The following is a 121,869-nucleotide window of genomic DNA, read 5'->3' as shown; positions in this document are numbered from 1 at the left end:
TTGCTTGATGGTACGGTTGATGACCCATTCCATCACATTACTGATGATCGAGAGCGCACTGATGAAGCATTATTTGGTCAGGTTGGATTTGTCCTGCTTTTTTGTGTACAGGGCATACCTGAGCAATTTTCGACATAGCCTGGTAGATGCCGGTGTTGTAGCTGTACCAGAACAGCTTGGCCAAGGGCGCAGCAAGTTCTGGAGCACAAGGCTTCAGTACACTAAGTAATGAACAAGGCTAATGGAATGCTATCTTTCACTAGAAGAGGAATTGAACATAAAAATAAGGATGTTATGCTTCAGTTATACAGGGCATTGGTGAGACCACATCTCTAATACTGTGTGCAGTTTTGGTCTCCTTATTTAAGGAAGAATGTAAATGCGTTGGGGTGGTTCAGAGGTTTATTAGATTGATATTTGGAATGAGCAGGTTGTCTTATGAGGAAACGTTGAACAGATTGGGCTTGTTGCCACTGGAGTTTAGAAGAGCGAGGGGTAACTTGATTGAAGTATATAAGATCCTGGACGTGGAAAAGATGTTTCCTCTTGTGGATGAATCTAGAACTAGGGGGACACTGTTTTAAAAGTAGGGGTTACTCTTGTAGGACAGAGATGAGGAGAATTTTTTTCTCTCAGTACAACTTTGGAATTCCCTGCCTCAGGTGGTGGAGGCGAGGTCATTGAAAATTTTTAAGATGGAGGTAGATAGATTTGTGTTAGGCAAGGGAATCAAAGGTTATTGGGGATAGATGGCACTGTGGAATTCGAAACAGATCAGCCATGATCTTATTGAATGGCGGAGCAGGCTTGAGGGACCAAATGGCTTACTTCTGTTCCTATTTTACATGTATGTTCGTATGTACCCCAGGCATTCCATTGCACTGGGGCCTCCAAAAGCACCAGGGTCACCCCCACCCTCCCATCTCAGACCTTGTTACTCCAAGATCTCAATAACTCTGACATCCTCCAATGTCTGCCCTATCCCCATTAATACAGACAGGTGCCACATACCAATCATCTCCATTTTATCCCCTTTGCCCCCATGTCCCATTAATACTGAGTGTTTCTGCCCTATTCCCATCCAACATCACGACTGTCCATTCCTGACACAGAGGATGTAAAATTAACCGTTGGCGGGGGCACAAAACAGTCGCTATCACATTGGTTGCCTCATATTCAGTCTTATTAAATTCAGTGGAGCTGAATATTGAACAGGTGTATAACAGGCAACTGATGTGATCTCGGTTTTGCGCCTCGCTGATGTCCAATTTTACCCCTGCAATCGTTGCCATTTTATCTCTATGGTCTGTCTTGTGCTAATGTAGCAGTGGGCACCCATAAACGTTACTAAAAAGACAACACAGTCACTGATTTATTAGACAGAACTGACTTTTAATACTTGACTGAGCAGAGGTTATGTGGAACGTGCAAATGTTACTGTATACAACACTTCATTTCAATTTACAAAGATACATCACTTTTGTTCACAACCTTAAGGTAATCTTACAATCTGAAATGGCCATTGAACCATTAAGTTTTTAAAAGCATGGTGAAGGCAGCTATTGATAAAGATAAAATAAAGCAGCTACCACAGATATACTGGCCTTTGTTACACAGTGACACAGGAGAGTGGAATTGATAAGGGCTGGAGAAGATGAATGAAGCTAACAGTTTGCAACTTCTTGGCCGAGAAGCAAAAGCATGTCAGATATGAAGAAAAAAAAATGCTGTGACTTGCAAGCTGACCTGTGTGAGCTTTTCAGACTGAATATCAGTTTTGTCATATTTACATTAAACTCTATCTCTATTGTGGATGTAAAATAGTGTTCAATAATGTTTCAATTAAAGGCATTCAATTAAAGGAGAGAAAAAAAATTGGAATTCCTTAGCCTGCCAGTAAAAAAAAATAAAAATGCCACTAATCTCAAGCACAGTGTGGGTGGATTCAGCAGCCTGCAGCCTCTCAGTCCAACCCACATTCAGTCTGGTTCATTTCACAGAGGGTCTGTGGGTCGGTTAGGAGATGTAATGAGCTCAGCTCTAACAAAAATATATACTTCTTTTAGAATAAAGTACCCTCTGGAGAGAGGTCAGGGTATAATATATCCCCATAAAAAATACTACAGAATAATAATAGGATGAGAAATTGACTGACACACTGTTTCTACAGACAGGCATGGACCTGACAAAGCAGTTGTATACAGCTTTTATATTTAATCAAATTAGGAAGAAAACCACTACACAGGCAGTGCAACACATATATATATACAGATTAGCATGCTGCTAATTATAAGGTCACTATTAAATATAAAAGGTGGTGTTCTTTCACAGCAGCATTTGTGCTCGAAAGTCACCAGCTAACATCTGATATCGAAAGGATTATCATCGTTGTTGAGAGTAAGGATTTCACAAAGTTCTGTGTTTTACACTCAGGGTACTCCTGCAACATAGGGCCTCTTTTCTATTATTGTGAGAAAAGAATTTCCTTTTACAGACATAGAAGGTGTCAGAAAACAGAACAGAGCCACATACAATGGTCTACCTAAATCTCAAGCTCCAATTTCTGAACAACCCTACAATCAGTGGCTACTTAGTGAAAGTGACCGAATATCAGTGGTTATCTCATCCATGGAGTTTAATTAACCAGTTATTGTATTTACTGTACTGATTATGCTATGCACTTTGTAATATACACATTATACATATACACGATACAAAAAATAAATTATGGTGCTGCAGCTAGGTAATCAAGTGGAAACTTCGGTCCACTAGTTCATTCACTGGTATCTATTCATTTCTAATCCTTAGCACCAATACCCTCTGCCCTTAAAAAGAAAGTAGCAGCCCACCATAATGATAAATATGAACCTTCTAGAGATTTAAAGATTCAACAATGACGCATACTTTAAAGAGAAACATTGACTAAATACAAAGAGCAATAAAGCTAACTTAGCTTTGCGAGATTTTTATGTAATGCATCAAGATCCATTACAGACAAGCAGCATTCTTACTCAATCCTGCAAAATACTGTGCACCAGTAATTCTTCCTGAGGAATTAGCAATCACCTTGCTACTAATCAAGATGCTGCTAGGTTCTGGTTCGGCATCAGTTGAATGTGAATTTAATTTCTATAATTATTATTTCCCCCATTAGGTCTTCAACTCCTGCTTCCCGCTGTCACGAGAAATGAGATCTGCCAACACATTTCTGTGTGCGCCGATTCACTGGATGGCAGGAGGTGCACTTCTAAAAGGCAGAGCTGGTTCTGGCAATTTCACCACCTTCTCCCTCCCAGTGCCACAGGGAACAGTTCTAGAAGTCTGCCGACATCAACCGGCTGAAGAACAATGAAGCTTGAGCATCAGTTGACAGTGGGAGTCAATTTCTGGTCCTCTGGCTGGGAGTCTTAAACTCAAGCAGGCAAGCACAATCAGGTTGACTTGATGTAGAACAGCATTATGCACCAATGGAAAGTTGAGCTGCAGGGTCATGAGAAGAGAACCTCCCTTTCAAAATGATTCAGTCATCACCTTTAACTTGCGACTGCCCTAATCTACACATGATAAGAGGACTTCACTTCCACTTCAGTATCCTTTCTGGGGTTTTCATGATTCTACTGGAGTCTGCTGCTGGAGCAGGCTTCTTTTCTGAAGATTTTACCAAAGTGCTGTTTCCTGTGCAAGTGAATTGTGTTTTACAAGTTGGTGTTTTACTTGTCTCTTGAGGCTTACTCAAGGGTTTTTGGCTGCTTGCCCTTTTCACGTTAGTGGTTTCACTGCTCTTTGTGTGACTTGTCCCAGTGCACTTTGCCGAAGTTTGCTTTTGTGAAGAAGCTCTGGTAAGCTTTGTTGGCTTGGACGTTTGTTGGGGCTTATCTGGGGTCCGTTTGGAGTCTGCCCTCTGGCGTCGAGAGGAAGACGCCACAGTATTTCTGGCAAAGCTAGGAGTTGGATTTGGCATGGCTATGCCATTTCTTCCCATGGGTTCTGTTGCGCTGCCAGCGTCTGTTCTAGACTTAGGGAAACCATTTGTAGCTGAGCGACAGATTTTAGTGCTTTCTTCAGGTTTTGGCCTGGAGATATTTTGGACTGGTTTAGCACTAGGTTTTCTAAAGGAATCTTTACGTTTTGGCAGACTGTTTGATGAGCTACCCAAAGCAGTGGACCCTTTTGTTGGCTTTTGATCTGCAACTGGATAGCTTGACCTACGGGGAGTCTTTGAGCAGCTGTCCCATCTATTTGACCCTGAGGCCTTTTGAGACTGTTTTAGTTCATCACTGCTTAATATTTTTGTTTCTGATCTTTTAATACTATTTGATCTTCTAGTTGACTTTGATATCGGCATAATCCTTTTTATTTCCTCATTATTAGATGAGTTTGCTGCTCTTGGAGATTTGGGATGGATTGCACTACCGAAACAATGCACTGTTGTTTTTGTACTGGCCTTGCCTTTCTCTCTAACAGTACAAGGCTGCTTTAAATTGGAAACCTGCTTTCTTTCCTTTGGTAAATCCAATTTCAGAGAGACTGCCTCAAGAGCTGAAATGTTTTGTATCGTTATTTCTTTAGTGACAGGAATGGAAAGATGGTCATACGTCATATGCTCCAAATCTTTGGATGCTACTGTCTGATCTCTGATATTATCATCTTGGTTTTCACACGCTTGACATGATTCTTCTTTGATTTCCTGGTACAGAGCTTTTATTTCACATTTCTCAGAGAATCCAGAACAATCCGCATCATCTTTATATCCGAGCACAAAAAACATTGTTCCACACTCCTTATTTGAAACAAGGCTAGCTGGTGATTTTATGGCATCTGAGCTCAGTTCGGACATTTCAGCCCTATCTTTAATTTTTTCCTTTTGTGGTGATGAGTGAGAACTTGAAACACAGTGAGACTCACAGTTAGAGCAACTAAGTCTTTTCCAGTCCAGACTGGAAGGCAGTATGCTTGAGTCATAGACAGTAGAAGTCTGAAAATTCACATCTGCATCAGGAGTCTGCAAGCTCACATCTGTATCTGGAGTTTGCAAACTCACATCTGTATTAAGGGTCTGCAAGCTCACATCTGTATCTGGAGTTTGCAAGCTCACATCTGTATTAAGGGTCTGCAAGCTCACATCTGTATCAGGAGTCTGCAAGCTCACATCTATATTAGGAGTTTGCAAACTCAAGTCTTCGACGTACTCTAGGTCTGTTAATGTAACTTCATCACAGGTTGTCATTTGGCTAGAGTCAGTTACTTTTGAATTGGAATAACTAAAAATTTGTAAACCCTCAAGATGCTCAAGTTGTTCTTTGGCTGCAGTCATCTGGTTTAAATTTGCAGTCTCTGTGTTCTTTCTGTGATTCCTATTCTGTTTTATATTTTCATTGTTATTGTAGGTGTCATGTCCACTCTGACCCATTCCATTGTTAATCTTTGTGTTACTGAAGCTTGTTGTATAAATAGTCTCGGTGTTCCCAGTAATGTAAGGCACATCCGAAGCTCTGCGCTGAAGGCTGTCTTTTACAGGTGTGTCAGGAGAGCCCCGGTCTGAGTCAAAGTATGCATTATCTAAACTTCCTTCTCGAGTTTCTGACATCTCTTGCCAGGCTACCCTCTGTCTAGAGCAACGTGCAATTGATCGAGGGATACTGTTTGATTTTGCCTGTTCGTCTGTTCTAGCAGTCTGCAAAAAGGACAGCAAATGGCTGTCCATAACTGAGCCTCCGGATGAACGTACGCGTCTGCTTCTTCTTTTTACACCCCCTGGGCTTTGTGATCTCTGCTGTGTGAAGGCCAAAAGATCATGTAGTCCATCCTTAATGAGCAGTTCCACATCATTTTCACTGCTACTCCTTCCAAATACAGCTCGCTCACCAGCAGCCCACAAATGTCGTTTCTCTTCCAGTTCCTTTAACCTCTGCTGTTGACGGAGTTCCTGGATTTCTCTGTCTCTGTTCTCCTATGGGATACAGAGATAAACTTTTCAGCAGCCTAATATCTACCATTTTAGTTCAACGACAATTTCTCTTGTAAAGTTCAAAATAACTTAAAGAAGTCACAAAAATTATAATTAACATTGATGCTTATTGTACCATGTTTGCACTGATAGATAGAACAGAAACCCTGTCTGGTTTGATAAATATTTTGTAATAATGTTTTGAACAATCATATTTTACAGAAATATAATTTACAGGCTTAAGGTGAGAAAGACTTGCACCTTCTATTCTGTGAGAGAAAATTTGTTTGAAAACTACAAAATTCATGATGGGATCATTTTCTTCTTACACTAATTTGTTCAGTATAAATTCCTCTCCTCTTCTTGCAAAGATGTTGATTTTCCTGGGGTATCATTCTACAGATTGCAATAGCTCTTTGGTCATTGTCCAAAATAACCATTCAAGTGTGAGCGTTTAAAGACAGTTTAACCATAGGGGATTATGACTACTGAACCAAATTCTATCTTCTTCAGACATCCATACACAAAGATTCCAGTTGGGTCATTGGTTAGCAATCAGGACTGGGAACTTCAGTTAATTTCTCTCCTCCAGAGCTCAGGGCAATGAGGCCAATATGTGACCCCTACTGCTGCCCTGGCTGAGGAACAAACAACTCAACAGAGACTGATGACTAGATCTGAGGGTTTTCTCATTCCACATGATTCAGTACCACACTGACCAGTGCATTCATCCACTGAACTGTCATATTCAACTTCTATTTTGTAAAATTGGGCTGCTATCCTGATTGTCTGGTGCTATGCAAAGCTGCATTTACAATAACTTCAGCTGTCACCTTATTTCAAGACTTCCTTAAAATTTCAGCTTGAACAATTAGGAGAATTTATTTCAGTCATCCAGTAAACTTGATTATCGATGCTGAGCATCAACAGTGAGGCTATCAGAAATCCCCGGAATGGATTCACTTCACATATTGAGATTCACAAGGCAACTTCAGCTGTTTCAGATCACAGTAGGTTGTGAACTGGCTTACCTTGACGGCTTTTTTGAATCTGTCACAAAAATCTCGAAATATCTTAAAACATTCTTCTAATTTCATTGTTTCTTTGTCTTCGCAGAAGAAGTCGATGAGAGCGTTGACCTCCCTTTGCAATTCTGTTCGCTCTTTCTCTAATTTGTCCACTTCTCTTAAGGCTTGCTATAGTGAAACATATGCAGTACTTTAGCTAATAGCGGATGGAAGTCAGGCCTCCATTTTTCAAGAAAATCAACAGTCATTTACAACACCAACACCTGCAAGTTCCTCTCCAAAATACACCATCCTGACTTGGAAATATATCGCCGTTCCTTCACAGTCACTGGGTCAAAATCCTGGAACTCCTTTCCTAACAGCAGTGTGTGTGTGTACCTACACCACATGGACCTCAGCGGTTCAAGAAGGCAGCTCACCACCACCTTCTCAAGAGCAATTAGGGATAAGCAATAAATGCTAGCCTAGCCAGTGACGTTCACATCCTATGAAAGAATACAGAAACCCAATAAACAGGTCCTGAGATCTGATTTTCTGGGCTGCAACACCTTCTCAAAACATCTATAGAAACAAATCTTCTTCAAAAATATAGTAATTAATATTTAAAGAGCAGATGACACTAAAAGATATCCAATCCCTGGCATGCAGGATAATTAATAAGTTTAATCATAAGACTAAACATTGAACTCCATCTGTCAAAATTTCTTTCTGTTTGCTTTGGCGTGATAGAAAATGATGCAGTGTAATATGTAGTGTATTATACCTAGTGGGAACCGACTTGTTCCTTCATGTATATAAGTGTCTGGGAGTACCCAGTTTGTTTTGTAAATTGGCCATCCTTAGTATTCTCATATACAGAATATTTTAAAGTATAGAGACTAGCACTATTAGCTTATAACTCCTTAGCCGCTGCAATTCTATACCTTCCAAATTTCATTATTTTTGTGTTTCATAAGTGCTTTTTCCTTGGACATACATGCTGTAAATAAACATCTCCCTGCTGCTAGGGGGTTCAGAATTCAATCCTTTAAATGAGTTTAAATCTCAAAAATTATGTTTCCAACTTTAGGTCGCATGCTCAGAATTAATTTCTGTATTTGACAGGGATACTAGGTATTATTATTCCATCCTTACGCTCCTTGCAATAGAACTAGAATTTTAATCTCACTCTATTGTTAATTTAATAAAATATGTTTTTATGGTGTTGTTTCTAATTATTAATAAAGCCTTATTTTTAGAATGGCAACCAGATCGTTTGGGGCACAATAATAACAGATTGGATTAAACACTCTGCTCTTATAATAGTCCATTAAAATTGAGCACATCATTAAAAAAATTCAAAACAGATATTTAATACTATAATTATGGTGGAAACAGAATACTCTTTGTTTAAATATTGAATATGGATTTTTTTTATACACAAGGGAAGACTGCCACAAATCAGTAATGTACACAGCAATTGTATGTTAACTGATCGCCTGACTTGCGGGGTAAATTTTATATTCAACAACTAAACTTTAAGTTTCTCTATATATTCAAACAAAGCCCACAAGGAACTTTAGACATGTGAGATATGCACAATGTGCAGAGATTAAGATTAGCAATAGACCAACAGACAGAGCTATGCTCGCTAATCTTTCTGGCTCGGGCTATCTACTGCAACAGGTCAATGTTCCATGCTATTTCCAAATTGAATGTAGTCATCCGATATATTCCGCGCCTAATGTTAATATTTTAACCTTCTCTATTCTACAAAGCTGTCATGTGGACATGCAAGTATAGGGCCTTTTGACACTAACTCACCTGAGTGAAATCCTCCATTTGGTGCAGGAGTTCAGAGTCTTGCTTTAAGTTTCCTTGCAGCCATCTTGTTCTGCTGACAAGCGACTGTAGATCGCCATCAATGCTGTCTACCGACAACCTGAAAGGAAAATACCTATTAACAACATGTCAGAATTTCACATTAAAAAAAATAGACAGGCATGCTCTTTTGGCTAGTTTTGGGCGAACCCTCCTAAAGTAAAATTGCATCTGAAAAGACAACAAATAAATTATACATGGTGCAGTATTATAAAAAAGAAAGCAGGCTTGTTTGAGTAGCTATAGTATTATTTACCAGCGCTGTTAAGAAGCTAGTTATGAAAAAGAGCACTTATTCAAGTTAAATAAAAAATATACAAGTGATGGATATCTATAGTAGAAACACAGAATTCTAGAAATACACAGAGGGCAGGATCTTCTGGTCAGCGAGGGGGGCGGGGCCCGCTCGCCGACGCGTAAAATGACGCGAGAGGAACTGCCAATGTCACCCCTCGTCATTTCCATTTTCAAGTCGGCGCCGACCTGTCAATGGCCTATTGAGAACATTGAAAAACAAATTAAGGTAATTAATGAACCTGCCCATCCAACCTTAAGGTTGGCGAGCAGGCCGGGAGCCCTGGTGGGTTTCGGAAAAAGCATGAAACCCCATCCATGGGCAGGATGAGGTTTCATGAGGGTATTTAAATTTTTATCAAATCTTTCAATAAAAGTTATGGACATGTCCCAACCCAAGTGACAGTGTCACATGAGAGGACATGTCAGGCAAAATTTTTTATCATTTCTATTAAAAGTTTTAATTCCGAGCCGATCTCCCTGATGCAGCACTTAGCCTCAGGGAGATCTGTGCGCTCTTTCACGCGCATGCACATGCGCGAAAGAGCCCACTCCCAGCTGAGGGAATCCCCCCCGCCCGCACAGGGAGTGCATAGTGCTTCCTGGCGGACGTCACGCTGGGAAGGCCTTAATTGGCCCGCCCATGTAAAATGGTGGCGCGCCCCCAACTGGAGGCGCCGATCAGAGGTATGCCCGCTCGCACCCACACTCCCCCCCAACAGGGGGAAAATTTTTCCCAGAAAGTCAGTAACTGTAATGTGTGAAGATCGGTTATTGATTTTTCAGGGTAAAATTTCACCAAATGCTGATCGACCTGCTGAATATTTCAGATTTTTATTTCCATTTACCCAAATTACTTTTATTTTGCAAATTTCCATCTTTGCTTTTAGCTCCAAATATTTAATTCCTACATATTGAAAACAGGAACTTAAAAAATTATGGCACCAAATTTTTTTTTCTTGCCTCCCTTACTTTTGAACTTATTTTCCCCTGTCTCTTTCCTATCGGGAACAAAGGAGATCAATGGTGTCGGAAGCAATAGAGCTTTTGTTTTACAGTTTGATGCTGACATGCGTTGAAAATGTGCTAGAACCAGTGAAAAGGGAAGCTCTTTGGGGACTTCCCATGGATTTAGTGGTCACTCGAGCCGCTGGGTATCAGCAGGGAATTTGTCCTATCAATGGCGAGACTCATTTGAGTTTCAAAGGATAATGGAACAGTAGGGCAAGTAAAACGATTGTGGGGATCCTTGAAGCTATACAAGCTATGGGAAACTCAGGAAAGTTGAAAACGTTGGATATCCTACAACGTTATTGTATTTCCAGTGATCCTAGGTGTCTGCACCACGCTTCAAGACTGAACAGCAGTGTTGAAAACTGATTTCCCTTCCTTAGTGGAAGTGCCTTGACATATCCCTGTTCAGCCCCATCATACACCAAGGGCACACTGTGTGCAATTAAGGGTGAATATCAGTGCATCCTTCACTCTGATCAGTGCATGCACAGCCAGTCCCGCCTGTCCTACTAAGCTTACTGTTAGGAACATCAACACCTTTTTGCAATTCATCTAATTTTAATCCCCAATTATCCACTTGAAAGAAACAACATTGTGTGCAAAAATGTTATCACATGAAAATGTTCTATTTACTCCCTCCTTATTTGTCTGTACTCCACCTGTGAATATGATGATTCATTCTAAGGTAAGGTTCTACAACAGTGGAAAAACTCTAATCAAGATAAAGAGGGCAAAAATGGCAAATGCTGAAAACTTACAATAAAATTGGAAATTCTGGAAATACATAGCAACCCTGTCAGCATTTGAAAATAGAAATATCTGCCTAACCCGATTTGTTATTCTCTCTTGTTCTGAGATCAACTAACAATTCAGCAACTGTAGGTGAAAGTTATTTAATCCATGGCAATATGTCATTTAGTGCATTCACCCATTGTTCTTAAGAGGTTATCGTGTACCTAGACTGCTCAGACCCATAAGTGCAGTGTATTTTTCATAATCCAACACTGCACTGTCAGCTTTATCCAGCATGAAAATTCAGGTAATAACAAAGCTAAGCATTGCTAATGTTTGCATAGTAGACTACAGGTACGTGATGGAAACAAAAGGAATAATAACAAACACAACCGTTTCATTAATCCCAGCTGCGGATGGGCTTTGATTACAGAATATCTACAAAGTGTGCATGATCTAAAGATTTTTAGGTGTGGCTTCCCAAGTTTGTTTTTTAAATATTTATCGTGAATAATTTTTGGGATACATTTATAATTTGATAACTATGTGCTTCATTAGTATTGCCTTGACATTTGTTTTCCAACCTCTGATTTGTGTATGCTTGTGGCAGGGGAAGGAGTAGGGAGAGAAATAGGACTTAATTATGTTACCTGGCTGCCTCTTGGACATGCTTCAACTTTTCAGGAAAAGCCGAAAGAGTTGCATCCTTTTTTTGTGCTTCCTGGTTGACAAAAAGATCATTGTTACTGGCTTGTTCTCTTTTCTATGAAGAAGAATAAATGACAATTTAAATAACATTTCATCTTCCTTTACAGTAGTCAATGATCCAGGTTGTGCGTCAGAGCTTCATTCTGATGTGCCGAGTGAAAAGTGAATTAAGTTTTCTGGAGTTAATGGTGCATCTTATTAGAAGGTTAACCATTTTGTAGCCAAGAATTTTCAGTAATTCCCATAATTTATGATGGGAAGTTGCTGTCTGAACCGATTCCCAGGAAAATAGGAATCCAATGACCCAGCCATTAAAAGTGAACTACTTGATGATAGTTGCAAGCATTTATGACTATAAGTAATGTTCGAATACAAACCAGAACGACAAAGTGCAGCAAATTCATTCCTGGCTTGTTTGCCTTTGTATCCGCTAGCTTCAGCAATGAAGACAGTTTGAAACCCACAGCATTCCCTGCGTGACCTCCCTGAAGAGAAATGGGAAGAGGCCATCAATAGACAAGAATCATATGTAGAAGTTTTATGGTATTAAAAACAACAACAAAAAAAAGACCATTATAAATCACTTACAGCATTCATGATATTGCCGGCCTGTAGAACCAAATGCAGAATTGCATGAAGTTCCTCACAAGTCATCAATTCTGAAAAATGTTAATAAGTGTACAAAGTTCAGTTACACACCAAAAGGCACCATGAAATGTATTGTGAAACAGTCACCAGAACATTTAGAACTTTGTAAATGAAACATTTATTGTTTCTTATTCAACAGTTATAGGCAGATACCCACTCAGATAGGAATTCCAACTTTCAAACATTTTTATCCTCTAGTTTTCACCCTCCACTTCTGAAAACATTGCCAACTCTTTGGGGTTGGGTTCCTTGGGAAGTAGGTACTTCACCTCAGCCTACTTCATTCATGTGCGAGTCTAAACCAAGATTGTTGGCAGTACAAACAATGAATGTGATCATCACAGCTGAGCCCAACATGTCCTCACCAGATGTTCACACACACACAGTTCCAGCAGGGACTGATGGATCACAGTCAGAAGTGAGACCCACACCAGCACTGTTGTCCATGACCAGAAGACTTGATTGTGTTTGTGTGCCAAGTCTGGTTTTGGAGCCAGGTTTCTACCATGCATCAGAACAAATGTACTGTGTTACAGAACCTTAGAGTGGGACTTTAAAACATATACTAATTCTTCCCAAAAGAGTACCTCAGAGTTGTACTTTTGCAATTTATCAGTGTAATTACCTTTTGTAGCCATTCGTATTGCTCTCATTTCTTTGTACAGAGTAAAGCAGGCAGGAGAAAACTCTTCTTTAAGAACCATAGCTTCCATTCGCAGGACGTAGCTGCAAGGCAGCAAAATTATTATGTGATCTATCACACATTTTTATATTCAATTTATTAAATGGAGAACAGTGGGGGGCAGGGAGGTGGTGGGGATGGTGGTTGGCAGACTGCATAGCGAGCCACTTCTTGTACGGCCCATGTGGCATTCCTCATTGTTATCATTGAAGAACACTGCACAGGGCGTGTACAGAGCAACTTGCGGTGCTGCCTGCCCCAGAGCAGGCAAGTGCTATCTTACCTTGGCACTCGTAGCAGCAGGACCATGAATGAATCTGCAAGTGATAGCTTGTTTACATCATCTTTGAAGGCTTGTAACTTCCTTGCCTGTAAGATAGATAAATTATTCGATTAATACAACCTATTGTCACTTCTTGTTTTAAAAAATTACAATGGGTAAAAAAATTCTAATTGTTGTATGTGTTCCTCTGCCAATTATGGACCCATTTTAGGATATACCCTGTTTTGAGTGCCATACACAGTAAAGAGAGATACCACAGCAAGAGAATTACAAAATCGTAGAATTGCTACAGCACAGAAGGCCATCTGGCCCATCATGTCTGTGCCAGCTCTCTACAAGAGAAACTCATGTAGTCCCACTGCACATCCCTTTCCCTGTGTCCCTGCAAATTTCTTTCCTTCAGGTGTTTACATAATTCCATTTTGAAAGTGGTGATTGAAATTGCCTCCACCACATTCTCAGGCAGTGCATTCCAGATCCTAAACACTTGCTGTGTAAAAATATTTGTCCTCATGTTGCCATTGGTTCTTTTGCCATTCACCTTAAATCTGCATCTTCTTGTTCTTGACCCTTCCGCCAGTTTCCCCCTAACTATTCTGTCTAGACCCCCTCATGATTTTGATCATCCCTATCAAATCTCCTCTGAACCTTCTCTTCTTTAAGAAGGCCAACCCTAGCTTCTCCAGGCCATCCACATAACTGAAGTCCCTCATACCTAGAACCATTCTCGTAAATCTTTCCTGTATCCCCTCAAAAGCCTTCAGATCCTTTCTAAGGTGTAGTGCCCAGAACTGAACACAATACTCCAGTTGTGGCTGAACCAGTGTTTTATAAAGATTCATTATAACTTCCTTGATTTTGTATCATATGCCTCTATTTACAAAGCCCAGATTCCCATATGCTTTTTTAGCCACTTTCCCAACCTGCACCCGCCTTCAACGATTTGTGCACATATAGCCCTCGTCTATCTGTTTCTGAAACCCCTTTAGAATAGTAACCTTTACTTTATTAGTCGCTTGGTAGTACAAAACTTGAATATTGCTGATGATAGAGATATGCTGCTGAAGCATTTTGTCTTCCAGTCATCAGGACAAATGCAACAAAGCAAAATTTCAAACAATCATAACACTGTCTATTACAAACAGCCAGAAGAACATGTTGTTTGATTCAATCAGCCGATCATTAGGACATACAGCCTATGTACCTACACCACTATCTCAAAGTCCCTGGAATGACAAAGTATCTCAAAAATTTGAACAACAGGTTAAGCAAGTCATTTCACGCTGCTACTATGCAGTGGGGATGCAAGTGGTATTTCCACTAACAGAATGCTGCTGTCAGTCCAAAAAGATGTACTGCCTACCCCACAATTGCGCAATGTTGTGTATGAATTTCAGTGCTGGTATAATGCCAGGTAATTAGGCTGTATATCCCAACAATTGGCTGATTGAATCAAACAACAACCTCCGGTTGTTTGTCATAGGCAGAGCACAGAGTGTACTTAACCAGCTCGCTCTTGCAAAGCCCAGAACAAAACGTCTACTGTTAAGATGTGATTCTGCAATTGGGCAGCACTTGCTGAACAATCCTGAGTACATTAATAGCTACACTAACAACCAATGGAAGATAATCAGTCGAGCTTGTAACGTGGCTCATTTATGCTTGCTAGAAGCGACATACATTCATATGCAGGGACCCATTCTCTTCAAACAAAAATATGTTCAAGCCTTGCACTTTTTTTGAATTACCTGGAAGCAAGGGGAGCCTCTAGTTCCCCACTGCTTTCTCCATTGCAAAGTCTCAAGCACCCTTTTTCTCCTGTGGTATAAACTGTTGTGATCATTTGAAATTCGACACTCTTACACTTGTCCTAATGAGTGCAAGACAAAAAGCTTTGGCAACATGTCTCCTTATTTGATATCGCCTCTCTTTGTTCTTCCTACTTCGCTGCATTAAATTTCATCTGTTTAATGGCCACCCATTCCGCCAGGCTGTCTATGTCCTCTTGAAGTCTATCGCTATTACACAATACTTCTGAGTTTCGAATCATCTGCAAATTTTGAAATTGTGCTCCGTACACTCGAGACTAAATCATTAATATGGATCAAGAAAAGCAGCAGTCCTAGAACCAACTGGGGAAGCCACTGTATATCTTTCTCCAGTCCGAAGAACCACAGTTTATTGCTACTTTCTGGTTCCTGTCACTCATCACTTTCCCTTTTATTCCATAGGCTCCAACTTTGCTGCAAATCTGTTATGTGGATTTTATCAAATGCCTTTTGGACATCCATGTACACCACATCAACCACATGATCTTTATCAACCCCCTCTGTTACCTCATCAAAGTCTAAGCTCTATTACTTTGCATGTGCACAAGAGAGCAAAACACATAACAGTTTACAAACTGGGGGAATCCAGTTCGAACAGTACAATGGGATGAGCTAAGGGTTCAAATTTATAGTCATTTCTCAAACATGGGAAAGCACTGCTTATTGGTTTGCCCAGTTCCCTGCCAAAGGAAAGGTTCCATCTGACAGTGGCTGTTGTGTGGACATATTTGCCAACAATAAGCACATTGTGGTCAGTTGTTTTCTTTTCATGTTAGTGGATGAAATTGAAGAGATAGTTGCTCAGAAATGTCCTCCAAAATTCATTCCCTTGGCATTCCTGCGCTAAGTGATTATTGCTGTAGACAGAAGTTCTTGTGAGATGGTGAATTCCTATTCACTGTTCAGTGATGTCAGTCATTTACAGCAAGGCCAGGATTTTGTCGGGCTGATGGAGGGTCTTGCACACTGGTCGGAGAACCGGAAGGGAACCCCTGTCAGTTCAGTGGAGGAGGCCCAATGGAATGGGGGGAGGCGGTGGCGTAGTGGTATTGTCACTGGACTAGTAATCCAGAGAACCAGGGTAATGCTCTGGGGACCTGGGTTCGAATCCTGGCAGATGGTGAAATTTGAATTCAGTAATAAAACTGGAATGAAAAGTCTAATGATGACCATGAAACCACTGTCGATTGTTGTAAAAACCCATCTGGTTCACTGATGTCCTTTACCTGGTCTGGCCTACATGTGACTCCAGACCCACAGCAGTGAAGTTGACTCTCAATTGCCTTCTGAAATGGCCTAGCAAGCCACTCAGTTCTCTAGGTCAATGAGGGATGGGTAATAAATGCTGGCCTGGCCTAGCCTAGCCAGTGATGCCCCTATCCCCTGAACGAATAAAAAAAAGTGCCCTTCAAGCACTTAACTGGCTGCCGTCAGGCCTTCCCTGTGATTGTGCTCCCCAACAGTGGAAGTACCATCCACCAAGAACTGCTGGGTAATCATCAATGCTGCCAGCCCAGGATGGCAAAGAGACCCCAGGTCACACGTAAGTGAAGCCAGGATGGGAGTTGTGGAATGGGGGGAAGAGGCATTCAGCAGCCAACCCCTTGCCTGATTTCGGGTTCCTCAATTGGGCACTGAGTGCCTGACAGCAAAGGAATCATCCCATTGCCCCTCCCACCACACCCTACCCCTGAGGGGCCACTTGCAAACCTGACAGATTTTATTGGGCGGCATTTCGAGGCACAGGACACCCATACAGCCTCCATTTAATCCCTGAGCCACCACTAAATTGCTGTGAATAATGGGTGTCAGTTGGCTCATTAATAAGCCTAATTGACACCCTGCTTCCATTAGCAGAAATCCCACCATCAGTCCCTTCTATCCTTGGGGGAAGTTTTCCTATCGTCAAGAGACTGCCGTGGGGTCTCTCCCACAATTAAGTGGGCCTGGTATTGCAAAATCTAGGGCCCCCTGGCTATCCAGAAGCATACAAGGTAAGGTAAAGCAGAAAAAGAAAGCTCATGACAGTCACAAAAAACATAATACTGTAGAAAACCTAGAGGAGTAAAGAAAGTACAGGGGTGAAGTAAAAAAAGTAATTAGGAAAGCAAAGAGAGGATATGAAAAAATATTGGCAGGTAAAATCAAAGAAAACCCAAAGCTGTTTTACCTGTACATTAAGAGCAAGAGAATAACTAAGGAAAGGGTAGGGCCTATCAAAGATGTACATGATTACTTGTGCGCTAATGCTGAAGATGTGGGCAGGGTTCTCAATGAGTACTTTGTCTCTGTCTTCACTAAGGAGAAGATATTCTAGTTAAAGAGGAGGAGTGTGAAACAATAGATACAATAAGCATAATGAGAGAGGGTGTACTGGAGGGACTGACATTCAAAGTGGATAAATCACCAGGGCTGGATGGATCGTACCCCAGGCTGTTAAAGGAAGCCAGGGTGGAAATAATGGACGCTCTGAGGATCATTTTACAATCCTCATTAGATTTAGGCAAGGTCCCAAGGATTGGAGGTCTGCAAACGTTGTACCATTATTTAAAAAGGGTGCGAGGGATAGAAAATTATAGGCTGGTTAGTCTGACTTAGGTGGTGGGCAAATTATTAGAATTGATTCTGAGAGACAGGATAAGCTGTCAATTCGAAAGGAACAGATTAATCAGGGATAGTCAGTGAAGTTTTGTTAGGGGAAGGTCATGTCTTACTAATTTAATCAAGCTTTTTGAGGATGTAACAAGGAGGATTAATGAGAGTAGTGTAGTGGATGTGGTCTACATGGGTTTCAGTAAGGCATTTGACAAGGTCCCACATGGCAGACTGGTCAGAAAAGTAAAAGCCCATGGGACACGGGGGCATGTGGCGAGTTGGATCCAAAATTGGCTCAGAGACAGGAAACAAAGGGTAATAGTCAATGGATGTTTTGAGAATGGAAAACTGTTTCCAGTGGTGTTCCACAGGGCTCAGTGTTGGGTCCCTTGCTGTTTATTATATATTTTAATGATTTGGATTTAAATGTGGGTGGCATGATTGGGAAATTTGCAGATGACACAAAAATTGGCTATGTAGTTGCTAATGAAAAGGATAGCTGTCCACACCAGAATGATATCAATTGTTTGGTTGGGTAGGCAGAAAAGTGGCACATGGAATTCAATCCAGAGAAGAGTGAGGTAATGGGTTTGGGGAGGGCAAACAAAGTAAGGGAATACACAATAAATGGGAGAATATTGGGAGAGGTAGAGGAAGTGAGAGACTTTGGAGTGCATGTCCACAGATGGATAAGGTGGTAAAGAAAGCATATGGAATGCTTTCCTTTATTGGATGAGGTATACAATACAAAATGGGATGTAATGATGGAACTGTCTAAAACGCTGGTTGGACCACAGTTGAAATTTTGTGTACAGTCTGGTTGCCACATTACAGGAAGAACATAATTGCTCTGGAGAGAGTACAGAGGAGATTTACAAGAATGTTGGCAGGGCTTGAAAATTGCAGCTTTGAGAAAAGATTGGATAGGCTAGGGTTGTTTTCCTTGGAACTGAGGAGGCGGAGGGGGGGGGGGGGGAGGTGACCTGATTGAGGTGTACAAGATTATAAGGGGTCTGGATAGAGTACACAGGGATGCCCTGTTTCCCCTAGAAGACAGGCCAATTACCAGGGGGCATAGATTTAAAGTGACTGGTAGAGGAATTAAAGGGAACATGAGGAAAAACATCTTCACCAGAGGGTGGTGGGTGTTTGGAATTTGCTGCCTGGTTTGCTGGGGCAGGTAAAAACCCTCAACTCATTTAAAAGGTATCTGGATCTGCACCTAAAGTGCTGTGACCTGCAAGGCTATGGACCGGGTGCTGGAAGGTGGGATTAAAATGGGCAGCTACTTTTTTATTTTTTGGTTGGTGGAGACACGATGGGCTGAATGGCCTCTTTTTGTGCTGTAACTTTTCTATGGTTCTATGGTTCCCGCAGCAATAGGCTGCTTAAAATCCAGCCCCGAGAATACAAGGGGGAACTTGGGAGCAACACACTGTTTGGGGGTGGCATTGGGCAGGAGAGAGGAGATAAACGGGAAGAAGCACAATCGGGGAGATGCAGGACTGGATATTAGACCATAAGACATAGGAGCAGAAATTAGGCTATTCGGCCCATCGAGTCTGCTCTGCCATTCAATCATGGCAGCTGGTAGAAAGGCTTTGGGAGGAAATGAGGGGGCAAGCTAATTGTGCCCTGGGGTGGGAGAGGCCAAGGTAACCAAAGAAAGGCTTTTAGACTACAACCAAAGTAATACATTCAGTTCTGGGTATTTTACCTCAGGAAGGAAATGTTGGCCTCAGAGTGGGTGTGGCATAGATTCACCAGAATGATACTGGGGTTTAAAAAGTTAAGTCATGAGGACAGGTTGTAAAGACTAGACTTATAGTCCCTTGAGTATAGAAGATCAAGGAAGATCCAACTGAACTGTTTATGATGATTAAATGATTTTCTAGGGTAGGTAGCGAGAAACTTGTTCCTCTTGTAGGAGAATCCAGAACGGGGGAATAGCCTTAAAATTAGAGCTGGGTTGTTCCAGGGTGATGTCAGGAAACACTTCTTCACACAAAGGATAATAAAAATCTAGAACTTGTTCTCCCAAATATTTATTAAGGCTAAGTCAACTGAAAATTTCAAAACAGATTGCTAGATTCTTCTCAGGAATATCGGTGCCCCCGCTGGCAGGTTTGAAGGCAGGGGGGCTCATTAAATCCAGTGGGTACCCACCCGCCCTTGCCCCACCACAATTATACCAACAGCAGGGGTGGCGTTGGGCGGTATGCCTGCCAGTGGCTCAATTGAGGCCCTTAAGTGGGCAATTAATTCCCACTGAAGGGCCTTATCCTGCCACTAGGATTTAACTGGAGGTGGAAGAGGCCCACGCCAAGTGGCCAGCCCGACAGGTCTCCCTAATAATAAGACAAGTTTGTTTGAAAGTCTGGTTTTAGCTCACAATTTTGGGGCTAATTAATGATTACCATAATTTAAATGTGCCTGGAGGCACTAACACAAACATCTGCAGGTTTAGCAGTCAAACGCTGATGAGAAGCAATTTTCGTGGAGTTATATAGTTGTCTCCACACATCCAATTTCACTGAAAATGTGGAGTGTGCTGACTGACACACAGCAGAACATTCAAGGATAGCTCAAGGTCCAAAGGAGAAGATGCAATCCTAGAAGTCCTGTTGGAGAAGGCACAAAAGAGGGGAGGGAGGGAGGATGGACAAACAGGTAATGTGGTAGATGTGGAAGGAGAGGTTCCATGAGGTAACAGCCAGGAGTCTTGCCCCAGAATGTGGCTCCAATGCCGCAAGAAATTTAACAGCCTGACACAAGTGGTCAAGGCAAGATTTTATCTCACAAACACACCTCTCAATAACTGCACCACAGCCCAGCATCACAACCACAACACACTTCATCCATCTCTGCTGTATGCTGACATTCACACATAACACACTACCGCATTATTCACAGGCATGATTCACAAATCAGAAGCATTTCCCAGGTCTTCAACCATGTGAGGCTCACACACCTGCCAATAACACTCTTCACAATCACCATTCTTTCTGTCAGGACAAGATATGACATAATAAGCACTAGCAGGACCTGACCAGGGGAGGGAAGACATGACTGCATGAGCTCTCGTTGAGGAGGGGGTGATTGGGAGCTGAATGGCAAATTTTATAGCCATAGACAAAGCAGGGAGCTGATTGCCTAGGTGCATGTGGCCACTCCAGTTTTCTTAGCAGATCCACAACCATAATGTCCCAAACCAGCCATACCTCGTCACCTAGGTATGTTGCAATTCATAGGAAGACACAAGGTGGGATGGGGGTGTGGCACAGGGGGGTGGTTGGGGGAAGCAAAATCTTTATTCAAATATGCACATACAAATGAGAAAAGTTCCCAAACCTCTCCTCACTCACAAGCTCCATATAGTGTCATCACACACCTCCTAAAGTGGTAACACATGCTGCACCCTTAAACCTCCTGGCTTTAAACATGTAGGCTCTTAGGAGCAAGATCCACCTCACTATCCAGTGGAATTAGCAGAGGAGGAAGAACCTACACCCTACCCCACTTCTGGAGAAAGAGAGCAAGGAAGAAGGCACTGCATTAATCGCTACAAACGTCACAAGCACCAGCTCAGAGACTGGCACCATGCCCAACTTAGAGGGCACTGCAGAACACTGATGCTCACTAGCAATCAATCCAGGTGGCAGGGACACCTCAGGTTCCGGGGACCAGGTCACATATTAGTTATGTCATAGTGTGGTCAGATGCGGACCTTGCAGGGCCAAGCTTTAGAGGAAGGCTGATAGGGCTGACAAACCAAATGCTTGGTGTTCAGGACATGACGCAAAAAATTTAACAAATTGACACGAGTGGTCAAGTTAAGATTCTATCTCATAAGCACACCTCTCAATAACTGCACATCAACCCAGCATCACAACCACAACACACTTCATCCATCTCTGGCTGTACACTGACATTCATACAGTGCACACTACTGCATCATGTTCACCCTGCCTGAAAGCCTACAGATCATGACTATGGGGACTTGGCCTTGACTTGGCCCATGGCACACAGACTGGATCCCATTCTTACCAGTGTGGAGAGGCTGGCCAGTTCCATCCAACAAACAGTGAAGCCTGACATCATGCAGCACCTGATGACTGAGATCACATCTCCACTGCAGTCCCAGCATTTGCCATGGAATGACCACAATAGAAGTTCAGCCAGCTGTTATGGTGACTCTGGCCTCCTCTGTTGAAAGACACTTGCAGAGAGTCTCTGATGCCCAAATATCTGTCCTCCAGTTGATCAGTGTTAACTGTGTAAGGGTGGTGGGCATTAACTGGGGTTTTACTTGAGCAGGTATAAAGAAAGACATATTGAAACTGTTGTGTGGTTGAGTTAGGAGGTGTATGTTTGTATTGTTTCACTCTGTAACTAAATGCAAGACTGAGTAAAGATTGGCTCCAATACTATGCTTCTCCAACTGGCTTTCTTGAATATATTTAACTGGACTGGCTGAACAAATGTCCTGAGGAAGTGGCATTGGAATTATGAGCAGGAACCTACTGGCCTCTCTCTGGATGGCAGCATTCTTGTTCCCACCCCACTATTTCCCTTGTAGTTGCCTGTCAGCCGAACGCCCAGACTGCTAAAACCCCTGCTGAGATGATAAAGTCTGAGGTGGGGCCATCATGGCTCACAGCCTTTCAAGGGTGCCCCAGGAGGGCATCTGAACTGCCTTCTTCAGATTCTCAGCAACCATCCACCTCACATGCTGCTGCTACTCAGATTCTACTTCATAGAAGCACCAAAGTATGCAAGAACACTTACAGGATAGCCACTAAGGTTTAGCACCAGAGTGAATAGTTTAAGATTTGTAAATGTTGTTGATTATGCCATGTTTTCATTGTTTGTGCTTGCTCTCGATGAAGAGTGAATTTACTAATTATGTAGTCCTGCAATAGGTGGCATTTTTATTGTTCACGGGGAAGGAATTGAAAGGGTTGCATGCAAATGAATCCTCAGTTGTAGAAGGTAAGGCACGTGGAAACCATTCTCTGAAATGTGATGTCGGAGGACACCTCTCAAAAGTTGTCTTCAGCTAAATGGTAGCCAGTGTCCCTAGCAAGTGCGCATTGTCTACCTTGAACCCCTGATGCTCTCCCAGTCCCCTGCATCTTCCTCTTGTGACTCCTGAGCTTGACCTACTGATCACCAGATTGTGATGCATGCAACAACAAATCAACTCATATCTGGGGATTTTCTCAGCAGGGTATCCCTGACCAGTGAAGGTGCAGCTTGAGGACCTTAATGATATTCCTGGTGGCTGAGTGGCTCTCATTGTGTGAGCGCCCAGCTGGTGTCTGAGTCTTTCTCAGAGGAATCATGAGCCATGGCATCAGAAGATATCCCTTGTTACCTGGTAACCAGCCTTACACATTGCATTGTGTTTCAAAAGTCTGTGGAATAGATGACTGTCTTATTATAAACACATAATGGCAGCTCCCTAGATAGCAAGCATTCACTTGCATGATGCATTGCTAGTGTTTGCAGGCAAGCTGCACACAGACGGAATGGAATCCCTTCCTGCTCCTGAACACCTCCAAAGGGCTAACATGGCATTTATGTGTGTAATTAATGGCTCTGTGGACCATGGGGAATTCCTTAATCCTGTCAAAACTAGAGCTCTCTGCCTCTGGTCTTCTCTGGCAATAGGAAATTATATATAATTATTTCTCAAGAGCATATAGAGCTTCAACAACATCCATTAGGCAGAATTGCATAGAGGATTGTGATATCACTTGTGGGGGTCTGGAAGATTCCAGTAGCATAATCATTAAGTATTCATGTGACCTTGACTGCCATAGGCAAGGCAGTTCTGGCTATGATGCAACATCTTCCTCTTCCTTCTATGAGACCACAGATCTCTGTGAAGACTGACATTGTAAAGCACAGCCTCTTCCTGTGCTGCACTTGGGTCATGTCAATGGAGGAATAGTGCTCTCTGAAGACCTTGGGTTCATAGGACCTCCTGTTTACAGCTCTCCTGTCTCTCTCCCCTCCAGCAGCTGCTGCTGCTCTGCCTTGTCTCTTCTCCTCCCAATCCTCCTCCAGACCAAGGATGACCACAGAAAGGTGCCCATGATCAAGCATTCCACTTCTCCTAGAGGTTACTAATAAGATGCAGTAGCACAGCATCCACTCTCCTTAGGTGAGATCCTTAGAAAATTTCTGGGAAAAATGCTGAAAAAGTGTTGGTGACGTCTTCACAAAGTGTTCCAGAAAATCTCCTGATGTGTTCCAAAAGTCCTCTTCAAATGCAGTGCAGCCAGGCAATCTCCAGCAGCCAGTGAACAGTGAAAGTTGAGCATCGCTTTAAATAGCACGAGAAATCATCAGCAATGACTTCTTTACTCTGAGTCAGCTGGTTGGTAAGTGTTAAGTGAGGCTATTAACTGAAATAAAAACAAAAATAGCTGGGAAAACTCAGCAGGTCTGACAGCATCTGCGGAGAGGAACACAGTTAACGTTTCGAGTCCGTATGACTCTTCATCAGAATGTTAGGTATCAAAATGCCATGCAGCCTCTATAATAACTACAACAACAACAAATTAGTCGTTTGGTAGTACAGAACTTGAGTATTGCTGAAATAAGAGACATGTCTAAGCTTTTTGTCTTGCACTCATCAGGACACATGCAAAAATACCAGTATAAGAGGAAAACAACAATTTACACTATGTGAAGAGAGTGCTGATTGGTTGACAAGTGGCGTTGCCATGGAGAATGCACCACTGATGGTGACTGGCAGTTAACTGCCAAGAAATTTAAACCAGGCAGCTTGACCCTGATTTATCAAGGCATTGCCCTGAGGAATGAGTCAATAAATGGCTGTCACTTATTTAGTCCAGCTGAAAGGTGTGTACACGTTCTTTCTGTCTGCAAAGAACAGGACCCTGTATATTAATATATATAGTTTCCAGTACACGCAAATGTGCCACACTGCGAGCCCAACTAACAATCTTAAATTGGTTGTCAGCATGATTTTTCAGTACACTAAGGATTATTTAGCACATGTTGTCCAATCGTGAAATCACATCTAATGTTGGACACTGTGTTTTGAGTTCTGCAAGCAAGGGCTGGTTGGGTATGGTCTGTACCTTGCTCATTACAAACAACAGCTGGGACATGCTGTTTGATACGATCCGCCAGTCTTTGGGATGTATGGCCTACATACCTAGCATCACACTGGCACTGAAATTCATATACTCGTTTCATACTCATTTATGTGATAGGCAGAATGTCTTTCTGACTTGACGGCAGCATCCTGCTGGTGGCGAATACCACTCGTGTTGCTACTGTATAATAGCAGTGTGAAATAGCTAGCTTCACCTGTTGCTTAAATTTTTGAGACACCTTGCCCTTCCAGGGTAATCTGAGGTAGACTGGGTGTTTTCAGGGCTGAAAGTGATGGTTCTTTGCAGACAGGAAAAACATGTACTCACATTCTGCCTGTTTCAGCTAAACAAAATAAGTAACAGCCATTCGCTGACTCATTCCTCAGGGCAATGCCTTGATCAATCAGGGTCAAGCTGCCTGGTTTAAATTTCAAACAATGTTTAGAAGTTAACGGTCAGTCACCATCAGTGATGCATTCTCCATGACAATGCCACTTGCCAACCAACCAGCCCACTCTTCACACACAGTATAAATTGTTGTTTTCCCCTTATATTGGTTTTCTTGAGAGTGTCCTGATGAGTGCAAGATGAAATGCTTAAACATGTCTCCTATTTCAGCAACAACGAATTATATTAAACAGCACCTTTAACATATTAAAATGTTCCAAGGCTCCGCTGGAGCGTTATAAAACAAAGTATGACACCAAGCCACATAAGGAGATATTAGGTCAGATGACCAAAAGCTTTTTCAAAGAGGTTGGTTTTAAGAAGTGTCTTAAAGGAGGGAAGCAAGGTAAAGAGGCAGAGAGATGAAGGGAGGGGATTCCAGAGCTTGGTGGCTAGGCAACTGAAGCGATTAAAATCCAGGATGCACAAGGGTCAGAAATAGATGAATGCAGATATCTCGGAGGACTGTGGGGCTGGAGGAGAAAGAGAGATAGGATGGGGTGAGGCCCTGGAGGGTTCTGAAAACAGGATGAGAATTTTAAAATCAAGACACTGCTTGACTGTGTTGGGAAAAAGAGATAGTTTAAGTAACTTATATTTATATTTATAGGTGGTAGGAATGATTTTTAGCTTTAAAGTTTAAGTTTGATTTGTATTTCTGTATTTGTGGTCTGAATTTTGCCCCTGTCGGCGCCGACCGGGTGCGTGCCACCATTTTACGTGGTCGGGCCAATTAAGGTCCACCCAGCGTGATGCTTGCCCCGAAGTGCTGAGCGCTCACTGTGCGGGCGGGGAGGGGATTTCCCTGAGTCCGGGCCTATGCTCTTTCACGCATGCGCGCAAAAGACCACAGAAATCTCCCTGAGACACAGAGGTGCCTCAGGGAGATTTGTTTAAGGTTCAAACATTTAAATAAAGAATTGAAAATATTTTAAGACATGTCCCCTCATGTGACAGTGTCACATGAGCTGGGACATGTCAAGGAGCATTAATTAAAAAATTTATTTAATTTATAAACACTTCATGAATCCTCTTCCCGCCTGTGGATGAGGTTTCATGAAAAACGCGAAGGCCGCCTGGGCTCTTCGCCTGCCCGCCAACCTTAACATTGGACAGGCAGCTCATTTAATTCATTTAATTAGTTTTAAACAGGCCTTAATAGGTCTTTGACAGTGCGCGTCCGCTGAACTAAAAATCTAAATGGCGTGCGGTGACGTCGGGACGCCCGCCCGACGTCACCGTGCGTCATTTTACGCATTGGCGAGTGGGCCCTGACCCCGCTCGCCAACCGGAAAATTCTCCCATGTGTTAAGAAAGGTCAAATTGAGTTTTAGTTTCACTTTAAAAGGTGTTTGCATTTCTAATGAGAGTTTTACGACTCTAAGTTAAACAAACAAGAGTAGAGAAAAAACCTGGGCTGTTGCCTAGCATTAGGGGTCCAGAAAGGCAGGTTCCTCCCACAGACAAATGCAGAAGAAACTAGAAACAGCAGTGTGATTTGGAAGCTGTTTGAGTTCAGTTGGTTTTGAAAGTAGCTGCCAGGAGAATCTGGAGCAAAAGGGTCAGATGGCCAGTCCCAAGCTAAAGAAAAGACCCCAAAATCCAGAGGAGTGGAACAGGAGATAGTCCTAAGAAGACCTTCTAGTCAAAGGAAAGACAGGATCCTGGAAAAGGCCCTGTTAAGTGAAGTTAAGTATGAGAGGCAGAGAGAAAGGCTCCAAGCTTCAAAAGCTGCAGAAAGCAGATTTAAAGTGAGAGCAGCTTGCAAGAGGCAAGAAGATCCAAAGAGACAACTGAAGGTCTGTAACTCTTTGCTGTGGGCATGTGAAGCAGTGGTGTACTGTTGACAACTGAGTCAGCAGAAAGAGTGCGTGGAAGGCAGCTTGAATGCATGTGGTGACTCAGGGAATAGGAACATCAGAAGGAGAGTTCGAAACCCTGGAGGTGAACCCTTGCAGATGGCATCTGAGAGAAAGCGTCGGTTTGGGAGAAGATTCCAAAGTGAGTTCTTGGAGGGTGGAGTTTGGAAACCCTCGTGAGAAAGACAGTGTTCAGTGAGACTGGTTGTCTCATGGTGTGACAAGCGTCTGGAGGGAGTTGAGGAGAGATCCATAGCATCTGGTTGAAGTGGCATCTGTCACTTGGTTTCAGAGTATAAGATAGTTTTTGTAACTTGTGTTATCCTTACAAATCTGTATATATCTGTAAAGGCATAGCAGGTGAAAGAGTATTATAATATAGTTAATCTTTTCTTGTTGAAGAAATGTTTTATTCTTCTGTTAAAAGTTCATCAGCTGATTCCTGTGACTCTGTTCAGTAGCTACTCTCCACTTATCTAAACAAACAAATAAAAGTTAGGATCTATCAAGCTGAGTTCCATCCTGGGATCAGGCTTGCCCAGTGGTAACCTCAGCAGGGGATCATAACAACTGGGAGTGAATATATAACAGTGATCACAGGGTTATGAGCATTAGCAATTTAATTGTCACTCAGAGCCCTAACGACTCTTTGGGCGGCTGTTTCTACTCGGTCTTCAATTCCTTTAGCAAAATGGCAATGTGCACTAAGCATGAGCAGAACTGGTTATGAGGTCAAGGTTCTTGCTTGGCCACCTCTTTAGCACCTAAAACATCCAGGGAAAATTCCCACTCAGAGATTAACTTTTGAATCTACATGCTGCACCATGATGTATTTAATTAGTTGACATTTCCAAAATCGAAATCAGCAGTAGCACTTTTGAAGTTTTTTAAAAATTCATTCTTGGATGTGCATGACACTGGCATCTATTGCCCATCTTGAGTTGCCAGGCCACTTCAGAGGGAGGCTAAGAGTCAGCCACGTTGGAATGGCTCTGGAATCAGGTATACGACAGACTGGATAAGAACGGCAGGCTTGCTTCTATAAAGGACACTAGTGAAGCATTAATTTTTAAAATTTGTTCTTGGGGTGTGAGCATACCCAGCGTTTAGTGCCCATCCCTAATTTCCCTTGAGCAAGTGATGATAAGCTGCCTTCTTGAGCTGCTGCAGTCCGTGCGGCGTAAGTACGCCCACAGTGCTTTTAGGTGGGAGTTTCAGGATTTTGACTCAGCGATGATGAGGGAACTGCAATATAGTTCCAAGTCAGGATTGTGTATGACTTGGAAGGGAACTTACAGGTGGTGGTATTCTCAAGCATCTGCTGCTATTGTTCTTCTAGATAATAAGAGGTTGTGGGTTTGGATGGTGCTGGTGAAGGAGGCTTGACAAGTTACTGCAATGTATCTTGTATATGGCACACACTGCTGCCACTGTGTGCCAGTGATGGAGGCAGTGCATAATGTGATGGCTGGGGTGCCGATCAGGCGGGCTGCTTTGTCCTGGGCAGTATTGAGCTTCTTGAGTGGCTTTGGAGTTGCACTATCTAGGCAAGTGGAGAGTATTCCATCATGCTCCTTGTGGATGGTGGACAGGTTTTGGGGAGTCAGGAGATGAGTTACTCACCACCAGCCTCTAACCTGCTCTTGTAGCTACAATATTTTGGCTAATGCAGTTAAGTTTCTGGTCAATGGTACCCTCCAGCATGATGATGGTGGGGAATTCAGTGATGGTAATGCCCTTGAGTGTCAAGGTAAGATGGTTAGACTCTCTCTTGTAGGAGATGGTCATTGCCTGGCATTTGTGTGGTGCAAATGTGACTTGCCACTTATCAGCCCAAGCCTGAATGTTCAGGTCTTGCTGCATGTGGGCACAGACTGCTTCAGTGTCTGTGGAATTGCGAATGGTGCTGAACATTGTGCAATCATCAGCAAACAGCCCCACTTCTGACCTTACGATAGAGGGAAAGTCATTGATGAAGCAGCTGAAGATGGTTGGGCCTAGGGCACTACCCTGAGGAATTCTTGCAGCGATGTCCTAGGATTGAGATGATGGGCCTCCAACAACCACAACCATCTTCCTTTGTGTTAGATATGACTCCAACCACTGGAGAGCTTTCCCCCTAATTTCCATTGACTTCATTTTTGCAAAGGCTTATTGATGCCACACACAATCAAATAATGTCAAGGGTAGTCACTTTCACTTCACCTATGAAATTGAGCTCTTTTGTCCTTGATCTTTTAGATCAAGGCTGTAATGAGGTTTGGGCCTGAGTGGCCTTGGTGGAAGCATCAGTGAGCAATTTATTGCTGAGTAAATGCCGCTTGATGGCAATGACAACTTCCATCAACTTTGCTGATGACCGAGAGTAGACTGGTAGGACGGTAATTGGCTGGGTTGGATTTGTCCTGCTCTTTGTGGCCAGAACATACCTGGGGAATTGTCCACATTGCCGGGTAGATGCCAGTGTTGTACCTGTACTGGGACAGCTTGGCTAAGGGAGCGGCAAGTTCTGGAGCATAAGTCCTCAGCACGACAGCCAGAATGTGGCTAAGGTAGCCTTTGCAGTGCCTTCGGCCATTTCTTGATGTCATATGGTGTGAATCAAATTGTCTGAAGACTGGCATCTGTGATGGGATGGGTTTTTAATGCTAATCTGATCCCTTCGTGGTCACTTTTACCAATTCCAGTTTGCAGCACTGTATTTATATAAGAAATAAACACACCAATTTTCTGAACCTAGTCTCAACAAACTTGGTAAACAATAATTAGTGGGTAAATACAAGAAGGGGAAAATTAAAACATTTGTGAGTCAGAAATTATAGTGCTGGATCAGTATGCAAGTAGCTCAAACACACCAGAAGTCTTAAAAACTGGAATTAATAGGCGTCGAATTTGTTCTGATCCTGCTTTACCATTTTAAACATGTAGGCATTTCCCTACTAGTTGCATCCCTGGCCTTGTCCCATTCTCCAGGACTAGAATCAATTAAATTTTTAAAGCATTTCAGCTAAGAGGAAAAAACTCATTGTGGCACTTGCTGCAGGTTTTATGAGCCCACTGTCCCTTTTGAAGTGTCACATTTTTAAAATAAGTTAGACACTGCTCTGTAATCAATCACCTTTTGTATTTTAAGTCTTGAAAACCCTTTGCAATACTCAATGAAAGAGTTACAAAAAGTGTCCCTTTTGCCCAGCATTGCTGAGAAATGCGATGGGCCTGGATTTTGCAGTCAGTCGCTGACCTTGAAGAAAGCTGCCAACAGAAATCTAGTGATCCCTGTGGCATGGATTTCACCTTTCCTGATGTTAATTTGAATCTGGCACCAAGCCTCCAGGTGACCAGCAACAGTGATGACATCAAGCATAAAATTACAAAGAGATATTAATAGATAAAGTAAATGGGAAAACTGTGGCTAATGGATTTCAATTTAGAAGATAATACTTTCTAAATGGTCAAAGGTTAGAAACATTAAGAGATCCAGAGAGATTTGAGGGTTCGGGCACATAAATGCTTATAATGCACAGGTACGGAAATTGATCAAACACAATAATGGAATGCTGGCCTTCATATCTAGAGTATTAGAATACAAGGGATAGAAGTAATGCTGTACAAAACCCTGGTTAGATCACACCTGGAGTATTGTGAGCACTTCTGGGCACCACATCTTAGGAAAGATAAATTAGTCTTGGAGGGAATGCAGTGTAAATTTCCCAGAATGATAGCTGGATTCCAAGGGTTAAATTACAAGGCGAGATTAGACAAACTAAAGTTATATCCCCTGGAATTCAAAAAGGTTAAATTCAAAGTTTTTGAGATATTAAGGAAAATAGATAGGGTAGGTACACAAACTATTTCTGCTAGGACTAAGGGGCATAGTATAAAATTAGAGCCAGACTTTTTAGGAGTGAAATTAGGAAAAACACAAAGGGCTAAAAGTTTAGAACTCTCTTGTGCAAATGCGATTGATGCTAGGTCAATTGTTAATTTTGAACCTGAGATTGATAGATTTTTGTTATCCAAAAATATTAAGGGACATGGGGAAAAGGCGGGTATATGGAGTTAGGTCCCAGATCAGTCATGATCTAATTTTTTTTCACATTTTCCAGAGAGTAAAATAAAGATTCGGACATACGCGTTAGGAGCTGAAACATCTTAAACAAACGTTAAAACAAAATCTATTTTAAAAAACACAGGATTTTTATCATAATGGAAAAACTTGACATTACACATACATAAAATTAATTTTCCATGAGAAGTTGCTCAGTAATTGTAATATCGTAACGCACCATTAAAAACCCAGTTAAACTCATTAACAAGGTGTACCTTTTTCAGGGGTTATTAACAGTGACATTACAATGTAAAAGGAGAGTTCTTGTCAGTTCAGTAATTTCCAAAGATTGCCATCTGCAGGGACATTAACACTGCACCTTATGCAGCAGCAGGTGTTTAACTGCACATGTTCCGATGCCAGACGTTGCTGGCAGTTTCAAGGGCAATTATGGTGAACGCTGACAGTTCCACCATCAATCCAACTGCAAAAATCTGGGCCATTATTTTATCTCGAGTATTTTTCTCATTTATATGTTTCAAAATACAACAGCAGCTACTGGCTTGTCTTTATATAATGCTTTTAACATAGTAAAACAATCCAAGGTGCTTCACAATAGCATTATCAAACAAAATTTGATACCAAGCCACATAGAGAGATATTAGGTCAGGTGGCCAAAAGTTTGGTCAAAGAGATAGGTTTTAAGGAGGCAGAGAGGCAAAGAGGTGTAGACAGGGAATTTCAGAGATTGGGGCTTTGACAGCTGAAGGCACAGGTGCCAATGGTGGAGGGGTTAAAATCGGGGGTGCACAAGAGGTCAGAATTTGAGGGATGCAATATCTCAGAATTTGGGGGTTGGGGGGTAGGGGTGCAAGGCCATGGAGGGATTTGAAAACAAGTTTGAGAATTTTAACACTGAGGTGTTGCTTAACTGGGGGCCAGTGTAGGTCAACGAGCACAAGGGTGATGGTGAACATGGACAGGTGTATTATGTAGCTGTTCCCAAGTAGGATATAACCATTGGCCAGGATATTAATGAGAGCTCCCATGCTCTTCTTCACATTAGTGCCATGGAACTTTTTACATTCACCTGAGAGGGCACACGAGGTCTTGGTTTAACATCTCATTCAAAAGAAATTGCACTTCCGGTGGTGCAGCACTTTATTAGTACATCAGTGGGAGGAGTATCGAAGAACTTTGTACTCAAATGAGACTTAAACCCGCAGCATTCGGAGTCAGAGGCGAGGCTGCCACCACTGAACCATGCTACACCAGCAGACATGACAAGGGGTCATTAGTAGGGTATATGCATGATTTTGAGCTGTGGACAATAACTAAGCAGACTAAGTTTGCAGGAAACAAGAAATTGGGAGGGGGCTTTCAACCACTAAAGCAGAGGCGGACCAAATAAAAAATACTTCAGGACAAGTTGTACTGATTAGCAGGTAATGGTATTCAATGTAAACAAATGCAAAGCAATAAAACTAGAGAGCAGAAGTAACCAGCAGTACTGTTGACTAATGGTTCCATGCTCAGTCAACACATGACAGGAATATGAATTTTTGAATTGCTCACTGAAATGAATATTATAGCACATGGCAGCAGTAAAGAAACCCAACCAGATCCAAAGGGATATAGCACAAATCACTGGAGGTAATGAGTCTTTACAAGATGCGGCTACACCTAGTATACTGTATACCATTCCATTTGCCCTACTGCAAGGATATTCAAATTACAGGCAGTGCAGAAAGAAGATCAAATCTAATAAATAGCTTATGTTCCCTGAACTATAAAGCAGGACTCTGGGACTCTTTATAGGAAAGAGGACACAAGGAAACAATACTCGAGTGTTCAGGATTCTGAAGGGAAAAAATATTCAGAACTCTAATCATGCATTTTAGATCACCACAAATTTTAGCAGCAAGGAGTTTAAGCCTGCAAGAGGGATGATGCACAGTTTAACTTTTTACACAGAAGATGATGAACATGCAGAATGGATCGTCTGCTAAGGCAGATAGCATGCAAAAAGGAAGAATTGGTTAGATATTTGAAGGAGTGCGGGATTGAGGAACGGAGATGTCAGATGGTGACACTGAATAAATGGTCACTAATAATTAGTCTTTTCAGGTCCTGTACCTTCCCATGTTCTTAAACCTATTAATCATTCAGGCTCATTCTCATTATTGAGAAGCAAAAGAGTTACTGCTGACAAGTCTGACCTCTTCTGCCTCTGGTAATATTTTGAGAAGTTCACGCAGTTTTTCAGAGCCATAAGCCTCGCTCCTTCCTGACCGAATATCTTCAACGATGCATTGATTTGACCTTAAATTACAAGAAAATAACCATTAGTATTTTAATGATGTACAGTTAGTATAGAAGATTCAAAAGAATGACTTCATCCCAAGTTTCAAGTTATTGGTATCACGTAGCAATGGGAATGTGAAATTTACAAATCTCGTCTGCTTGAACTGTGGAAATCAGGCACCAGTACAATTATAGATTCTAAACTTGGGTTGTGAGATCATTCTGAGCTCTGTAACACTAGAGGGAAGTTCTGCAAGTTGTAGGCCTCTCATTGGCAGTGGTCCTGGTGGAAACAATTTGAGGTGATGAAGTGAGTCAGTACACAAGTTGTATATTGATTTTTCCCTGGAACATACTGCTACTAATGTACTAAATAAGCCTTGTGGCAACACAGCTGGCAGTGCTGTAAATTTAAGTTGCAATTCACATGTATCCTTATGACACCCGCAATTAGATGCTGTATGACTCATGATTACTGGATAAGGATAGGTGTCTTCTCCCGAATTTTTTGGCAGGAATTTTGTTAGTCCAAGTTCCAATTTTTCCAGTAATTCTTTCAATCTTTGCTGATAGTTGTACCTCTGATTTAAATAAGTAGATAATGCTTCTACAAAGGCAAGATATTTTTAATTATAGTATCTACTGCAGCAACACAAAAAAACACAATGAATGAAAAATTTATTTTAAGAAGCACATATTAAATAATTAAACATTCCACAAAGTATTTTATATGTAGGTCTGAAGGTACTTCAAATTATTCTTCATCAATGTGCTGATGAAAACAATAATTACATCAATAACAAGTCAAGGCAGGGATTTCAAATGAAGTTTTAAAATTGAAGTTGCAGATTGGGGTGGGGGAAGTGGGGGTGGGGTACAAAGAGATAACACTTTGAAGGATGTAGTGATGCTGGCGCCATCTGTTAGTCACAATGCCTGAAGTGAAAGGAAATTCATCTGAAGAAACATCTATCAGCTCAGTAAATTATTAGTGGCAGTGTCTGAAGGGTGCCCTCGTGTTCCAGTCCCCAATCAGCACACTTTTATTTAGAAAAGCATATGAAGAATGTATCTAACTTAAAATAAAAGACTAATTTTTCCAATTGCCCAATTCTCATATTTTATAAAGGAGTTTAGTAAAATCTGCACTTCTCCACCATCTGATCTCATTGCTGATAAGATATTTAAAAGGCAACAAGCCTGGAACTAGGGTTCATCTGTCCAACCACATTGCAACTTAACTTGTTATTCCCCCCCATCCCCCCAACATTCTCAGAGGAAGAGTAGTCTGTTCTCAGGGGACCCAGGAGTAGACCACCAACTATAATATTAATGCATGGTCTGAAAAAAGGATGGGGAAAAAGATAAATAAAAATAGGACTATATACCCTTACTCAAAAAAGCAACTTCTATTATTGGGTGGATGATATACGTTCATTGCTTTACTTCATTTTTCCAACCACTATACTACTGGCTGTTGCTGTGGCAACCTGACCAACAACAGCAGAAATTTACAACAGGGAATGACTGAGGCATTGAAACTCATTGCAATTAGTGAAGCTCTTCGACCTCACAGGCCTAATTCTAATGGTTGAAATTAATAGGCATGGACATTTAGAACTGGTGGGGCTAAGTTTACCAGTTTAGTAAATGCTATAAAATATCAACTTTAAAAGAAGGTTCAATAATAACCTTCCCAGAATGGAATTTTCTTCCCCATTACAAATGAAATTTACAGCATTGTGCATGGCCTCGAAAATATGCCTTTCTGACCTGAATTATCAATCTTATTGGTTCAATAAGGCCAGGAGTAACTAATAGACAGGCTTACAACATGTCAGAGGGTCCTAACACAGCCATTTTAGCCCATTAAATTTTCTTCAAGGGGGTATAAAACTCTCAGGATATTTGCGCCTATCATAAAAACACAACACTGGAGAAATTTCAATGTTTTATTTGCACTCAAGTGGGGAAAATCCAACTCGCAGAGAAATTTGAAAAAAATTATTTATCAGAATTAACCTTCAAAATTACATCTATGGTCTCTGAATGACACAAATGCATCAACTGTTCACATAAACACAAAATATCAAAAATGTCTAAAATGGTGGAATAGATATCCCACTAATTCACAAGAAAGTCTGCCTCACTTTTAACATTCTCATTGTAGAATTACTGTAATCCTATTCACTGAAATTTATCTTTTATTTATTCTTTCACGGGATGTGGGCATTGCTGGCTAGACCAGCATTTGTTGCCCATCCCTAATTGCCCTTGAGAAGGTGGTGGTGAACCACCTTCATGAACCGCTGCAGTCCACGTGGTGTAGGTACACACACAGTGCTATTAGGGAGTGAATTCCAGGATTTTGACCCTGCAACAGTGAAGGAATGGTGATACATTTCCAAGTCAAGATGGTAAGTGGCTTGAAGGAGATGTGGTGTTCCCATGCATCTGCTGCCCTTGCCCTTCTAGGTAGTAGAGGTCATGGGTTTGGAAGATGCTTTATGACCAATGATAAACCAAACACAGATTGCATGGGCTGTTTTTGGTATCCACCAAACACTCATGGGTTATTCTTTCTCTTTTTCTGCAGGTAGCTCCTGGGAGACTGTTACTGCAGTATACTCGAGTGAATTTTCACTTCCGCTCTCCAACTTCCTCTTTTTATCTCTCTCCTTAAGATCAAGGTACCATTCCATTGGTAATTGTTTGGTATTTTTAATGAGTGTCAGGTTAACTTATTTGCTCACAGTTTTGCCTTTGAATTAGAAGGTCACTAAAGCCTCACTTGAATATTCCTGTACACTATTTAAGCAGACAATTTAATGCAATATTGAGAGACTGCAGAATTATTGAAGGTGCTATCATTTCAATGAGGTGTTAAACCAAGATCTTGTCTGCCTGTTCCAGTTGCTCAGGTCGATGTTAAAAGATTCCACAGCACTACCTGAAGAAATAATTTGAGTTCCTGCGATGTCACAATTCTCAACCAACAGCACAAAAAAAGCCATTCATTTTGTTGTTTGTGGACTCTTGGCCTATACAAATTGGCTGCTGCATTTGCCCATATAACAGCGACAGCAGGTTGTAAGTAATTAACTGTCTATTAAATGCTTTGGGGTGTTCTGAGGATGTGATAACTTTTTTCTTAGCTTATGCAAATAATCCCATGATTATTTATTCATGGATATAGGTGCTGCAAGGCAAGCATTTATTGCCCATCCCTAATTACCCATGAATAGCTGATGGTGAGCTGCCATCTTGAACTGATGTGGTATTTATGGCGTACACCCACAGTGCTGACAGGGAGGGTGTTTTCGAAATGTGACCAAAAGTGATGATGTAGGAATGATGATACATTTCTAAGTCAGATGATGTGTGATTTGGAGGGCAACTTGTAGCTAGTGGTGTTCCCATGTGCTGTTGCCCTTGTCCTTCTAGGTGCTACAGGTTACAGGTTTGGAAGGTACTGTCAAAGAAGCCTTGATCAAATACTGCAGTGCATCTTGTGGGTAGTACACATTGCAGCCAAGGTGCACCAGTGGCGGAGGGAGTTAATGTTTAACTTGGGGGATGGACTCCCAATCAAGGAAGCTGCTTTGCACGAGATGTGTCAAACTTTTAATGTTGTTAGAGCTGCACTCATCCAGACAAGTGCAGAGTACTTCAGCCCACTCCTGACTTGTGCCTTGTAGATAGTGGACAGGTTTTGGGGAGCCAGGAGGTCAGTTACTTGTTGCAGAATACCTAGCCTTTGACCTCCTCTTGTATACACAGTATTTAAGTGGCTGGTCTAGTTAAATCTCTGGTTATTGGTAACCCCTGGGCTGTTGATGATGGGAGTTTCAGCAATGTTAGTGCCACTTATTGTCAGAGGGAGGTAGTTAGATTCTTGTTGGAGATTCATTGCCCATCCCTTGTGTCATGTAAATGTTATTTGCCAAGCTGGGATGTTGTCCAGGTCTTGCTGCATGCATGAGTAGCTTCATTATCTTATTTTCTTATTTACTTATGATAGAGAGTAGACTGCGAGAATGGTAATTGCCTGGATTGGATTTATCCTGCCTTTATGTGGTCTGGACATACCTCAGCAAATCCCCACATTACTGGTGTCAGGCTATACTGGAACAGCTTGGCTATCGGTGCAACTAGTTCTGGAATATGAGTCTTCAGCACCATAGCCAAACGTTGTCGGGGTCCATACCCTTTGCTGTGTCCAGTGCACTCAATCGTTTCTTGATATCATGTGGAGTGAATTGAAGTGACTGAAGGCTGGCATCTATGATGGTGAAGGTCTCAGGTAGAGGCCAAGATAAATCATCCTTTCAGCACTTCTGGCTGAAGATGGTTGTAAATGCCTCAACCTTGTCTTTTGCACTCACATGCTGGGCTCCACCATCATTGAAGGTGGGAATGTCATGGAGTCTCCTCCACCTGTTAATTGTTTAATTGTCCTCCACCCTCCACAACTGAATGGCACAGGACTGCTGAGCTTTGATCTCATCTGTCGGTTGTTGGATCACATAGCTCTGCCTATAGCATACTATTTCCATTGTTTAGTTTGTTTGTATCTTTGTGTTGTAGGTAGGTTGGTGTCTAGTTTTTATATATGTCTGGTGTGGCGCCCTGCATGCTCTTGTGCACTTCCCATTGAATAATTCTTTATGAATAAGCCTAGGCATTTAGGAGCAGTGGCTATTCAACTACAGTAAGTCCTCACTTTAAGTCACCCTGTTAAACGTTATTTATTCTTTAGCGACTGTTCTTCCGATTTGAGTCCCAATTTTCGCTTTTACATCATTTACATTCTGCCCACCCCCCACCTCATGCTGCACTCTGGGCCAGCTGCCACCATGTTCTGATGCCATAGCCACTGCTGCTGTCATCGGAGGCTGATGCTACAGGGACAGAGTGAGGCCCAAGACCCGGGAGCAGGAGCGCAGAGCAGGGAGCCTGACCCCAGAGGCTCAGTCGGGACAATCACCGCCACTCGGAGAGGTGCCATGGCGGCTCAGGATGGGAAGCTGCCAACCGGGTGGTGAAGTATGAATAACAGGCCCCCTGGTTCAATCCAAGGTTCCCCCAGAGTGGAAGAGAGAGAGAGAGAGAGAGAGTGGGAAAGGAAAGAGAGAGGGACGGAGTGGGAAAGGAAAGCAAACAAAAAATTGAGCTGAGTTTCAGGAGTGCTGTGGGGGAGACACAGAAGCTGTGCTACTCAGAGCTTGTTTGAGTTATTTAGTGTTATCTTAATTTGAATTTGTATATTATTTCAATTATATTCAGTGATTTATTTTATTTTGCAATTTATTCCAGCTAGGAATGCACAGTGCTGCACACATACAATACAGTCTTTCAACTTGGGCATTGGTCTTTCTGGGCGAGAAATGTCCAAAGGAATCTAACTCTGGACTTAACATTGATTCCTATGGGAAGCCATGAGCCACTTAAAGCTGCTTCACTGATAGCCATGATTTCAGGGTAAGTGAGGACTTACTGTACATTGGGTGTAACTGCTGAGTGTCATGTTGCTCACATTGGAATCAGCAAGTACCCTTTCCTATAGGGTCAATGGCTGAGATCATCTAACTCAACACAGGCCTGGAATCTAGCATAGCAGTATCTTAGTGTTATGCTGGACCAGACTTCCTAACTTTCTCGATTATTTGAGGACGAGCTGCATTTTTTTTTTTGCTTTCTGTTACAGGTTGCTTTAGTTTTCACTGGTATCCCTACCAAGAATCTCACTGGCCCCAAGACCACTGCTGGTGAAACTCTTCTCCATAGATAATTACGAATCTCAGCAAGAATGATCAGAGACTAACACTGAAAATATAACTCTACAATTTTAGCAGTATATCCCACCTACTACTAGCTGAAGGGGAAAAGATTAATTTGAAACAAGCATTCGGATAAGTAGATGATATGCTACTGGCCTGCAATCCATCACTTTGGGTGCTCATGATCATCTCTGAGTATAGCTGTCTCCAGTGTGTCAAATGTCACACTGTGCCTCTCTCCAGCCAATCAGTTGAAAATTAAGGCAGATACTAAAAAATAATTTTAAAAGATTTTCTGCTCAAGGAAAAATTTTCTTGTGGAGGCAGCAACATAACATTATCTGTCTAAGAAGTACTTCTAGATAATGTACCATAGTATCCCAGATCTAAGAGCTATTCTTTCCCCTTATGAATAATTATTAAAATTAATATGTTGAATTCTTAAGTTAAAATTCACAGAAATTAAGAAGTTTTTCAAGAGCATTAATATTATGATCACCCCGTAATATTTTCAGACCAGGGTTGGGCCCCACCCTTATCAATTATTGTTAACCAATCCTTCTCAAGTTCAGGTTTCTACCTTTATGCTGAGATGAGCAAATATGCTCAGTCAGCAAGCATGGGGGGGGCAGAAACTGCATGTTTTGCTCACGGTTTTGGATGTGAAATAAGTGCTGTAGGGTCGAATTTCATGCTGCGGTAGTTCATGCCTGATCCTCCCCAGAGGTTTGACAGTCACTATACTGGCGGTGCATTTTACACTTTTGGACAGGGTGGGAATCCGACGTGGTTCGCCAACTCCCACTCCCACCTTTTAAAGACAGACACAGTCTTGCTGCCAATTAGCAGGCTCCTGCCAGGAAGCTGGCCAACTAGGTAAGGGAAGGGTGGGCAGCCTGCCCAATCAGGACTACAGGGCAGGATAGAGAAGGGTCAGGCCATAAACTGGAAGTCGGTCATGGCCACCCATTTAAAGGCACCCCGGCATGGGTTGGCGGATGCTGCAGCAGAAGTATTCATTTGGAGGCAGAAGTTTTTACCAAGAAGACTATTAAATCCATTGAACTACTGGAGCAGCAGGCATCAGCTTGTTTTTACATTTTGATGGCTATTGTGCCAGCAGTGTTGCATTCAGGAACCTAGTCAGGGAGGAAAGAATATTGGAGCACACCCGTTCCATTCCCCTTCTGAATAACAAGCGTTTAGAAGAAGACTATAATTCTACCCTTTAACTCTGCCTGACTCTCCACAGAGGCTGTAAGGCCACCATTTGCCTGGAAGAATGAAGGAAGGAGCTGTGAAGGGGCCCAGTCCAAGGACAATGATTCCCCGCGAATCCTCCTCCAGGCTGCAAATGATTGGTGGCAGGTGGGCGGGCGGGGCAAAGAGACACTGGAGAAGTTGGTGGCGAAGTATCATCAATGGGTTTTGGCTTTCTAGACTTGCAGAGTTTGGGGATGATTAAGTGTCTCAATGTTAAAGGGGCTGGGGTTTAAACCATGGTTACCTTTTCCATAGGACGCAAGTGCAATTTTTTTAGAAGTGTGTGTGTGTGAAGTCATGCCAAATGGTGAAGGAGGCCTTCATACTCCTTATTTATTACCTATACAGGTGAAATGCTGGCAGCTGCACACACCATCCCAGATGGACTAATGTTAACATCTGAGGAGGAGGAAGAGGGAGCCTCAGAGGCTTCAGAGTAACAGCTTTGCTCTGCACCTAGCACTAGCGCAGATACACTCATCACGGTGGGAACGTGCGAGTTGGCTCAAAGGGCTTCACACATTGGTGCGAGCACATCACAGTCGCAAGACCAGCTGTCAGAGACCGAGACAGAGGAGGCCTCTGATACTCAGAAGAGTGTTGGAGGCGACCTAGATGCCAAGCCCCAGTCTCATGATGAACCTCTGGAGTCTTCCATCAGGAGGCAGATGCTAGACGTACAGCGCAAAGTACATGGAGATGTGGCAGCACTTCCAGAGGGATTGTGCACACTGGCACAGACTGTGGAGGAGTCCATCCCGGCCATGAGCGCTGTGATCGTCACAATATATGGCTTCTCCCATCGAGAGACTAGTGACTGTCATGGAGGGCCAAACCCAGCAGCTCACTGAAGAGATACTGGGTGTGTGTCCTGACCTGCATTCCATCACCTTGTACCTGAGCTCCAGTGCCCTCAGCCAAGGCGAGAAGTGAACAAGTGGAGTCGCAGCTAGGTCCTGGTTCCTCTTAGGAAAGCACAGAGGGCCAGGTGGGCCTCAGGGCGCTGGGTGAGCAGCCTGTGCTCATATGGGCCCCTTTCATCGGCCTCATTTAGTACCTCTACATTGGCACATGCACTGGCATGCCAGGTGCTGATGAATAGGAGATACCAAGAAAAGGTGAGAGTGGCCAAGATGGTTTCATAGATCAAATTACAGATTGATAGTTAAATCTTCACATTATTAGCAAATCTCACGTTTCTCTGATATCCAAAGTGCACCGGCTTGCGTAGTTGCCTGGTATGGCCCATCCTCCCCATCATCAGACTCATCCTCAGAGTCCTCATCAGAGGATGGGGCTTGCTCCATTCGACCCTCCGCTGCCGGGGCTTCCCCTCTCTGGAACGCCAGGTTGTGCAAGGCACAGCATACCATGACCATAAGTGAGACTCGAGCAGCAGACTATTGAAGAGGGCCACCTGACTGGTCCAAACATCAAAATCTCATTTTGAGCAGACCAATGCTGGCCCTAGTGGAAGTGTGGTACTCGTTGTGCCATTTGCCCTGCTCACTGTGCGGGTTCTGGACTTGAGTCATGAGCCATTTCTTAAGGAGGTAAGATTTATCAATCAGAAGCCAACCATCCAAAGGTTCTGGTGCACAGGAACATGCTCGGCATCTGGGAGTGTCTAAGTATGTACATATCATGACTGCTACTAAGATAGCATGCACATACCTGCATTATCCTTTGCCTATGGTCACATACAAGGTGCCCACTGATGGAATGGAAGCCTTTTCAGTTCACGAATGCCCCTGGCTGTCCCAATGGCACTTTAATTGCCACATGTGTGCAATTGATGACCCCTTACACTTCTGGGAATCCTGCAATATTAGCAAAACACTCTGGCTCTGTCTGCTTGCCTGGCATTATCAGTGCAAATGGAATGAACTTATGGGCATACCTGAATATTGCACCTGTGAAAACATTTATGCAATGATGGGCCACTGGTTGCAAAATCCAGCAAAGGTCTCCAGATGATGCCAGGAATGACCCTGAGGTGAAAAAATTTAAGGCCACTGTTTCCTTCAACACCACAGGGATAGTGGCCACCAGTTTGAGGCAATCTCTCCTGCCAACATGTCACACAAGGATGTGACTGTCTCCCTGAAGAGATGCAGGCCTGGATTTTCACCAAGTCGGGATGACTCAGGAGCCCTTTAAAAATCCCAATTCTGGGATTCCCAACCCCATTCCTGAGCTGTCTGATTGTCAGGAATGCATTTAAAGGATGGGGGCTAGTTCCGGTCAGAAGCTCACATCTGGCACTCCTGACCTGGCCGACTCCATTGTGGAGATAGGCATCTCCTACTCCTCCACAATTTTCATGGAATCAGGCCAGGTTTTTAAAGAATTGTGGTTCATGGCCCCTTAGAGGAGTTGTGTACCCTAGTCTGAATGAGGGAACATTTTGAAGCACCTCAGAGTGCAACATGGGGGAGAATTTTCTCCCCATCGATGGGGGGGCTGAGCGGGAGTGGGTGCGAGCCGATCCCCGCCCGTGATCGGCTGCAAGCCACCATTTTGCGTAGGCGGGTCAATTAAGGCCCGCCCAGCGTGACGCGCTCCCGGAAGCGCTGAGTGCTCCCTGTGCAGGCGGCGGGGGAGGAAGCTGAGTCAGGGCACAGAGCTCCCTCAGGGAGATTAGTTTGATTATGAAAAATTTAAATAAAGAAAAATAAAATTCTTCAGACATGTCCCCTCATGTGACAGTGTCACAGGAGCTGGGACATGTTAATGAATTTTAATAAAAATTTTTATTCAATTTATGAACACTTCATGAAACCTCATCCCGCCGGTGGATGAGGTTTCATGACAAATGCGAAGGCCGCCTGGGCTCCTTGCCTGCCCACTAACCTCAAACTCTTTCGAGTTATCAACAGTCACAGATTGCAACTCTTTCGAGTACAATCACAGTTCTTGGTTTCCAGGAGTGGGACATGAACCCACAACCCTCTGATTCAAAGGCGAGGGTGCTATGAACTGAGCCACAGCTGACACCTCAAATGACCTTATATTGAAGGCGCCCCTAGCAAGCAGTGATCATGATATGATTGAATTTCACATTCAGTTTCTGGGAGAGAATAGTGGATCTAACGCTAATGTTTTAAACTTAAATAAGGGCAATTATGAGGGCATGAAGCAGAGCTGGCTAAAGTGAACTTGAAAATTAGGTTAATGGATAGGTCAGTAGAAATGCAGTGGCAGATATTTAAGGTAATATTTCAGAATACACAGAAAATGTGCATTCCAGTAAGAAAGACTCTAAGGGAAGGACGCACCATCTGTGGCTAACTAAGGAAGTTAAAGATAGTATCAAATTGAAAGAAAAAGTATACAATTCCGCAAAGATGGCTGGCAGGTTAGAAGATTGAATGGGATGTAAAGAACATCAAAGAATGACTAAAAGGTGAAAAAGGAATGAGAAAATAGAGTACCATAGAAAGCTAGCTAGAAATATAAAAACAGATGGTAAGAGTTTCTACAGGTATTTAAAAAGAAAAAAAGTAAGTAAAGTGAGTCTGGTAATTAATAATGGAAAGTAAGGAAATAATGGATGAACTGAACAGAAATTACGGGGAGAATTTTTCCTATGGCGGGGTGGGCTGGGTGGGAGCAAGCAGGGGCAGGCGTGGAACCAATCGTCACTGGCGATTGGCTGCACACTGCCATTTTACGCGGGTGGGCCAATTAAGACCCGCCCAGCGTAACATGCGGCCGGTAGCGCTCAGCGCTACCTGTGTGGGCAGGGGGAGGAGGGAAAGAGCGCAGCAATCTCCCTGAGGCATGGAGCTGCCTCGGGGAGACTGAATAGATTATAAAACATTTAAATAAATTAAGTAAAAATTTCCTTAAACATGTCCCCTTATGTGAGCTGGGACATGTTTGTGAAGTTTGGAAATTTTATTTATTTATTTTATAAAAGCTTCAGGAAACCTCAACCCGCCCGTGGATGAGGTTTCTTGAAAAACGCAAAGGCCGCTTGGGCTCTTCGCCTGCCCATCAACCTTAAGGTTAGATGGACAGCGTTCTTAACTAGTTCAATTACTTCCTTAATGGCCTTAATAGGCTGTTGACATTTCGGCCGGCACACGCCCACCGAACGAGATATTGAGATGACGCACGATGATGTCGGGATGCACGCTGTCATCACGCATCATTTTACGCATTGGCGTGTCAGGCCCCGCCCCCTATGTCTGTCTTCACTGTAATAATATCCCTCAAATAATATCCCAGAAATAATTGTGAATCAGGTGGTGAAAGGGAGGGAGGAACTTAAAACAATTACAATCACCAGGGAAAGAATACTAAGAAAATTATTAGAACTAAAAGCTGACAAGTCCCCAACTTCTGATGGACTTCATCCTAAGGTCTTAAAAGAAGTTGCTGCTGAGATAGTAGATGCATTGGTTTTAATTTTCCAAAATTCACTGGATTCTGGAAAGATCCCATCAGATTGGAAAATAGCGAATGTGACTCCTCTATTCAAGAAAGGAGGAAGACAGAAAACAGGAAACTACAAGCTAGTTGGCTTAACATCTGTCATAGGGAAATTGCTGGAATCTATTATTAAGGAGGTTATAGCAAGAAATTTAGAAAATATCAATGCAATCAGGCAGAGTCAACATGGTTTTGTGAAAGGGAAATCATGTTTGACTAATTTATTGGAGTTCTTTGAGGAAGTAACAAATAACGTGGATAAAGGGGAACCTGTCGATGTGCTGTACTTAGATTTCCAGAAGGCAGTTGACAAGGTGCCACATCAAAGTTACTATGCAAAATAAGAGCTCATGCAATAGGCGGTAACCTATTAGCATAGATAGAGAATTGGTTAGCTAACAGGAAATAGTAGGCACGAATGAGTCATTTTCGGGTTGGCAAGATGTGATGAGTGGCATGCCACAGGGATCAGCGCTGGGGCCTCAACTATTTACAATTTGTATCAATGACTTGGATGAAGGGACCAAATGTACAGTAAATTTGTGAATGTTGAGGGGATTGGCAGGATTTTCCGTTTTTGAAACAAGTGCGGTGGTGGCGAGATCTGTGGCACGTTTCCTGCTGGTTGGAACGGCGGAAAATTGTGCCCGATTCAGCACTTAGAAGCTCATTAATTATGCACAGGTGAGTACCTCTCCAAGTCTCCTGGCGGGTTGGGAGCTAATTCGTACGCCCCACCGTTGCCTGATGGGGTTGAAGGTCTGGGCGCCATATTTAAATGCCACCCGAGCACACACAGCTCACTCTCTCCAGCCCAGCTGTCTCCAGGACATGCACAGAGATGCCTGGCGACCAGAGGAAGAAAGCTTCCAGCCACAAGAAGGACGCAACCTGCTTTTACCCCGACGCCCTCAAGGCCTTGATACGAGGAGTGCAGGAGCATAGGGACGTGACGTACCCGAAGGATTCAAGGAGCAAAAGAGTCTCAGCTGGGAGGCCATCGCAGAGGAGGTCAGTGCGGCTAGCCACCGCACCCGCAATGCGTCCAGTGCAGGAAGGAGGTGAATGATCGTATGTGCTCTGCCAGGATAAGTCAACTCCCTCCAATAACGAACTCTCATCATGGCATCATGTACTCAAAGCCTACTCTCTTCAGGGGTCTCACACAGCCATTAGTGGGGAGCACATAACCCCACTGATCGCCTCACGGAAACTTTCACATTGTCACCATCTCATCTACCATGCTGTTCACGCTCCATCTTCAGCCTCTTTTGGGGAGGGCTCAGCACACAGTGGGCATAATGCATGTCTTCCAACCTCAGCTCCATCTTTTCTCATCACATTCCTTCCTTTCATCTTCATCCAGGGCAAGCTGGCCCACAACAGACGGGAAAGATCCCAGATTGGGGGAGGGATGGCTGACATAGTTCCCCTCATTCAGTCCGAAGAGGATGCCGCTGAGCTGGCTGGGGAGGACTGGGAGCGCTCCTCTGGGGAAGGGGAGATCCGATTATCCCAGCAACCTAGTACGGATGACACGTCCATGAGGTCATCACATCTTAACATTCACAGTGAGTGACATACAATCTTGTACTCTGCTCGCTCATGAATCAAAAAACTCTGCTTTCTCTTATAGGCACTAGCAAATCTAGGCAGACAAGGATGACCAACGGCCCCGGCCTCCAAATCACGTTGGATGGGGAGCTGAGGAAGAACCATCACTGTGCTCACCAGTACCCTCCTCCAGCTCAGAGACACATGCCTCTGTGGGGCACAGCTCTTGATTAGGTTCGGGCTCACCTACTAGAGAACACTTCGCTGACACGTCCCTGCAGCTGTTGGAGGCAAGGACAGCCCAGGTCTCTGGCACTCGGAGGGCTGCTGGAGACCAGCCACCTGCTGAGTCCGGGTCAAATGATGACAGCGGCTGCCAGCACAATGCTGGAGGTGCAACAACAGGCGGCAGAACATCAGGCAGTGATGCGGCAGTCACTCAGCAGACTAGAGTGAAGGATAGAGCAGTCTGTCCACGTTCTGTCTGATGTTGTGTCCAGCAGGTTTTGCCAGATTTGCGTTCAGCCCTGGACTCCATGGCCACAGACGCTGGTGGACACCATTAATGTCTAGGCGAGAGGGGGATGAGGCACCTTGACCACCCTCCAGCTGCCCCTCCTCCTCAAGGAGTTAGGGAGGGGTCCTCAGGAACCCACAGGGAGGATCAACGTCAGCAGGACACCCAGGGGATCTCCACTAAGGACACTCCAAGTGTCCAGCCACTCCAAACCCCTCTGCTTGAGACCCCATCAACCACAGGTGGTCAGGCTGAGGAGGGCACACCTGCCCTGAGCAGGAGACTCTTACTAGGCCGGGGCCCTCTAGGCCTCGAGCTAGCAGCCAAGGTCATCCCAGACATCAGGACATAGCAGTCAGCAGGTTGCCTCCATCTCTGCTGCGGATGTTGGGGCTACATCCAGGCGTAATGGTAGGATTAGGAAAGTTATGAAATATTGAAATCACTTTTGCGTCTCGGGTCTGCAACCACTGTAAAAATATTGCACTTTTGATAATATATTTGATGTTTATGTGAACGGCTTGGTGATTATGTACATATGAATCCTCTTATTTCGAGGTTTAGCCATCCTCCCACTCAGTGGTAGTTTCTGCACCCTTGTACGATGTCAGGGAGATGTGTTAAAATCTTTATTGGAAGTGTGTGATTAATGCACTTGTAACCTTTTTCCTCACGACACACCATTGTGTGAGTGCAGCTCAGCAGCTTTGAGGGATTAGCAGCAGTTGTGTCTCCTCAGTGGTGTGCCAAAGGACAAGACCCGGACGAGTGGATGATATCCCCAACCACGTCCTCATCTCACTTACCGCTGTAGTTTCTCAATGTGGCAAGTTAAGTTGCCGCAGCGTTCTCGCTGTTGTGTCGACTCACTTCCCAGAGCGAGCACATACAGGGGGCATCACTGACCTTCTTAGAGATCATGGCCTGGTCAATCATGAGGCATGAAGGTGCAAGTCTGAATGCTGAACTTACTCTCAATGTGACTGGTTGGACATCCCTTTCAATGCATTGGAATGTCATTCAGGGCCAGGAAAAATGTGGCCATCTCCCCTCACCTTCACTTTACTCCTCCTGGAATCTGGTAGCAATTAAAGTGGCACGGACATGTCTTCCACATCTTGCTTCCTCAATGGCATAGTCCCACGGAAGCTCACCCTTTTCAGTTTCCTGGCCTTCCGCTCTTCATCCTCCAAGGAGCTCTCATCCTCCATTTCACCTTCTGCCAAGTGATTACCTCTTTGCAGCGCCAGGTTGTGAAGGGCACAACACACCACAATGATGCGGGATGCCCCATCTAGAGCGTACTACAAGCCCGACCCGTGTGGTCCGAACATTGGAAGTGCATCTTCAGAATGCCAGTGGTCTGCTCGATTAGGGACAGTGAGGAGCTTTGAGCTGCGCTGTACCTCTCCTCTGAAACACTCTGAGGCCAATGCATGGGTGTAATTAGTCATCGTTTCAGTGGGTACCCTTTATCCGCAACCAGCCATCCATGTAAATGCTCAGGCCCTTCGAATATGTGAGGCACCCGGGAGTGACTCAGGATGTATGAGTCATAGCAACTCCCAGGGTACCTGGCACAAACGTGCGTAATGTGCTTCTGATGATCGCAGGCCAGTTGAACATTGATGGAATGAAACCCTTTACAGTTGATAAACATTAGGGGCTGCTGCCATGGAGCCCTTAAAGCCATATGGGCACAGTGGATTGCACCCTGCACTCTTGGGAAGCCTGAGATAGCTGCAAAGCCATCGCATCTAGCACTCGCTATCTTCATCGAGTGTAAACCTCATGTAGTGATACGCTTTGCCGTAGAGGGCATCTGTGACCCTCTCTGATGCATCTGTGTATTGCAGAGTGTGAGATGCCGCACAGGATCCCTGGAACATCTGTGACCTCGCTGATGCATCTGTGTGTTGCAGGGTGTGAGATGCCGCACAGGATCCCTGGAACATCTGTGACCTCTCTGATGCATCTGTGTGTTGCAGGGTGTGAGATGCTGCACAGGATCCCTGGAACAACATGCAGGCAAAGAAATTGAGTGCGGGCAGTCACCTTCAAGGCCACTGGCAGGGGATAGCCTCCTTTAGTGGCAATGTCACTGGACTAGTAATCCAAGAGATCCAGGCTAATGCTCTGGGGACATAGGTTCATATCCCACAATGCAGCTGGTGGAATTTAAACTCAGGTAATAAATCTGGAATTAAAAGCTAGTCTTACTAACTGTGACCAAGAAACCATTATCAAATTGTCACAAAAACCTAGCTGGTTCGCTAATGTCCTTTAGGGAAGGAAATCTGCCATCTTTACCTGGTCTGGCCTACATATGACCACAATGTGGTGGACTCTTAACTGCCCTCTGAAATGGCCTAGCAAGTCAGTCAGCTGAAGGCCAATTAGGGAAGGGCAACAAATGCTGACCTTTCCAGCGATGTCAACATCACATGAAAGAATAAAGAAAAAATAACTCCACGGAGCATTAGTTCCTCATGAAGAATGTGGCAGATACAATCTACCAGAGCCTGGGGGAAGTGCAGAATTGCGTGGCGTTGTCTCTCACTCTTCTGTAAACAGGAGAGTGTTCTTCGGTAAATCCTAAATCACCTCCGTGCTCTGGGTCTATCCTCCTGATCCTCATGTTCTTGCTGTGGCTCCCTTACACCCTGGACCTCAGGTGGGGCCTCGTCCTGAAGCTGTGTTTGGCGTTGTCTGTACCTTCTTCTCCTCCTCCATTGTATTATCCTCAGAAAGACAGCATTTTTCCCTGGATCCATAATTGTTCTATCCTTCACTCTGAGAAGATAGATTGAACAGATTAATGAATTATGGGTGAATATAGTGAAGCTCACAATCTTGAAACAATAGCAAGTATGATGGTCCATAGTGGCTTCTGTCCTACTAACCCTGTCACTGATGCAGCCTTGTATCTACGGCGCTATCAGGCACATCAAGGTGACCAAGATGCCATCCCTGAGACTTAACATCTGCATTGCACAGTATTTGGGGAAGGTTTGAATGACGTGCACAACCTGATCTAGCTCAGTGCTCCAATCTCAGATCTGGCATACAAGTTTACAATAAGTTGCTCATGATTAATGACTGGATGCCCTATGGCCCATTATGAATGCCAATTCTGAAAAGCACATGACAGTCTTCCATTGATGGGACACCATATATGCAACACCTGTGCCTCCTTAATGGTTGCCTGCTTACCAAAATTTCACATTCCTATGTGTTAATGTTGAAATGAAGCCAGTTGATGTTAAGCCAGAGACTTCTATATTTCCCTGCTATAGCGCGGCAAAAGGCATCGGTTCCAATGGCTAGCTTCTCAAGGTCTTCCTCCTTTCTCGGAGCTGGCTCCACTTTAATCTTGTTGCACCAAGTTAGAGGGCACCCCCAGAAAGGGCCCCTTAGTCCAGCAGTGTGCTCCTCCCACACTGACTCAGACCCCTCCTGTTCAGATTCGCTTCTACTTTCAATTTATAACTATACCATTAGTTCAATAGTGCAACTTGGTGGTTCTGTGCTATTACTTTGAGACCAGCTTCGACACTCTCTCTCGCTGTCCACATCTCAGATGTTTAGCTGGAACCTCACGGTGTGCAGGTAGAGCTCTCTACTGTTATTTTCTTCAGCCTCCTCCAGTAATACTAGATCCCATAGTTGGTGTGGTTGACATTCCTACTTACTGAGCCCATCTCTGTTGACACGCTCATGCCCCATGTGGGCCTCTACCCTTCCCATCTAGAGGCTGTGTGCACGGTCACCTACAGAGAAGAACCCCCACCCCCAACCCCCACCCAGGAAAGCTTCACATACCCACCCCCCTTTATTATATTTTCCCCAAATACAGGCTACAGATGCTTCCTATAACCATTGCCATCCCATCTGCAGCCCAGTACAGAGACAGACAAGCCCATGGACATTGACTGTGAAAATGCCCTGCACACCAAGCTCTGCACTATCCCAGTTGAGCACGCAGCCCTTGCCCCTCTCTGGATGGAAGTACAACGTGCGGGCCATGCATGGCCCTGTAGCACCCCATGACTGTCTCTACTCTCTGACTCCTGACCGTGAGCCTGTGAGGCATGTCTCTTTCTAATTCTGACCTGCTAGCCCCAGACCAAGGACTTTGACTTTCAATGAGTTCCCCATTGCCCTCATGGCTGAACACTACATTGTTCCCCTTCCCAACCAATCCCCCACCTCCCTTGAGTCTCTGTGTGACCCATCCCTCATGTGCCACACTAACACACACACCCCCTTTCCTATTCCAGAGTCTGCATGCATCACCTCCCATCCATACACGTGGTACCCCATTCACTCCCTCGTTTGTCAGCATTTCAGTTTCCCTTGTTGGACTTCTGCTTCCCTCTGCCAGCCAACATTCCCCCTTCTCCTCCAACCCTTGCGAAGCCTTTCTGCCTCTCTGCCTTCCACTGTTCCCCCTCCCTCCCCAACCCCTTTTGCAATGCCTTCCTGCCTCTTTGCCCCCTGGGTGTCCCCATCCACCCTCCACCCCCCACCAAAACACCCCAGTCGAAATGCTGGTCTCTGTCTGAATATTCAGCCCTGTCTGAGTGCCGCTGCACTGTTGTGTCCTTCAGGACAACAGTAGCACCTACCCAGCAGTGTGGCATTCAACTAGCATCACAGTGAGACCAGCACAGAGGTGTGGCAGGTAGCTATGAATGTTGCACTCACCTCAAAGTCGCGAGCTAACTGAGGTCCAACCGCTGCACGTCACCATTTCTCAAACAAGATTCAGAGCAACGTGATTTCCCGCTGGCATGATGCAAGATTGGAAAGCTGCACGTGATCCCGGCACGCAACAGATTTAATGAGCATTCATGAGATGATAATGAATGCAAATGGCGTTCATGCCGCTAGTCAACAGGATACCCGACCTGACATTAACCCGCCATCAGGAGGATTGCAAACTGTTTTTATGCTGGTGGGTTCCGATTTTTTGGCTCCGGCTAGATTCTCCACTCCTCCCTGCTACGAAACCTGCCATGGGAATGATGGTAAAATTCCACCTGATGTTTCTCCTTGTGGGGCAGACTAGAACTAGGGAACACAGTTTAAAAATAAGGCATCCTCATTTGAGACAGTGATGAGAAATTCCTCCCCCCCCAACCTTTTTCAGGCAGAGGTAGGCAGATTCTTGACTAAGAAGAGAGTCAAAGGTTATCGGGGGTCAGCGGAACGTGGAGTTGAGGGCCACAATCAGTTCAGCCATGATCTTATTGAATGGTGGAGCAAACACGAGGGGCCAAATGGCCTACTCCTACCCCTACTCCTAATTCGCATGTTTGTATGACAGCATCACTGATTTCGCATTGGTTCTTACCAGTTACTGAATTTCCCAGCCACTGTTTGCTCTGCTAATGTAACATATTTAAACGCCACTGGTATTTTGCATAGTTCATCATTTTTAACCATCACAGATAAACACACAGACTCAGGAGTGTTGGGTGGAATGAAGTCAAAGGGATGCTGAAATGGAATCATTCCCCCAATGCAAGAATTAGGCAGCTGGTATAAATGTTTGACAACCAAGAAAAGTGCCAAAACAGATGCAGGCTAGTTTTAACCAGTGCAGGATGACTAAGTGATACACTTACAATATTGGCTCCCCACTGATGCGTTCAGCCCCAATCAACAGTAGTTAGCATTAGCTGGACATGGGAGCAGTGAACGAAGCAGGCAGCACAATGTTGACATGCTGCCTGCATTGCAAACAACGTGCACACGGGTTAATCCAATTTAGCACCCAATCTATTTCTAATAAACAGGATAAGATTTTGAAATGAGGCATTTTAATGTTATAACACTTTTGATGAAAAAAGTATCCATAGGTGACCCAGCATGTGGAGCATTTCCAATTCCATTTGCATACAATAGACATAATCCATTCACAACTTTTACATTGTCTGCTTTGTAATAACTTTATTATGATAAAACTTGTTGATCCAGGTCACCATGTACATATGATCAAGATAAAAATTGGTGTCCTTTTGTTTGAAAAAAAATGAAAGATTTGCATTTATTCAGCTTTTTAGAACCTCAGGATGTCCCAAAGTGCTTTTCAGCCAATGAAGTACTTTTGAAGTTAGTTACAGTTGGAATGTAGGAAACTGAACAGCACTGGGCAGGATTTTAAGGCCCCTCCCGCCCGGCGGGATATTACAGTTCCGCTGAACTGAATGGAGATTTAAATGGCCCGCCCCATCTGCCAGGGGGGGGGGGGAGGGGGGAGACACGCTGCGAGGTGGGGTGGGGGGGGCATAGAATCCTGGCCATTATCCTAAAGTGTATCCACAATAACTCAGGAGTGGCAAAAGCAGACAGGATCACCCAAACAAAAGTAAAACAGAATAAACACAAGCATTTCAGTAAGATGCAGGCTCATTACATGATGATGCACCAATCATTCAGAATTAATTTCCCGAGGGTGTTACAACACCAACTTGTGCTTCACAGGAACTGTTGTCAAATAAAATTTAGCACCAAATCATACGAAGAGCTATTAGGAAAGCTGACCAAGAGCTTGGTTGAAGAAGTATATTTTAATGAGTTTCTTAAAGGAGGAGGGAAAGGTAGAGAGGAGAAGAGGCAGGGAATGCCAGAGTTTATGGCCTAGGCAGCTAAAGGCTTAACCTTCAATGGTAGAGTGAAGAAAATGGAGGACGTCAAGTGTTCTCAAGCAATGTTCAGTAATAGTAGGTACCTGCAGCTTTGGAGGGCATGCAAGGCACTGTGCATATGTCCAGTAAGGAAGGTTCTATTTAGATAAACTTTGAATCAGCGTATTAAGTTTTAGCTGCTTTTCAGGGCACGTGCATTGAGGATGGCTGCATTAAATGTAATATGTGATTGCATCACCATGCAGCAGATAAAAATTCAGTAAGTTAACACAGTCTACAGCAATGACATTTCTGTAGTCCCATATACCCTATGGGGCATTTGCAGCTCCTCTTCAGCTCCACAGAGCTGCAACTCTTTGTGTCTCTAAATCTCCATTTATAACCCATCCAACATAGACTGTTGCCAGAACCAGTGTTCAGCATTGTTTCCCCTCACCTTTGTTATCCAGAGGCAGGAAACAAAGTGATAACAAAGGGAGCATAGGTATTCACTGAGTAGGTAAACGGTCTCTATTAAAAGTATTAGATTAACAATTTTAACTTAAGTGTCAGCTTTGTAAATTATATTATTCTTCTGTGACAAAATTCTAGTTATCACTTGGCAACAACCTAAGGCGACATTTCCAAATTGGGAGCTCTAATTGTAGACAAACTTGACACAGGTCATTAATTCACAAAACAATATTGTTATGATCTGGTTAGGGACAGGCAAAAGTTTTCTTTAAATAAATCAAAGTTTGAAATCCCAGTTATCCACTAGGAGAATAAAGCCAGAAAATTTCCATGGTTTTAAATAAACAAAATAAACTTTACTATACAAAGTCAGGAAAATCAAACAATTTACAATATCTATCTAATATGCTAACATTCAGAATTAACATAAGGTAAACATGAATTAATAGGCAAACTGTGGTCGAACACACCACACTGCACATTAAATGGCAGGCGCGACCAAGTCAGATCTCATGGATTTCTCACTGCAAGTCACAAAATCTCATTAAAACTCTGTCTCCCTCACAAGGGAGTTCCACTCTTCACTTTCAAAGATCTAGCCTCTGAATTCCCTCGAAAGCCACGGTGACTTGGACTGCCTCAATATCTGCTCACCTCCTGATAGTTGTCTCTTCTCCTGAGACTGCATTCCATGGGATTCACTGCTGCACTCCTGCCTCTAATTACCAGCACCCTGCCAACTCTTTCACAGACTGCCAGCATCACAAAGCTGACACTGCCACTGGGTTTCTCCGAAATTCCAGTCTCACAGCTGCACCAAGCTATAAATGGCTCCCAGTTCTTCTCTGAGCCCTAACTGCCTGGCACGGACTTTCCGCCACCTTCTCAACTCCCCAGGACTTCCAACCGCCTCCCTCTCCTGGCAAACACAAAGATAAGTTGAAACCAAAGAACCTTCTTAATCTCCACCCATTTCCATGATGATGTAGCCTTTCAGTGTTCACTGAATGGTTTTAAACTAATTTAGCTCTAACTCCCAAAACAAAACATCTCTTTGGACTGCACTTCTTTACAAGCAATGTAGACATCATGTCTCCAGCTCTGCAGCTAAGTAAGCTCAACTGCTGTTTTATGCTTCCATCTCTTCTATTCTGACTCCATTAAACAAACATGAGTAACCTGAACTGCCATTCTCTTTTAGGTGTTCTGACAATCTCTAAAGCCCAGCATTTTAGTTACCTTACCTTTACAACAACAATCTTCCCAAAACTAAACATTACCTCTAAGATATTGATATGAACCATGAACCAGATATTTGTCACAATATGTTCAGTCTTGGGAGTGGCAATTGCTAATGATTGTGGCCTCTGACCAAATATTAGCCAATAAGGCTGGCCTCAATAGATCAACACAGGGAATACCAGCAAATAGTGTATGTGAAGGCTAGAGGCAACAGCAGGTCTACTGTCACAGATCTGACCAACCTTCAGTATCACGGTGTAAAATGGCTGATCCTGTGGCAGGTCCAAAATGTGTCATAATGGCTACCAACCTTAATAAAACATTAAGAATGTCAACAGTCCAGCCATAAAGGTACATAAAAGGCCAGCATTTTTATTGCCCATCCCTAATTGCCCTTGAGAAGATGGTGGTGAGCCACCTTCTTGAACTGCTGCAGTCCATGTGGTGCAGGTGCACCTATAAAGCTGTTAGGAAAGGAGTTCCAGGATGATAACCCAGCGACAGTGAAGGAATGGCCATATAGTTCCAAGTCAGAATGGTGTGTGACCATCAGGAATGCAGAATTTTCAAGTGGCTCCACATGAGTCTATTATGTATAGTAGACAGTTGGTTTTACATTCCTTCTCTGTAATAGTCTGTATTCATAATTTAAGTTCTCTCATAAGTAGCTAGTAATGCTCAGTGGATTATTTGAATCAGATGAATTAACAAAGTGTTTACCAGCTTTAAAAAGGTCTCCAGGGTTGGCAATCTGCAAAAGTCTGATATGGAGCTCCAGGAAGTGGTTTCCCTTCAAGACGATACTTACCTGTATATTGTAATATTTATGGGACCCAATAGATCACTCCTCCAGAAGATGAGCGATATATTGAGGGTCTGTATTCTATCCCTCTCCTCTTTTTCTACACTGCAATTCCATGATGTCAGAGTTATTTCTTCAGGAGGCTGAAGCCTGATTCATATTCCTCCATTTGTGCAAGACTGTCTAAACAAGTGGATGAGCTTGCAAAAGGCTACGGAATTCAACATTTGAAAGGAAAATGGGACCATCTGCAGAAATAGGTTAGTAACACTGACATTCCAGTGTCAATCACTGATATGTCCCTAGAGCATGGAGCCAATATTAACCAACCTAAGGTAAACAACTGAGGAGACACACTTTTAGCTTCACAGTAGGTAGTTACAGGCCTCCACAATCTGACACAAGGACCATATTTTCACAGAGAAGGTGGAAATCGGGAGGCAGATTCTATTTCTGGGTCATGAAGAACTGAAAACTAATTAGCATATTCATCGAGGCAAAAACCTAATTGGAGAGGGGCCAGGAACGGCAGTGGCCGCGGGGAATGGAGGCGGGACTCCAGCGAAGCCAGTTCCTGACTCTGCAGCCACTGTGAATGGCTTTAGAAAAAGGAAAGAATCCACATCTTCAAATCGGCCAGGACAGATGGAAAGCTGGAAACCCCAGATAGGCAGGGAATTTTCAGTCTTCTTTCAAACTTCATTGCAGTGCAATAACTTTGTTAAAAGCTGTACTCTTTTAAAATCACAAAGTTATTTCAACATTACCAACCCCATACCCGATGGGCTAAAGATGAACTTCCCCCAATGCTCCCAATGGCCGTCCGCACCTTCAAAAATCTTCGGGCGTTAGAAGCCGAGCTCTTTAATTATATAAACACATCTAATTAACAATGCAGCTTCACTTTCCCGCACTCCCTCATGCCTTCCTGACAATCAGCATGGTCATGAATGGAGGCAACAGACAGGCATAGATGCCATTGGCATCACTGTTTTTGGTCACCTGCCTCCAAGCCGACATGATTCAGCCCAAGAAAATCCAGCCCCAGGTCATTTGCTATTTTTCATGAAGTGCGATATCTGCAAGTCAAAGTCCTTAATGATAATTGTTTAGTATGTGCACCAGAATATCTAGAAAGGAAGTATATTCTGGTTGGCGTTTCTATAAAAAAGGTAATGAGGAAATCATCTGGGCATTTCATACCAGATAAATTTATTATTGCACTCAAAATTAACGGGTAGTACCAGAATTTTAACATGATAGTTCATTATGAGAAGAAAAACTGGGCAACACAAGTACTCCACGTCTAATGTTCAAACAGTTGAGGGTGATGTTGAAACAAATCAACAGTGAGAGTGAGAATGAGGCTGCAGTTTGTGTTGCGCCCACGCCTGTTCAGATCAAGGCGGATAAGGCATAAAATTGGTCAACCCAACTCATCTGAATGATTTCTGCACAGGAATCTTTGCTTCCAGCACTGGTCTCAAATTTTCAGTACTGCCGGCATGAGTCTATAATGACAGATGGGGCACTCGAAGAATTAGTGATACAGGTTTGCGGGGTAGATGCCATGGTCCTATGGCATGTAGTGGGCAGGGGGGGGTGGAAGGGGGGTGCAAGAAGGTCCTGGAAGATCACACCTAACATCCAGAGACAGTAAAAGGTGGGTGTGAGACTGGAAGCATTGGCAGGTATGTTCGGTGAGGTGGAGTATCTGGATGTCAAGCATGTGTCCTGATTGTCAAGGAGTGCTGTTGGATGAGTGATGGGATAGAGTGCATGGTGCAATGAGAGAGGTGGTGATGTGGTAGGTCAATGATGTCATATGAAGATGGCTGACACTGACCACTCATGTGAGGTGTGGCACAGCTGCTAGGTCTTTGGGTCCACCCCCTTCTGATGGTGGCACAGCTGCTAGGTCTTTGGGCCCACCCCCTTCTGACGGTGGTCCGAGAATCTCTCCTCCTGCCCATGTAAACCACTAATGCCTCCAGCGCCACGTCCATCACTACGGATCCTCTATCTGTCCTAGTGTGTTTCCATTGCAGCAATTTTTTTTCCAACCTCTTGTTATTAAGCAGCCTGCCTTTAAGAAATAGCAGGCGGTCTGTAGCACATGGTCCACAACATTGCTGGGGCCTCTATCTAGAACTCACCAGCATTGTTATGGAGCACAAATCAGCGTTGGATGCGCACCAGCTGGCACCACAATCATTCAAATGAGGTGGGTACATGAATGTTGTGGGTTGACCAGCTCGATATGAATGGGCATTGGCAAATCATGAATCATGACTTCTGTACTCAAAAGTTGAGGCAGTTGAATTTCTAGCCCTCTATATTTTTTCTTGCTCTCAAAAGATGGGCAGCAAAATTGTAATGCATAATCTTTGGAAAAAACTGTTGTTGCTTCTTACCCCTTCATTAATTTGTTTTGTTTTGGAAAGATGTGGCAGTTTTCTACTGGGGAACATTAAAACAGTCAGTCTGGAATTAACTTACTCACTCAGGCAGAATTAATTCAAAAATGAATCAGCTAAACTCTCTGGTAGAGAATCTGTTTAACAGAGCTTTTACTTCAAATGCAGGTGGGAGTAGGTTGCTTTGGAATACCAGCTCCACCAGACACAAAGCACCCATCCCACAAATTATCACTGGAGTTTTAAACAAACGCTCGACTGAACTGCTACAAAGCTCCAAGCTATTGCTCAACCATTAAATTTAATGTGTCCTCATGGGGAAAGTAAAGATCTCAAGGTTTCAAAGTATAAATTGATCATTAGAAGTACAAACGTCAATGGTAACCGTAAAATTAATCATAACAAATCATTGCAAACTACACAAGCAGTGAATACAAACAATTTTTAGAACTTTAATCGTAGTTACTCTTTGATTCAGATTTAAAATTCATTACACACATAAGGAACAAATGTTTTGGTGCTAATGCCATGGAACCAATCTTTCAAAATCCAAAAATACACATCAAGTGAAATAAAGCAGCACAACTAAGTGAAGCAACATAATTAAGTGGTTTTTAGATCATGTGAGAGGCACAAAATGAGCAAAACTGCCAGTCCTGATGAGCTGGATTTTGAAGAATGTGCCAATAAAATTCTATATATGGTAGTCCGTGAGTCTCTCCTCCTGCCCATCTAAATTACTAATGCTTCCAGAGCCACATCCATCACTATGGATCCTCTATCTGCCCTGTATGTTCAGAGTCCATGAATTTCCATTGCAGCAATCTTTTTTTCCAATCTCTCTTTATGAGGCAGCCTGCCTTTAAGAAAGAACAAGCTATCTGTAGCATGTGGTCTACAACACTGCTGAAGCCTCCTCTGTCCAGAGCTCACCAGCACAGTTATGAAGCACAGGTCAGTGTTGGATGTGCACCAGCTAGCACCACAATCATTCAAATGAGGTGGGTACATGAATTTTGTGGGTTGATCACCTCTATATGAATAGGCTTCGGGTACGGCAATGAGTTAATTAGACCTGCACTGTCTTTAAAATAAGAAAGAGAAGATTATCATCCCAGTTTTTAAATGTTCCTCTTTAAGTCTTTTTATTAAGTAGATATATGTTTTGTCGTTTTGCAAATAGACACTGGGGCAAGTAGTTTTCACAAAAAGTACTTGAGCTAGACTTCCAACTCCCGTAAGAAATCGATATTACGAAATGTCCCCTATTCATGAAAAAAAATCTATTTCCTGCATCAAGCATCCTTAAAACTTTGGACTAAGCTTTCCAATTTGTATTAAGGATGAACAGTTCTTTATTCTGAACCAAGCACACTACCACTGTAGTAATTATGATGGTGATCTTTTCACTTCTACTGATCCACAAGAGAAGACTGGGTAACTGAAAATGATATTCTCTTCCAGTTGTGATGAAAAAACTGGCCTCTTCCAACTCCTTCCCCAATGCCCAAATGAGTTTGGGTACTCTGCATGGTCAATTGTAACTGCCAGCCTGTGTCTTACCATTTCAACCCAGTTCACCAATACATTCAACTAAAGGAATTGCCTTTTCTTTCCAAATTTCTCTCCTCTTCTCTCAAGGCCCTCACTACCATTTGATTCTACAGGAACTTTTTCCTTTGTTGCTCAAGCTGGCATTCTTTGAGGTGGAGGGGGGGGTGGATTTTGTCAACAGCGTGCCAATTCCAAAGCATAATTGGAAGTGTGCGCCATTTCCACACGCTCTCTTTTCATCTTTTCCCTCACAATTACAGTTAAAAGTTTAAGTGCCAGCAGCGTGCACGGAAAACACATGCGATTCAGCGGCTGGGGAAGCTTTTCAGTGGTGAAACCTACCATCAGCTGACAATACTGCAGCAACAGGTGGGCTATAAAAGAGCCTCCTGGTCAAACAGGGAGGCTCTTCATCGTAGCCAAAACTTTCCTGCCCAATTCCACTGCCATTAACTTAAGTTTTGAGAGCACAAAGGTGGCACGGGTGCTCTTTAAAATTAAGTTTCACGTGTAAATATTTCACATTACAGTGGTTTCACCTTATTCATATGTGCATCATCATTATTTTTTGAGACTAGCTTAATCAGAGAACTAAACGTACTGGCACAGCATATGGTTGGCACGCATTGGTGGTTACAGGGGAGTGAGGGACATTTAATTAATTGTGGAAGAAACATGCTGTGTCTTTTTTTGTTCACTTCTTATTGAATGTTCATGTTAGGGTCCAGTTTTGTACTTACTACTCTGTGCGACATGGCTGAACTTGGAGGCTCAGATGGCCCTCCCCTCCATGCATTGTAAAGGACATTGTCCGAGATCACTCTCAGCAGGGATAATTGAAATGTTGTAGGATAACATGTAGGGGGAGGCATAGTGGTATTGTCACTGGACTAATAATCCAGAGATCCAGGGTAATGCTCTGGGGACCCGGGTTCGGGCAGTTAGTGGAATTTGAATTCAAAAATATGGAATTAAAAAGGTCTAATGATGACCATGGAACCACTGTCCATTGTTGATCTGGTTCACTAATGTCCTTTAGGGAAGGAAATCTGTCGTCCTTACCTGGTCTGGCCTACATGTGATTCCAGACCCACAGCAATGTGGCTGACTCTTAAGTGCCCTCTGAAGTCACTCAGTCACAAAAAAGAAATGACCTAGGCACCGAAACGACACCAGCAAACTCAGCCCTGTCAATCCTGCAAAGCCCTCCTTACTAACGCCTGGGGGCTAGTGCCAAAATTGGGAGAGCTGTCTCACAGACTAGTTAAGCAACAGCTTGACATAGTCATCCTCACAGGATCATACCTTACAGATAAAGTCCCAGGCACAGCCAACCCATCGGCAGGACCAGCAGAGGTGGTGACACAGTGGTATACAGTTGGGAGGGAGTTGCCCTGGGAGTCGTCAACATTGACTCCGGACCCTATGAAGTCTCATGGCATCAGGTCAAACACGGGCATGGGGACCTCCTGCTGATTACCACGTACCGACCTCCCTCAGCTGATGAATCAGTGCTCCTCCATGTTGAACACCAATTGGAGGAAGCACTGAGGTGGCAAGGGCGCAGAACGTACTCTGGGTGGGGGACTTCAATGTCCACCACCAAGAGTGGCTCGGTAGCACAACTACTGAGCTGGCCGAGTCCTAAATGACATAGCTGCTAGACTGGGTCTGCAGCAGGTGGTGAGGGAACCAACAAGAGGGGAAAACATACTTGACCTCATCCTCACCAATCTACCTGCCGCAGATACATCTGTCCATGACAGTATCGGTAGGAGTGACCACCACACACAGTCGCTGTGGAAATGAAGTCCAGTCTTCACATTGAGGATACCCTCCATCTACCACCCATGTTAAAAGGGAAAGATTTAGAACAGATCTAGCAACTTAAGACTGGGCATCCACGAGGCGCTGTGGGGCATCAGCAGCAGCAGAATTGTACTCGAACACAATCCATAACTTCATGGCCTGGCAGATCCCTCACTCTACCATTACTATCAAACCAGGGGATCAACCCTGGTTCAATGAATAGTGCAGGAGGCCATGCTAGGAGCAGCACCAGGCATACCTAAAAATGAGGTTTCAACCTGGTGAAGCTATAACACAGAACAACTTGCGTGCCAAATTGTATAAGCAGCAAATGATAGACAGAGCTAAGCGATCCTACAACCAACAGATCAGATCTAAGCTCTATAGTCCTGTCACATCCAGTTGTGAATGGTGGTTGACAATTAAACAACTCACTGGAGGAGGCGGCTCCACAAATATCCCCATCCCCAATGATGGGGGAGCCCAGCACATCAGTGCAAAAGGTAGTCTTCAGCCAGAAGTGCCGAGTGGATGCTCCATCTCGGCCTCCTTCGGAGGTCCCCAGCATCACAGATGCCAGTCTTCAGCCAATTCGATTCATTCCACGCGATATCAAGAAATAGCTGAAGGCACCGGATACTGCAAAGGCTGTGGGCCCTGACAATATTCCAGCAATAGTACTGAAGACCTGTGCTCCAGAACTTGCTGCGCCCCTAGCCAAACTGTTCCAGTACAGCTACAACACTGGCAACTACCCGGCTATGTGGAAATTTGCCCAGGTGCATCCTGTACACAAAAAGCAGGACAAATCCAACCCGGCCAATTACCGCCACATCAGTCTACTCTTGATCATCAGTAAAGTCATGGAAGGGGTCATCAGCAGTGCTATCAAGTGGCACTTGCTTAGCAGTAACCTGTTCTTTGACACCCAGTTTGGGTTCCGCTAGGGCCTCTCAGCTCCTGACCTCATTACAGCCTTGGTTCAAACATGGACAAAAAAGAGTTGAACTCCTGAGGTAACTCCCAAGGATGACTGCCCTTGACATCAAGGCAGCATTAGGCAAGTGTGGCATCAAGGAGCCCTGGCAAAACTGGAGTCAATGGGAATCAGGGGGAAAACTCTCCACTGGTTGGAGTCATACCTAGCACAAAGGAAGATGGTTGTGGTTGTTGGAGGTCAGTCATCTCAGCTCCAGGACATCACTGCAGGAGTTCCTCAGGATAGTGTCCTTGGCCCAACCATCTTCAGCAGCTTCATCTATGACCATCGTAAGATCAGAAGTGGAAATGTGTGCTGTTGATTGCACAATTTTCAGCATCATTCACAACTCCTCAGATACTGAAGCAGTCCATGTCCAAATGCAGCAAGACCTGGACAACATCCATGCTTGGGCTGACAAGTGACAAGTAACATTCGTGCCACACAAGTGTCAGGCAATGACTGTCTCCAACAAGAAGGAATCCAACCATTGCCCCATGATGTTCAATGGCATTACCATCACTGAATCGCCCTCTATCCACATCCTTGTGGTTACCATTGACCAGAAACTGAACTGGACTAGCCGTATAAATACTATAGCTACAAGAGCAGGTCAGAGACTAGGAATCCTGCAGTGAGTAACTCACCTCCTACTCCCAAATGCCTGTCCATCATCTACAAGGCACAAGTCAGGAGTGTGATGGAATGCTCCCCACTTGCCTGGATGAGTGCAGCTCCCACAACACTCAAGAAGCTTGACACTCTCCAGGACAAAGCAGCCTGCTTGATTGGCACCACATCCACAAACATTCACTCCCTCCACCACTGACGCACGGTAGCAGTAGTGTGTACCATCTACAAGATGTACTGCAGGAACTCACCAAGGCTCCTTTGACAGTACCTTCCAAACCCACGACCAGTACCATCTAGAAGGAGAAGGGCAGCAGATAGATGGGAACACCGCCACCTGGAAGTTCCCCTCCAAGTCACTCACCATCCTGACTTGGAAATATGTCACTGTTCCTTCACTGTTGCTGGGTCAAAATCCTGAAATTCTCTTCCTAACAGCATTGTGGGCGTACCTACACCAATGGACTGCAGCGGTTCAAGAAGGCAGTTCACCACTCCTTCTCAAGAGCAACTAGGGATGGGCAATAAATGCTGGCCCAGCCAGCAAAGCCCACATCCTGTGAGTGAATGAAAAAAACACCCAATACTCTATAAGGGCTCTGTCAGTCAGCACCCCGAGATCGACCCGCATTTGGACAGTACTGACACTAACCTTTAGACCTTTCATACCTTGGCTGGATGCTCCCCCACAAAACCCAGGACACCAGGCCCTTCTCACTCCGCTACTCCATGTCCCCGACCTCATCCTCTATCCTCTCCTGGATCCCTCTTCCAGTCCTCCATGGCCCTGACCCCACTCCATACCCCACCCCCTCTCACTCCTGCTGGTCGCTGCAAGCTGCCATTTTCCTGCTCCTTTCCCTTGTGGCATAGAGTTAAACAAAGAAAACCGCTGACCTTATACACAACTGCACAAAGCCAACTGATGCACGCCATCTTTAAACAATGTGAACAGGGAGCCATGAGATTCTTGTGCACTGCTGACTTACCTTGGAAGTAGAAGATAATTTTTAAAAGTTTTATGCTAATGAGTATATTCATGAAATGCAAATATATTACAAATAGGAACTCGCTAAAGGCTGGTGGCTCGACATGACACAAACATACCGCTGACTTTATCTCTGCATCTCAACCTATCAGGAAATTTGAGATTTCGCATCCCACCTAATTAAGTCGCCCCGCGCTTGAGGGCTTTACTGGCCATTATCTACAGCCACATTTAACTCTGTTCCTACGTGACATCCAGTTCCATTGGAGAGAAATGGATCCCAATCATTCTCTAACACTTTGCCCTACTTTAGAGCCAACTTTAGTATCTCAAATGTGCCCAATTTGGAAACAACTAACATAGTTTTATGCATTGTTGTAAAGTTTATTTCATAATCTTTTGAAGGATACGCAGTAGGCGTGATTTGGGTGAAGCATACCAAGAGAAGGTGTCTAAGGAAAGGGTGCAATTCCATCTGATTAGCAAGCTCACAGTTGAGTAACCTACCAACACTTATTATCTTGGTTCACGGATGAAGGCTAGCCACTTATGCAAGGTATGGAAGGATGATCAGTGCCTATGGAACTATATCCTAGTATTGAGTTAAAGTGCTGAATTTTACATGGGAGGGCGTGGTTCCTGCCCCAGCATAAAAGGGGCAAGCCTGCCCTTGACCAGTTCACCTCACAGCCATTTAACGGTCATCAGGCCTTTAGTTAAATTGAGGCAAGCTGTGCTCCCATTGGAGATTTATACAGTGCCTTTCCATCCTCCGGACACCCCAAAGAGCTTCACAGCTATTAAATTACTCTTGACGTGTAGTCAATATTATGCAGGAAAACGTGATAACTAACTTGTGCACAGTAAAATCCCACAAACAGCAATCAGGTAACTTCCTAGTTAATTTTTGGTAATGTTGATTGATGGATACCGGCTATAACACTGCAAGAACTCTTCTGCTCTTCTTCAATATTGCCACAGGATCTTTTATATCCAACAGAAAGGGCTGACTGCACCTTGGTTTAATACCTCATCCGAAGGACAGCAACTCCAATAGGGCGGTAGTCCCTCAGGGTTGCACTGGAGTATCAGCTTAGATGCTGTGCTCAAGTTTATAGTGTGGAGTTTGAACCCACAACCTCCTGAATTAAAGGCAAGAATATACCACGGAAGCAGGATCAACAAGATCAGCAGCATAGGTGACCACAGCATTTTTGGTTGTCTTCAGGCCAGTCAGTGTAGAAAGGGCTTTTTTAGTTGACATTTAAACAAGATAGATGGGGAGACTAGAAGTTACCATGTGGTTAAGAGGCAACAGCAGTCAACGGTTACATACAAGCCAAGCTTTCCTGTATTACAGACAGGCCAGAGCTGCTGTAATGAATTAAGCAACAGAGCCAAGGATCCTAAATAAGGTGGCCACCTGTAAATTACAGACAAATTAGTGAGCCCCATCATTGATCCTAATGAACAGTATCCACTGTATTGTGGTACACTGGATAGTTTAACAGACTAAAAGTTAACACTGCGAAGGAAAGATTATACATATTTGTGTGCCTTTTTGCAGGTTTAGGTTTGCTTGCTGACAAATTGATGAGTTTCTTCAAAAGCTGAATAAGCAAACAGCTACCTAGACATTTGCATGATCATCTGTGCTAATAAAGTATTAATATGGGAAACTACTCAAACTAATTTCAATTTCAACTGGAAGAGATCCCAGAGTCAGTGTCTCCCATAATTAGGTCATTGAATCTTCTTCTCTCTCAACTGCAGTTCAGGTAAGTGATCTTGGAAACAGCAACCAGTAATGCTAGCTAGGAGATACTGTATTGTACTGTATCTTATTTCCTGCAGCTTCTAAGCATCTTCATTCAAATATATAACAAAAGCGAGAACGCACTGCACGCTGTTCACATTTAAATTTTTAATTTTATAAAATGGTTTGACCTTTTAGCAGTCACCTATTAGATGACAATTATCAGTTTAAAATAACGCAGAAGACGAGTGAATTAGGAAATTTTGAATATAAGAGAACCGCTGACCAGTGTTAGCAAAAGGCATGTCTAGGTTGATCTTTCAGCAGAAAGTACATGACTGGAGTGTATTCATTGCTAAACAGCAAGAATAATCTTGCATGATCGCGTGTAATTATTTAATGTGGTTAATTAAGCCATGGAATCAAAATAAGCCTGGGAAATGACTCATTAAAAATGTGGCACACTCGAAATGAGGTCCTTGAGCACCAACTTTCTGCTCAATAACAACAACACTCTGTTTCTAGAAAATGCTGTCTTTACAAATGCATTGGAAAGTATCTAAAAATTGAAAGAATAGGACATGCTTCGGTTAGGCTTGACTGGAGGACGTGCTGGAAATGCATTCCACCATATTTGGGCAACCCACCACAAACAAAATCTGCAACAACTCCACCACAATGTGAACACTTATAATGCTAGAGGACGTAGATCCACATACACTTTTTAAAATTCAAACATGAAAACACTGCAACACAGCACAGCACCTGGACTGGGATTTACGCTTTGCCAAGGTCCCTGCCGCCCCACCCTCCCAGTGTAAACATGGAGGTGAGCCTTGCCCAGCTCTCGTTCCTCGACCAACAGACATTTAACGGTCAGCAAGACTTCCTCCGCAATCTGGAGAGGAAGACCTGGCCCTGAGAACTATCGCACAATCAGCCAAACAGTCAGCAGCTCTCTGGCCCCAGAAGCGCCACCAGGAGCGATTGTCACTGGAGCCGGACACTGAGGTAAGTGTGTGTGGAAGGTGGGTGAAGGGGGTGGGGGCAGTGGGGGAGAGTGGTAAGGTGGTGGTGAGGTAACACCAGGGCTAATTAATCTAATATATCTAACCAAGACAGAATCCAATCCACCTTGCACAATCATAAAACCAGTGTGAAATGGACAGTGTAGACAAGAATCTAACATACGCAATGAGTAGTAGTATCAGAAGTCCAATTAGCAATGATATAGTGGTGGTTAGTTTAAGAGGCATGGGAGCATGTTAATAATCTTCATGACTATTGGTTTTGCAGATATTAGGGATGTTTTACAGTCTGCGCTACATGGGAACAACTTAGAAGAATGGCCAAGGCCCATTGTCCAGTACAGCACAAAGTTTAAATGAAAGGAGTCAATAATAAATCAAATCAATCAAGAAACAATGTTTAGGTGACACTGAATGTTTGTTTTGGAAGCCTAAAGATTGTAGGGAAAAAGGTTGGAATTATTATGGGTGATGTGTACAACTAAGTAATGTTCACTTGAAGACTTTGCAAATTTCTATTCAATTTGACTTGGAACATCTCAGGCCTTATAATTTTCTAGATTGCATTAGGCCAGCGTTAGATACAACAAATCCACATAACATAGGGCTGAATTTTTCCCCCATCATGCGGGTTGTGTGGGCACGGGCGATCCACGCCGTCATTTTACGTAGGCAGGCTAATTAAGGCCCGCCCATTGTGACATACACGCGGAAGCGCTGTGCGCTCCCTGTGCAGGAGGGGGAGGGTGGGGGGGGGGGGGGGGGGGATTCCCTGAGTCAGGGCCTCAGGGAGATCAGTTTAAGTTCTGGAATATTTAATAAAGGTGAAAAAAATTTTAAGGACATGTCCCCTCATGTGAAACTGTCACATTAGCTGGAACATGTTCATTAATTTTTTCAAAAATTTTTATTTAAATAATAAACCCTTCATGAAACCTCATCCCACCCATGGATGAGGTTTCGTGAAAAATGCGAAGGCCGCATGGGCTCTTCGCCTGCCCGCCAACCTTAAGGTTGGATGGACAGCATTCTTAACAACTTTAATTACTTTGTTAATGGCCTTAATAGGCCTTTGACAGTTCGGCGGGAATCTGAATGACGCATGGTGACATCGGGACACCCGCCCGACGTCCCCACACATCATTTTACATGTCGGTGAGCGGGCCCGGCCTCCAGACGGGTAAATTCTTCCCATAATTTTAGAAACGACAGACACCATTCTGTCACCTGTGAGGTAGCAGTAAGTCACTGCCCCAAAGACATAGTGTCATCCATCAGGCCCTCCCAATGTATTAGTGAATACATCTGTTCCATTTACGGACAATGTCATTAACTAGAGTGAAATCATTCTCCTCCAATGCCTTAGCACGTTAAGGCAGCTGAGATGTACATACCAGGAAGGTCCCATTTTCTATCCTTGATGAATTAGTTGATCACAGCTGATGTTCTTAGATCAGTGGACACTTAAATAAGTAACATAGATTGACTGATGCTCAGAAACTGCACCCCTGTGAGGAATTAATGCTTTCAAGAGAGGTGGAGGGGGAAGGAGAAAAAAATTGAAAGAATTCTCTCTGTCAAGAATCAAAATCAGAACTGACTGAGCACTAACAGAGGAAGAGAACGTGAAACTGCTGGAAAGGTACTGGAATCACAATCAATTAGTTTAGATTGCTTCATTGTCTGCTAAGGTTCCTTGTGGAGCCTCCCCTTGATGCTTTGATAGTTTGTTAAATAGACTACACGAGTGAATAATGCAACATTTCAGTCATGTAATGCCAAGCAGGATGTGGCAATACAGCTAGCTCCAAATGCTCTGTAGGATAGCTGAGGGGAAAACCGCATGTTCATTCTGTGATTGTGCCAGGACAAGTTCCTCCAATCAAGGGCACCACATATCAATTATTGTCGATAATACACTATAGCCAAAATAGTCCAATAGGGTATAAACCAGTGAGGCGAGATTTGAAGCTGCTTAGTATTACATTTGGCAAACTTACATTTTTGTTTTGAGAACTGTTGATTTCTCTTATTTTGTTAATATGCCAACTTGTGACAAGTTGATCACAAATCTTTTTTTTCTTCTTTGCACCAAGTTCCCTTTTGTTTCATTTTTCCATTCCCAATTTTGGCAGAAGTATATTGTTATATTTTGAGCAAAATGCTCAGTACAAATTTCCAATTCAGTCAAAAAAATGTATAAAAATCTGATCTGATCAGGCGGTGAGGTTTGGTGACTTCTGTTTGATCATTTGAGTGATATTTTAAAGTCTCCTGCATGCAGTACACTCAGTTATGTTACTACTAGTACTGTTGGCAAGTGCTTAAGTAAAATCGGTACCAAGTTGATACTTGGCATAGCATCATAGAATTTTCCTTCTTTAAGTATTTGTTGACTAAGTCATGCAGCTGTGAGGAGGGGCCTTTGGACTGCACCTATGATAAAATACTCCTAACATGCTGAAGAATTATGGAAGGTTCAAGGGCTCTGGCTATCTGTTATACTTGAATATGGAATCAATGCAGTAAGTACCTGAGACTGGGTTATTGTTCTTTATTTGTACCAATGCACACTTTTGGTAAATATGGAAAAAGCATAGAATCAATTTTAAATTTGTGCAAACGTTGGACAGGCATCCATAATGCCACTCACACATGGTCCTTAAAGAGAAACCGGAGATATTTGGAGGGCTGAGTCTCATTTCCATCCGATCAATCTCCATAAATTGTGGAGGACGAAAGTATTGGGTTGCTGAGGTTTGGCGTATCTCTTCACCTATGATGAAATACTCCAAGCAACATCTGGTACTTATCCAGCACCTTAACAGAGTAAAATGTCCCAAGGTGCTTTAAAGAAGCAATTACCAAACAAAATTTGACACAAGAAGATATTAAGACAGATGACCTTAAGCTTGGCCAAAAAGGCAGATTTTAAAAAGCGAGAGAGGTGGAGAGAAGAGAGAGGTGGAGAGACAATGAGGTTTAGGGAGGGAATTCCAGACCTTCTCACATACACAGCTGAAAGCATAGCGATCAGTGGTGGGGGCGATGAAAATCGAGGTGCACAAGAGGTCAGAACTGAATGCACTGTTCTCAGTTGGCTGACAAACCATAGGAAATTACAGAGACAGGAAAGGGTGAAACCATGGAGGGATTGAAACGCATGCATGAGAACTTTAAATTTGAAGCATTGCTGGACCGGGTGCCAATGTCAGTCAGCAAATACAGGGATGAGTGGTAAGTGGGATTTTGTGCGAATTAGCATATGAACAATAAACAATATCTAAGACCAATAATCCACAGAAGGATAACTCATCGGCTCTTCCAATTTGCTGCTGGTCAATATGAGAGAGATGGATGAAATGTAGAGAAGAAAGATTGCCTAAAGATGTACACAATGAACTAGGTACTGCTAGTATAGTCCTGAAGGAGACCACAGAACAGAAACTGATAGCTGCAGTCATCTCCTGAGTTACTGGTAGTACAGCCCCCGTTAAGGGAAAGTAATTACAGGTAGTCGTTCAGCAAGATGTTCGTGAGCACATCTCAACTGAGGCTGAAATAAGAACAAAATATGCTGGAAAAATTCAGCAGGTAAGGCAGCATCTATGGAGAGAAACAAAGTTAGCATTTCAGATTGATGATCTTTCATCAGGACTACTATTGAGAACTGTACTGAGACTGAATTCATAGACAGTAGTAGGGCCTCTGGGCTCTCCGAATAGGATAATCCAATCTGTCTCTGCTGTTGTAATCTGTGAGTGACTAGGGAAAACACCACTCATTATATGTTAAACTCTTAAATCTTGGGAAAAGTAGAGCATTAATGGGTGGTTTTTGAACCTAGTTCAATCATCATTAAATATTGTTTTTGAGCCTTGACATTATGACTTTGTCAGATCATCCCCATAAACTGGTTTATCTGGTGTTTTAGTAAAAATGCAATATTACATTAAATTATGTTGGAAATGGAAAGCAGTAATAATTATTGCTAAAAGATGCCTTAACTGTATTAAATATTAAATTTAATTTTCAAAATGATTAATAAGAAAAAGCATTCCTCCCCCATAGCCGACCTCCTGAATTTTAAACAAAATACTTAATCAGCTATGCACAAGCATATGAGGGCAAAATTAAAAAGAAACATATTCGGATCCAAGGTACACCAAAGTTTATTATACAAAAGAAAATAAGATGAAATTCAGAGTTGTTCAAAAAATAGCATCTTACCTTTTGAATTGTTTCAGAAATATTCCAATATTCATGCTTCTTTTTGCATCCAAAATACTAATCTATAAAAAGAAATAATGCAAATATGACAGAATACCATAATGCAGAAAATAAAATTTAAAAGCTTCTTTTAACCCACTTACTTGCATGTGAAATCTTTGTTAGCAATTCATAAAAGTTATAGAGACAGTGGGTCGGATTTTCCCATCTTGATACGAAGCAAGCCCGTGTCAAACGGGCAGAAAATGAGGCGGGCAGGTCCCATATATGGACGTTCCACCCCCATTCCTGTCACTGGCAACTTTTAGTGGCATGGGAAAGGATCACTCCCCCACCCCCACCACCCACCCCCCTGCCTCCAACTTCCATTCTGATGGAGTCAGGCTGGCTTTTGAAGGTGATGTAGTTCACACCAACTCAGCGGTGTCATAAACCATGGGGGAACCCTCATCTGGAGTAGGGAACCTTTTGACATGTAGGTTGATAACTTCATGTCATAATGTAATGCTGTACGTTAAGATAAATATGTTATTAATGCATTAATTGATGAGAGGGCTTTGTTCCTAAAAGTTAAATGACCATTAAATTGACCAGCATTGTGAAAGGGGAAAAGTCTTCACGTTCATTGCCGTACATTATCCAATGGTTAAAGTTCTCTGCTGAATTGCCAACAGTGACTCAGGTTTGACTGTGTCGATTGCCCCCTGTGATTTAATCTTTTCATTGATTAAAAGCTCTGACACTTGTTCCCCTGCTTTAAAACTTGAAAGATGGCTGAGCTCTTTCAATGACTTCAAAGGTTTTAATGTATTCAGCTCTGGAGGTTTTGTTTATGCAGCTATGCAATGGAATCCCATTATGAATGCTTGTCTGAGTTACAAACCCCACTAATGGATTTAGCTCAGCTGAGGGTTATTGATACAGAAATTTAATGGGATCTCATTATGCTAGGCTGAGCTAAACACCCCACTAATAGACTCAATTCAACAGAGGTTGTTGACATGGCTGTCAAGGGGCCTGTGAGTTGTTTACCTCGACAGTTTATGACCACTTAATGGGATTGCTTTATCAAATTGTCTTTGAATGATTGTTTATCTTGACAGTTTTGTGAGCATCTCAAAGCTTTCCCAATTTTATTATAGGTCTGAAGAGCCCTGTACACAATGGATACTGAGTAAGTGAGCATGGGGGCTGGGTGAGTAAGGGCTTATAGAGCTGAAGAGCTCTGTACACAGTTGATACTAGGTGAGTGGGCATGGGAGGGTGAGGCCAAATGAGGCAAAGAGCGGCATGGGGTTAAGAGTTGGGTGAGGGGGCCTCATACTCATCTACAGAGCTGGGCCGATGCTCCAGTAAACAGAGGTAGACCTTCCAACCTGGCTGTCTTGGCATCCACCTGGCTCCATTTCTGCCTTCATCCTGCTTCAGGAGGTGGAAGCCCAGATGCCAGCCTGCCCCCAACTCTGCGGGTGAAAATATGGTTGAGAGGTGGGAACACAACATCAGGAAATGGCCCAACTCCCGCCTCAAAGAAGAAAATCTGGCCCAATCTTTAAATAATGTCCTGGGTTCAATGCTTGAACCTAGTACCTTGGGTTCAAGTATTTGAATCAGATTGCATGTCCTGGTTATAACTCACTTATTATTGACATCAACTAATATTTATTCACTGGCTATACTCTGTAAAATTATCCCTAACATGTACCACTTGGTTTCGATGACACATAACAGTAGAATGTACAGCTGAAAAGAAATCTTATTTTTTCTTCAGAGATTTAGGGCCAGGCTTTCATGCCTCCATCCATATTGGAACGGAGGTGGACGGACAGGATTTTAAAATGGCAGGTGAGACCCAATTCCAGGATTTCCACCCCCATTCCCATCAGTGACTATTTTTAGTGGCACAAAATAAGGATGTGGGTAGTAGGCATGCTTGCTGTCCTGACCTTGCCAGCTCCATTGCAGGGGGTTGGCATTTTAGATCCTCTCCTATGTTCATGGAGTCAGGTGGCTTCTGAAGGTAACATGGTTCACATCAGCTCAGAGGAGTCATGAACCATGAGGAATCCCTAGTTTGGAGTTGGAAATCTTTTGTCATAATGTAATGCTGTGAGAGAAGTTAAATATATTCTAACACAGTGATTTCTAATACAGCTTTGTTTAGAAAAGATAAGTGACTATCAAACTGACCAGCACTATGAAAGTGGAAAAAGTCTTCAGAGGCATTAGAGTACATCATCCACTGGATGAAGTGCTCTTCTGCATTGAAGTGTTGAGATTCCAATTTTACTGTGTCAATTGTACCCTGTACTTTGATCTTCCCATTGATTGAGAGGTCAGCCATCTGTTCAGCCTTTGAAACAGTGCAGCAGATGGCAAACTATTCCCCTACTTCAAAGATTGTAATATATTAGGCTCTGGAGGTTTATTGTAGTTCTGCAATTGAATCTTATTATGAATGCTTGGCTGAACTCCAAACCTGACTAATGTTTCAGCTCAGCAGGGGTTGTTGTTATCGCTGTCAAAGGGACTATGAGCATTGTTTCAATTGAGTTTCATGAGCTCTTAAGAGTATTATGTTTTAGAAGAGGTTTTTGAGTGGCAGTTTGCTTATTTTGACAGCTTTATGACTAATTAATAGGATTGAGATTTTTTCCCAAATTGGGTTTGAATGTCTGCATTTGATTGACAGGTTAATGAGCTCCTAAGAGGATTACAGTTTTTTCAAGCTGAGTTTGAATGAGTGTTTGCTTGACAGTTTTGCAAGCAACTCAAATACTTCTCGATGTTATTATAGGGCTCATGATTTCTGCCCTCGGTGGATTCTGGGTAAATGAGCATGAGGGGATATGGGGTAGGTGGTGTTGAGGGGTGGGGGTTGTGTACCTAACGCATGTTCAGAACAGGGTCCATCTCCCAGGGAATTGACGCAGCCCTTCTAACCTGCCCGCCACAGCATCCTCCCACTTCCGTTTCTGCCTCTGCCTGCTTCAGGAGGCAGCAGCCCCAATTCCAGCCTGTCCCCGCTACCTCATGATGAAAACAGCGTGGGCTGGCAATGCCAGGTAGGAGGTATGATCACGACATCAGGTAGTGGCTCGACTCACTATTTCCACCTTGAAGATGAAAATCCGGGCCCAATTGGTTTCTTGCTCAAGTACATTAGCATTATTTCAAACCTTTCAACATTTGCCACAATTTATCACTCTCTGTTTATTGTCCCAGTTTGCTCTATTTTTCTTACAGAATACTTGAATCAATACTTTCTTAGCAATGGTAAAAAAGGTGTGGATTAGAACAAAAACCTTAATTGGCTTTGAAATTTATAGCTGAGTCATCCTTGCTGCAATAGTTGTGAGAGCAATGCTGTTCATATGACATTTCTCATGCTGTAGGCAGTATCTCTGTACAAAGTTATTCATTTAAAACTGAATACTTTGCTGCAGAAACTTGTTAATTATAAACAGTTATATAGTATATAATTATACTATGTTTTTTTAAAATTAGTCAGGAATTACTTGCCTTTGGTTTGGTTAGGTGTGTGCCCTATATGGCTAGTTATAAATTGGTAAAATGACAAAGATTATAATTTAAATTAATAAGGTCTGTTTGAAAAGAATTATTTTTCTCTTCAGGAGAGAAGTGTATGTTTACTTTTAAGTGCTCCCTTTGTTTGCAATGATGTCACCACAACAGGAGCTGCTTTCTAGCTCTTTCTCAATGCAAGTTTGACATTTGAGACAGGCTGTTTTTGGATTAACAGGTATCAGAACATGATTCCTTTACAATTCTGATCGGTCTGTTGTATAGTGTGGTGAAATAGCTCTGGTAAAGTACCACATTTCAGGTCAACTCTATGTTTTGGTAAAAGCAGCTATTGAGAATATATATTTTATTCTGAGCAAACCAACTCAAATACTACTCTAAATTAAATGTATTCATCACTTCAGCTTTTCCTTGCAATATAAGAGCATAGTTCAAATTAAAAACCACATTCCTCAAAGGTTCATTGAATAAATACACTCTAATCCTTGACCTTGGCCAATGCTTCCCACAATTTTCCATACTGTGACCCCATTTTGATGCTTGAAAATACCATTTCCCCTGAGTGGGGTGGATGGGAGGAGGGGAGCTGTCAGAGCAAGGTGGGAGGTGGGTGTGCAGAGGTGTCAGAGCAGGGCTTAGAGCTGTTCTGGGGGGAGGGGGGCAGCCAGAGAGTAATGGGTTTTTCAATGACCATTTTGCAGGCACTGATGGGACATCAGTGAAACATCAGTGACACACAGTTCAAATCACGGATAGAAATAAGAACCTGTACATGCCATCAAAGATCCATGGAGCCGGTCCCAGGACTGTCCCTTCTGGATTTCCACTCCACGGTTACCATTGCCGTCTTGGAACTCGTGATTCCAATTACACATCTTGCAAGTCACGACTCATGGTTTTAGGAACCACTGGCCTAGGCTGAGTTACTGGATCCCATTTACGGTAATAGTGGGGTGTAATAATTGCTATCAACATCCCTAGGTACAGGAAAATGAAAATAAAAACTCCACAACATTCTGCCTCTCAGTGTGTGCTCCTAATCAGGCTTTGTTATAAATACACCTATGTGGAGATGAGATGAGAAAATAATGATGTCAAATGTCCACTAGTATCTCCTGAAAAGGCTCTTACTTGAAAAATAGTTAATGAATAATTACATTTAGGAAGGCAGGGCACGGGAGGAAGAGAAAAATAAAGCTATCAATACATGCAAAATTTTAAAATAAATGTTTTATGAAATTTTATTGGAGTATTTAACTATAATTTCAAACGTTAGATTAAGAATCACTAGAAGTTTGAAAAGGTATGCCTCCTTAGTCCTTTTCAATTAATGAGACACCTCCTCAGTGCTTGGAAGGTTAAACAGCACCTGCACTCTGAATAAAATCAAGGCTCCAGGCAAAAGAATTTGATAACATGCAGAAGGCACTTGTTACAGACTGTTTCCCAGGGTTTGTATATTTACTCATTCCTAATATGAAGAAATGATTTAAATTTAAAAAATATTGACACAAAATGTACATAGTACCTCATTTTCATTAGAAGTCTGTATCTATTTTTTGGCAGTTCCATTCTTAGGATAACGTCACACAATTGGGAACTTATTAGTGTATAAATTGACATATTAGCCTAAAAATTACTGTTGATATCAATAGTCAATTCCTATTATAGTCCTCTGTCCCCCACTCTTAACACAAGGGTAAAGCAATGTACTTTAACTCAATTAGTACCTCGGCTAAAATGAGAGAAAATGCCACAAAAACATTAAATGTTTTCCATTAATATCAGGAATAATGATCTCTAAACTATTATGTTTTTGCTCGATTGAGAAACACTGCATTGTTTTGTGGCAAAAATAAATAAAGCCAACTGAGTATAAGATATTTTACATATAACAATTATTGATTAGAATTTACTTCAACTTATATCTTGTAGGATTAGTCTGTGCAAAAGACCGCAAACTAAATCACAACTTTAGGTGGCCTAGCAGGAGAAAAGATCTTGAAATTACACATTATTCAAAGATATCAGAAGTACAATTTAATAGCATGCATTAAAATACCAGCCCTGAAATTGTGTGAGGTTTCTCCCCCTCTCCCATCGTGGCTCTAGCAGGAGATCAGACAGATCCTCAGAGAAACAACAAACAGCTGTCACACTGGATCTCCAGGGATTCTGCTGATCTCCCGCTGGAGTTCTGGCAGACAAGTAGAATTCCCTACTCAGCCAGCCTCCCCGAACCTCCCACCCTGCAGTAACCACTCCCGCCACAACTCACCAGGGCCATGAAGGTAAGGATTATCCTACATGATTAATGAAACACCAAATCCGCAAGAAGAAGTAGTTTCAATTTTTTTTTCCATACATGTTGCTTCATTATTTATTGCTATTCCCTCATCTGCTCTTCAGGCTGCTTAATAGGACATTTGATAGCTTAGACACAGTGTACGTTCCTCACTCTTGTCCCAGCCTGTAGCTGTGCAATGGTAAGCTTGATTGACTCTTCTCCCCTCCCTACTGAACCACCTAATCTCCAGTGAGCACTTCATCCCAAAGGCACCACTTAGATTGGAACTCAACTGAGGGGAATTCTAGGCGCAATCTATATCTTCAGAACTAAGTTTGCTGCTTTGTTAAACAAAGTAGAACAGTCCTATTCTTACACCACAGGGTAGCCAGTTTCAGTTCCAAACAAGTCATATTGGACTCAAAACATTAACTCTGTTTCTCTCTCCACAGATGCTGCCAGACCTGTTGAGTTTACCCAGCACTTTTTGTTTTTATTTCAGAATGGACTGTTTGAGTAAACTGCAGCTGTGCATTCCTACCTACCGCCAGTCTGGCCCCATTTCTCAGTCAGTGTCTCCTACTATTTAGGATACATACTATAGCAAAACAAAGTGCAAACCTAACCTTCCAGATTTGAGAGTCTAGTAGGGTTAACCAGGTTGAGGGTATATTATGCTTCATTTAAAAAAGATATATTACATGCACACTCAGGGGGAATTGGGAATACTACAATGCATTATGGGTAACCAACTATTATAATGGCTGCCGTGAACACACGTTCCTCTTCACTATTCCCCGCCGCAGCCCCCTCACCAATTTTAGTTCAGATCCACATTTATTTTCCCAGCTCTACTTTGGCTCAGTTAATCCCTTTCCCTGGCATTGCTATTCCTTGTGCAAACTACAGCTTGACAGCTTTTCTCTCATCTGTATTCTGTGCCCTTGCTGTCTCTTTTCTGACTCAAACTTGTTTACTCCTGTTCTTCTAACCCTGCAGCTATGGCAAGTTACAGAAGACAAGTAACCGGATACTAGGACAATACTGCAGATTTTAGAATAGAGTTGTGCCTGTGGATCATTACTGAGAAATGCAGCTAATGCAAGGGTGAGAAAATAATTTTACAATGTTTATAAAAGTACATTAATCAGCCCTTCAATAGTTTGTACAAAACTGCTTACAACCTGAGCCTCACTGGAGAGGTCACATTCATATCTGGTTGAGAAAAAGACTATCAGAAAGCTTAATGTTATTCCAGAGCTAAAAAGCAATAACTTAATATGGAAATTGGCTTAAAAGATTTGATTGCTGATATTTACTCTTGTTACATGATAATTTTTTCTAACCTTCATTAAGCTCCACAAACCAATCCCTGATTGAAAGGGGTGGGGGTGGGTGTGGGGGAGAGGGAGAGAAAATAGTGACTTCATGTAGTCCTGTTAGATGGGCAGGTGAATTGGGCACATAGATGAGCATATTTCATTTGAACCTCCCCTGGTTTTACATGACTAGGAAATTGGGAGCCCCATCAATCGGGCACACTGATCCCCAACTCTTCCTGACTGACCATGACTGCACAGGAAGCGACGTCACCGAAAATATACCCAAACGTTCCTGGCTAGACTTTAGGTCAACTGCTGGCAGCTCCGAGAAATTCCATGTTACCAAGACCCACTATTATTGAAGGTTGTAGCTGAGAAATCATAATGCTGGTATATTAGCTTTACAAAATGTTATTAAAATGGCAAAAGTTTATTACTGTATTATTTAACATGTGCATTTTCCTCACACCTCTGTGGAACACCTTGGGTCAGTTTCCTACATTAAAGGAGCAAACTTTCTACAGGATTAAAATGTACTGTTTTTAACCTATTTTAAAGAAGTTTTACAAACTTTGCTTCTGCCCTACCCATCTTTTAAAAATATTAAGGTTTTTATAGCTTTGGAGTGTTCTTCAGCATTTTGGGGGATGGAATATAAATGCAACTGATCGATTGATATTAGTTTTTTTTAAAAATCATAATTGGTTTAGAATGGATTTCTGTTCATAATTTGTAAAGCCTCTCTAAATAGCCTCTTTCAATGAATAAGACAGGTTGACTGTGGTAGTAACTTCAATAGAAACCACTGTGACTGACAGAGGCAACCAAATGTGATTTATCCCCTTTTTTCACCAAGCTCCCTTGAGGAGCTAGTTGTCCACACATAGATCCAACTTTTCTAATTCTAATTCTGATCAGATGGTGGCTCAGGGTTGTGGATTTGGACTGGAAATTCAGCATATTATGGAGAGGGAGGCTCAGTATCGTTATCAGCAGATAACAGGGGAAAGGCTCAGGTTTGAAGTGGAAGTGAGGGTATCGGCTCGTGGCAGCAAGGAGAGCCCACAACTGACGGCTCTACTGAGGGCTGGGGAGCGCGCCTGCTCCTCCTGGCTCACAACCGGCACTCTAAAGAGCACAGCCGCCATCGCCTCCAATTAGCTTGCGAGTTTTTCAAGTGCTGGGAAACCTGACCTGCAGCCATTAAGCTTAAAAACTCAGGCTCCCAAATACACAGTGGGAGCTATGTGAAGTATTTTTCCAAGGTGAACACAGACACACCAATCAACCTACTGATGTAAAAGTGGCGACAAGTGTGTGCATAACAAGTTGGGTAGCTTTATATAATTTTTTATTTTTAGCCTCCACCGCCTCCAGACCCTCTCCCACTCATCATAAGGAAATTAATATTGACCCATAGGTGTCATGCAGGCAACATGTCATGATTGGATTCTATTAAAAATTTAGACAAAAGTCATTCCGTCCATTTACATACTATCTGCCACCCTCCTCAGTTCTATGTCATGCTCTCATCTTTCTCCCATGTCTTATACCCTGCTCTGGCTAATCTTCCACTTCCTGCCCCAGCAAATCCATTAATGCTGTCTCCTGCACCTCCTGTTAGAATCCCATTGAAGCACCAGTGTCCTTGAGTCATGCACTATCCTGATTGATGCAGTCGTACCACCATTCAGTAAGGCATGCTTTCTCCAGTTAGCCCCCACAGACAGACTCTCAGCTTGTGACGGACACCATGAGAAGTTTGTTTGCTTGAAATATAATTTAATTGCATTAATTAAGGAATAGTATTTCTGACATAATGAATGAATATGATAAGGCACTTGTGTGATTGTGATGATAGAACGTTTCTCTCTCCCATGATTATCAGCATCCTCTGATATAGAGATGGGAACCTCAACAGAACCTGCTGCATTGGAACATACATTTGCCTGGCCTGACAAATTGTCAACACAGGTTTTCAATCAGAAGGGAAACAGTAAATAGGGTACACCAGCCCATGGAGTTGGAGACCTCTTTTTGGGCACCACTTCCTGGGACTGCTACCTAAATATAAACATACCAATAGATAAAATATAAAAGCGAGTGGCAGGTTGCATCAAGTGGTAACTGAATCAGCCAGGTCCATTCAGGTAGGTACACTTCTGCATGGTTGGTTCAAGAACAACATTGGCAGGGGCTTGACAGCAAACTTTAGATTCACCTAGAGAATGGTGTGGTAGGAACTAAAAGGAAGGGAGTAAACATAATTAAAATGAGTAACAAAAATGCTGGTAATTGCACAGCAAGTCTGTTAGCATGTGAGAACAAAAACCAGGCATGGGGAGGGATTTGCCAGTCCCTCCAGTGGTGGGCATTGTCGTGGGTAGGACTGGAAAATTTGGAGAGCGGCCAAAAGCCAATTCCAAATATTCCCATCCCTCCTGCAACCATGCCCACCACCGGCGGGACTGGAAAAAGCCAGCATGTTAAATTTCTGATAAATGGTCTCCTTCCAAAAATGTTAATTTGACTTTTTACAGACAGATGGTTCTGCTGAATATTTCCAAGATTTTCACTTTTCATTTTATAATTTTATAATACTAGTAATTGCAAATTTTTTTTAACAAAAAAGCTCCACATTAAATATTCAAATAATAATCATTCTGAAACCCTCCAGTCTGCCATTCACGGCTTGACTTTTGGCAAATTCTTCACAGGAGTTTAATTTTATTGAGTATACACAAGAGCAATAAAGAAAATATGCAGCACTTTTTGAAACCTCAGAATGTTCCAAAGTGCTTCACAACCAGTGATATACATTGAAATGTCACTGTTGTTATGTAGGAAATGCAGCAGCCAGTTTGTGCACAGCAAGATCCCATACACAATTTTGTGACAATGACTAGATAACCTGTTTAAGAAAGAAAAATTAAAGCAGATGGACCTCATCTGACCTCACAAAATTTCTGAGGCTACATTTTCATCATCTCTCACAAATGGAGGGATATCAATCTCATTCTCAGATGTTGGTAGGGGGAATAAATATTAGCCCAGTACTTCTTTGAAACAGTACCTTGGGGTATGCTACATGCATCACGGAGGGCTGTTGAAGCCTTTTTAATGTCTCATCTGAAAATTGAACCTTCCTCAGTGCTGCACAGAAGTGTCAGCCTAGGTTATAAGATGAACTCTCTAGATTAGAACTTCAGCCCACAACCTTATGCCAGAGGTGAGAACACTACCACTGAACCAAGATTGTCACCCAATATATTTTGGAAATATCCTATATCCTGTGATAAAATAGAAAACATACACAAAAGTCAAATTCTGATTTTACCTCTTGGCTGTTGCTTTTAAATGGGGACCTTGAGTTCTTGTTTGCCGTGCCAAATTTAGATTTGGCTTCATCTTGCTGTCCAAACAGCTCCTCAATAGTACTGGTATCGATCCTGTAAGAGTGCTCCCTTGCACTAATAGTCCAAATATTGGTTTTTCCACGGATGTGCTCCTCGGGGATGGTTTTCCAGAAGAAACTGCGAATCCGTTTTTTATGACCAACATGGGAACCTGGCGGAGGTGGGGGTGGAGGAGGAGGCGGGAGCCCTGGTGGTGGTGGTGGTGGTGGAGGAGGTGGCCCTGGTAGTGGAGGAGGTGATGGTGCTGGTCCAGGTACTAAATCAGTGACTGATGGAGAACTTTCATTCTCTTTGTCATTTACAAACGACAGGCAACTCATCACTTGCATTGTAATTCCAAGAAAAAAAAGGTAACTTAGCTTTATTTCCCCCCTTTGCAAGGTCTTTAACGGACTGGGTTAAATTATAGCCATTGTTCCAACATCTGCTAATAAACTCCTCTCAGTCACAGGATTTTCTGGACATGGTCCATTCAAGAGTAAAACGTCCCAGAAGCCGCATATTTTATCATGTTTAGTCTATCGAAGTGCCAGAACCTGTTCATAGATCAAAAATAAAACAAGAACAAATATTAAATTAACAGAATAATAAATCACACGTGTTTCTCGTGCAAAAACATACCCACTAACCCCTTGCAATGCCCAACATGCTATGCTTCCTCAACATTTATTGTTTGATGCTTTGTTGAAATTTAAATTTGCAATATACTCAATTCATTCCTAACAGGTCTTTCCTGACCCAACAATGAGGACACTACTCCAAGATTACCAAAACCAAAATACTGGCCTCAAATTGTGGAGAATTATTGCAGATTTTTCCCTTAATCCTCTCATGGAGGTGTTGACACACGTGAGGTGCCGTGTCGTGCCATAGATGCTAGAAGCAACTTGATACCTTGTGGCCTTTCTTTATGCAGGAAGCTGAACAGAGATTCTAGAGAGGTCATTTCCTTTGGGGTCATTGTAAATGAATGCAATCCTATGTGTGTACCTATCTTACACAAACACTTCAAGCAGATTTAATTGAAATGTATTTAAAGCAGGAACACTTGCCAATATACCATTTATTGACTAGGGCCACTAATGCCAACTGCTACACTCCTTCCCCTACTCCTGCTTGAGTTGAAGGCTATTAACTCAGCAGAGATCAGGGATCAAATCTGGCACTTTCCTGTTCTGTTTAGCTCAGTATCTCACCACCTGGTACAACTACCTTGTGTCTCACACAAGAGGTTATTTTTCTATTGAAAACTATTTTTTGGTAATCCATGAGACTATTTTTTGTTTAATACAGTCATAAATATATTACATAATGATAATAAAAAAGGAAAATGCTGGAAATATTCAGGTCAGGCAGCATTTTTGGAGAGAGAAGCAGAGTTAACCTTTCAGGCCAATGGCCATACATCAGAACTGGGAAAAGTTAGAGAGGAATAAGTTTTGAGCAAGAGGTGGGTGGGACAAGGACAAAAAAAGTCTGCGATATGGTGGAAGACAGGAGAGATTGAATCACAGAAGAGTTAATCTTACAGGGCCAAACAAAATGGCGATGGAGCAAGGAACAAAGGAACAAAAGACCTATGATCCTAGCTATCCCTGTCTTTTTATGGGATATATTGGATATTCCTTGTTCCAGTCCTCTCAGGCCCCCTCTCTCAACTCTTTCTCCAGTACATTGATGGATGACTTCATCGGTACTGTGTCCTGCGCTCACCCTGAATTGGAAACCTTCATCTACTTAGCTTCCAATTTCCACCCTTCTTGCCGTTTCATATTTGTCCATCTCTGACTCTTACCTTCCCTTTCTTGACCATGTCTGGCAACAGGCTATCAACCAATATTCATTATATGCCCACTGACTCCCACAGCTACCTCGACTACATTTCCTCACACTCCACACCCTGTAAAGATTCCATTCCATTCTTCCAGGTCCTCCCCTCCCTCCCAGAACCACGATAGAGTTCTCCTTATCCTCACCTTCCACCCTGTCAGCCTCTGTATTAAGCAAATCATTTACTGCCATTTCTGCCACCACCAAATATATCTTCCCTTCCCTTTCAGTATTCTAAAGGGACCAGACCCACCATGATACCCTGGTTGTTCTGTATTTCATTGAGTAAGACTACACATGCTCAACTTCAGGCAGCCATCATTGAACAACTTTATTTACACCTCCCCAGCAGAGAGGACAATATAACAAAATGCTCAGATCTTGCAATATACTACACTCCATCCCCACTTGAAAAAAACTGATACATTAAGATGCAAAATGTACATTTACTTAAGTTCTCAGAATACAATGGGACTAAACCAACATCAACAAACCTAAAAATGTAGGCAAATTTCAGAGAAGTGTAAAAATAATAGGGTAGTAATAGTGGGGGATTTCAACTTCCCCAACATTAACTGGGTTAGTCATAGTGTGATAGGTTTAGAGGGAGCAGAATTCTTAAAATGCATCCAGGAGAGCTTTTTAAGCCAACACGTAGAAGGTCCTACAAGAGAGGGGGCGGCCCTGGACTTAATTTTAGGGAATGAAGCCAGGCAAATGGTAGAGGTATCAGTGGGGGAGCATTTTGCAGATAGTGATCATAATTCCGTTAGATTCAAGGTTATTATGGAAAAGGACAAGGATGGGCCAGAAATCAGAGTTCTAAATTGGGGGAAGGCCGATTTTAATAAGATCAGATATGATTTGGCCAGAGTGGACTGGGAGCAGCTTTTAGGTAAATCTGCGTCAGAGCAGCGGGACTCATTCAAGAAGGAAATAGGGATGGTACAGGGCCAACATATTCCAGTAAAGATAAAAGGGTGGGACCAACAAATCCAGGGAACCATGGATGTGGAGGGATATACAGGATTGAATAAAGAGAAATAGGGAGGCTTATGGCAGATACCGAGGCCTCAAAACAGCGGAAGTCCTAGTGGAGTATAGAATATGTAGGGGGGAAACTTAAAAACGAAATTAGAAGAGCAAAAAGGGGGCGTGAAATAACATTGGAATTTCCTTTATTTTACCTGCCAAAGTTATTTTGCAAGTACATTAAGAGTAAGAGGATAACTAGGGAAAGAGTAGGGCCCATTAAGGACCATAGTGGTAATTTGTGTGTGGAGCCGGACGTAGGTAGGGTTCTAAATGAATACTTTGTGTCGGTGTTCACAAGTGAGAGGGACGACGTGGGTATGGAAATCAGGCAGTAGGACTGTGATATAATTAAAGAAATTAGAATAGAAAGAGAGGAGGTTCTAAGTGGTCTGGCAGGCTTAAAAGTAGATAAATCTCCAGGCCTGGATGAAATGTATCCCCGGCTGTTGAGTGAGGCAAGGGAGGAGATAGCAGGGGCGCTGGCAATAATTTTCAATACCTCTCTGGCCACAGGAGAGGTGCCAGAGGACTGGAGGACAGCCAATGTGGTACCATTATTCAAGAAGGGAGGAAGGGATAAACCAGGGAACTACAGGCCTATCAGTCTAACCTCAGTGGTGGGGAAACTATTGGAAGCAATTCTGAGGGACAGAATTAATCTACACTACACTGGAGAGGCAGGGATTAATCAAGGACAGTCAGCATGGTTTGTTAAGGGGAGGTCATGTCTGACCAATTTGATTGAATTTTTCGATGAGGTGACCAGGTGTGTAGATGAGGGCAATGCATTTCAGGAAGTCTACTTGGACTTCAGCAAGGCTTTTGATAAAGTCCTGCATGGGAGACTGATAACGAAGGTAAGAGCCCAGGGAATCCAAGGCAATTTGGCTAATTGGATCCAGAATTGGCTGAGTGGCAGGAAGCAGAGGGTGATGGTCGAGGGGTGTTTTTGTGACTGGATTGTGTCCAGTGGAGTTCCACAGGGATCGGTGTTGGGTCCCTTGCTGTTTGTGGTACATATAAACGATTCAGACTTGAATGTAGGAGGGTTGAGCAGTAAGTTCGCAGATGACACGAAAATTGGTGGGGTGGTAAATAGTGAGGAGGATAGCCTTAGATTACAGGAGGATGTAGACAAGCTGGTCAGATGGGCTGATCAGTGGCAAATGGAATTTAATCTGGATAAGTGTGAGGTGATGCACTTAGGCAGGACAAACAAGGCACGGGAATACATGATGAATGGTAGGACTCTGGGAAGTACCGAGGGTCAGAGGGACCTTGGTGTGCATGTCCACCGGTCCCTTAAGGTAGCAGGACAGGTAGATAAGGTGGTTAAGAAGGCATATGGGATACTTGCCTTTATTAGCCAAGGCATAGAATATAAGAGCAGGGAGGTTATGCTGGAACTGTATAAAACGCTGGTTAGGCCACAGCTAGAGTATTGCATGCAGTTCTGGAATCCGCATTATAGGAAGGATGTGATTGCACTAGAGAGAGTGCAGCGGAGATTTACCAGGATGTTGCCTGGGCTGGAGAGTTTTAGTTATGAGGAGAGATTGGATAGACTGGGGTTATTTTCCCTGGAGCAGAGGAGATTGAGGGGGGACATAACTGAGGTACATAAAATTATGAGGGGCATAGATAGGGTAGACAGGAAGGAACTTTTCCCCTTGGCAGAGGGATCAATAACCAGGGGGCATAGATTTAAGGTAAGGGGCAGAAGGTTTAGAGGGGATGTGAGGAAGAATCTTTTCACCCAGAGGGTGGTGGGAATCTGGAACTCACTGCCTGAAAGGGTGGTAGAGGCAGAAACCCTCATAACACTTAAGAATAATTTGGATGCGTAGTTGCAATGCCATGGCATACAAGGCTATGGGCCTAGTGCTAGAAAATGGGATTAGAACAGTTGGGTACTTGTTTGACCGGCGCAGACTTGATGGGCCAAAGGGCCTTTTTCTGTGCTCTAGACCTCTATGACTATGACTTAACAGGTTGGGCTGCATATTTGTTTTTAATTACAATCAAAACATACATGATCGATATTAGGAGAATAATTTACATGAAAGAAATTGCTTTTCCTTAACACCAGTAGGTGCTTAACAAAAATATCCAATTTGACAAGAATGATGTCAAAAACACATCTTCCTTCCTAAATACTTTCAACTAACTTATTTGGCTTCTTTCTCTTTTTGTCTGGGTATCTCCTTCCATTTCCAATAGCTTGACTTTGTTCACTTAAACATCTCGGACTGTATGAACCCTGAACTTTGACTTTTTGACTATCAACTCCACTTAATGGCTGGGACTATGACATTGATTTGTCTTAATCAGAAACCCTCACTCACTTTGCTCTGCCAGTGGATTCTGTAATACCAGAAAATTTTCAGTTTCTTTTTCACTTTCCCTTTCTTTCTGACTTTCACTTTGGGCTGTAGGAGGAATTTGGACTATAGGTTTCTCCTGCTCTCCCTTTGTCAGATTTCCTCTTTCAAGCAAATGATTTACATGACACTGATGGAGTCTCTCACTAATCTTCACTAGATATGTGAATGTACCTTGTCTCTTTACAACAACTCCAAACACACACTTCTTATCACTTCGATGGTTTTTCACCCTGACCTTCTGACCAGCACTAAGCTCTCTACGTTTCATGCCTCACCTTCAAGTGCTTTTCTCTTACTTTGCTATTGACATCAGGTTTAAGCAAGCTAACTCTTATCCTAGGGGTGTTTAAATAATAACATGTAAGGTGAGAAACCTGTTGTAGACCGTGGAGCTATTCCGTAAGAGAACAGAAAATTGTCTAGTATCTAACGGAAAAATGGGAATCAATGCCTAGCTTGTCACCAAGCAAATACTTCTGCAAAGACCTCTTCACAACATGTACACTTCTTTCTACAGTACCATTAGATGCTGGGTGACGTGGTGGTATTAGTGTGATTGACTCAATTCTTACTCAAAATATTTCAAACTCTTTTGACATAAACTGTGGACCATTACCTGACACCAACGCCTCTAGCAACCCATAAATTGAAAACCAGCTTCTCAAAATCTCAATACTTTTGACACTTGTGGTAGCGGGCATAGACTCAATGGGCAGAATTTTGCCCTCGGATGGTGTGCGGGCCCCACCGGCTTGGCGGTGGGCAGACAGCCGACCCCCGCCACTGAAACGGGGACGGCCGCCATTTTGAGTGGGCGGGCCAATTAAGGCCCGCCCAGCGGCATCCCCGATGGGAAGCGCTTCCTGTTCCGGGGGGGGATTCCCCAACTGTCAAAGTGCGCTCTTTCACGCATGCGTGCGAAAGAGCACACTTTTCCCTGAGGCAAAGTCCTGTCTCAGGGAGAGTAGTGACATTGGAAAAAAACTTTTAAAATAGAAACAATAAAAAATTATTAACATGTCCCCCTCATGTGACAATGTCACATGAGATGGGACATGTTAAAAAAGAACACATAAACTTTATTATTTTTGTTCAAAACGGACATGAAACTTCATCCTGCCAGTGGATGAAGTTTCATGAATAATCAGAAGCCCGCTGGGGCTCCTGGCCTGCCCGCCAGCCTTAAGCTTGGACGGGCAGGTCTTTAATTATCTTAGTGAGCCTGTCAATGGCCTCAATTGGCCATTGACAGGTCGGCGGGCGGACAGCTGATTTCGCTGTCCGCCTGCCTTCCTAAAAATTTAAAGGGACCAGGATGACGGGGATTCCTCCGGACGTCATCCCGCATCATTTTCCCCTCGGCAAGTGGGTCCCGCCCCCAAATCGCCGAGGGGAAAATCCTGGCCAATATTTATCCACTTACTATAGCTATCGACCTAAACAAGGTACTCTTTCCCTTCCACTTTAAAGAAATTGATATGTGCTCATTTCCACAGTTTTCTCGTGTTTGTTCACAGAATGAAAGTAACCTTGGTTGGATCATTTTTCATTCTGAGACACACTTCACAGCTCTTCACCAGCTCTTCATTATCTCTACCTACCTTTGGATACCCAAAAATATTCTGGCTACTGCTTTCACAGGAACTCTGTGTGCTCTTGATGAAGTTCCTCTAACAATCTCTCTAAACCTTGGCAGAATAATGAATTTTAAACTCCATAGGAGACAGCCTTGATCTACATGCACTTCATTTCTACGTGTTAAATACTCCTGCTTTCTTTCATTCAAGAATGTAATGTAGGAGGAGACAGTCGTGAAGTGGTAATACTTCTGGACTCGTAATCCAGAGGCTCAGGCTAATGCTCCGAGGACATGGGTTCAACCCCCACCACGGCAGCTGGTGGAATTTAAATTCAATTAATAAATCTGGAATCGAAAGCTAGTCTCAGTAAAGGTGACCACAGTTGTAAAAACCCATCTGGTTCACTGATGCCCTTTCGGATCATCCTTACCTGGTCTGGTCAACATGTGACTCCAGGCCCACAGTAATGTGGTTGACTCTAAACTGCCCTCAGTTCAAGGGCAATTAGGAATGGGCAACAAATGCTGGCCTTGCCAGAGACGCCTACATCCCATGAATAAATAAAAATCTCACTTGGCAACTGCTTCCTTTCGTGAAATGGTACTCTCAGTGCAATCTCAATCTTAGTCATGCTATAATCTGAATCCAGAACCTCATTAATTTCAGAATAGTCCATAGTGCTGGGGTCTACACAGTTAGATTATTGGTTAGACACCACCTCAAAAGCATCTGGCCCCATCACGGTGAGGAAAACATTTACGTTATCCTCATTTCTTATTTCATTCATAATTCGTTTGTAATTAAACCAGTTCTCTTTATTAGGATCGAATTTCCCCCATAGTCTTCAATGCTGTTTTTAAATTACGTACTTTGCTGATTCACTGTGTACATGAATACGATGTGCACGTGGAGTTATCTTTCAAAGTGCTCAAACTTCCTCGAAATCAATTTTAGGAGTTCTAAAAATGTGTCACTATGTTCTTCAGTCCTTAATTTCTCAAATGAAATGTAAAAGAAAATTCCATCCCAGCCTTGTTGTCATCTTTCTGGTAACTGAATTAAGACTACCACATGTTCAAATGAGCAACTTTATTTACACCTCCCTAACAGAGAGGGCAATATAACAAAATGCTCAGACCTTGCAATATACTACACCAGTCCACTCCTTGATCACCTCCAACACCTACCCTTTTCTTAAGCTTCACTGGAACAGTGTAGCAGGTCAAGGACAGAGGTGTCAGCATGAGAGCAAGGTGGAGAATTAAAATGACAGGCCACCGGGAGCTTGGGGTCACGCTTGCAGACTGAATGAAGGTGTATCACAAAGTGGTCAGCCAATCTGTGTTTGGTCTCTCCAGTGTAGAGGAGACTACTTTGTGAGACTACAGTATACAAAATTGAAAGAAGTACATGTAAATCACTGCTTCGCCTGGAAGGAATATTTAGGGCCTTGGATGGTGAGGAGAGAGGAGGTAAAAGGTCAGTGTTATATCTCCTGTGTTTGCATAGAAAGGTGCAGTGGGAAAGGGACAGGGTGTTGGCGATGATTTAGGAGTGGACCAGGGTATCACAGAGGGAATGGTCCCTTTGAAATGCTGAAATGGAAGGGGAAGATGAGTTTGTAAGTGGCATCACAATGGAGGTGGCAGAAAATTATTTGTTGAATATGGAGGTTGGTGGAGAGGAAGGTGAGGACAAGGATAATCCTATCATAGTTCTCAGAGAAAGGGAGGGAAAGGGGTGAGAGCAGAATTGTGAGAAGTATGGTGCATATTGGTCGAGGGCCCTTACAACCATGGTGTGGGCAGGGTTGTGGTGGTGGGGGGCAGAGGGAATCCTTGGTTGAGAAAAAAAAGACGAAATCTCAGAAATGCTGGTGTGGAAAGTTGCATCATCAGGACAGATGCAACAGTGGCGGGGGAACCGGGAGAATGGAATGGAGTCCTTACAGGGTATAGGGTGTGAGGAGGTGTAGTCGAGGTAGCTGTGGGAGCCAGTGGGCATACGATGAATATTAGTTAATAGCCTGTCACCAGAAATTGAGTCAGAGAAGTCAAGGAAGGGAAGAGAAGTATCAAAGATGGATGATGTGAAATGGAGAGAAGGGTGGAAATTAGAAGTAAAGCTGGTAAAGTTTTCTAATTCTGAGAGAGAGCAGGACATTGCACCAATACAGTCATCGATGTACCAGAAAAAGAATTGATGGAGGCCACCCCCAATCCGAGTAGGACTGAAACAAGGAATGTTCCACATATCCCATAAAAAGATAGGCACAGCTAAAACCCATAGAAAGACCCATAGCAACACCTTTTATTTGGGTGAAGTGAGATGAATTACATAATGATACATCTTATATTACCTTATTCAAACTAAAGGTACCAAAGATTCCTGACAAGATAACGCTCCTCTCAAGCACAACTCCATTTCAAACCCGCATTCATTTTTAACATTAGAATTCAAATGCAATCATATCTCAGTATGAATTGTGCACACCTACTAATATTCTTTTCACAAATAACTCTTTTGATAGCTTATATGCAAAATGATCAGTATCTTTCACCATTCAAACAATACCCTTTTGCAGTAGGCAAGAAAGGGTACATGTTCCTACATGATTTACTTAACTGACAACTCACAAAAAGAGACAGAGAAATGGATTTATGTACATGTGCTCGAGTTAGAGAAAAGGCAACCCATGTGATGATTACATTGCTGAAGCTATAAAACTTTTTGTTAACTGACATTTGCAGTATGGTTTTGAAAAGCATTTTCAGTCACAAAAGACATACAGGATAAATTTAGATTTTTTGATAATTATAAATAAACCTATTAAATTACACCAAACTGGCTTTCATTCAGTTCACAAGAAAATTATGGATGGGAAGACCATTCAGCTTATTTGATTCATCCAGCTAGAGAATTCCTCATGGACATGTTTATGGAAAGGAGAAACAGCAGAGGGCCCAGCACAGATCCCTGTGACAGTCTCCTTTGTACTTTCACTACTCTTACAAAATTCACCTAAGGAGTACTCATTGGTTGAAGGACAAGAAACAGTTTCCTATTCATTCCCAGGGTTTACCCTGAATCCCCACAGCTTTAAGTTTAATGTAATAACATTTCGTGTGGAACTTTGTCAAATGACTTTTGACAGTGGAGTTTCACCATGTCATAGGACTTAGCATAGTCTACTTGGGTTGCCACTGCCTTAAACAAATCAAGGAGATTGTTTAGGCAGGATTGGCCCTTCAGAATCCATATTAACTGTTATTTGCTACATTAAAGTTATACAGATGATCATCAAACGTACTCCCAATAATCAATTCTATTATTTTAAACAGAATGGAATTAACTAATGATTCTGTAATTGTTTGTGTATGTTTAATCACACTCTTGAATAAGAGTACCAAGTTATCATACGTCTAATCTTCTGCTAACTCACTGGTGTCCAATGACTCCCTCAATGATCGACAGTGCTTCACATATTTCAACAAATGCCATCCTGTATTATATAAATAGATGGTCAGACTGCACCTGAAGTAATGTGCCCAGTTCTGGTCCCTCTACTAGGTGGGTGATGTAGCTGTTTTGGAAATGGTCCAGAGGAGATACACAAGAAGAATCCCTAGCTTAAAAAACCTCAGCCATTTAGACAGGCTTAAGAACCTTGGTCAATTTACTTTTGAGCAGTATAGACATAGAAGTGATCTGGTAGGGGTTTACAAAATAATTGAAGGGCAGGATAGCATGCCTACTGAGCCTCTGGAATATGTTGCTGGCTAGTATTCGGTGCTGACTCTCCGAATGCTTTAAAAGGGAGCTGAAACAGTTCTTAACTGAGGTAGAGATCACATGATGTAGAAGGCCTTTATAGATAACACTTGGTCCATGTGATCTCTGGATTGGTTTTGATTACCTGGGGAGTGCAGTCGGAGAGCAAGCTTTGAGAGTATTCTTTTCCCTTATTGGCCTAGGGGTGGGAAACAATGCCTAGTCATAATGTTCCAGCCATCATGAGGTGTGCGGAAAGCTTGGTGGGCCAGCTAGTCTTTCCCACCCATCAACTATGTGCACCCTTCTCTAGTCTTTTTCAGAATTCTGGGATAAATTCCATGTATCCCATAGAATTATTTGTTTGAACTTGTCTTGGAGTTCCATCTTACTTATAACAAAGTCATTCATTTTACTAGAATGATCATTTCAATAAGCCAAATTGCTCACACCATCCCTTGTGAATATTCAGAATTGCCTGGAGTTTGCTGTGCTAATGATGATGAAGCTGTCTGTCACTGAACCAGTGAAAGGCCAGCGACTTATGGTGTGCACATTGTAGTGTATAGATCCAGAACTTGCAATGGGTCATTCTGCCCTGCACCAGAAGCTTCAGTGTTGAGCTCGCTGATCGCAGGTTTAAAAAGGGAAGAAGTGGCAGAAGAACTGGTGAAAATTTGGGCTGGCTACCCACTAAGAACAATTTTCTTTCACCACAACATTTTAATGTTGGTGTTTCCAGGAAGAAAGAGCCAACAGAGTCACTTTGCAAATAATTTAAAAATCCAGGTCACTGAGATCACCAATAATGGAAGGCATTGCAACTTTCAAAATGGCTGGGGGGAGGGATCTGACTTTTTTAATGATTTAATTAAAGACTTTTTAAACATGATTCTGATACGTTTATACATGTTTAAAAAATCAGATAAATGTTATGATTTTTTAAGTGATATAATCTGACTTTAAAAATATAAGTTTATGATTTTTTAAAGAAAGATTCTGCTCAAACTTATCTGTCTTAATCTTTTGTTCTAATGGCTTACAATGAAAATATTCAGACAGTTACTAGCAAATTCAGCGGCCATGGCTTCTATTATCTGCAAAACATGATCTGTCCTTTTCACCCACATTAGAGAATGTTGCTTTGCCAACGATCGCAAAATACGTTTCTGTGACTTCACCCAGTTAGCTCCTTCTAATTTCTCCAGCAGGACTTGTAGATGACATTGTCCCCCTTTATCCTCATTTAATTTGCTTGCTTGTCCACTTAAGGTCAAGCTTGTTTTGTTTCAGCTTATTGGTTTTAGGGATGTTCTCCATCCTGTATTTCAAACAAACTTTTAAAATGTCCCATTTTTCTTCTACTAAAGTGGTGTCGAACAACGATCCACAGTCAGTTTGCTTCAGTTGTTCTCTCATTTCATCCTTTAAAACATCTGGCTCCTGGTGTTGAGAACTTTTCTGTTCTCACATGACCATCCTGTCTCTTCATAGAGCAAATTATCATCATGCTTGTGTTGACCTGTTAGTCTAATTTATTTAAATTTCCATTTTTATTCATTGTTTTATCCCCAGCTTTTAGCCTTTTCGATCTTTTTTCCCACCACCGTCCCCTCCCCCCCACCCCACCTCCACTCGGGCCATCTGTCACTTTCCAGGGTGCTTACCCTGGTCATGCCATTATCACATTCTGCTTTCCACTCTTAATGTCACCATTAGCATCTCCGTTAGCCAGTACCACCACTATTAACAACTTTTGACCTTTTGTTTATGACATCTTTTGCAATCTCTCCTTTGCCTCCACCTATCGCTGGCCTTTTATCCAGCTTCACCTGTTCCACCTCCCTTAAATAGTATATATTTCACCACATTTCTACTTCCCTTTAGCTCTGTAGAAGAGTCACACGGACTTGAAACATTATCTCTGTCTTTCTCTCCACAGATGCTGTCAGACCTGCTGAGTTTTTCCAGCATTTTTGTTTTTGTGTAAGGAACAAAGTCAATTCTGTCAAAGCATTAGTCCAGATTAAGTGTTAATGGCAGAAGAAAGCAAAAGCAAAAATGCTGTTTGAAAGCAAAAGCATGAAAACAAGATACAGACTGGCACTTGGCAACAAAAAAAATCAAAATGGAGGACAGAGTTCACAGTCTGATGTTGTTGAATTCAATGTTCAGTACAGAAGGTTGTTAAGGCTGCCTAATCAGAAGTTGAGGTGCTCTTCCTCAAGCTTGCATTGGGCTTCACGGGACACTGCAGCAGGCCAAGGACAAAAATGTGAGCATGAGAGCCAAATGGTGAATTAAAACGGCAAGCAATCAGAGAGTCGGAGTCATGCTTGTGGACTGAGTAGAGATGTTCCGCAAAGCAATCACAGTCCGCAGAGTCAGCGAATACAGTATACTTAAATCGAAAGAAGTGCAAGTAAAACACTGCTTCACCTGGAAGGAGTGTTTGGGGCCTTGGCCAGTGAGAAGAAAGGAGATAAAAGGGGAAGTGTTATACCTCCTACGATTGCATGGGAAGGTGCTGTGGGAAGGGGACAAGGTCAAATAATATAGTAAATACACAGTAAGAGCTGGGATTAAAGAAAGGGATGGGATCAGAGGGATCCTGAGGGTACCCATAAGTTGTTGGAACTTGCGTTCCTTAACACTGGAAAGGAACAGAAAAAGTTTTTTGTTCAGGCGTTGGGTGATTCAAAGAATGAAATGAAACTGGGGACCAGGACAGCTTTGAGATAGGGTGAGTCAGTGCTGCTGAAGAGGGAGATCGTATATGTACATGTGGCACCGAGCCTGGATCTCAGGATGCAATGAGAACAGCATCTGAGGAACATTGTATGTCTTGGAGATTGACAAGTTTAATTTGGACAAACAAGGCCATTTCACCAAACTTTTGCTCATTGATTCATAATAAACAAGAACACACATTGTTCCCAAAGACTTATCTAACTATCTTTTGAATGAATCCAAGGTTTTTCCTCCACTACTGTACCTAGGAGGCCATTCAAAGCATCAATCATGCCATGTAAATGGCTTCCACTCAACACAGTCCTAAAGAACAGTTTTAACAGGTTCTAGTACCTTGTGTATATCTGCATTTAACTTTATCTGCCACTGAACTTAAATGTGCGCTTCTTAAAGTCAAAAGAATCTGCCAATCAAATGTAGATGCAAAAAAACTCCACATGATGCTCGTAACTGAATTGAATGGCTTGGTCTCTCCCTCAACTACCAGAGAAACCAGTGACTATGTTCTGTGACAATTGTAAATTTGGGTGTGGTGGGCTTATAGGTTGAACAATTAATGGTCTATCATATGAGCAATGGAAATTTTAATGGTATTACTTGCTTTACCACACTTTCTCTCTCAAGAGACGATGATTTCTACAGTTATTCTTCAGCAGGTCTTTGATATTCCATCCACAGTGGCATAGACATTTTCTTTGAGTGAACCTAGCTTTAAAGTCACTATGTGTTATGATAGAAAAAAAGCCAGAACCAGGATATATTATGGACAAAAATGTTTCATTGTATGGTGTAGCTAACCAGGGTGCCCAACCAATCTCTTTCAAGGTGACGGCAACTCTTACCTAACTAGTGTGGCTTCTTACAAATCTTGGCAGGACACTGGCTAATAATTCTATGCCTCTGTAGCCCACCCCACAACTCCCCCTATTTCTGTGTAGCGACACTCTGATGCAAATACTTAATACCATATTTAAAACTTGTAGCCATCTAAAATTGAACATTTAACACTTGAATAACTGTACAAACACTCGATTTTAATAGAAATCCCAGAAACACAGGAAATATTACTAAAATTACCACTCCATGGAATAAACCATTCATTACTCATCCTTATAAACCCATTCCATCTGCATTTATCAGGTATGAAGGCTGCCCAACTATATATTTTTAATTTTTAGGACAGAACATTAAAAGCTCCTAAAGAAAACAACCGTTCTTTAAAAAAAGACATAAAATCAGAAATAACATTTCAGTCCATCTGGGCAGTCTCAGAGTACACAATTTATTACCAATACCACTTTGTTGATTTTTTAAAAATCATTTCTTTAACTCCTTTGAAATTACTCATGTTTTCAGCCTCAGTTGGCTCACTGGCTGTCCATTCCAAACATCCACTTTCCTCTGTGTGAGACAGTCTAATCTGTCCAATCAACTTCCCATAGCTCAGCTTCATCCCATGCTCCCTTATTGTCATTCTCCAGGTCAGAGTAAACAGTTCCTCAGGGATCAATTTGTCGAAACCCTTAAGGATCTTGCATATCTCGATACGATCTCCTCTTGGTCTTCTCTAGTGTAAGCAAATAGCTGCCATAACTTTTCCTGGCAACTGAGCTGTCAAATGCTATGTGGGTGGCCTTTCTTGCACCTTTTGATGTCTTGAGATGTCCTTCCTGTAATATTGTGAACAGAGCTGCACACAATACCCAGATGGGTAAAAAAAAAATCACTGGTCCCATGATTTGTGTTCTATTCATGCGGTATACAACCCAAGAACTATTTGTCTTATTTATGACTGCCACACACAGTGCAAATGGTTTTAACAATCTATCCAACAATACCCTCCAATCTTCTCTGCTATATCCTGCACATTAACAACTCCAATGTTACTTTGTTTCTGGTCTCATCACTTTCCAATTGTCAACACTGAATTCCATTTACCATTTCTCAAACCTAACTTGCCAATCTAGCTCGAATTGTTCTCCTTAAAGTAGAGAAGGTTAAGGGGAGAGATATTAGAGAAGTTCAAAATTTGATGGAATAAATAAAGGAAATGCTTCCACTGCGAGGAGGACCAGTAACAAGAGGACACAGATTTAAGATAATAAAATGATCAGTGGGAAGATGAGAAGAATGTTTTTGCACAGTCTTTGATAATCTGGAATGCTCTATCAAGAGGTAGAAGCAGATTCAGAAAGAACTGGATATAGAAATGAAAAGTCAACATTTGCAGGGCTATGGGGTAAGTGCAGGGCAATTAAACTAATTGGATAGCTCTTTCAAAGAACTGCAGAGGCAAGATGGGCTGAATGTCTTTCTTCTGTATGGTATGATTCTAGGTCCCTCTGCACTTGATCAGTTGCTCTCGGTTATCCATAACTCTACTCCCCCACTGGAAAGTTTTGACAGTTTTCGCTCTATCCCCATTTCCAACCATTAATAGGGAAATGCATTTAGCAAAGGTACCAGTGCTGTTGATTAGCCATACAACCACCACCCCGCCCCCCTCCCCCCACCCCGCCCCCCCACCCCACACCACCCGGAACAAGTCCCTTACAAGCTTTCTGCCACTCCACCTATTCTATGCTTTTCCATGTAATGAACAAAACCCTCCATGCTTCCATATTCGCAGCTTTGCTGAGATAAACAATGTCCTTGGAGTTCTCTTTATTCATACATCCAATTGCTCATCAAAGAAATGTAAAGTTTGTAAAGCATTGCCTTTACCCCTATAAAGGCATGACCATATTTCATTAGGGGTTTCATATATACTTCAGGATAGTCTTTAATATTTTATCCACAACAGTACTAGGCTCACTAGCAGGTCATTGAAAGGATAAACCAATTGCCCTTTTCCAAAGACAATGGCCCCAGAAATCTGCGGTCACAATGGTTATCTCCAGCACTGACCCAGGGTTATCAGGGAGCATCTAATTTTCATGAGGCCAACAGGCAACAGTGCCACCATGGACAGACTGCCAGCACTTGCCTTCCCCACACAGTCAGAAAGTCCAGACAAGTTTCCCCACATTGCAACAGTAACTGCACTTCAAAAGTACCTCATCAGCTGTATAGTACTCTGTGCTATCGAGGCCATTAAAAGGTGCTAACGAAATACAAGTTCTTTCTTTAGCTCCTTTGTTCCCTGTTCAGATTTTTACTTTTTCCTATTATTTCTTAAACAAGAGTTTAAACTGCCTTTATAATAGACATTTTGTATTTAGAATTGTGTTCAATGGTTTTCCACCATGCTTTGCCCCTCTAACAACCTCTTCTAGCCTAACTCCATGAAAAAGGTAACATTTATACAGCACGATCCAAAGTGCTTCAGCAAGGTATAATCAAAGACAAATGAAGGCCAACCAAAGGGATATTAGGATGATAACCCAGAGCTTGGTCGATCAGATGTAGATTCCTTGTTCTCTCAAGGTCCACCTCCCTTAAATTAGGTGTCTTTGTTGTACTCTCCTTATTCATGGAAAGTTGTAAAATTCGTTAGAAAAATCTTTTTCCGATTAAAGTATCATTTTATCTCCATCTTTGAATTATTTGTTAAAACCTCCAAGAGAGGAGGATGGAAATCTATTCAAAACAAAAAAAGACACAATTCACCAGGTGTTTTTAAATGGATAACCCATTAAAATGAGTGAAAAACCTAGCAAACACACCAATACAAGTTAGTGAAATATTCAAAAATAAATAAAAGTCAACTTAACAGAACCTGTGCCCCACAGCTTTGAATTCCATTTTAAAGAGAGGATTGTGCCAATGGGACGCTGATCTATCTAGGGCAAGTTTTAGTTCTGCTAAATTTAGGTATTTTGGAGGCCGCGGTACGAAACCTTATGTCTCTTAAAATAAATTAAAACCCCAAACTATCCTCCAGCACCGCGTGTACCATAAACATGCATCTCTTGACACTCTTACAGTCTGTAAAGGCATCAACGCATTAAAACGAAAGCTGAGGGGTAAACAAAGCCTGTTTACATTCTATAAGCATTAATCATATATTTGATGCAGTCAATTCCCTAGTTTGTACTAAAAAAAGGTAAAGGGTCAAACCGCATGCAGCACGCACAAAGGCTGTAGGGTGGCAGCACTCACTAACTCATCGCAACTTGTACTTTGTGGGGTTTTGTGTTTGCAGGTGGGTGGGGGGAGGAAACGGGGTTGTTGCCCTGTTATTTCTTTGAGAAATCAATACATCTTGAATGCGAAATCTGATCTTCAAAGGAACAGCAAGCGACGCTGGGGTCCCAGGCAGCCGTTTCTATGATAAGATTCTTTCCCCAGCCCTTCCCTCCAATGTAAAGACGCCACTGGTTCTCTGCATCTGCTCCGCCTGTTTGACAGCGTTGAGTCCCGGGGTGATCTCAGTCCCAAACAGCAGCCTTTTGTCCTGTTGTTAAATAGTGGCACAAATATGCATTGTGCCGGCATCCCCTCCTCCGCATACTCCCTCATGCCCTACCTGCAAGCCCGCTCCATTCCTGATGGCTAGCCTCAATAAAAGATCAGGGCACTGCGACCAATTTGGTTCTTAAAAGCGAGTGGCAGCATTGCCGTCAGTCACATGTTGATCAATAAGCACAGGATCTGAATGTAACGTCCTGCAATCAATGGAAAAGACCAGCATGGCGCGGCCCTTCCCTACCACACACTTCCTTTTCACATTAATGATACTTAGGTGGTCCTTTGTAATTAATAGCTTTTTTTAAAAAAAATACTTGCACCAAATCCGGTTCTGCCACTTCCTTAGCCACTGTTTGCAGAACCTGCAACCCTCATGTTTGCCTTGACTGGGACTGAACGCTTTGGAAAGCGGGTGGAGGGGCTCTGGCTGGGAAAGCCGGGGAGACACAACACCGCAATCTCCCAAAACAGACAAACCAACTGCAGGCACCTTCTCACACCCGCCGCAGGGGAAAAAAACACACACACACACACACAACTCTACCACCATCCCACCCCCTCAGCACGAACAGGTTCACAATGAAAAGAGAACCAGCGCCCCCCCTGAAGATTATAACTGCCGGGGGGGAGAAAGGAGCTGCAAGTTCGCCTGACAACATATTGGACAGGGCTAAACGCCGACAATGAAGTATTGCAGCGATGTGGTGAAAGTACAAGGCGATGAAACTCCTCTCACTTCCTTTGAAACAACCGGTGGTACCACACAAAAGTCAATGAGCAATAGTTCAATGATGCCACAAAGCAGCTCGCTCACCTTTTCCCTGTGCCATGTCCCGGGTTGGAGAGAAGCTTAGCCCTGGTCCTGGCTCTCCTATCCCGGGAATGGTCGGGGCTGATGCTCTCCTAGCCCGGGAAAGTCACATCTCCCTGATCTCCGGCTCCCAGGAACCAGCCTCTCACCCTCCCCCAGCCCGGCCCGGGGCGCATGCGCGGCGCCAGGCGGGGCTCCTCCAGGTGATCGCAGGCTGCGCCCGCCCGTTCCTATTTTCACCCAGACTCTTTGTTTATTTATAGAACGGAACCAAACTGGCTCCTCTCAACACATCCATCGCGCGCGAACTGTTCACCACCCCACACATTGTGTTGCATCACTAGATTTGGTGCACGGAAACGGGGACGGTATGTGAATTATTTAATCTGCTAACACACGTTGCCAGAAAATGTCTGGGTCATTTTTTAAAGTATTAATGAAGAAAATGAAACTTGATTTGATTGAATCTCTCTCCCGTTCAACAGATATTCCGCTGTCTCCATCCACACAGCAATAAAAGCGGAACAGGTTTAATTCGGCAGGTCTGAGAACCTCGCCCACTCGGGAGTTGCCTTCCCTATTGGAATTAATCTAGGAATTATTTCGCCCTGACCATTTGTTTTATAAATTATATAACCAATTCGAGTGATCTTGTTACAGGTCGGGTACAATGCCCAACTAGATTGCTGGCAAACAAAAAAGATCGCCGCTTTAAATATTTTCGAGCTGATTTGTTTATAAATGTCGCGATATCAAACATTAATCTAGCCTAAAACCCACCTCTTTCAGAGAGAGAAGAGTTCCTTAAATTTAAACCCCACTCGTACCGAGGCCTGTGCCCGGTGGATTCTGTGGAAAACACGGATGTTCCTACAATTCAATATAACCCAGCACTGCCACAGTGCCGAACATCAACCTCACCTTTATCATGAAGGGAAAGCTTATATAAATAGGCACCGTCAGCACCAGTATATCTCTACCTTCACTTACAGGATCGCCTGAAAATGCTTTGGCTCGATCTTTCTCACGGTGGGTTGCTCTGTGCACATAAAGCGAACAAAGCTTTTCTTCCCTAAAGAATGAACATAGATTTAAGGTGGACCCAATTTGTAACATCGCACAGTGGGCACATTTTAAATGGGAACGTAAAACAGAAAGTGATCTAACTAACAGTCTGAACATCGTTAATCCAAACCCTGCAATGTCGAGGTGAACGAACACCCATTTCAGTGTGAATTATCACTGACTCAGAACTGCATCATTTCAGGTTTGCATGTTGCCTCTTTTGCTACAATCAAATCAGATAAACTATGAAGAAATGTAACAACCCTCTCAGCATACATTTTTTGGCACCTTGTAAGAATCCTTTGGCAACACAGGAGAAATAAATGGGATAATATTTACATAATCATTTCTACAGCTACTGATTTGCTCAACCACAACCACACCTTCACCTTTGATGCCCTAGTCCCCAGTAAAACCTTTACTCTGGCCATTCCATCTGGTATAGCCCTTATCTCTGCTCCTTTAAGTCCAAAGGATGCAGACTTGTAAGAACGTGGTGGACAATTGGTTTAGCCATCATTTGCCAGCTCTGGCTGGACCACATAAAACACTATTGGGTCTTGTTCTCATTTGCTAAAATTGCTCACAATTCCAGCATCATTCTGAAATGGAAAGTTAACCCTTGGCTTCTTTTCTGTATTGCAAACCATATTTTTAAACCCCCCCCCCCCCCCCCCCCCCCCCCACCTCCGCCCCCGTCTCCTTCACCTTCACCTCCAACAATATGTGTGGAGCTCATGGACTCTTTGTCACTAAGTTTGAGGCCATCCAATCAGCTGCCTTTACTGCATCCTTCCCTTCTACTAGCCCACCAGGCCAAACTTCTTCTAAAAATCCTCCCTGCCCTAGCCCTGCATTCCCATCTTTCTCTAGTTTCTCTCCTCTTGTGCCCCTTTAAGCTCATCTTGTCCACCTCTTTTCCCCTTGACTCTAAACTGCTGACCAACTAACTTCCCCTCCTAGTCCCCATGTTGGCCGATATTGTTAATAATTCTCTCTCTTCAGGTTTTGTCCCTCTTTCAATCTGCTGTCATCGCCCCCTTCTCAAAAAGCAACTCTTAATCCAACTGTCCTTGCAAATTATTGCCCCATCTCCAATCTCCCATTTCTCTCCAAAGTCCTTGAACATGTTGTCACCTTCCAAATTCTGGTCCATCTTTCCCAGAACACCAACTATTTAAATCTTTCCAATCACGTTTCTACCCCACCACAGTATCAACACAGCGTTTATCAAAGTCACATGTGAGTGACAAAGTTAAATGACCCCTGCTTGTCTTTGTAATGGGTCTTAGACCTCACACTATATTTTTATGAAATTATATATATATATTATATCATGGCTAATTCCTACAATTTTAAAAACTGGACAATGATCTTTTATAATGACTGAAGTCATGCCTGGTTCTGACTTTCAAATAAAAGGAGCTAATCTGGCAGTATCAAAGAAATTTGCATCATGTTATCTCTGAAGAGATGCTAGCGACCCCTGTGGGGTGCAGAGATTAAATTCAGAGGGAATTATACAAAGGCCATCTACATTTCATAAGCCAGGCCTGGCCACCAGAGTCCACTAGCCTGCTAGGACAAAGGACCCTGCAACTTTTCTTTCAAATTCTTAATGGTTGGAACATTAACAATCTCAGGAACTCAGAGAAAGGAATACACACCCTTTGTCAAAGCCAAAGTGAAGAGGCTGGAGTCATCTGACATGACCCCCCCCCCCCCCCCCCATTCCCCATCCCACCTCACACCCAGGTTGGAGAACCAGTTATACTGTCTTGCTGTACTGCAAATCAGTCTGCCATCTTTCCATCTACCAAGCAGAAGCTCAGAACAATGGCTTTGTCCAGGTTTGAATGCCTGGCCCCCATCTACAGTGTTTCTACTGGAACCTCTGAACTTCTATACCACCGCCTATAACACTAATTAAACTCTGTGTGCCTATCTCATCGTGGAGGTCAACTCTGCTGGAAAAGTGACTCATCCAGCACCAGTTCAGCCTGCTGACTTCTGTGAAGGAATTCACCATTGGACTCTTTGATTCTGTACTCTGAACTCACGTGAAACAGTAATTCTTTACTCTGTGGTCTTTGCCCAATAAATCGTTCTTTCTCTGTCCTTTGCTTATTCTATGAATGCATTGGGGGCTAAGTAGCGACAGCCCCTCCTGCTTTTTGAGTGTGTGTGAATAAATTAACTCTCTGAGTTTACACCATCTTGAGTTTGCTGTGGAGTTATTAATAGAAATTGGATCACTCCAAAACAGAGGGGTTGGGAAATATGCCACCACTTAGAAAGGGGGAAATCAAAATAATTTACGGACGGGTGGTGAGAGGAAGAATCAGGGCTGTTTAAATTAAACCCCCTCCCATCCGTAACATCCTTCTCAACCTGTCTGCAGCCTTTGACATGGCTGACCACACTATCCTCTTCTAAATGCCTCTCCACGGTCATCCAGCTGGTTGGGAATGCTCTCACCTGGTTCCATTCTTATCTCCCCAACTGTAGCCAGAGGATCACTTGCAATAGCTTCTCCCCCTGCTCCTGCACAATTACCTCTGGTTTCCCCAAAGGATCTATCCTTGGCCCCCTCCTATTTCTCATTTACATGCTGGCCCTCGGCAATATCAATCAAAAGCACAGCATTAGCTTTAACATGTACCTTGGTGACGTGCAGCTCTACCTCACCACCATCTTCTTGACTCCTTCAATGTTGCTAAATTATCAGACTGCTTATCTGACATCCAGTACTGGGTGAGCAGAAATTTCCTCCAATTAAATATTGAATGGAAGCCATTGTTTTCAGCCCCCTCTTCAAAATTCACTCCCAGCTACTGACTCCATCCCCTCCCTCGCAATTGTCCAAGACTGAACCAAACTGTTCACAGATGTGGTATCATATTTGACCCCGAAATAAGCTTCTGACCATATACTGGCATCATTACTAAGACTGGCTATTACCGCCTCCATAACATCCACCTGACCCTGTCCTTGTCTCAGCCAGTCTGCTGTTGAAACCCTCTGGTTACCTCTAGATTTGACTATTCCAGTCCACCACCGGCTGGTCTTCCATATACTACCCTCCATCAAGTTAGGATTGTTCAAAACTTTGCTGCCCATGAAATAACTTGTACCAGGTCCCGTCCACATTTCATTTCTGTGCTCATTGACCTACATTAGCTCCCAGTCAAGCAATGTCTTAATTTTAAAATTCTCATCCTTGTTTTCAAATCCCTCCATGGCCTTGCCCTTCCTTATCTCTGTAATCTTCTTCTGCTCTACAACCCACCAAGATCCCTGTTCTCATCTAATTCTGGTCTCTTGAGCATTCCTGATTTCTATCATTCCACCTTTGGTGGCCTTACCTTCGGTTGGTAGCCTCTAATCTCTGAAATACCCTCCATAAACCTCTCAGCCTCTCCACCTTGCTTTTCTCCTTTGAGACACTCCTTAAAACCTATGTCTTTAACCAAGCTTTTGATAAGCTAATATTGCCTAATGTGGCTGGGGGTCATGTTTTGCTTTGTAATGCTTTTGTGAGGTACCTTAGGACGTTTTATTACATTAAAGGTGCCATATAAATATAAGTTGCTGCTGATTAATATAATACACGTGTGTTTATCCAATTGGACAGCCCACTTATTAAAGATTTGTGAAACAAGTCCTTCAGGAGGAAGCTCTGATTCCGAAATGGTGAGACTGTGATCCTTAAAACCCTGAACAGTGGCCAGTTTCCAGCCAATACAAGATTGGCATCACCATGCCGACTAGTTGAATCTTAAATGTGTTTTCATATGTTAAAATCAATGTTGAAGGAGGCTCACTCAGTTTCCCAGGAGTTCAGATAGTTAGAGTGTTTGGCAAAATTTTTTTGCAGTATTTTAATTTGTTTAATAACAATGATGTAGAGGGAGTGTAATAAATGATTGTGTCACCCCAGTGTAATGCCATCATGACAAAAATGACACAAGGTTCAGCTGAATTAATTGAGTTTAGAATGCACTATCCGATAGAGTAATGCACACAGACTCAACAGTAGCCTTCAAAAGTGAATCGGTTAATTACTTGAAGGAGAAAAAAATGCAGGGATTTGAGGAAAGAGCAAGGGAGTGGGACTAATTGGATCATTCTCCGAAAGATTGGGCACAGACCCAATGGACCAAATGGCTACCTTCTGTACTATGCTATGATTCAACGTACATGGGTATGCTGAGCAGATGGCAGGTGTAACCTTGTAACCTAACACATTGCTTTGTTTCCCAGGCAGTGCTTAGCACAGTGACAGACTGTCACTCCAAATGATTTGAGGAGTATAGAATATGCTCATATGCAGATTACTGAAAATGATATCCTCGGTGTTTCACAGCCTCCTCCGCCAATGGCTCAGTATGTGAATAAGTTGCATTGTGCAATCTGCCATATAGCCCAGGAAGGTCCCAGGATTGCTCAGTTATCTGGACTAAGATAGCTGATTTTGGCTAGAATGGTGGTAGGAAGCTATGGCTACAGTTGTCAAGGACCTGTCCTCAATTGACAACTATACAGAAACATTCTAGTGGGATCACAGATAGGTAGCAGAAACAGCAATCATGGCTATTAGTTCTTTCCCTAACCTAGAATTGCTAAAATCAACTATCTGATTGCCACATCTTCTCCAATTGAGATCAACTAACTCATCTCAAACCAGAGATCAAAATTGGAATGTTTCTGGTCTGTGTAGCTCAGTATCACTAAAGGTAGTACATTAACCCACTGAGCCATCAAATAACACTTTTAAATGGATAATGAGCTTTCAATTTGAAAAGTCTATGGCTGGGATTTTCCGCTTCCACCCACAGCAGGCATCTAGGCAGACGGCAGCAGAAAATGTCGCAAGAAGGCCAGAAATCAGTTTCACCTCATAGTGAAACCAGTTTGCGATTGTGCGCTGCAGCCATCAATGACAGGTCGCGTTTCCCGCCATGGCACGTCGGGAGCGTCATTTCAATAAGTTTGCATCTCATTATAAGAACTGCTTGCTAGAATCATTCCCCCACGCTGGATCATCAGGACATGTCGGTGTGCAATTAGAACGACAGGTTTGACAATGGTACATAAGCGACATGCACCTGGCTACCCGCACTTCCCTTGTGACTTCGAGATTCATCTGCCTACCTTGCATCACCCTGCACTCGCGTAATCAGCGCCAGGCTTCACACGCAACACATCGCTTTTAGGGACCAGACCAGCGGGGATGGCTTTTAATGGGCTGCTGGGTTAGAGCTACACTGGGAAAGGGGGGAACCGACCTGAGGAATAGGCATGGGCTGCAGGGCAAGGGCTCCACTAGGGGGTAAGAGTGGTGAAGGTTGAACTCAGGCACATGACTGGGGGGAGGTTGCAGGGTTTTAGTGTCCTCCGCGCCAGGATGAGGAGAGAGTTTGTTACAGAATGACATAAGCCACATGGGGCCAGAATGGGAGGAGCGCTGAGTGAAGAAGTGCTTCAGTTTAGATCATCGAGCTTTCAAAGACTGTCCGTGTCCCAGTCCAGGTAGTGGGGGGGCGGGGGGGGAGCTTGTCAGTCTAGTCTCAGTTATGCCCAGCATGTTGTGCGCAGGGCATATTCATAACAGCACACTCCTCGGTCCATCAGGTTTCTGCCATCATACTGGGTCGCAGATTGCACATTCATTCAGGGGAGGCATCTGCAGCCTTCACATGGGGAAAAGGCATTTTGGGTGTATTCAAAGGTGTTGGGGGGGTATATGTTTAACTGTGCAGGGGGCCTCAAGATGGGGAGGAGTGAGGGGCATAGGCACATCCATCTCAAAATGTTCAGGGGCTAACAAGTGGATATCCATTACAATCAGGATGAGATCAAGGAATACAGGGGAGGATTGAGAGGTCTTGGAGGGAGAATAACCTGAACATTAAGCTGCTCCAGGATGATGGGAGGGGTTTCCATACTCACACAGGGAGGGTCCAAGCTGGCCGGGCAGTGAGACCTCAGCAGCATCGTCTTCCAATGGCGCAGTAAAAAATTAAAATGAGTGGGTACTCTTCTGGTGGGGGTTCTGGGGGCCGATTGGAGGGCAGGTACATGCACTGGGTGGGGGACGCAATTAAAGGGACATACAACTGAACTGTACATTCCCAAGTGAGGAGAGGCACAGCTGAGATGTTAGGAGCCATTCAATGTCAATGCAGGGAATCAGGGAAGTGAAACAAGGATATGCATTCATGCGAGAGTAATCCCACAAAGTGCCACTAGTCGATCTCCTATTTTTAACTCTTTGTATGCAGTGTAGAAATTCCCCAGAGCAATAACGCGCTCCACAGCAATTGGGAGACTGGACAAGCTTCAGATGTGTGTTAGAATCTGGATAGTTCACAGAAGAGAAACATCAGGCTCCCCCTCAAATAATCTAATTTCCTGACTAAACATTGTCCCTCAGGTTTATTCCAAAGAATGGATTGGAGTTCAGTGAATGAGGATCCCAGTGCCTGGTCTGAAAGCAGCACATTCAAGCACCTGGCCAAAGCAATCTCATAGCAGTCGGTCATGTAAAGGAGGGGTGGTGGGAGGAGCACCTTGAAATGCACCCAGCACTGGCCAGAATTTCAGGGGCAAGTAATTGCTGATGACACCGGAACAAAGCCCTTGAACCCACATTCACTGATGAGTCATTGACAGAAAGAGGGCCTTTGGAGACTAATGCTGACTCTTGTCTGTTTCTCATTGATTATGCAGAGAGGAGACCGTTAAGAAGATGGAGCCTGGATTTATTGCTGCCTCCATGATCGCATACAGGCAGGAGAGAAGTAGGAGATTACGATGGAGGCACCTGGTTCTCCAAAGGGAGAAGCAAAACCCCAAGACCAAGGGGCAGCATGCTTGAGGCAGCAAGCCATGATGATCCATGAGACCCTCTGGGGACTGTACTGGAGTGCTCCACTAGATCTGTCCAGGCATTGGAATTGCATCTTTAGCATCCCTATGGTCTGCTTCACCAATGTTCGGGTAGCGGCATGAGCTTTGTTATACCTTCTCTCTGCAGAATTCTGTGGCCGCTGCACAGACATCATCAGCCATGTCCTTTGTGGGCACCCTTTGTCACTGAGGAGCCAGCCCTAGATCCTGTGCGGTCCCCCCAAGATGTCCAGGATCTGCGATCTACTCAAGATGTATGAGTCATGAACGCTTCCTGGGAATCTGGAGCAAACCTGCATGATAAGTTTCTTATGGTCACAGACCAGCTGTACATTGAGCGAGTGGAAGCCTTTCCTGTTTATGTGTTGGAGTGCCTGTTGCCAGGGAGTTTTTATAGCCATGAGTGCAGTCAATGGCACCCTGCAGCTGTGGGAATCTGGAAATCTCTGCAAAACACAGTGCTCTGGTGTTCTGGCTTGCTTGATCTCTGTTGAAATTGATGTAATTGTGGGTCTTGACAAAAATGGCATCTGTCATCTCCTGTACGTATGTGTGCAAGGACACTTGAGAGGTCCCCAGTGGAGCCCTGGAAACAGCCACTGGCAGAGAAGTTCAGCGTGGCGTTTACTTTAGAGCCACTGTCAATGGATGCCCTCCCAGTCCCCATGGCGCCAATTCCTGGAGAATGTGGCAAATGTAAGTCACCAGATCCCTGGACATGCGGAGGCATCGGCGACACTGTCTCTTGCTCATCTGCAGATAAGATATGCAAGTCCTGTACACTCTTGGTCTTGTGAGACGCCTATACACAACGTCTCTGTGAGAATCATCCTCTGCATCTGGAAGGGGCCCTGCTGCCCCTTGGTCTTGGGGATTTTGCTCCTCCCTTTTCCTTCTTCTCTCCTGCCTGAATGCGATTATGCAGCAGCAATAAATCCAGGCTGCATCTTCATAAGGTCTCCTCTCTGCAGCATCAATGAGAAACAGGCAAGAGTCAAACAGGCAAGGCCCCCTTTCAATGACTCGTCAGTGAATGTGGATTCAAGAGTTTTGTTTCAGTGTTGGCATGTATTCACCCTGAAATGCTGGCCAGTGCTATGTGCTGCACAACTTGGCGCTGCAAAAGGGGAGGGCTTGCCAGATGCCGACCTAGAGGTGCTGCATGTCTCCTCCGATGAGGAGGCATGGAAGGGGATGAGGGTGTTGAGTTTGAGGAAGCCAAGGCTGCAGAGGAAGAGGCCATAGCATGGGCCAGATGGGGCAGGCATGCTCGTGAGGCCCTCATAACCACCAGGTCCCATCAGGAGGATGACGAGTTGCAGTGAGTACCCTCTTGGACAAGGGCCCTCCATCATGGGCCAACATGAACACCAGCGTTGCAATTCCTCTCATTTCAACCCTGTACTTCAATGTGAGAGTGAATAGTTACACATCAGGCTTACATTGTCCTGATCCTTTGAAAGATGATGAAGTCTCAGGAGCACGTTGTTTTGCTGAGATGAGGTGCTAACTGGAGGAGAGAGTCCCAGCATCGGACATCAGAAGGTGCTGCCTCTTCAAAAGTATCTCCAGCATCTCAGTCACAATGGCAGCCTACAAGAGCCAGGGGCTGTTCCACTATTCTCAGTGGGTTCATAGCTGTATGCCTTCAATTTGACAAAGTTCCTCAAGGAGATCCATCTCCAGCAATGGGACAACGCATTGTCTGTAACGTCGATGGTGAAACTGATAGGTGACATTTAGGCCAAGGCAGCCGGGGATGTTCTGCAGGTGTGCATCTATTCTGAGATGGCTCAATCCTACGTGTCACCTTTTTATCCTTCACATTAACATATGGCACTCTCAGTTAAGATGCTGACCTGCTTTTATCCTCACCTTACTATGCATGTAGACCACCTGACGATGACGACGTTCAACCACTTGCGTGCCAGACATTAAAATGCCTCCTCTTTAAGACACACATTGTGCCCACATGGCCAGCCCTGGCCCTTGTGAACTCCAAAATGCTCAGACACCATGAAGCTGTCAAGGTCACGAGTCATTGCTAATGAAGAGCAGACTTCAGCTTCAGTAGATCCCCGCTCCTATCCCATTGCTCCCATCACCATTGTCTGAAGCTCCTATCAGCACTTCCAGAGCATGCTCAAAGGCCCTATTTACCACCAAATATCACCATTTGCAATTCGCATCACTCGTCTCAGCGAGTGCTTAGGTGATGGGACCGCACAGCGCTGCATCCCAACACTGTGATCAGAGCCTTGTGGCCGCAGTCCAGACAATTACAGGTTGAGAAACACTCGAGGTTGTAGGTTCGAGCGCCAGGGAAAAAATGTGGCTGAGAGGGGCAGAGCTTCCACATCTTGAGGTGACAAGGTGCTCCCACTTATTGGTGAGCTTAGCAGATATACACTCGGAAAGTCAGAAATTGGCAGATGGGAGTGTGCAGGAGCTCTAAGTCTGGGCTCATACCATGAAAACCCTACCAGATGACAGAGTTGCACAATTTATGACCCTTCTCCATGCATGAACACTTCTCTCCTTGTACACTACACCTTCACCTTTCAAGAATGCAGACTAGGAGATAGGAGAACACCTCTACCTCAATCTAACACAGCCAAGAATAAACATGACATGACCCTGCAAAGCATGTGAACGAGGTTCCTTCCACTAGCACACTTCACATTAAGGTTGAGAATGATCTGAAAAGGAGCACACATTGTGTGATGTGGAAGCACACTACATAGGCGAGAGGCCCACAATAGCAACATCTGCAATAAGTGATGGGGAGACCATGGTTTCACACCTGTTGACAGCAACACAGCTCATAAAAAAGGAGGGACACGCAAGAGGAGATATGAAATGGGTGTAAATCTATTTACATTTGTGAACATTATATACATGTTGTGAACACCTGTGCCACCATTATGCTCCTAAATATTTGAACTTTCCTAACCCTGCTGCTACATCTGGGTGCATCTCTGACATCCACAGCGGAGCTGGAGGCAGCCTGCTGCCTGCTACATCCTGTTGTCCGTGACGACTTTGGCAGGTCTCCTCTGGAGGGCTGAGACCTGGGTAGCCCCGGCCTGCTTTGGGTGTCCTGCTGTGGGGCAGGTGCACCCTCCTTGGCCTGTGGAACTGAAGTTGATGGGGAAGGGGCAACTGGAGTGAGATTGAGGTGCCCCATGTAGCTATTGATGGATGCCGCCAGTGGCGACAGCGATCGAGTGCAGTTCCTGCAGCAGTGCAGGACAGGTGTCCTGGACCAAGGTATCCATGGTGGCCACCATCCTACCAATGTTGACCTCGGAGCATTGGAATGCCAGCGCTATCACCTCAGACTGAAGGCTCTGGACTCCTGCATCATATGTTGCAATCCAAAGAATGCAGCTGACATCCCTTCCTGATGTTCCAGTAATTGTTGTTGCAGCTCCACCAGCTGATTTAGGACCGAGTCCAGAGGCTTCTCATCTGATTCGGACTCCTCAGACTCCTGGCGTCTCGCAGTCCTCCAAGTGCCACCAGGTGTGTGTCTCTGCGCTGCTGGATGGTGTGGGTGAGTGCTGTGACAGGTTTTCAACGGTGCTGTCCTCAGGCTCCTCATTTGAGGTGATATCAGGGATTGTGCCTATGAAAGAAAGTAGGGATAATTAGTGCATGGCAGACGACTCTAAAACAGGACAATGCACTTACAATATGGTTGTCTGAGGGATGAGCTGGTTCAAGACCCTCATGTGGGTGTGTGGCGCTGACCTCACTGTCACTGAAGGCACAGTTGACATCCTCTCCAGCCAGCTTGATGGCTCTGTTCTCGAAGGCAGTGAGAACCTTGAGTTTGGCATTCCACCCCCCCGGTCTGGGACCTCTCCCTGCAATAGTGTGCCAGCTTGTCCTGCATAAAAACAGATGGAGAGTGTAAGCAGGATGCATGACGGGGCAAATGATAAGGATGCCTGGCATGTGTGGGTGGTGAAGTGAGCCACGGATGGGATGAGAACGCAAGCTCTAGAGGAGATGAGCCCAAATGGAGATGTGAGGGAGTGTGTGAGAGAGAGTGAGTGGTGATGTCACTTGAGCTGGCAGTGAGTGAGATGCCAGTGAATGTGTGTTGGGCTGGTGAGTGTGTAAGTTGAGATTGATGAGATGGTTGACTTACCCTGGCAGCACGGATGACATCATTCATCCTCTTTCTATGTTGGGTTGCTAACATCTTCTGTGCTGCGTTGGCACTGACCAACACTGCCACTGCCTGCCAAGCTAGAGTGGTGAGGTTGGTGGACCTCCTCCGGCCATCACGGGGGCAGAAGATATCATGACGGGCCTAGACTGCATCCAGCAAGCGTTCCAGTGAGGCATGACTGACTTTCGGAGCAGCATGCTTCTTCCCTTTGGGAGCCATGTCTTCCATGGAGCAGTCCTGGGCTGCAGACATTAAAAAGCTGTGCACGGGTGCCATTTAAACATGGATCCTGGAGTGAGGAAGCAGGGTGGGCGAATCAGAGGCTGCCCAGCCATGATCCAGCGTGTTTCCCGTGCGTGCATAGTTAATGTGGCGGGGCTCGGATGATACAGCGTGAAAACCTGCCATTGAAGCCGGCGGGTAAAATGCCGTTTTTCATGCCCGCCACTGTACATAGTGCAACGAGGAGAAAATGCCACCCTATGGCTATTTTTTATTGCTTTATTTAATGTCCTGAGTGTTAAATATATGATTTATAAAAATAATGTGTTCATAAATTCATGTAGTCCTCGTGATCTATTGATATGTTGTCTCCTTGGAGATCCTCTTTCATTACATTATGTACAACCCTGGCATAGTTTCTACATATTTGGAAGCAATTGCGTGACAGTCGAGTCCAGTCTGACGTAGATCTTTGTACCTTGGCGTGTGATGGTCCGGTCTAGTCCAGTTGTTGACGAGATCAGTATCAGTCGATCAACCAATTTCAGTATTGTGAAAATTAAAATGATCTTTGTTTATTACACTTCAGCTGAATGTTTTAAAAATGGAACCAGAGACAGATTAGGAGTAGGAATCTATCTTTGCCTTTGCTACAAATATATTTATAAAGACCTATATGGTTTCAGGGATGAATATTTTTTAAATTCTACATTGAATAAAATATATTTGCATTTTATTTTTAGCTCCATGTTTCGTCCTGTGACAACAACCTGAAAATTACAACTTGATGTGCAGTAAAGTGATGTCATTGTAGTTTAAGTTGCATGAATCACAACAGCAACAAAACGATTCTCAAAATGGCTAATGCAGTGCACGAATGCATTGCAGCATGCACAAGGATGTTGATCGATGTGCATAATTTCTTCATATGATAAACTCCCTTTTCACGCTGGTTACCAGGGAAGGTGGTGAGTGCTGTTGGAACAGTGACTTATGTTTTAGATAGTGCCTTTAAATTTAAAATAGATTGAATATAATGACACCACAAGTCCCACCCAGAATGGAGATGATCGGGTAATTCACCAGCCAATCAGACCTGAAGACCACATTGCTGTAAGTGACTGATGTAGTATTAGGGATTGTGAGGGCTAATGTGGGGCTGGGGAAACAGTATCGTCAACATTATGATGTAGAGAGTCACATGGAGTGGTAGAGTGTAGCAGTGAGTCTGGGAAAAGTTGGCATGAAGATAACACCTAGCCGGGATTGTATTCTGTACATATGTATATTGTTATGTGTTATTAATGAACAGTTATTGTTCATCATACAAGCCTCTTTACCTCTTCATGAGACAACATACAACAGGTGAAAGACCCCCACATCCCTACGAATGAAGAAGTAAAGAAACTGCAGTGTGACCTGAGAGAAGAGCGTTTAAATTGAAGACCTCAAATGCACACCTGGAGATCCTCTAAGAAGCTCCATTACAGGCATGGAGGCTGGAGGGCAGAAGAAAAATCCACTATGAAGCTCAAAAGGACTCCACCAGAGCACGTGGAGATTCGTTGCCAGACCTGATTGAAAGCATCAAAGGACCTAGCCACATTGCAAAAGAGTGAGCAAACTCCAAAAAAAAATTGAAATAAGATTTTAAATTCAGCGCAATAATCAGGCAGCACTGGCAGACTGATTGTTTTAACAACCGTGGCTTGAAGAATGTTGCAACCTGGATCCAGAGTCAACGCCATAACACATAGCAACTGCGCGTGAACAAAAAAAAAATTAAAGAGAATTCAGAGCAAACAATCGACTTCAATTCAATTCTCCAAGCTCAGGAAAGCAACTAGCTGGTCAAAGTGATTCATGCAAAAGGTTTTCTCCAGAATCGCTGAAGCTTAAAACAGCTCCATAACCACGATCGGGGCCCGCTAAATCCCAACCAGCACAGAAAACGATTACTGCGGGCAAAAAAAATAAAGTTATACTCCCTTGTGCTGAAAACAGCCATGGATGGTAAATCAACACTGTCAGGTCAATTATGGCAGATGGGAGGGCTAGACCAGACGCAAAATTGGGAGTTATGGAGAAGAAAATTTTTAAGATATATGATAACATCAGATTTGAATAAGAAAACAGAGGCTGAACAAGCAAATACACTATTATATTCAGTAGGTCCAATACCCGATGACATAATTGCCAGACAATGAATAAATAAATCTTCCGATAACTTTGAAGAAGTCATGAAGTCCTTTGACACCTAAGAAGCTAACCTAAGAAGCAATAAAATTTTTGAAGTGGGCAAAATTTAACAAGAGAGTCCAAAAGCCCGGGGAGCCCATAGACTCTATCATAAATAAGTTATACAGATTGGCTGAAGGCTGTGACTATGGTGACCTTAAGTTGGAGCTCATAAGAGACCGAATAGTAGTGGGAGTGGCCAATGATATTCTTTGGATCTACCCCAATCTAAAGAAGATTTGGCTTTGGAAAAAGCTATCCAAATCATCAGACAATTGGAAGTCCGGCAACAAAACTGATCTATTTTGTGTGGTGAAGTTAAACCGTGGTACAGAGCAACCCCAGCAGTCCAGCTCATAAAGCAAAAAAGGGCAAGGAGACTCCAGGGCAAGGAAAGCCATACCCAAGCAAAACATATGATGACCATGTCAGCACCGTGGCACCAAAAAGATTTCACAGGCGCAAGCAGTGTCCACCAAACACTGTGCAGTGCTTTCACTGCAACCGCCTGTTTCGATCATGAGTTCTGTTTGGTGTAGTTCATTAGAGACCCTTTAAATAGGTGCTATTTGTTGGGTAAATAGACTGTTTGTGGTTAAATCCTGCCCTGACTCAAACTCATTGGCTGGCACTTTAATCAGAAAAATGCCCCAAGACATTTCATAAATGATGATGAGACATTTCTCCAGCTGGGGTGAAGGAGCTCACTCTCATATTCCTTCTACCGGTTAGATTACACAATAAAATCCAAAGACAAAAAAATTACCTGGCTCCATGCCCCAAAGGTAAAAGAGGGATTGAAAGGAAGTACAGCTGAATGCAAAGCGGCAAGAAAACCACAATATACTAGGGTAAACACAGACTACAGAAATTCTAGTGCAGCAGGATCTCAGCTTCAATGTCCACCTCTGTGCTGAATTATCTAGATCTGCATCAGGATGCCAATATATGGGCATGCCAAAGGTCTACATACCCTCAGTTGGAAAGCAGAGAAATCAGGCAAGAAGTCCTAATCCTGATCATTATCCGATAATTCCTGCTTGACAGTATATATGTCTGGATATCAGGCGAGGATAAGATTTGGTTGAGGTGTGATGCTCCATTGATTAAATAGCCTGCCATACTCACCTTCTGGACTCACACATGAAGAATGGCCACTTTGATGATGTACAATAGCTTCCTAGCACCTTTGAATGTGTAGCCCAGCAATAGGTAACATCTTCAGAAGAGAAGATGGAAATTACATTAATATAATATATTTCCTTGGACACTTTGGAATACTATGGATTCCACAATGCCCCGTTTGCTGAGGGCACTGCTATGTGTTAGCTCTGACATCAGTAAGACAGTGTATACAATGATGAAAAAAATCACAATTAAACTGTTTGGGTTTTTTCACACTTGCCATTCATGGTTTTAATTAATTTGATTGTTTAAGAATCATTCTATGTTCTGTGCCCTAGAGTTATAATACTGAATAATATTTATAAATAAAATATATAAAATACCAAACAACTTGCATAGGTAAATGCACAATCAATGGTATGGAAAATGTGTTACTGTTGTTTACAATAGCACTATAATAAACTATCAGCACAAAGTAATAGGACACATATAGAAATAGTACTGTGTTATGAAATAAATTCAGATTGCAGTAAACTAGTTATTTCCTCACTACCAAAAAGTATTTTCTTTACAAATAAAATAAAATCTTATATTTTCATATTTTAAAATGAGGTTTTTCTCATTCAAATACCCACCCAATATACCACAAAAGATGATCAGATGGATATATTGGCCAGGGTTTTATGGCCCCTCCCGCCTGGCGAGATATTTCAGTCCCGCCGAACTGAATGGAGATTTAAATGGCTCGCAGCATCCGCTGGGGGGAGGCACACCACGCTGGGCTGTAACATCCTGGCTACTGATTTAGCCACAAACACAGACAGAAAACAGCAACACAGATATTCAACATGGCTCAAGATTCTCACAATTAATACAGACATACTTAGTCAATTCCAATTGTAGCATGTGGTACAGACTTATTAGTAAACGTACATGCATGTCACCACAAATAAACACTCATGCAAAACAAAGACAAAGATGACTACACAAAGTTACAAAACATCACATAAACAGATCAAATGACAGAAATAATGGCCCAACAAAAATGCATTTACATAAAGAAAAATACAGACATACATTGTATGTGGGGGGGGTGGGGGGGACAAAAGCCTTAGTGAGATAAAATAACACATAACACATCAAATTTACACTACACTCACAATGAACAATGCCATGAGAGATCAACAACTCTAGTTATGTCCTTGAATTGGTAATGTTCTCACCCACCCCACCGCCCCCACCCCCACTCCGTTGAAATCACTGGATAACACAATGATATTAATCCTACAATATAACTATAACAACTGTTGCCCTTGCTCCAGAGGTGGCATTGCAACCTCTAAAATACAATATATAAGAACACCTGTTGCTCTTTCTCGCTCTTCTCAGTTTGTTAAAACCAACAGTGTCTGGAAATTTTATTGGGGTGTTCTGCAACAGGAAACCACCAGAACCTCTGAGGAAACAATATAAGTGGCAAGAAGTCATCATTAATGTTGTTTCCCTGAGGTTTATGCTGATCTCCTGCTGAAGTTAAGGCAAAAAATTGGGAAACTGTGAACAAGGCAACAAGAGATTCACTATGAGATCTTAAGTTATTTGTGTAGCATTACCTGTAAGATTACATCAGAGGAAAATTTATTTAGCAAATTTATTCTACCACACCTGATTGAGTCATGCTCTTAACCTGGTTGACTCTCAACCCTTGCACTCGTGGATCTGACTACTTCCTCAAGAGTTGCAATAGGCCTTGGAGAACATAGGAACAGGAGTAGGCCATTCAGTCCCACGAGTCAGATCTGCAATTCAATTAGAACATGGCTGCTCTGTATCTTAACTTCACTTGCCACCTTGTTTCATATCCCTTAATACCCTCGCCTAACAAAAGTTTTTAGTCCCAGCTTTGAAATTCTAAATTGGCCTGGGCTCAACTGCATTTTGAGGAAAACATTCAGATTTTTGTGTGATGAAATGCTTCCTGACATCAAAAGGCTTAGCTCTAATTTCATGTTTAAGCTCCCTTGGCCTGTGTCCCAAGAGGAAATAGTTTCTCTTCATCGACCCTATCAAGTCCTTATATCATCTTAATGTAGCACGGGAGATGAGTGGGACTTCGGTGTCCCGACTTCCGGCTATAGTGCAGAGCCAGATGTTGGGCCCCGCCCACTGTGGGACATTCTCTAGTGGAATTGAGTCGCCACCACCAGAAGCCACCTTGGGAGCACGCCAGGCAGGGAACGCTATTGACCCTGTGGGCCCTCCTCGGGACACAAAATGATGTCCTCGGCAGGCTGGGGGTGCAGCCTGAAGCCCAGAGTGTGGGCTGAAGAAGGGGACAGAGCAGAAGCCATGAGGCAGGAGAGAGAGAGAGAGCAGCAGCAGCAAGGAGCAGAAGCAGAGGCCTGGGACTTATGAGTTACAGTTGGAGGAGCCAAGGCCACGAATAGGGAAGCCCAAAGACTCTAACGGTGGCTAGAGAACCATGAAGTGGAAGTAGAGCAGACTTACAGCTGCTGGAAACCTAGGCAGAGCCTGGACAGCAGCCTTGAGTTCAAGAGGCCTCAGGGAGAGGAAGACCCTCTTCGTATCTGGGAGACAAGGTAATCTGTTTCACATGGTCATGGGAAATTAGCAATAGGATCTCCACCAGCTGAACTCTGCTTCCTGGTGGATTAGAGATCAGGATTTAGGCTCTCAGTGATGTCCTGGTGGATCTGGGGTGTCGGTCATCACTGTTCTCTGTAAATAGTTTGTTTCTCGGAGTTAAGCTTTTCCATTAATGTTTATAAAGATTTGATACTAAATCTGGAAGTGGAATAAAGGAACCTGTATTATTAACCTCATGCAGTCATCCGTTTGAATCTCACATGACACCTTGGTATCAGAAGTGGGACTGCACAGCACCACCATCAAGTCATGGTGGACGAGATAGAAAGGTGCCTGGCTGAGATGGAGCAGGTGGTGGGGGAGTTAAATTTGGCGATGTCCACACCGGAGGCCGAAGCTTCTCCAATCTTGTTGAGGGCTCAGATGTCAGCGGAGGAAATCAGACCTATAGGCCAAAACCAGGCAGAGGCTCCCCATGAGTTTTCACTGAACTCCACGGGGGAAGGAAATGGCACTCTTGGAGGGGTATTCTACCTGTCAATGGGTAAGAAGCTGGATAGATTTGGAGGAAAACCAGAAATGTCCAATGATCCAGCGGCTGAAGACTGGATCAAGGATGCACAGCGGGTTATGGAGTCCAGGGGCCCCAACAAGAGTGTGCAGGTGGCGTTCATGATGGAACATCTGTGTGGGAAAGCCCACAGGGAAATACTGAGGAAAGGTGTAGTATAAGGGTCTGGCACATATCGGGTTAACGTGGAACTTAATACACTATCACTCATACAGTGATGCTAGAGAACACATGATCTGCACTTAGTGGTTAACCTAGTGTAGGACAGAGCCATGTGCATGAGCAAGCATGGAGACAGCTCCTCACTTGAATATTTCACTATGTATATGTATGTACATAGTTCTTGTAGTTAATAAATTCTTATGGATAACCTACTTAGCACTACAAAAACTTCATTAAGACCTACTGAACAGTATCTGAAACCCTACAACAAGAGATACAGATGTTCAAAGAAGTCCGCGGCACATCTTTGAGGTCCTGACATGGGTGTTTGGAGACAGCAGTAGCCTGTACAGTTGCAGCAGAAGTTTTATGGGTACAAGCAAGCCGAAGGAGAGGATCTGGTCTCCATATCCCTGGAGCTGGTGAAGTTGATTGACCACATCATCCTCCTGGATCCTTCCTTCAAACTGACTAGGGACACGTAGCTAAAGGGTCATCTAGCTGTAATGGTGAAGGATAGAAATGTCCAGTTACAGTTGAGGAGACTTAATAGTGACAAACCCCAATTGTCCTCCTTCTTCAGTGCGCGGGGTCACATTGTCCTGATCATGGGGAAGACTGGGCTCTGAAGACCATCACTGCACCATCACTGTTCTTCAAGGCTCATGCCAGCTGTCTTCAATTGGTTGACATCAGGCCTCACTAGAACATCATGTTTCACACATGGCAGAGCTACCACTTGGTGTAAATCTGGGAGCCGTTCTTGTTACTATGGGAGAAAAGGGTAGGGTACCCATGCAGATCATCAATCTCAGCGACAAAGATGTTTATCTCCAACTGAGAATGTCCATTGGTGCCCTTAAACCTGCCATTGTTGTGGAGAATAAACCTACTGGGGAAAACATCTAACCTCATCTCAAAAATTGATATCAGCAAGCTGGAGGAGGCCCAGAGCAGGCAGCTCGCATCTACTCTCACTAAGTTCGGGACAACTTTCAGTAAGGATGAGGACAACATCAGGTATTGTGACCTGGTGGGTCACAGGATTGTGACTGAAGGTGACTACCCAGTAAAGATTCCTCACTGCCGGATCCCACCACATCACTGGAAGGAAGTCAGGGAGTACCTGCAGAAGTCTTTGGAATGAGGTGTCATTTGAGAGTTGTCAAGTCCATACGCCTCCCCAGTGGGCCTCTTGAGGCAGAAGAATGAGGACCTGTGTTGATTACCGACACTCAATGTGCAAACTCATAAGGATGTTTACCCTCTACCTAGGATTGAGGAAACATTACAAGCCCTCAAAAGGCAAAGTATTTCTGCATTCTTGATTTGGTCCACGGTTGTAGCCAGCTATCCAGCGCTGAGGAAAACATTGAAAAGGCCGCATTCCGAATGGGCGCTGGATGACTTTATGAATTCATGACAATGTCGTTCAGGCTTTGTAATGCACTGCCACCTTTATGCATATGATGGATATGGCCTTTGACAACCTTAATTTCCTGTCTCTCCATGTGCATCTGGACAATATACTCAGCTTCGGCTCAATAATCAAGGAGACCTTTGAAAGATTAGACACCGTGTTAGCCTGCTTGCTGAAGCTTAACTTGAAAGTCAAACCAGGTAAGTGTCAACTTTTCCAGACAAAAGTATGGTACCTTGGGCACTTCGTCATCAGGAAAGTGATGATGATAAAATCTGAATCGGAATGGCCTTAGCCATTCCTGTGATCCTGTGATGGAAAGAGAACTATGTGAGTTCTTTGGGCTGGTGAGCTACCAAAGGAGGTGTATGCAAGGCTATGCACAGTTGGCTACCCCGCTCCATGACTTGTTAAGGAAACCAGAGAATGCTGAAGGAGCCAGTGAGAAAGGACATACAAGGCGTGATACTTCATGAAGCATCACAGAGAGTTGGACCCCAGTATGTGAAAACTCCTTTTGCATTCTCAAGAAGGAGCTAGCTTTATCACCTTCCCTTGGCTACCTGGATTTCAATTTCCCTTTCATACTGGAAATCAGTGCCAGTTTCCTTCGCCATCAAGGGTTCAAGGGCAGAAAAGGATGATTAATGCATATGCCAGACAGAGTCTCAAGCTGAACGAAAGGAAATATGCAGAATTATTCCAGTATGAAGCTCTAACT

At 43.3% G+C, this 121,869-nt stretch overlaps 1 protein-coding gene across 1 annotated transcript; it reads right to left on the bottom strand.

Moving 5' to 3' along the window:
- Positions 1 to 1,371: 1,371 nt before the first annotated feature.
- fhdc1 (FH2 domain containing 1) lies at positions 1,372 to 100,813 on the bottom strand. Its single transcript, XM_078548221.1, has 12 exons — positions 100,650 to 100,813; positions 81,996 to 82,610; positions 71,504 to 71,565; positions 33,327 to 33,429; positions 13,197 to 13,282; positions 12,857 to 12,957; positions 12,172 to 12,242; positions 11,961 to 12,068; positions 11,526 to 11,596; positions 8,779 to 8,896; positions 6,979 to 7,143; positions 1,372 to 5,950 (listed from the first exon to the last, which is right to left on the bottom strand). The coding sequence occupies exons 2-12, from the start codon at positions 82,401 to 82,403 to the stop codon at positions 3,575 to 3,577; spliced, it is 3,669 nt and encodes a 1,222-aa protein (XP_078404347.1). The 5' UTR covers positions 82,404 to 82,610; positions 100,650 to 100,813; the 3' UTR covers positions 1,372 to 3,574.
- Between the last annotated feature and the right edge of the window lie 21,056 nt (positions 100,814 to 121,869).

Source organism: Cetorhinus maximus, chromosome 1 (assembly GCF_964194155.1).
Source record: "Cetorhinus maximus chromosome 1, sCetMax3.hap1.1, whole genome shotgun sequence".
Classification (NCBI taxonomy): Eukaryota; Metazoa; Chordata; class Chondrichthyes; order Lamniformes; family Cetorhinidae; genus Cetorhinus; species Cetorhinus maximus.
Note: the sequence above shows the minus strand (reverse complement) of the source record. Positions and strands in the feature narration are given on the sequence as shown.

Bases quoted from the DNA above. Each gene is read 5' to 3' on its own strand.
- fhdc1 (XM_078548221.1), bottom strand. From the start codon at position 82,403: ATGCAAGTGATGAGTTGCCTGTCGTTTGTAAATGACAAAGAGAATGAA. The intron at 12,243-12,856 runs GTAATTACACTG...AACATTTTTCAG, and splicing joins AATACGAATGGCTACAAAAG to AATTGATGACTTGTGAGGAA. The intron at 12,069-12,171 runs GTAAGTGATTTA...ATTTCTCTTCAG, and splicing joins CCGGCAATATCATGAATGCT to GGAGGTCACGCAGGGAATGC.